This window comes from Mytilus californianus, unplaced genomic scaffold, assembly GCF_021869535.1.
Source record: "Mytilus californianus isolate M0D057914Y unplaced genomic scaffold, xbMytCali1.0.p SCAF_10, whole genome shotgun sequence".
NCBI lineage: Eukaryota > Metazoa > Mollusca > Bivalvia > Mytilida > Mytilidae > Mytilus > Mytilus californianus.
In genome coordinates, this window is record NW_026262582.1 from 52766084 (window position 1) to 52910262 (window position 144179).

The following is a 144179-nucleotide window of genomic DNA, read 5'->3' on the forward strand; positions in this document are numbered from 1 at the left end:
GGTTTTATCGATAAAGACAAAAATCAATGATCTAATTACAGTGTTAAATTGGTAATCTTTAAGGAAACGTATAAACACATGACATGGATCGTAACTAAATTTACGTGTTCTATAAAGAAAATCTCTGTAAAAATGAGAATGTGATATACCGTTTGTTATAAGATTTTACAAGTATAGCCAATTCAAACTTGCAAGCCAAATTAGTGTATCTAAGAAACAAGTTAGTGAACGTTTTAAGTAATTTATGGTAACAAAATACATGACTTTATAATTGACCATATCATGTTGTTGTTGTTCGTCTTTGAAAGTACATCTATTTACTCAAAGAAGTGGGTTGTTGGGTGATGATGTATTCTGTTTTATTGTCCAAAATTTTTATACATCCTTATGTATAGAAATTTACTTTTATAAAATTTAAAAATCATTTTAAATTCAGAAATGTATCTTCCTCATAGAAATCTCCCATTCCTTTTCCGGATTTGGCTATACTTTAGATCATATTTGCTTTGATCATCTCTTCAACGTTTGTTTTTAGTTTTGAATATTGTTATCGTTGTTGTGTTTTGACGGATCAAAATATTTTTAAATTCCCTTTCATTTCATTTTTTTTTTTATCAATTATTTTAAAATTATAGAAAGCATTCAAACAATAATTCATAAACTATCCGGTAACAGCTTTCTCTATTTTTTTCCCAGAATACAACATTCCCTTGGTCATCATGTGGGTATTCAATGTATGACTGATTTTGGACAAGCTCAAGCATGACAAGGGAAAGTTCTTGGGGCAAAATTCGGTCATAAAAAACAAGAAACAAAATGTTTTCTCCATTTCGAGAGTAAATACTCTCCATCCTGGCCATGTTAAACTCGAACATGCAGTAGTAAGATTCGAGAAATAATCGTGTCACTAAACAAATCGTCTTTCTACTGTCATGAATGGCATTTGTAATATTAACCGTAATTTCTTCACCAGGTAGAAAGTCTCTGTGGTGAATGCATAACTTTAATTTCCATTTCTGCTCAAGGTTTGGGATGCATTCGTTAATTATAAAATCCCTTTCGTGATCAGCGTAAGAAATAAAAGCATCGTAAGTGTACGTTGAATTAGAATTTACAGGTTTATATTGCCTGTATTTACTTCTTGCCATGTAATATATGTAGCGTAGTTTCCATCGATAGCGGTATACGAGCCCAATAGCAATCATGAGACAAAAGGTTGCGACGAAAATCGAGACGCAAACTATAAGAATCAAATGTGAAGAACAAGTCTTTTCCATTTGTTGAACTATTTCTTTGAAATTGTTGAGAAGAATCAATCGTCTGTCATCATATTGACATTTATATGTTTCAGAATAAAGAAAATGGTTGATATTTTCTAACATCCATTTCATAGTTAAATATGTACGACAACTGCATTCAAGCAAGTTATTTGACAAGTTAATAATTAGATTTGAACGCACGAATATTTTACTAATACATGAAATAAATGTTTGGTTGATTTGTCGTATAAAGTTGTGTGATAAGTCCAGCACCTTTAAATCCTTTTGCTTTGACAAGTCAAAGGAAAGTTCTTGCAAAAAATTTCTACTAAGATTAATACTTTCTAGATGATCATGCCCATTGAATAACGAATATTTTAATCTATATATAGAGTTTTGGGATAAGTCTATATGTCGTAGTTTCAAAGATGAGGATACTGTGTAGCTCTGAACGGAAAGAAAATTTCCTAAAGAGTTGTTTCTCAAGACTAGTTGGATAAGATAAGGAATGTCAAATAAAAACTCCTTTATCATGTTGTTTGACATATCTAAAATTTTCAACGTTGTAGGAAATGTATTAAATTGTTCATCTCTAACTACTCGCCGAAGCCCATTGTAGTTAATATACAACTCAAGAATATTTGTGCTATTCAAACAGTAGAATACTACGTTCGGAAATTTCAGAACTTTGTAAAATAAATTCGTCATTACTAAAATTTCAATATTGGACGTTTCCAAGTCTTGAACCATATGATAAACATCACTGTTAAAAAACGTTGGATTTCCCAACTTTAAATACTGGAGAGATTTCATATCTTCGAAACCATATTTATATTTCTCGATACTGCACATTGACAAATCCATATATTCCAAGTAGTTTATATTAGCAAATGTTTCACTGTCTGCCCTATTTAGGGTGCAATATCCAATCTGTAATATTCGCAAACGTTGAAGCTTTCGGAATTCCATACCGAACGGCTTAGGATATTTGGCATCTATATGTAGTTCTTCCAGTGCGTGTAAGGCTACTAACACTCCAGTTGGAAAATTCTCTAAATCTTCATTTTCAAATTTAGCATTTAAGTATACAAGTGATTTCAAAGGATCGAATACATCACGTGGGAAGGAGTTCTTGTATGATAATTTGTTGTTTTGTAAAATTAATCGCTGAAGGTTTTCAAGTCCTACAAATGCATCTCGTTCTATATTTTGCAGTTTATTAGATGTTAAGTCCAGTGATATCAAATGTCGAAGATTATGAAAAGCCCGATTTTCCAATCTATCGATCAAATTATTTTGTAAGTAAAGATAACTGCCATTTGTTGGAAAATGTGGTACAAATGTTAAATTTGTCTTGGAACAGTCTATGTGTAGTTCATTTTTCATTACCCAACAACGACAATTTTCTTCACACACAGTAGTACATGATGACGCTGATATAAACAGGATAATGAAAATTACATTACTGTTCAAGTATGTTGACTTTGATATACTTAGGCATGTTAATGTCATGTTAAACATAGACGTCATTTTTAGATCTTCAATTCTTTCTGCAATAGAAAACAAAATATACTAAACTAGAAGTTACTGAAGCTTGTTTAATGTTGTTATAAATTTTCGATTGATTTAAACAACATTTTCCAAAATGAAAACGAAAATGCAGTTTTCCCTCTAAAGGTTTTGACAATACATGTTTCGAACTTATACTAAAATAATATACTAAACTATTGTAATGCATGACATTTCATATTATGCGTTTTACTATTAAATACGTTGCATTTATTTGAAAATTAGACTAAACAATTCAGATTCAGAGCTTTTCTCTGGACATTATTACAACAACTTTGCTATAGTTTGCATGTTATGTATGGTACTTACATAGTTAATAGAAGGAGTTGATAATGTTAATATTCTCTCTATTTGGTTATATAGTGTAATACACAGTATACATTCTTATATACTTTTATCATCATATGATTTTGACTGATTATGACTAATTAGCGCAAATGTTCATGTTTTTGAACAAACATATAAATCCTAATTAGTACATATTTGATGTTCCACTTTATCATTGAACTGCTCTACTTCCTGATAATTATATTTGGTTTCAACTAATTAGTGAATTTTGCGGTTGCAAGGGAAATGCTTTGTACACAGTTCAAGTTTTTTTTCTTTTAGTCCTTATTTTAGAATGATATCCTTATGCTTCTAGATTTAACTTCAACAAGAATGCTTAAACTAAAAATTTGAAAGGCAAAGGATGTACTTTTCAACTTGAATATTCGAGATGTGTTCACTAGTAGCAAGATTTCAGTCTAAAAAGGTCATTTTTGGTCTGATCAAGTCTTAATTGACTGAATTTACTGCAAGAAAAAAACGTTAAGACATTTTCAGACTTTCAGACGCTGTTTCGTCCGATCAATAATGTCAAGATAAACAAGACGGAAGGTTCTAGCGTACGATTAAGACTTGATAAGATCACGTTCATCCCAATTCAGACCAAGGGTAAATATTCTGTATAGATTTTGTAAGACTGTGTTCAGTCGAGTTAAGATTTTAAAAATTCTTGTGCAAGACGAGCGACAATTCTCTGTGTTTGTCAGGGTTGCCTCCCTTTATGAATAAAATCGGCAAAGCTTGATAGATGTCCTTTTCTGGTCTTTTAATGTAATATTGTATGTCTACTGCATTAAATAAATCAATAAATTTTCGAAAGAATTTTTAACATTTAATTGGTTCCACCATTTTTTTCTTAAATGTCCTGTACCAAGTCTATTTTGACTATAGAACAGCGGTATACTACTGTTGCCTTTATTTATATATTGATAGAATAATTGTTGTAACTGGAAAAATGTGCAAGTCATAAACATTTTGCAATCTGGCTTTCTAATAATCCTGTATTTTTTCATACAGTCTCTAAAGATATGATGATTAGTAATACATCTCAAAAATGTTCTTTAACAATATTTGTCTCTGCAATTCGATAAACTTTAAAAATCTACTCCAAAAGGGGCGTGATTTCTATTTAACTATTGGTACATATTAGTTTAATCTTTAATATTTTTCATTATCAAAAATCACTGTTTTAGGAATTGTTTGCATGTGTACGAGTTCCAAAAAGTATTATCAAACCTCTTTGCCCTATCTATAAAAAATGTAAAATTTGTCAAGGAAAATATATTAAGAGTATCTGATTAACTTTCGTTTAACTTTTGACAATTGTTTAATGAAAGTTATTTACATTTCCATAAAGGGATTATCTGAGAAGTCAACCGAAACGAATAGTCACACATTATCGAAGCAATTATAAATAACCATGGCTCACAGTGCAACGCTGTGGTAGTTTTATCCATGGAAGTAAAATGAAATATAATACTTCCATGTGTTTATCATACACAAGGATTAACCGGGTAAAAATTAACATATTTTTTTAAAAATAAATGCAACATGATTACCATATAAAAATAAGATGTGGTATGATTGTCAATGAGACAGCTGTCAACTCAAATTTAAATGAAGTGGATGTAAGCAAATATGCCAACCGTACAGCCTCCAACAATGAGAAAAACCGATACCGTATAGTCAGCTTTTAAAATCTCTTTAACAGTTTATATCTACCATTAGGTACCCATATAGCCCGATGTTAATATTTCTCTGACATTGTTTTACCATTAATTACTTTAAGCAAGAACTACTAAAAGCCTACATCATATAGAAAAACGATTGATAAAAAGAATAATCAAATCAAGGTTTCTTCAAGGAAATAGAACCATAGTTTTCAAAAAAACATTCATAAATGTACTAAAGATTGATGAAGTTATTGAAGTTCCATGTCTCAAGTATCTGTGACAAATATAAAACGGTTCAACTACAATCGTACAATCAATAATCTGACCTTAAATAGACGATATCTCCCTCCAACTGATATTCTTGGTAATTTTAAGGCATTTTTGATCCGTTTCATACCGGCATTATATCGGACCGCGTCTGTTAAGTAAAGTTTTGTCAGATGTCCAGACCACAATTAAACTTGACAAATCTTTTCCAATCTGTAAACAGGTCCGACGAAATTGAAAATCACAGATTCCATGCAACTCTCTGTAAAGACGATAGCTTCAACAAATTCATGTTTTAGTAGTTAGAATAATACGACTATGTTGCTAACAAAATAAAAATCATATATTAAGTATTATTTACGTTTTCAGTGAGTCAAATCGACATAAAAATTCATTAATGGACATCAACTTGATTTAAAATGTTGCTTTTTACATCTTAGGAGTCCGAACTTTGCATGGTTTAATGTGAAATTATTACGCTGTTTAATGTGTAAATATAGAATTTTGTGGCTATGTACAAAGCTTTTTTTTTAAACCAAACTTATTGGGTATGATTTTAGAACATTAGGATTGTACAAAGCAAAATGAAAATATGCTAAACGTGGTAAAAGAAATCGGTTCTACTTAACTTGAAGTTTGAAATTTAATTTACAAATAGTTACAAAATTACCACATATAATTTATCTATATTTTGTGGAATATTGAGGTCAATTTAAGGTAAAAAAAGAAATGAATTGATATTCAAATAATATCAAATAACGGGCACATTGCTTTATCAATGGATATTGTCTGATGAACAATATGATATTGTTTCATTTCATATCCGTTGATTGTTTCTTTTTTATATGCAACAAACCCTTTTAACTTCCCGGTTTGCAGATAAAATCCAACACTAGATTTACATTACGTTTTAATTAGCATTGAAAGATATTTTTTGGTTACAGATTATGTGTTATTGGCTACCCATTTTCGATGGAGTTTTTTTTTAATTACATATGATGCACATGAAATCGAACTCCACATACAATTATGGATAAAAGAAACGAATAATAGGAGAATAGAGGTTTATGTCAACGAGACAGTAACTCAGCGACAATTGTTCCCTAAAGACATCTATAGATCAACGAAGGCAAATGAATATACAATATATCAAGCTCTAAATCCAACCGGTTCTAAATTTATTTGCTGCAACTCATATAAATATAAAAAAGAAGATGTGTTATGATTTCCAATGAGACAACATTCCACAAGAGACCAAATGACACAGAAATTAACAACTATAGGTCACCGTACGGCCTTCAACAATGAGCAAAGCCCATACCGCACAGTCCGCTATAAAAGGCCCCGAAATGACAATGTAAAACAATTCAAACGAGAAAACTAATGGCCTAATTTATGTACAACAAATGAACGAAAAACAAATATGTAACACATAAACAAACGACAACCACTGAATTACAGGCTTCTGACTTGGCACAGGCACATACATACAGAATGTGGCGGGGTTAAACATGTTAGCGGATCCTAACACTCCCCCTAACCTGGGACAGTGGTGTAACAGAACTACATAAGAACGAACTATAAAAATCAGTTGAAAGAGGCTTAACTCATCAGATGGATAAAAATACAAATACTACAAATACAAGTGGACGTGGCCGGGTACTTGTACATCCAAACAACAAAAAGACACTAAGTACAGATCTGAGAGTACTCGCAGTTACTGACAGCTAGTTCTAAGCCACTAACAACTAATAAAAATAATCATGCATCTAAGATTAAATTATCAATCCGTACACATCATATAAAGCCTTTTTCTCATACGAGAAAGTTAAATATGCTAGATATACTCACTGGAGCCATAAATTTTCTCCTAGACAACAGTTATGTAAGTTTATCGACAGATTGTAGGTATTACTATTGGCACCAATTGTGCCCCTTTGATAGCAGACTTGTTCCTGTGCTGTTATGAATCACAGTTTATGGCCAAACTCAGTAAAGACCCGTCTAAATTCCATTTAATTGATAAATTCAACAACACTTACCGTTATCTTGATGACATTTTTTCGTTAAATAATCAAGAATTCTCTAAATATACTGCCAAAATTTACTCACAGAAACTTACCTTACATGAATCAAATATTAACAGCAATATGTGTCCTTTCCTAGATTTAAAAATTTCAGTTTTACACTTGAAACTCTACACAAATATTTATGACAAAATGGATGATTTTCCCTATTGTTAATTTTCCTTTTTTGGACGCCGATGTTCCTCTTTACACCATCTTACGGTGTTTATATATCCCAACTCGTTCGGTATGCCCGTGTCTGTAGTTGTACTGACTTGTCCGTAGATATTTCATGATGTTTCCGAATGTTGACTTTCATTTATTATCTTCCTCGTTTCTTTCCCCTCTTTTGTCATTTCCCCTTATTTACATGCTCACGTTGATGATTCAGCATCATTTATTGACATATCTGCCAGATTCCGGCACAGTGTAAGTTTATAGCATATTTTCAATCTGAAGAACTGTAAATTGTAACCATACATAACATGTATTGTGTTTTGATGATGTATAAAACGTAGGGTAAATGGCAATGATGACAAAAGTATGCCACGTCACCAGATTATTTGTTTTATTGCTTCACAGCCGTTTGTTATTACTTGTAAACACACAGAGACAACATTACACAATACAAATGTTCTATATACATTCAAATACCCTTTTTGATAATTTTTGTATGATTGATAGCAACCCCCTCATTTCGATATTTTTAAAGTATGGAAAGCAGTTTGTGTCATAATTTGCATACATAATGTTTGATACTTGTCTAGTTTTCAACACACTAAAAGCTGCACATACCATTTTTGACTCGCAGTTATGTAACCAAACTTGATATATTGTTAATGCTTTTTTTTATGTGAATGTATGGAACACAATTAGTGTCATAAGTCAAATTTGTATTTTTGTATGTTTTGGCAAATTGTTTTGATTGATAGGTTTTATATTGTGTTTTTATTTGTTATTTCAGCTTTTTACCGTTCACTTTGGAATAATACTCACCTGTCATCATTTGTAAACATTCATTGAACACCAGCATACCTTTGTTATTCATGTTACCTTGTGTTAATAGAGTGGATTATATGACAATAAATATAACGGTTATCCTAAATGGAGTCCATTATTTAATGCCCAGCAAAAAACAGATGGGAGTCATACAGTAGTGACGTTTTGGATTTCAATGAGCGTAATCTATGTATTACTGGAAAATCATTAAGTCAGGGATTTCGTTACCACAAATTACTTTACTAGATTCTTCCATAGATACAAAGATTTCGTTTGCAAATTCGGCTGTATAATCCGAGTAAACTTATCAACCCTTTAAATAAACTTATTCTAAAAGGTTACCAATTCAACACTGTAATTAGATCTTTGAATATTTTTTTTATTGGTATAAATATTGATTTTGTTATCAGTAAATTAAAACCATATTAAATAGTTTTGTTATACGCATATGCGCTTTAACGGTACTACAATCTGTCGATACATTAATTTTGGCATTGCACAAGGTCATTTTTTCTCTGACTGTTAATGACGTCTTTACACTAAATCCATAAGTTGTTGGATGTGCACTAATTGATATTTTAATCTATGATACATGATTTTTTTTATTAGTTGTTATTGGCTTTGAACTAGATGTTAGTAACTTCGAGTACTCTCAGATCTGTATATTGAGTCCTTTTTGTTTTTGGGAATGAGGGATGGATAGATACCCGTCCAAGTCCGGTTTGTGTTTTTGTTTGATGTTTTTCTGCTTTGTATCGATCTGATAAGTTAAGCCGTTTTCAATTACAGGTAACTATTATCTTATCATGTCACATTATTTTACACAGTATGATAATATTCAAAATATATTCAAGACAACAATTTATCATGTTTATTGATAAAAGTTTCAAATCTCTGTAGTAGAGGATTGATAAGAAGTAGTGGATTCGTAAACGATAATCAACGAGCCACTACTTCTCATCAATTCTCTACTTTAACCCATTTCTAGTAAAACGACTGTCTGTTTTACGTTTTGACAATGAATCAACGATATTTCATAAAAATAGTTTCGTATTTTGTCTTTTTTATTCTATAATAGCTGGAAATTATTATATCTACACGGTTCGCATCTATATTTAAACATTTGACAACTTAACATAAGTTTAAGATAACTTAAATGGGGTGTTAGCTCCTCCTTTCAACACCAGATTTTATTTTTGTATATACATACTTCATTAAATGTGTAATCATTAGAAATCCTTTAAATTGAATAGATTTTTGTATATTTAATTTATTCAAAAAGACATATATTAATATACAGAATTTATTTATCTTGTTTTGAAAAGTTAAAAATTTTTAATTACCAAAATTTAGAATATTCAAAATTTATATATATAATATTTAGCAACATGATTTGATATATTGGAGACTAAACATCGTTAATCCGTTCTTAGTCAAATAAATATTATTAGCATTGATGCCATAAATCTACCATTTCATGATAATGATCAATTTCATGTTGCTTTCTTAAAGTGTTAAAATTATGTGCTTACAATTTAAATTGAACAATTATATTTTAATTTTGTTTAAACTGTTTCCGTTTCATTAAGTTAAGATTTTTTTTAACGTTATTACATTTGGCATATATCGTTCACCGGTCAATTTACTAGTTTTATATGTGGTACGTATTCTGAATCCCCATCAGAATTGCTCTTTCTACGGACGTACAATGAATAATTATGTTGATTTTACAAACTTACCATCAAGCTGTTCATAGCCGTGATCGTCTAGTCGTTGGTAACGAATGTCATGAACAAACCAAGATATATATATTTCATTAGATTACAAAAGTGAATTATCAATTAGACAGAAATACAGAAATGACATGTATTGACAATTAAGCGCTTTAAGAGTACTATTCATATAATGATTGATGTCAGCCATCGTGGTCTAGTGGTATCATGCATAGAATGAAGACTCTATTAATTATGAAGAAAATATGCCCGGGTCCGAATCCTACACATGCCACTTGTTTAAGAGGAGAGAGTGAGAGGATAAAAGATCGTAAGTTAAAAGTTTTAAGTTATAATATAAGTTTTCTTAAGTTAATACTGTAGTCAGTAAATTCTTGAAAAATAATCTACAGTAAGAACAATAGACTGACGTCAGAGAAATGGGTTAATTTTAAATAAACAATAAGGATTGTATTCTACAGCTATTTGCATATTAAGACTTGACAATTTATGCTGAGTTAATTGTGATACGTTTGTGATTAAAATGAATATGTTATGCAATCAACTTCCAAAAGATTCCAGAATTAAAACTACAATTTAACAAATAAAACATTATTACCTGATCACCTATTGTTATTAATGATAAAGGTGTCCGTGGTTTTTTTTCTAAAGTCATTCAATTAGTCATTTTTTTACACCTATTCAATATTGATCAAAGGGCAATAACTCCTACACTTAGGTAATTTGTTTTATTTCTTTTAATTTATTACATAACAATAACATTAATAATGGGTACACATTTCGCAAACTATACTCATAATTCACTCAAGCATACACATCATACACATTATTTAATTACCTGAGTTTCTAAAGTTATGTATTAGTTGTTCTAGTATCTTCTTGTCTTAAGGAAGGATAAATCGTACTTTGTAAAAATATCACTCTCATTCAAACAAAAAACTCTCTGTAACTGACATTATCAAGATGCATGGTTCCTTGATTGACAACATATTTGTTACGTTTGGAGGACGTGTTTTTCAACAAACAATCGGCATTCCCATGGGAACCAACTGTGCTCGTCTTCTTGCCGACTTGTTCCTTTATTCATATGAGGCTGACTTCATACAGGAACTTCTTAGGAAGTAAGAAAAGAAGTTAGCAGTATCCTTTAATTTCAATTTCTGCTATACAGAAGATGTTCTCTCACTTAATAAATCAAAGTTTGGTGACTATGTTGAACGCATCTATCCCATCGAACTTGAGATAGAGGATACAACAGATACAGTTTAGTTTGCCTCTTATCTTGACTAACATCTAGAAATTGACAATGAGGGTCGGTGAATTTGATGCGACTGTCATACAAGTGAGAGGTGTATCTAGCTATAAAACCAGGTTCAATTCACAATTTTCTACATAAGAAAATGCCTGTTCCAAGTCAGGAAATTGACAGTTGTTATCCATTCGTTTGATGTGTTTGAGCTTTTGATTTTGCCATTTGATTAGGGACTTTCCTTTTTGAATTTTCCTCGGAGTTCAGTATTTTTGTGATTTTACTTTGTGAAAACAAAACTTTACGACAAAAAAAGATGATTTCAGCTTCCCAATTGTGAACTTTCGATTTCTATGTAGCAACATTCCAGCAGCGCTTGCATACGGAGTATATATCTCCTAGTTGATACGATATTCCGGAGCTTGTGTTTCCTATCATCATTTCTTTGATAGAGGGTTATTGCTCACAAGGAAGCTATTAAACCAAGAGTTCTTAGTGGTGAAGTTGAAATCATCCCTTCGTTAATTTTACGGACGCCATCACGAGTTGGTTGAACATTATGGAATATCTGTTTCACAGATGACGAAGGATATGTTCCAATTGCCGTAACTACAATCTCGTCCCCTTCCCCCGAATGTGACCTACCGAATTAGACATAACACAGGGTTTGTACTAACACGAGCAACACGACGGTTGCCACACGTGGAGCAGGATCTGCTTACCCTTCCGAAGCATCTGAGATCACCCTTAGTTTTTGTTGGGGTTCATGTTGTCAGTCTTTGGTTTTCTATGTTGTTTTGTGTACTGTTGTTTGTCTGTTTGTCTTTTTTATTTTTAGCCATGGCGTTGTCAGTTTATTTTTCGACTAATGAGTGTGCATGTCCCTTTGGTATCCTTCGACACTCTTTTTGATATTATGGTCTTTTGTTTTTGATGTCTTGCAGTGTTTTACTGTTAAGGCATCTTTTCAATTTTTTTTTCTTGAAATCTGTATGTATGTGTGATTCTCTCAAATTATTAAAAATATTGCAGTTGCTTTACATTTTTTTTTGTATTATTACAGTAAGCTAATACTGCAGAAATGGACACAGCATACCACAAGTTGTAGGAAAAATATAAGATCCTGTAATGTTTTATGAATGGAGTCCTTACTTCCAACAGAACTTTAAAACTTTGAAACATATACATGTAACTGATTGTCACCATGTTTATATGAATTCACAACACCCAGGAGTAGTAACATGCAGAAAAAATGCACCATCAGAATCATATACATACTGAAATGCAAAATTGAAACTCCACAAGCAGGTGTGGTTCCACATCAATCTAATATCAAAGGACTTGACCCTGCAAGGCAGTCGTATTGATATAAGTAGATAAGACTGTACTACTACTCAGATTCAGTTAAGAACATAACATGTCCAAAACCTCTTATACCTAAAAAAAAGAAATAGACTTAACACAACAAGACAAACAAACTATCAAATCCAATGAAGGAAGAAAAAAGGCTCTGCTGAACTAAATAAAAACCTAAAATATGTCAGTGAAAATTATTTGAAATTCAAAACATTAACTTGGTAGCTCAATGCATTATGAACACAAATAATACAAAGAACAAACCGGCTAGGAATATTCCTTGGAGTTCGGTGTTTTAATTCATTTACTTTATACTTGCTGTACTATATATAAAGAAGTAATTCTGTATTTATTAGAAATGAAATAATATAAGAAAGTCAAAGTGGATGTAGTGTAATCTTGCGATTCATGAAATGGATTTTTTTTCTCAGAAACTACTCATGCTATCTCTTTGAAATTTTCACTGAATGTAATTCATGATAATTGGGCTTCCAAAATACAAAACACTCAATATACTATATGTTTTTCTTTCTGATCTGGGCCCATTTTCTCAGTCATGGTCAAATTGGTCAATGTTTTTGAGGAATCATCTTCTCATAGCAATCTCTATTAAATTTGTTTTCAATCAGTTCAGACCCGGTTGGATTTAGAGCTTGGTATATTGGATATGAATTTGCCTTCCTTAATCTATAGCCGTCTTTAGGGAATAATTGTCGCTGGGTTACTGTCTCATTGACATATATCTCAATTCTCCTTTTATTCGTTTCTTTTATCGGTAATTGTTTGTGGAGTTCGATTTCATGTGCAGCATATGTAATAAAAAAATTCCACTCTTACATTGAAAATGAGTGTCTAATAACACGGCATTATTATAATGATATGTAACCAAAAATCATCTTAAAGTGCAAATCTAAACGAAATGTGAATCTAGTGTCAGATGTCATTTGCAAACCTGGAAAAAGTCAAATCACAAAAATACTGAACTCCGAGGAAAATTCAAAAAGGAAAGTCCCTAATCAAATCGCAAAATCAAAAGCTCAAACACATCAAACGAATGGATAAAAACTGTCATATTCCTGACTTGGTACAGGCATTTTCTTATGTAGAAAATGGTGGATTGAACCTGGTTTTATTGCTAGCTAAACCTCTCACTTGTATGACAGTCGCATCAAATTCCATTATATTGACAACGATGCGTGAACAAAACACACAGACACAATAGGTAAAAATATCAAAAAAGGGGTACAGCAGTCAACATTGTGTTATCATCTTAATCACTTAAAAACAAACGAATATAAAAAAGAAGTACAAAAAGGCATACATCAAACTTAACATCCTCATTTTGCTTCTTTGTCATACGATTTTATTTATCTATGTAAAATCCACCCATAAAGGATGGAAGGTTTTAAGTACTGGCGTAGAATCGCGAGTTTGACGTCACACAGGTAAGTTTTAAGTGTTTGCTGCATATAAAAAGGAAACAATCAACGGATATGAAATGAAACAATATCATATTGGTCATCAGACAATACCCATTGGTAAAGCAATGAGCCAAATATTTGAATACTATTTGAATTCATTTCCTATTGACCTTAAATTGACCTCAATAGTTACACATAATATAGATAAAATATATGTGGTAATTTTGTAAACTATTTGTAAATCAAATCTCTAAACTTCAAGTTAAGAAGAACCGATTTCTTTTACCCGTTTAACATATTTTCATTTTGCTTTGTACAATCACACCTAATAAGTTTGGTTTAAGAAAAAGCTTTGTACATTACCATAAAATTCTATATTAACACATTAAATAGCGTAATAATTTAACATTAAACCTCCTATGATGTAAAAATTACATTTCCATTAGTGACTTTTCATGTCAATTTGAAGTCACTGAAAACATAAATAATACTTATATGATCTTTATTTTGTTAGCGACCTAGTCGTATTATTCTAACTACTGAAACATGAATTTGTTGAAGCTATCGTCTATACAGAGAGTTGCATGGAATCTGTGATTTTCAATTTCGTCGGACCTGTTTACACATGGGAAAAGATTTGCAAAGGTCAATTTATTTAACTTTTCACAGACGCGGCACGATATAATACCAGTTTGAAAAGGTTCAAGAATGAGTTAAAATTACCAGGAATTTAAGTTGGAGGGCTATAGTGTCTATTTACGGTCAAGATATTGATTGTATGTGAATTGTAGATGAATCGTTTTAATATTTGTCAAAAGTACTTGAAACATGGAAACTAAGTAGCTTCATCAATTTTAAGTGCATTTATGAATGTTTTAACATGTTGCAACACGACGGGTGCCACATGTGGAGCAGGATCTGCTTACCCTACTGGAGCACCTGAGATCACCCCCAGTTTTTGGTGGGGTTCGTGTTGCTTAGTCTTTAGTTTTCTATGTTGTGTCATCTGTACTATTATTTGTCTGTTTGTCTTTTTATTTTTGGCCATGGCGTTGTTAGTTTGTTTTCGATCTATGAGTTTGACTGTCCCTCTGGTATCTTTCGTCCCTCTTTTAAGGAAACTAAGGTTCTAATTCCCGTAGGCAACGTTGATTTAGATATTCTTTTTTTTTACCATTTTGGCTAAAGAGCTCCTCGCATATTCACACAACGTTTTGGAATTTTTGGTCTTCAATGCTCTTCAACTTTGTACTTGTTTGGCTTTATAATTATTTCGATCTGAGCGTCACTGATGAGTCTTATGTCGACGAAACGCGTGTCTGGCGTATTAAATTATAATCCTGGTACCTTTGGTAACTATTCAAGTTGAACAGTACATCCTTTGCCTTTCAAAGGGTTTAAGCGTTCCTATGAAAGTAAAATCTAGAAGTATTTGGATCTCATTTAAAAATAAGGACTAAGACAACTTTAATTATGTACATAGCATCATTAGTTGAAACCAAATATTATTATCAGGAAGTAAAGTAGTTCAATGATAATATGGGCCATCGATGTACTTATTTGGATTTATATGTTATACAATAACAAAAAGATTTGCGCTTATTGGTCATAACCAGTGAAAATCATACGATGACAAAAATATATATAAGAATGTATATTGTGTACGACAACATATAACCAAATAGAAAGAATATCAATACGACAATTCCGTCATTCACTATGTAAGTACCATGCATAACAAGGAGTTTGTTTTTTTACATTTGAAGATTTGGTTAAATATTTATTTTCACACGTATATGACTACGTAAATTTAGGACAACCGTCAGCAGTGGATAAAATGGTTAGAATACAGTTCTACATCATGTTTATAATCATTGGTGTTTCTATGCAAAAATCATTTCCATGTTCGTCTGAAGGAAGCTGTACATGTTGCAATGACACATCTATACTAACTGTTTTCTGTTCTAACAAAAATTTATCAGATATACCGAAGTTCCCATCGGACATCGTTAATCTTTTTTTTCGAAACAACTTAATTAAAACAGTGAACAACATGGCTTTTCAAAATCTGAACCAGTTATTTTTATTGGACTTGTCAAGAAATAAATTGCAGTATCTAGAATCTGATGCCTTCATTGGACTAAAACAATTAAAGGAACTCATACTGCAGAACAACACGTTGATATACCACAAAGCAGAGATAGAAATTGATATCCCATATCCTTACCCGTTCGGTCCCGGTTTCAAAAAGCTAACAAAATTAAGAAAACTGCAAGCAGGATATTGTACACTTATGGCGCTCGGTGATTACGTATTTGAATACATGAAATATCTTGAATACATTGATTTATCAACATGTCGCATCACCTATTACAGAAGTACATTTTATAATAGAAAACCGCTACAGTATTTAGAACTCGGAAATCCGACGTTTTATGAGACTTATGTTGAAGCTTTGGTGGAGGACTTGGAGACGACATCTATCAATACTTTGATCATGACAAACTTATTTTACAACATTTCAACATTTCCTACTATTATATTTCAAAGCTTAAACAACACAACTATAAGAGAAATATCTATGAAAGGCAATAGGTTGAGAAAAGCAATTGGCAATGTGGTAGCAGATTCACTCCCTTCAACTCTTGAAACATTGGATCTGTCAAATAATGAAATAAAGGAAATAAAGTTTGGAGTGTCGCGCTTACTTTATTTGAACATGAGAAACAATTTTCTCGGAGAACATCTTGTAAATCATAGTTATACAACTTCATCATACATGCAATTAAAGGGGATAGATTTGTCACAGAACTCGATATATGAATTGAAGTACGCATTATTTAATGGCCATATAAACCTTCAGCGTATTAACCTCAGTAAAAACTTTTTGCAAGAATTTTCCCTTGATTTGTCACATCAATCGAAGTTGAGGGAGTTAGATTTGTCAAACAACTTTATAAAACGGTTGAGCGATAAAACAATAAAGTACATAAATGAAATATTAAAAAAGTCCGATCTAAAAATAAACTTATTGAATAACACTTTTGAGTGTAGTTGTCTCACATATACAACTTTGACATGGATGTCAGAAAATATCCATCATTTTCTGCATTCTGAAAACTACAAATGTCAGTATGATGACGATACTATAATAACCCTGAACAATATCAAAGAAGAAGTTGACCGTCTGGAAAAGGTTTGCGCATCACATACAATCTTGATCATTTGCATTTTGGTAGGTCTTGTTACAGTTTGTGTTATGACTGCCATTGGACGTGTATATAGATATCGTTGGAAACTTCGCTACATATATTACATGACCAGAAGTAAATATTCACGAAAAGAGCCTCTAAAATCAGACGTTACTTATTCCTACGATGCATTTATTTCGTATTCTGATCATGAAAAGGATTTTATTCTTAAGGAGTGCATTCCTCACCTGGAAGAAGAAGGAAACTTTAAATTATGCTTACATCAAAGAGACTTTGTACCAGGAGAAGAAATCGCGGCTAACATCACAAACGCAGTTCATGAAAGTAAAAAGATTATTTGCATCATAACAAGGACATTTCTTGAATCCTACTACTGCATGTTTGAGTTTAATATGGCCAGGATGGAGAGCATTTATTCGCGAGGTGGACAAAATATTTTATTTCTGGTGTTTTATGATCAGATTCTTCCGAGAGAGCTCCCTCTAGTTATACTCGAAATCATAAAGCAAGACTCATACATAGAATACCCAAATGATGAGCAAGGAAACGTAGTTTTTTGGGCAAAAGTGAAAGAAGCAATAACGGGAAAAGATAACACATAAGCATTAAGACATGCCATTTTTTATCATGTTTATCGTGGTTGCTGCGGCTTCAACTATTCAAACTATTCTGCCTTTCTTGATCTATGAGTTCAATTTTTACATTAAATTAAACATACAGTATTTCGTAGAGATTTGTTTTGTTTGAATATTTTGTCAGTAAAGAATATGTTAAGTATTATTTTTTTTGTTTCTTTTCATTTGTTCATTTGTTCATTTTATGTTTTGTGTTTATGTTTATGTTTATTTGATTTGTATGTATTTATATTGTTTTGTTTTGCTTATAACAAACGTTAATATTACTTTTATAATACTAAGATTTACATCTCCAGCGCTAGACTTTGTACCTACAGCGCTGTACTTTATATCTCAGACGCTGGACTTTTAATATATCTACAGCGCTATACTTTACATTTGCAGCGTTGCAGTTAACATCTTCACCGCTGGACTTTAAATCTACAGCGCTATATTTTATATCTCAAGCGCTTGACTTTTGATGTCTAGAACTGTACTTTACATCTCCAGCGTCTCCATAATCTACAGCCCTAGACTTTATATCTCCAGCGCTTGACTTTAAAACAATAACCCTTTATCTGTATGAGACCAACAGGGCTCTGTATATTCTAGATAGGAGTAATGGGAAAGAAAATAATTAATATTAGAATCATAACGCACAGACAGGTGTGCATATTTTGAATTTCTAAGATTATTTCGCATTGATTACTATTGAATGAAATATTTGTAAATTAAATGCTTAATTGTTTATTGCGTATTACTTGTTCTGTTTTATACCTTGAATTTAACTTTTCATGATTTCATTGATTTACAGGCATGAAATATCTGTGTCACATATGACCACGAACATATTCCACTTGTCGATGCCACAACCCCGTCCCTTTTCTCCGCATTGTGACATTATAGAAAACTATATGTAATAGGCTTTTTACTAGCATAAGCAACATGACAATTGCCATATGTGGAGCCGGAACTATTTGCCCTTAAGGAGCACCTGAGTCATGGTTTTTTGTGGGGTTAGTGATGTTCAGTCTTAAGTTTTCGATGTAGTGTTTGTTATTGCTGTTTGTACTTCCGTTGTGTTAGTTTTGGTTATGTTGTTGTCTATCATTTTTGGTTTTCATTTGCCCTCTTGATGTTTCTCTCTCGTCTTTTTACTTCCACCAAGAACATCAGAGAGAATTAAGATTTATAACTACGGAGTGAACTTTATTTTCTAAAATTGTTACATAGCAACATTCTAGCGGAACCTACAAAGAAACTAAATATCAGCCAGATTTATGAGATATGCCAAAGCTTGTGTTTCTTTATTAATTTCTTTTGTCATTTTTATATAGTGTTGCTTTAAACTTAAAAATCTACTGAACACTATTTAAATCATATACATGAGCGTTTAACGGATGTCATTAAAAGAGAGGCGAAAGATACCAAAGGGATATTCAAAGTCATAAGTCATTAACTTGTTCACGGTAACAGACTATGTCATTCACTGACATCTATGCATATGTTCAATTTGTCGTAGCCATGATGTCGTCTATCTTTACTCTGTCGTGACTATTCAAAGAAAACGACTTGTCGCCTTGCAGAGCACCGCATTTTATCATGCTTTTTGTTTGATATTTTGTACTGTTGCCCAAATTTTTGTTTTATTTTGAACTGTTGTTATCGTTTCGTATGTTTTGCCATGTCTTCCATCGAATAAACAAAATCTTTCCTCGAAATTTACATATCGATCTGTTTATGAGGGTGGTAAAGGGTTATTTTCGTGCAACGTGTTTTGCCATTTTTATTTCACGTGCAGCCGTGAAAAAGGTTCGTTATTCACCTTGTTTCGTGAAATCGGTAAAAAGATCAACGTGCAAGAAACTTTTAATTGTTCGTTCATCGTGAAATGGCAATTTTATTTCGCGTTATTCCGTGCAGATACCCCCCTTTACGCCCCTCGTTTATGAATAACAAAGAGTTGTTAGAACAAGTTTAATAAATGAAGCCAAACAATAAAATCAAACCACTGTAGATATATAGAGGCCAACAAAAGGTTATCCATATCATATTAAAACAACTTGATAAAATCGTCTTTTGGAACTCTTATCACAAAGAAGATACAATATCATTATTAAAAACCCTTAATAATAACAGCATTACAAAAATTCTTAATATCTACAAATAGAATAATGTGAATCAAAAGTATTATACGACGCATTGAAAATTGATGATTGGCCATTGTTGTATCGGTGTCATGCATGTTAAGAATCAAAATAAAGCTGAATGTACTTAAATGAATTTTGCTGTTTGATAAATGATTTTGAAGACAGATTCATTAATCAATGCAATATGACAATCATTTATAATATATTTCTGACGATACTTACAATATGATTGCTCCGTAATCTAATGAAAAAAATTCGCTTCCGATATTTGATTTCATTAGTGCATTACTGTTCTTTTGAAATAAAAAGCACAAGATGGATTTTTTTTCTGTAATGTAATAACGAGTATGAATGTTATGATACATTACCAACTCTCATGTGTTAGCATTTTGACTTAATATGGTTATCATTTTAAGTTATTTATGATGAAACTTCATTGTAGTTGCAACATTTAATGATTGTTTTTCCTATTATAATAATAATAAATTTTCCTTAAAACATCTGTTTTATGTTATTGCATGCTTCATAGTAACCGTGTTGATAACATTTCACACATTTCTATCAATGCTGATTATACAAATTATGCGTTTGTCGAACAGTTTGAATATCGTGAAAAAAGCAATCATTACAATTCAATTATTTCCAATGTAGAAGAATGTAAACCATTTCATTTTGGACGTTTAAAAGGGCACTTATATATTGTAAGATGTACATTTAACTGAAAATGGAATTTGCAATTTAGAAGCAACCCCCATAACACTAAAAATCCACACAAAAACATATAAACAAACAAAACAATGCAAAAACAAATCAAATGTAAAAAAGAAAACAAACAAAACAAACACAGAGAAACACTTTAAGTGTTACAAAGCAGTTTCATATGACATTAACAACTTCCTTGTTATGCCCCATATACGATAGCAGTAGGGATTGTGTTTTCTGGTCTGTGCGTCCGTTCGTTCGTCCGTCCGTTCGTCCGTCTGTCTGTCCCTCTTCAGGTTAAAGTTTTTGAATAAGGTAGTTTTTGATGAAGTTGAAGTCCAATCAACTTGAAACTTAGTACACATGTAACCTATGATATCATGTTTCTAATTTGAATGCCAAATTAGAACTTTGACCCCAATTTCACGGTTCACTGAACATAGAAAATGATAGTGCGAGTGGAGCATCCGTGTACTATGGACACATTCTTGTTGTTAGTGAAGTAAGTGAGCCACTTTCAAACTAGAACAAAGTACTTTTAGATAATTAATGAGATAAGTTCAGACTAAACTGTTAAAAATCCAATCAGGATGATAAGAACGTAGTGTTTACACGTAAAGATGAAGTTTACAAATGTATACAGCATTGTTTACAGACACTTTACTGAATTGATGAAAACGTAATAAAAACTTGGTTACATTGGATAGAATCTTTAAACAAAGACATACTTTCGAACCAGTAGTCTGTTACTGAACCATATGTTCTTAATGCCATCTTCAATGTATACAGCTAAGACCCATCGAAACAACATCTGATACAAAAAATTTAACAATACTTTTAGATATTTGGATGATATATTGGCTCTCAATAATGACGACTTCAGTATGTATACTAAAGAAATTTATCCTGTTGAACTTATTTTAAATAAAGCTAATACTAACAATGACCACTGTCCTTTCCTCGATCTTGATATCTATATCATTAATGGGAAGCTTAATACAAAAATTTATGATAAAAGAGATGATTTTTCATTTCCTATCGTTAATTATCCATTTTTAGATGGTGACGTTCCCTTGTCACCATCTTATGGTGTTTATATATCTCAACTTGTACGATACGCTCGTGTATGTAACAACGTATTAGATTTTAGCGAGAGAAATTTATGTAATACTGAAAAATTATTACACCAGGGTTTTCGATATCATAAACTAGTCAAAACATTTACTAAATTTGATCATCGGTTTAAGGACATCATTCGTAAATATAACTCAACATGCAGATATCTTATACGTTCGGGTATTTCACATCCAATCTTTTATGGTAATATTCTTTACAAAGCACAAAAATGTCAGTATTCACCTCAAAAGCAAAGAAAACCTTTAAACAGACTTATTAAGAAGGGATATAGTTACGATACTGTTGTCAGGTCATTAAAGATTGCATATTTTGGCTTTAATATTAATTCACTTATAGGGTCTTTGCATCGGAATTAAACACATTTATTCTAAAACCAGTTGTTGGCATGACACGGGTTATGTTCTTCTCATATATTTTATGACGGTATAATACTAAACCCCTAACAAGAGGGATTGTGCCTGATATTCATATGATGAAGACATAATCTTTTAATCAGTTTAATTGAGGTCTGGAGCTGGCATGTCAGTAACTGCTAGTAGTCTGTTGTTATTTATGTATTATTATCATGTTTATTTTCTTTTATTTCCTATTCTGACATCGGACTCGGACTTCTCTTATACTGAGTTTTACTGTACGTACTGTTGTGCGTTTGTTTTTTCTACATTGGCTAGAGGTATAGGGGGAGGGTTGAGATCTCAAAAAAACATGTTTAACCCCGCCGCATTTTTGCGCCTGTCCCAAGTCGGGAGCCTCTGGCCTTTGTTAGTCTTGTATCATTTTTAATTTTAGTTTCCTGTGTATAATTTGGAGTTTAGTATGACGTCCATTATCACTGAACTAGTATACATATTTGTTTAGGGGCCAGCTGAAGGACGCCTTCGGGTGCGGGAGTTTCTCGCTGCATTGAAGACCCATTGGTGGCCTTCGGCTGTTGTCTGCTCTATAGTCGGGTTGTTGTCTCTTTGACACATTCCCCATTACCATTCTCAATTTTATTATAAAACGTAAACGAAGATGTAATAGGTTCTTAATAATATTTATTTACAGCTTCTTTAGTTTGCTTTCCGGGACTGGGTTAGGGATATTGTTTAACCATGATAACAGATGAAATTTGAATAACAAAATGTATTAAAGGAAAACAAAATATATGAACTAAATATCATTGCAATCCAAACAAAATGATCAGTCTTTAAAGATTTCGTTTAGACAGCTTTAATTTTATTTATATACCGTATCATGCAAAAGAGCACATGTGAGCAAATTATTAGGACACATTGCAACAGAACTGTATTTTAGGGAAACTCTTTCTAATATAAATCTCCTCTCGACAAATTCAATTATATAGTCCTGGTAGTGATTGTGTAGCTTATGTATGTACATGACAATATAACCTCGACAAATTAGAAGTTCAGGACCCACTCCAAATGGATATCTTATCTGTATCACCTGAAGTTTTTTTAATCAAAGATCGTTTATATTCCCACATTTAGACGAATCTAAAATATCATATTGAACAGTTTAAGACAACATGTATGACATCCTGAAAAAAATATTTGATGTTTTAAACGAGGAATGGGCAATCTAAAAAAAAAATTACAAGAATGAACCAAAGCCAAATAAACAGCACAATTTGACGCACTTTTTGACAAACGATGAAACAATTAAAAGAAATGTTTGTTTGAAATTTGAAATATTCATCTAAATGAAAATCAAGTTTTATACGGAAAAAGTAAAATCACAAAAATACTGAACTCCGAGGAAAATTCAAAACGGAAAGTCCCTTATCGAATGGCAAAATCAAATGATAAAACGAATGGACAACAACTGTCATATTCCTGACTTGGTGCAGGCATTTTCAAATGTAGAAAATGGTAGATTGAACCTCTCACTTGTATGACAGTCGCACCAAATTCCATTATATTTACAACGATGCGTGAACATAACTGACTTAATAGGTAACGTTGTTAAAATATGGGTACAGCTGTCATCACTGTGTCACAATCTCAAAACAAACAATCATTTAACAAAGAAGCACAAAAAGCATCTATCAAATTTAACAACCACATGCATTGCTTACTTATATATGTATTTCAAATCAACCCATAAAGGATTGAAATATTTAGTCCTGTGACTGCATTCACATCTACTCTTAGTGTAGAGTCGCGTGTTTGACGCCTTAAAATGTAAACGTCACACAGGAAGACATATAAAATAATTTTGTCGTTCAAAGTATTTCCAAAACTATAATTTCACATAGGGAATGGTGGTATACAGGGTTGAAAAATCAAAAGTTTTTGTTAGAACTAATTTCAGAAAAAGACCGAGATTTAAAATTATCCAGAAGTTCTTTAGAATTTTTAAGAATCCACATATGGTTAATACCACTACGCGAGTAAAATAATTTTGTCGTTCAAAGTATTTTCAAAATTATAAAAGAACAATAACATAATGCTATTATAATAGAACAATAACAAAATTATGAGATCTTTAAAAGTACAGAGCCACGTCATATGTACCAAGGAAACACATAAAGTCACACGTACAAAACACACCAGCAAAAATGAAAGATAACACAAACACATTGACGGGATGTATAAGTACCGAGCCACGTCAAATGGATATTACAGAAAACAGACCAAACAGTAAAAGTAATATTAATAATAGAACAAAGACAAATAAAAGAACAATATAACACGTTATTAAGATGATAAGCAACGTCAGTACGCAGAATCTATACATTAAGACCATCATGTATTATTTGTGAAGTTGATACGGAATATTTATCAACAAGGTCTTGGTAGCTTCCGATGAACTTTTTTAGAAAAAGGACGAGACGTTCTTTGACATACCCCTGGTTCATCAATTTTCTGCTCAGACACTGGTGACGTTTCACAAAGCCTGAGTAGGAGCTGCAAGCTCTTGAATATCGAATAAGTTGGGAAATGTATATTCCATATGCAGGTGAAGTTGGTATATTGCTGCTAATATAGCAATACTTTTTGTGAGAAACTATATTCTAAAAGACACATGTAAGTTATTTGTTTCTTCTTACATTTCCTGTTTCTGAATTCTATTCTTTCAATGTTATGTTTCGGAGTTTAGTGTAGCGTCATTATTGTTAATGGGCCAGCTGAAGCCCGCCTCTGGGTGCGGGAAGCTCTCGCTGCATTGAAGACCCTATGGTGGCCATGGGCTCTTTGGTCGGGTTGTTGTCTCTTTGACACATTCCTCGTTTCCATTCTCTTTTCTTTCTCTATCTACTTATAATACGATTTTAAATGCCCGACAAATAATCGAATTCATTTAAAAAAATAAATACCTGAACGTTCTTTATTTGAATTACGATGCGCATTCTGACATTAATCATTAAACAGGAAGCTTAGCAAACGAATGTGTTTTACAAGATACAATTTTTAATGCAAAGTCATAAATCTGTATCAATTTTTTATGACCTTTCTTATCTCTTAAAAACATACAGATGTTCATATGTATCATGTGTTTAATGAACACTATTGGATTATACACGGAAGCTTTGGTATCATTTTGCAGAAGATTGAACCAACGAAATCCCGAACTCGAGTCGATCACGCTACAATGACACAACAAAGACAGTTAGCTTACATTATAATTAAGTATCATAGATAACTGATAAAGGTTATACGACATTTATGTTTATGTTTCTGGGTTGAAGCTGCTTCTCATTGACTGTCAGTCGATCCCCGAGAATAGTTACCATCAAAGTAGTAGATAGTGGTTTATTACTAGCAATAATTAGATGGCTTAACAATGAAAACTAAGGCAACAGTAGTCTCGTGCCTACTTGATGAATGTTATTCATTTGCAGAGTGCATCAAAACCGATTTCCTGTGTTTTATTGTTGAAAACTCTTACACAAAAATAGTAGTATTTCATTTTCCAGGCATTAGATTGCCATCTTCTGAACCATACTCAGATGGTAAGGGTCAACTTAAGCGCTGTGATTAGATGTACAGGTTTGATTTAATTTTATACATACTTTTTTATTAACTGCAGTGTGCAAATTTAAAGTAAAAAATTTGAAACACATTGAAATTTTGTTTTGAAATTTATTCGAAAGGCTTCTGACTTTTCATAAATTTAATAAAAATGACGGTTGCTATTGATTCTATGAACAAGCTGAATTTGTGGATGAATTCAATTTATAAAACAGAATGATAAGTTACTATTGTCACAAATAACTTTCTTGTCCCGGTGTTCACCTTCAAAAGTTGCACATTCATAAAAGGTAAATATTTTCGCCTTTAGTAGAGAAAATAGTTCCATTTTCATTGTATCTTTCTATACACATGCGCACAACTGATTGATCAATTTTCCAAATCCCGCTGGTGTATCATTTTATTGGTTTCTTGTTATCGTAATGTGTTGAAGCGCGATGATGTAATATTAATTGCTACTTTTAACACAGTTCTTATGTAATGACTTTTTCAAAATCTTAACCACTACATCTTAGAAATCTTGTGTAATTGAAGAAAGTTCTAAACTTAAATCCAATCCAAAGTCTGATTAATCCTGAGTTATATGTTTGCCTATTTTTAATTCAACAATAGACATTCTTTATGACAAAATAAAACAGCAAATTTATCTTTTGTTTGTGTTTTCTATGCTTTAATGTTCTGTCCTCAATGTAAATATCTTGTAAAAATTTACCCTCAAATAAATGCAAGAGTTGAATCACCTTGATGTATTCCAACATTAATAAACAGTCCATATTAGTCAGGGAAAATTTATATAATGGTTTAGCAAAGATTGATGATTGAACAAACATTTGAATGTTTTCGTCATGCTACGCTTTAATAAACGTCTATTAGATTGCAGGCCTAATAAAGGTGATATGCTTTTAAAATCATATCAAATTATTTACTGTTATCAAGCTTAAATTATTCACAGAAACGACCATGCTGAGATTGAAAAACAATGATTGAGTCGAATGAAAAATTCTTTGTTGTAAAATAATTTTAACACTTTCCTTCGCACCAGCTCTGCTTAAATTGTGATTATAAAGGCTTTGAAGCACAACAGAAACAAACAAACTTTTAATGTACAAAATAATAAAATTTGAAAAAGAGAGGTGAAAGATACTAAAAGGAACATTCAAACTCGTTAGTCGAAAATAAACTGACAAAGCCATGGCAAAAAAAAACGAAAAATAACCAAAAGACAAACAACAATACACAAAACACCACATAGAAAACTAAAGACTGAGCAACACGAGCCTTACCAAAATCCGAGGATGATCTAAGGTGCTCCGTAAGCGTACGCTGAAACGTAGGTGAACAAAGATAATGATGATTACCACTAACAACTTTGAATGAACAACATAAAAACCAGGTTTATCATTACGAAAGACTTCCGTCTCGTCTTAGTAAGTCAGTGAATCTGTAATAGAATGAAGAAAGGCAAAATTTATAACAGAGTTGAAAAACATTGATAAAACTCTTAAATATAAAAAAACTTATTTAATAGCCTAAAAATATTACCCCCAGAACCACTTGAAAATTTTATTGATTCTTCACTTTAAAAACACTAAGCGCTCGTGTCATACCTAACTGGCACTGAATGTGGGGTTTTTTTTCTTCAAAATTTTATTTAATATCATATTAACAAAAGGATCTATTCCTAAGTACGTGTATTAATTACGGATACACAGAAGATATATAAAGCGACTTTTCTATTTGATGATCAATCATAGTTGATACTCACAATACCTTCGTTAACAACTTTTCACTTGTAAATATAGATTCGTACTAGTAGATTATCGGATTTATCCCCGATATAGTTTAAATTGATAAGTTAACTATCGAGATTGGATAAATCCGATAATCCACGAGTTACTATGTAAGAATCTTTTTCTCTAATGATTATCAAAACATTTTCATTGTTGATTACCGAAAATCCCCTTAGAGTGCCTTTCACATTCCACAAAGTTGTCAATTTCTCTAACACCTGTTAGCAGATTTCGATTCATCCAGTGAGCTGATAAAGGTTATGAACCTTAAACTCGGCCGATCATCTTCTGAGATCACCAGCAACCACACGTTGATTAAATTTTTGCATACAATGGGTGAGAAAAGGGTTAAATTGTCAAAGAATTTTCCACAAAAATATATATGAATATATGTTAAAGTGTGTAACAGAACACATTCACTTTGTTTAGTTCGAATTGAAGAATATTTGCAATTTGACACAAGATGTTAAACAAACTGCAGATTATATCAAATTAGAAAACATACAAAAAAAAACAATTAACATCAAAATGAACACACAAAGTCAAACCAAAAACACTGAAACCCAAATGCTACCGATTTTTTTATATTGATATAAGACACATGCATATTTTAGAACAACAAAGTGATTATAAAAAATTACCACTCATAGAAAGGAAACAATACAAACTACCACTTACTACTGATAACATTATATGGGAGTACTCTCTTTAATATGCGAAAAATATAATGTTCAATGCATTAAACCTTTTGATCTTTTCAAAATTATGATATGCGTTTTAAAATCTTATTAGAAACAGATCAGTTTTTGGTAGGCTTTCAATGAATTTAACATTATTTAAGCGTCACTTTGTAAACTAACTTTTTTTGAAAGTCTGTTCGTTCACATATTCTGTTCTGTAAAACACTAGTTTTTTCTGCATTAAATGTCTTTAGTAAATGAATTAAAGTGCATTAAAATATCTTTAATCATAGAGGCAAAAGGGGAAGGGAGGGGTTAAATAAATCCTGGCAGTGTCCTTGTTGAAAATCATTAGTCCAATTTTGTTGAGCATGTATTTCTCCTGAATATCTAGTTGAAGAAGAATTATTCATATTGACCACACAGTAGTAAAACTCCTGACAAACGGACCGAATTTTGTTTATTTCAATCATAGGTATCTCTTTTAAGTTTCAATGCATTATTCGTTTATTCGTTTCTTTATTAGCAATTATATTGCCATTAAAGAACCCTCTTCTTTGTAAGTGATTGTGAGTTCGCCTTGAGTAAGCGAGATAGGAAAAGGGAGGCGAATGGGACCAAAGGGACATTCAAACTTGTTAGTCGAACACAAACTTACAATGTCATGGCAAAAAACTAAATAAAGATGTAAAGACAAACACCAGTATAGAAAACACAATATTTCTTGTCAAACGACAGCCTTTGAAATTTGTAATCGTCTTCTAAATATAAAAATAAGGAGATGTGGTATGATTGCCAATGAGATAACTATCCACCAAAGTTCAAATGAAGTTGATGTAAGCCATAACAGGCAAGACGTTTAGGAGTAACATAAACCACAGGTCGGCTCAGAATGAGAATGACATCCGGATAGGATAAATATATTTACAGTTGATATCAACATTGAGAGCACTGACGTCACAGAACTGATTTTGTGTGCACGTCTTGTTCATAAGAGAGTTCAACAATAAGACATCAATTTTACATATTCAATGATATTTGCCACTTGAAGTTAAGTTCTCCTGTTTCTAGAGGAACAATTTCTGGATTATTGTTTTGCCCAAGAAGCAGCGGTCCTCTTTTTACTTGAACTATTTTTCAAAAAGCCGAAGGCCAAAATTATTAATATATCTTTGTTAAAGGTTTTCGCAAACGGTTTGCAAGATTTAATAAATGATGCTACTCTTCAGGTCATTCAACCGGAGACTTTTTATGTAGAATAAAATCAAAAATTTGAATTGAAACGCAAAGTTCTCAATTTATCATGCAAGCCCATATTTTGCAAATATAAAACCAGTCAAACACACCTTTTTTTGACCGTTTAACATCTTTTTTTCTCTCTCCAAATATGAAGTTATTTGCATAGTCCTATGTTTTCTATTTTATGACTTTTCCATATTTTAAGGTTCAGTGCAGCATATTTATTCATATATTAAGTCTCCAACATAAAAAAAGGAATTTAAAGGAATAAGAAGGTTGGAAATGCGGGAGTAGTACTGTGGTCTTTTGTGATAAAAGTATGGGTAGATAGCTTAGGAATCAATGCTCTATTTCATTGTTATCAAGTAAATTAGTATATATACCCAAAATATACAATAATATAGTACCCTCTTGTACTTCTATATGAAATGCACTTAACACTACAGCATCATTACCAACGTCGAATGGTAGGTCAACGGGAGAGTTCTTGTTAACAGAATACAAACAGTTTTTCTTTTCTATAAAACATATCTTTGAAAATCATGTTTCTATCATAAGGACTGAAACACATAATAGAAACTGCTACATTCACTGCAGTATTGAATGAAATATTTATGTTAGAAATGTTTCACAATGCGATAATTTTCAAATATTTCGGACAAAAACGCTCAGTTTAATCAAATAATGCATCTCTATTTTACTTGCATTAAAAAGACATTTTTTTTTGTCCCACGCAAATGTGGTGCTAATGATGTAAAACAGGCATAATTCGTTATATGATAGCTTCTTTTGAAAAAAAATCTTGTATTTTTCATTTCTCTAGAGAATGTCTTGAGTTCCATTATCTTTATTAACATATTGTTTCTGAAACGTAACGTCCTCTATTTGCATATTTAAAACGAGAACAACTTGCTATCAAATTAATTAGTATTACATAAAGATATGCGGACAGGACGTCTGGAAGGCAGATAATCGTATTGAATGAATTTGTTATTAAGCCATATCTTGAGACACTTTTGAATAGTTAATTTACTTTCATCATCAAAGACCATGACTTATTTCGACACATGCCTGATATAAATCAATCAAACAGCATATTTATACATCCTCTTACGCAAAACGAACACTCCCTCAGCAGGTATTTTACTTCCTGATGGGAGACTTCATTGACTTTGTCATACTAACTACTGATCTGCCCTCATTATGCTATCGTATTGACCTTCAATCATAAAACAACTTTGTTTCAATCATAATAACGTCATAATTAAGTACGTCGTTCTTATTTAAATACTTTTTAAATTATGTTTGTTCTGTTTGAATTGAAGTGTCGTAACAACTCTTACTATTAAGATGTTAAACAAACTTCCTGCATTCATTACTGCTACAGCTTGCATCAACTTGAGATGATATCTTAGTGTTTACGAGAATATTGCCACTTACATATGAAAGAGTACAAAGATCAAACAACTCTGGTAATGTAGAATCTTACAGGAACATCTGCATGTCATTTTCGGTTTATTTGAAGAAATATTATAATTATTTAGATCATTATGTAATGTGTAAGGAGCATTATCAGTGTGTGGACAGTGCGAATCGATAAATGTTTGGTAATTATTCTTCAATCAATAAAATGGTGGATTGGTGTTATTTGCCAAACGATAATTGGTTGATGTGGTTAATATTAAAAAAGAACTCCAAATAACGATTTCTCAGTTTATATTTCTTTTATCTGTTAGTATCTTGTTTTCTTGTTAGCTTACCAATATCCCAATCTTCCACTCTGCACAATAAAATAGCAGTTTTTTGGGCTGCCGGGGGAAGAGGAGAGGACTTGATGGGTAATTTAATATCGAAACCAGATTTTGACTTTTAATATCGTTATCAATAATATTAATAATATTAATAAAATGTATATCTAGCCACGGACAGTATTAAAAACGAATATAAGGCATTAAAAAAATTCCTCTAAGTTATACTTAGGTTTAGAAATGAAGTACGTTAACCGCATTTTGAAATAGAATGGTTTGCCTTTTGGATACTCTCAATCCGCAGATTGAGTAATGTTATAAATGACTTGCTATTGTGCAATCAATCAATTGTATTATCGTAGTGGGTGTAGAAACCACGTTAAGGCATCAGTTCATTTAAAGAAATCCCCAATAAAATTTATCTAAACGAACTTATCTAAGATGCAACCTGTTTTACTAAGAAATCCAGACATGTACTCGGTAAGCCGAATGACTTGATTAAATAAAACACAGACCTGTATCATTTTTTTTAAAAACCCGATGGATACGATCATGCACCACTGTATACTTGATGTGTGTGTTAATATTTCATTTCATTTTTCTCCAAATAAAAAATTCTTGAATTGTCCGCGACGTTTACATTTTTCTACTAAATGGATAGGTTTAAAATTTCAATTTTTCTCTTTATATTGCAAAACATGATATGATCTTTTCAAAAAATGGTTTTCTGTAATGTTTCTTTCAACAAATATAAGCATAGATCATCTTATTATTAAGGTATAGGTAGAGATACAAGCTAACATCTGTACTTGTTCATTTATATTGTTCATTCTATTTCTAGAGTATAAAGTAAACTGAAACATTGTAAAGCTAATTTCACTTAAAAAGGGAAAATTAAAACAATAAAAAAACCAACAAAAACACACCCAAAAAATCCAACAAAATTACCTTTCTTGTTATTTACGACAATGGCGGTGCATGATTGTATCCGTAGGGTTTCAAACATAATTATCTGGGATAAAAAATAGAGATCATATATAATGTATGGCTTTACATCTGTCTGCACAAAATCTAGGTGCACAATAGGATTAACTGTATTCTTATCTTATGTAATTACGTTCGTTCGTTCGTAAAATTAAAGACCCAAATATATATTCTCGTCTATTTTAGGTTGTTTAATGTACTTTAGGTTTACACCTTCCTATTGATTCAAGCTTGTCTAAATTGAATCATAATGTACGTTATAGTCGACTATCTGATAATTCGTTGATCCCATCATTATTCTTGAATAACTCTTGTAGAGGTCTAGGTGGCCACCAATAGTTTCCATTTGTCATTGCCAATTCCGTCTTCTTTTCCATTGCCCATTACTTCTCACCGACTAACTTATCACGAGATTATTTAGTTTTCATAAACAGCTATACGGTTATCTTAGTGAACTTGAGGTGCTAATGTTTCCGGTGTGCCTGAATACATCCAAGGTTTTGTTGCGGTTTGTGTTGTTCAATCTTTTAGATTTTTTGTATTGTTTTATGAACAACTGCATCGGAAGAAATCATGTTACAAAGAGGAATATCACAAACAGATTGCTTGAATGACGTGTTTATTTTAAAAACTGTAAAGTACTAATTGATATTTTAGTCTACGGAAACACGGTTTATCAAAACATTAAATAATTGTACTTCCATAAGCTTTTCTTGCACCAATCTTCAAATATGTTGTCATTTTCTCTTTCGGTGGTAAAGAATTACTTGACCAACAAGAATCAACCCAAAATCGCAATGTTCATGAGTTGGGTATACAAAGCCAAAATAAATTGTGGCGATTTGATGGAGTTAGATAATTTTTTACTCTGATAATAGACGAAAACTGTCGTTTCGAAATGTAGATCACTAAAATATCCTTGTTCTAGACACATTGTGAATGAATTAACAATGTCAAAAATAGGTCATTAATCTATAAAGCTCGAGTTTGATTTGTATTACTTTATCTTGTAAATGATCTTAATTGTGTTATCTGTCTCTATTGACACATTTACAAAATGTATAACTCAGTAAAGTTACGTAACAAGAAATCTAATAAAATGAAAGATGGGACAAACAAACTCACAGCCAGTTTGACTTAACATTATACTTGTTATTGTATTATTGTTACTTTTGAAAGGTCTTAATTGTATCTTCTTTGCCTCTTAACACATTTACCATCATAACAAAATGCATTACCCCGGGAAATTATGTTACAAGAAATCCAATAAATTGAAAGACAGAACAAACAAGATCACTTTACCAAAAGCAAGTTAAAACACAAGCTCTAAACATCGTCAAATTTCTCTCAATCCACAATTGAATCCATGATATCGTCCGTTACAACTGTAGAATAGTTATTAAATACATTTGTCTCGAGCTTGTGCAAAAGCGATACGGTCGCTAAGCACCGTCTTTCTGATCTATTTTTCTACTTTAGTTTGGCAGAAAAAGTATCCGTTCTTTTCAAAAAGAGAGGCGGAAAATACCATAATGGATATTCTTACTCATAAGTCGATAACGAACTGACAATGCCATGGCAAACGACGAAAATGACCAAAAGACAAACAAAATTCTATAAAAAACAAAATATAAAACTAAAGTGTGAACAACACGAACCCCACAAAAAAAGATTCTCTGAAAGGGTCAGCAGATAATACTCCAAATGTGACACCCGTCGTGTTACTCGATAACATATGTTGATAAGCTAAATCAAGTGATACGGCATCATGCATTAGCAGATTGGTAATTGACTCTTATCTTACTCTTAAGACATCACCAAATTTGTAAACTATCGGTCATATAAATGCTCTAATCCTGAAATTTGACCGAATATGAAATTTTGAAATTGAAATGAAAAACGTTTTTCAGAACAAAGGGTAGACAAGACTGTTACCGGTATAAACAACGCAGAACCAAAAAGCACAAAGTACATTACTTAAAACTAAAGCAAGAGGAAACACGAACTCCTTTTAAACAAAAGTAAGGGTGATCTTGCGTGCTCCGCAAGAGAATACAGATGTGAAATATCCTGGCTTTTAGGTCAAACTCGACTAAAATGTGTTTCTTGTTGTGATGGATGTGTATGCAGTTAAGTATCTAATACTGGACATCTAGAAAATGTTCAATCATTCTACGCAATTCGATGATACTTTAATAATTAAAACTAACAGGTAAATAAATAATTGTTCACTGGAGAAGTACAATGTAGTTTTAATGAAATTAATCCGTTTGGCTGTATCTTTCATGTGTATGTTCCTATGGTGAACATTTACAATCAATTCGATTCCTGCTATTATTGAGGATTATGATTCTAGTGTGTAATCCCAATCTCGGGGTCCATTAAATGTTTCATTGTTTTATATAACAACACAAATATATACAATTTGGTCAGATCCACTGACTTATCAATTGATACCGATGACCAGTGTAAAATTGAAAAGTTATAATCAAATGATTATTTCAGAAACCGGCATCATTTACACGGAAATCTGTTTCGTGCGTTTTACTCGACATCATATAATCGATACTTCTTCCGGTGGATTATCACGGTACAGACATAATTTTAAGGTACGTTTACATTTACATTGCTAAATACTTAAAAACTCCTTCTGTCAAAGTTAAATCGTTTTGATTGTTCTATTTTGTATTTTTTTTCTTTTCTATTCCGAGAAGTTTAATATTTATTAGTTTCCAAACTTGTGGATATGAGTTCACCAGATAAAGGTTGTTCGAAAAGAAAATTTTGTAATAACAGAAATCTTTTTCATACGTTTTCTTACAGAATATGTTTGCACTCGCACTGTCTTTGAAATATATTATTTTTACATCTAACTGATTTTCACAACAGTTACACACGAACCAAGTGCCAAACTATAGACATTATTGTCAGCATATATGTCAATGGTATCACCAACATTTAACTCAACTGCAGCTACAAGAGAAGCACTTTCATATCTACTATCCTTTGATACATCCGACTGTACTACCGTAGTACCATTCTTTCTAATTGAACACAGAGAACCATACGCATTAGAAATTACCGAGGCATCCACTAGGTACAATCCGGGCTTTTCGCAAGTAAACAGACCAAAGGATATAAAGGATCTGAGGCTTTTTATTCCAACGTGTACTTTTATGCTATTAAACTTAATAATTTCCGTGTTAAAAGGAAGACTGGGCTGTACACACGCCGTGAATGTTACTGAAACAAAGAAAATATGATAAATAATGTAAAAACAATAGTTGAAGTTTACTTTATCAGTTGAGGTAATCATTGATTATGATTAGTGAATTTAATTCAAATCTGAATCCTTTCAATAATACACGTGTTTGTGTAGCTCATGTTAAAGTGATTTTATGTAAATTTATCTTGATTGTTTTTTATCTTTTTGACATGATGTTGTCTGTTCTCTTTCAAATTATACTTTATATCTTAAAAGTAGCCTTTTACGTAGTTGATTTTTCATACTCGATAATACCGGTTGTACAGTACGTTGAACAGGTAGTATCAAAGTATATATACCTTTTAAAATTGCAGTTAAAATGACTTTAGCAATTTCACTAAGTTAAAAGTAAGAACCTCGATGATTAGAATTGCATTGGGGGGAAATGTTTCCTTAATACAAAATGAATGTGTTGCCAAATTCACTTGTTCACATGCGTACTAAAACACACGAAAAAATTCTTTTCCTGATGATTTTTATGGTTTAAAGAATATAAAATCAGAGTTCTTACCTCTTTCGCTCGTATTTGCGAAACATGAGCAATTTTCGAATGCGAACCTTTCTCGTATAGTATTTTCAACCGTTTCAAATTTCATGTCAGATGTTAAAATTTGCTTGAGAATTTTATTTTGAACGTCGTTTGTTTTGTTTTGATCGTTTGTGTGTTGCTTTAAATGGTTTATAGATTGTATTTCGAGTTCTTGTAGCTTCTTTTCATATATTGTGGTCAGATTGTATAATGCTAAAAAGTCCTGGTTCCTTGCTTGCTCATTTACGGCCAGTGAATGTATTCTAGTGCTAATTTCCTGGATTCGATCATGCATGGAATGCAAATCTTGCAGTTGTTGAATTGCTTTTATTTGGTTTATCGTATTAATTTTGTTTTCCAATACCACCATTTTAGTTTTCAAAGATAAAAATTCCTTCTCTGCCATCGAAAATAGTTCCTTACTGACATTGTGATTTTTTTCCTGTTGAATAACTATTTCCTGTGTTGTAGGCCGAAGATTCATCTCATTTTTTAACGCAATATACTGAAGCTGTAAAGCATTGAATTTTTGTTGAAGTTTTTTGTTGTGTCCTTGTATATCATGGTATTTGTGTCCCAGACTTCGGCTAAACGTGCTGTTTCGTTATGCTGACTCGCTGTAGTTATGTTGTTTTGGATATCAGAAAACTTCTGCTGAAGTTGTGATGTTAGTAAAGCCAGTGTTTTTGCGTTATCGCTCTTCATTTGTTCCATTTTGTGTCGGATTTCCTGCGTTTCATGACGCAATACGTCCGTGTCATGCTGCTGTTGGTTTTTACTGTCATAGAACTCAGAAAGCGTCAGATATTGTTTTTGTCCATTTGGAGCGTTTCCATCCAATAGAAATCCTCCTACGGAAGTGAGTTTTATATTCAAGTATGTAAACGACTCAATGGATGTCATGCTTAATGTTCATTTAGTTATATGAAAGTATCAGTCTAGTTATATCATAAATGGGTATAAAGATCAAACTGTAAAGATTAAGTAGACCCTAGTAAACGTGATCTTTATCAAACCTAGTATATTCATCAGAGATAATCAGTGTCATATCACTATATACCAGGTTAGTATGTTTTTTTTATTATTTCAATGTCAGTTCAATGTAATCATAAAACTTTCAAAAGCGTTTGACGATTACTTGATAAAGCAACATGCATTTAGATATTTTGATCACCAATATATACCACATAAGAGTGTGATTGTTTACCAACATGATCAACGCGAATATCTCAAAAACAATTGTGTTTTCTTTGATCATTACATCGTGCATATTAATACCCTCAATGAAGCTCAAATGAATGTTAATTATAGAAAACATATACGCGGGTTAGATGTTTTGAACAAATTACTGATGTTTATTAAGGAATAAACCTGCATCAAAGTTCTTTCTTTTATGTATAAATAGAGGAACCTTTACAAAGATAAGCGTGACATAGATGTTTCATAGCGTCTTTCTCTTTACTTTATGCACGTATTAAAAGTTCAAAAGGACGTGTCAATATTCTGCTGTTAGTGCTTAATGTCGCATTTTTTGGTTATAACCTGTTTCAATTTAGTGCATACAGAATTCATGCATTAAACAAAAAGTACATTTTAGGACATTAAGCTCACTTAATTAACTTTGTTGTAGAACGAAATTAGTACGATAAGTGTTTAGTCAGATAAATCATAAATGGTTATAAAGACCAATAAGTAAAGATTAGATAGACCTTACTATAGAATATTACACCTGATTTTTGTAGACTCTATATTAAACAGAAATCACCAGTGTCATATATGATAAACACTTGTTGCAAAGGGATATTTATAAATGCGAAACATGAAGTGATTAATTTGATCCATATCGTTTCAGTTAAACAAATGAGTCACCCTGATATTTTACTTCTAAGACAGTTTAACATGCTTGTCAGCAACTGATTGTTAACGCAGTTTGGTATTTGTCCTTCGACATTATATCATTCACCAAAAACAATATATCTAAATAAAAAAAAACTGGCTTAAATATTTCACACCACAGCCGTTCAAAAAGCATTTCAACCTTTTTTATTTTATTTTTAATTCAGTGCGCTTTAAGGTTTTACAAATACTATGGCTTATCCAAACAGATCACCTCATATCAATCGACCGACTATTAATGGAGGTACATCAGCGCGGTCCGAAGAGAGTCAAAAAACAGCCATTTTAACACATATTAATATGACAATTTTAGTCGGTACTCCCAAAAATAGAAGAATGAGTTGATAAACCGAAAATTCTGTTGTGTACGACTTTGACAAATATTATGATCCTTCGTCTTTCAATTCTAAGCAGTAACATACCCTCTGTTTTATTGTTTGGTGTTTAAATACCTCATATAACACGTTACACTCATGCATGTTTACATTATATGGACTTTATTAACAAGGCTCCTTACACATTACACATAAACTGCTCCAACAAAGGTGTATGTATGAGGGAGAACAACTGAAATCGATAGTACAAAAGATTTACGATCACAAAAACAAATTGGTTGATCGATACAATGTGCGGGTGTCTCAATTCACTAGCGACACGTTTTTCGCGGTCTCAGATCTTTAGATAGCAATATAGTTGTATGGTCTTCAATTTTACTAATTGTGTCCTTTTTCCGATTCAGACATTTCGACTGAGTGTAAATTCGCATGGTGGGTGGGATTGATGCATAACAGGAGACGCTCACCCTGTCGATACACCCGGTCTCGCTTCTTTTGAAGTTCATGCGATTCCCTTAGTTTTTGTTTGTTACCTTGATTTTTTTAGGGAATTTAACATTGATAAATTACTGTCACCTTACTTTAGGTCAAGCTATGTTAGGAACACATTAAATTCATGTTGGAGAATTAATTGATTTTGATACAATTTAACAAAAAACATGTAAAATTCAAAATTTTGCATAAAATTGCATTCATTCAAAAGTAACATTTAGAACTGGATAGCATTTTCAATTTATGGAAATACCTACGATTGTTCAAAACAAAATCTAAGTACTGTCAATTCAGAATTTTTTGCGAAGTTTTTATTCATGCGAAAAATGCGACAACATCAGGTTCGTATTAATAAATACTTGCATTCATATTTTCAAAAGTGATTTTCCTTCATTCAAGTTTGAAATCGCATTAATTAGATTTCAAACTTTTGCCAGAGGTCAAGGATTCGCAAAAATAAATGCATGCATTTATTTATAAATTAAGAGTATAAGATATAGACTCTTTAAAATGTTATCTCAAGTAGGATATGAATAGTTTTAAATTTTTACCCTTTGAGTAAAAAAAAAATACAGGAGAATTGGATCTACCACTTTCAAGTATGTGCAATTAGAACATACATAGGTAAAAAGTTAAATAACAAGAATTCCGAAGTTCAAGGAAAATCAAAACGGAAAGTCCTTTATCAAATGGCAAAATAAAAAACTCAAACACACCAAACTGTCATATTTAAGGAAACTTGAATTCAACGTGATGCTCTTAAATATTAATGTAGTTAAAACAAGCACTGAAAAGGCTTTTAAACTTGAAATACATGTTATATTTGCCGCTGCATGGTAAACAGCCATCTATTAATAAGACAGTTCTGATACTTCACGATTATGAAGTTAAAACCTATCCTTCACCAACTGAACTACTGGAAATACAGTTCCTTTTGATACATAGAAAAAAAAAAGACTTTTTTATAATGATTAATTTCAATTTCTCGGAAACAAATCAAATTTCACTAATACTCAGCTATTTTAGATTAAAACATGTATTCTACAATCTAAGATTAAGTTAATATTTCATACATGAAAATTGAAAATTCCTATTTAAACTATGTTTATTTGGTAACTCCAGGCTTAAATTTTCTGTTTCAAGTCTATACTCGGCTCTTAAATTTCCTTGAATTAAATTAAGTAAAACTATGGCTTACATATACAATTATAAATGTCTGTTTCCTGGATAATTGATATAGATGCTGGTACTATCTTCGACGTGTTGCAATCTTCGGATCTCATTCATTTTCAGATTCTTGTTTATGAGTGGAATAAGTAAGCTCTTAAATTTATTGAGATGATCATGATATGAAGATGGATTGCTCGAGATTTCAAGACCCCTGGCGGAATTAAATATATGTCTATAAATTTAAATCCTTCGATCACTGTTGGTTCATTCTTCTTACAGAAATGGTAATCAATACAACAAATTATATTTTTGTTGAAAGTTTTAGATTATTTGTGTGACATATGTTTACGGATATGATCCAATTGTCGTAGTTCCTTATCCTGTATTGTGATACACATCAAAGAATATGACTTTTTTTCTGAATTTTTCCTTGTCGTGATTTACACGACGGGTTCCACAACTGGAACTGGATCTGCTGAAAATCACAGAGCAACCAATATAATAACTTACCTGTCTAGTGATTAAAAGTGTATGTTGACATTTTAACGTAATTATTTATGTAATTGGGTTGCGGTCTCATTTTACGTATATTTATAAGATTAAAAGATGTATGTACAAAATTAGAATCATAACTGAGAAATAAAAACATAGCGTAAAAGGGCGAAGGAAATATGTGTGGTATACGTCAATGAGATAGCAACCCAATTACATTAAATAACCAAGTTGAAAGGTCAACATACAGTCATAAACAGTCTTTATACAGTCCTAATTTTGTACATACACCCTTTTATCTTCGAAGGACAGATAACGACCTTATAAGTTAAGTATCTTTTATGAGTTTATACTGTCAACAAATTAATTGTTCCTTAATCAGTAGAGACAAAATGCATGAATCAATTCCGTCATCTTGTGCCGTATATGACTTCAGCACATGTTAACAATGAAAAAGTGAATAGAGGTGAACGTCTTGTCCCTTTTCGTGTACCTGGTTGTTTATTCTCCTGGAACTGGTAAACCACACAGAGGTCTATCATCACAGGTTTCGTAAGTTTGGTAGAATTGCAAGTGCATATGAACCCTTATGATTGAAGGAGAGAATGATCTGTTGTTGAAGAGAATTTCTGACAACCAAACGACCAATAAGAAGATCTCCTTAGCACACGATGAACGAGTATATCCTGTAATTTCCCTATGAAAATACCGTATAGCGGGTTATTTTTGCGGGTGTAAAATTTCGCGATTGAGGGGCAACAAAGTATACGACAAATTTTTTTTGGTGGATTTTTAAATCCCAATTAGATATGTTGGCGGATACTGAAATTGTTGCAGATAAAAAGTTGTAACAATTGAGAAAGCAAGTGCATCTATATTGTTATGGTTAATTGAATTTTTTTAATAGAATGACGTCTTATTTATTGATTATATTCTGATACAGTTAATCAATAGAATACCGGTAACTTAGATATTTGTCACAGGTATACACACTTCTTTATATTTTACGGTTGATTAGTTACGAAATTGGCCGGACCTTTGTTGTACTTACTTATTAGGTTATAAAATTATCAAGAGTGTAAAATAGGGACGAAAGATACCAGAGGGACAGTCAAACTCATAGATCGAAAACAAACTGACAACGCCATGGCCAAAAATAAAAAGACAAACAGATAAATAATAGTACAGATGACACAACATAGAAATCTAAAGACTAAGCAACACGAACCCCACCAAAAACTGAGAGTGATCTCAGGTGCTCCGGAATGGTAAGCAGATCCTGCTCCACATGTGGCACCGTCGTGTTGCTTATGTTATTACAAATCCGGTAACTAGTCAAACTCGGTAGGTCACATTCGTGAAAAAGGAAGGGTATTGTAGTTAAGACATAAGGAACATATCCGATATCATCTGTGAAACGGTTATTCAATAACGGTCAACCAACTCGTGATGGCGTCCGTAAAATTTACGAAGGGATGATTTCAACTTCACCATTTGGAACTCTTGGTTTAATAGCTTCCTTGAGAGCAGCAATCCTCTTTCAAGGAAATCATGATAGGAAATACAAGCCCGGAAATATCGTATCAATTGGGAGATATATACTCCGTATGCAGGCGCTGCTGGAATGTTGCTACATAGAAATGAAAAGTTCACAATTGGAAAGCTGAAATCATCTCTTTTGTCGTATAGTTTTGTTTTCAACCGACCCTCATTGTCAATTTCTAGATGTAAGTCGAGATATGAGGCAGACTTTACTGTATCTGTAAGATCCTTTATCTCTAGTTCGATGGGATAGATTTGTTCAACATAGTCACCAAATTTTGTATTATTTAGTAAGAGAACATCATCTATATAGCAAACGTAAAGTTAAAGGATATTGTTAACTTCTTATCTTTCTTCCTAAGATGTTCCCGTTTGAAGTCAGCCTCATAATAATAAAGAAACAAGTCGGCAAGAAGAGGGGCACAAATATTTTCCCATTGGAATTCCGACAGTCTGTTGAAAAACACGTCCTCCAAACGTAACAAATATATTGTCAATCAAGAAATCAAGCATCTTGATAATGTCAGTTTCAGAGAATTTTTTGTTTGAATCAGAGTGATTCTTTACAAAGTAGGATTTATCTCTTCCCAAGGCAAGATACTTGTATCTACGTTCGCCATTCTTTTTAATGAAACAAAGTAATACCAACTCTTTCAATTTGTCTTTCAGTTTGGAATGGAGAATACTTGTGTAAAGTGTAGAAAAGTCAAATGTTTAAATACTATTGCAAGATGAGAGAGTCTTAGATTGTATGTACTCTAAAAGAACTTTGGAATATTTTGGTATCCACATCTGATTCACGCCACCTCTAGAATAGGCAGTTTCACAATAACTTTGGAGCCCGGCTTTGATTGCTGATAAAATGGATGTTAATAATTTAGAAAGAGGTTTCGTGGAGCACTTGGAAGACCCAGCAATATACCGTTGTTTGTAAGGACACTTATGTAGTTTAGGTATCCAATACAGTGATGGAAGATCCAGTTCTTCATCTTTGGTTGAAATTCCAAAGGAACATAGAACAGACCTATGATTATCCAGGATTTCCTCTTTGGTAAATGTCGTGAGGGTATATGTTGAGTTTCCAAATGAATTGTCAATACCTAATTCATTTATCAAGCAGTTTATGTAATGATATTTACACACAAAAACGATTTTGTTTGGGGCTTTATCTGCGGGGACAACATCATATTTGTCATGGAGGTAGGACAAGTGTTTTGCAACATTTGGGTCTTTAAAAATTGACGTATCGTGGGTATTGATAGACCTATTTAGTTTCTTAATTCGGATTTGTATCAACGACCTCACAGCCTTAATCCATTCGGAAAGAGTATCTACGTCTTCTTTCTTGCGTTTAGCCCATTGCCTGGCATAATCCTCGACTGAATCCATCAGTATTTTGAAGTTGTATTTCTAATTGATGGATTTAGGCTCACGATATTTCGGACCTTTGGATAACAAATTTCGCAGGTAAGTGTTATTGGCAACGTTGAGGTCTCCGGTAATAACATGGCCAGCCTGATTATATGTGAATTGGGAACTACCACAGGTGCAATCAGGAGGTTTAGACTTGAAGTCGTCAATGTTGAGTTCTTGCAAAACGTGTTTGTAATTGAAAATTTTAGTTGCAATTAGTTTGGTATAGGTATAATAAATTGTTGGTACAGACTGATCTTTAAAATAAGGAGGTATTTTCGACTGAACTAATTTATGATGAAGGATATTGCCTAAGTTGACGCCATCGAGACCTTTGTTGGCAAAGGAAAGTCTAAGAAAAGATCTTTTCTCTTTTTCATCTTTTCCAATGCGAACTGGTTTGAAAAGTCTGTGAAAAGTTGTTCCTAGTACGAGAACAAAAGTGAAAATTTATCGTCATACTAAACACTTATTAAAGATGGTATATATTAAAAATAGTGAGACTAGATATAACACCGAATAAGTAAACCTTAAATAACAAAAATACATTACAATTTGTATCAACAAGTCAAATTAACACGAAGTACGATTTGAGAGTACTCGCAGTTACCGAAAGCTAGTTAATAGCCAAAAACAATTAGTAATAAAAAAATCATGCATCAGAGACTAAAATGAACTAAAACACATCCCAGGGATTTAGTATTTTAACGTCAGGTACAGCCAAATTTACTAATCAAATCTTTGTATCTATGAAAGAATTAAGTAAACGTTTTAAGCAATTTATGGTAACTAAACCCCTGATTTAATAATTTACCACTGATGCATTGATTTAGTTCGTTAAAATCTATGACGTCACTACACACACGGGCATAATGAGTTGGGATATATTAACACCGTATGATGGAGCCAAAGGAACATCGCCGTCTAAAAAGGGAAAATTAACAATAGGTAATAAAAAATCGTCTCTTTTGTCGTAAATCTTAGTATGGAGTTTCCCTTTAAAAATTGAAATGTCTGAATCTAGAAAAGTACAACTACTGCTGTTTATGTTAGATTTATTTAAAGTAAGTTCCTTTGGGAAAATTTCGGTAGTATATTCTGAGAACTCTGGATTATTTTACGAAAAAATATCATCAAGTTAACGGTAGGTATTGTTGAATGTATCAACCAAATGTAACAATGACGTGTCTTTACTGAGTTTGGTGATAAACTGAGATTCATAGCAATACAGGAATACATTTGCTATTAAAGGGGCGTAGTTAGTGCCCATAGGAATAACTACTACCTGTCGATACATTTTAACGCCGAAACGTACATATATGTTGTCCAGGAGAAAATTTAAAGCTTCAATCATATCTTCCCATTTCCAGTAAGTGTATCTAGCATACTTTCCTTCTTCGTTACACAAAAAGGCTTTAAACGAATTACAGCAAAAAAATTTGCAATGAGATTTTTCAAAAGACAATATAATCAAATATGAAAACTGTTTCTTGATAAGATTTTGTGGAAGTGTAGTGTAGAGAGTAGAAAAATCATAACTGTCAACAGAATTAAAAGGACCATCAAAAGCACGTATTTTATCTAAAACCTCTAATGAATTTTTAACACTCCAAAAATAATTAATACCATTTTTTTTTCATAAGCTTTATTACAAAAGTTAATAACAAGTTCTTTGATAGTAGTAAGGGAGGTAGTTAGAAGTACTGACATATTTGTTGTAGAACACTTACTAGATGCGGAGATGAAACGGAATTTAAATGTTTGTTTGTGTAATTTAGGTAACCAGTACATAGTCGGGACTTTCAAATATTCGTAAGAGGCTTTAAGCTGGGTAGTGGCAGTGATATGCTTGTTTACAATTTGACTCTCTGTGGAGCGTACGGACCTGAATGTAAACGAATTGATAATTTCGTTTTGGAGAACTTCCGTGTAGTATATGCGTCACACCACCACTACATTATTGGCTGTTTTGTCTGCCGGTACGAACACAAACAGCTTTGCGAGTACTTAGAGTTGATTTTTTATTATAGAAATTTGTGGGTATATCATGGACCCTATTATTAATTTTTAGAATTGTTTTCAAAATGAGATATACGAATATCAACAGTATTCATAATTTTATTCAAATAACTGTCCAGAGATTTTTTATCAGATTTTTCACGTTTACACCAATTTTTACAGTAGGCAGACAAAGCGTCTTTAATGACATGACGACACTGTTTCCAATCTATTATAGATGGAGGACGATATTTAGGTCCTTTCTAAAGAAAAGTTTTGACCTCACGGTCTTCGACGATGTTGAGGTCTCCTGTAATGACATGACCATAGCGAACAGATGTTTCATAGTCTCAAGTGGAAGGAGCATTATTTTCTATATTGACGTCTGCTGTAACTGACGTATAATTAAAAATCAAACTTCTGCTGTTTTTTTTTACAAGAATACGAAATAATAGGTGGTTCTGTATTTACCAAACACTATTTTCGTGCCAATTATTATAAAGACTTTCACTTAAATGTTATGTATATGGTAAAAATATATGTTAATTATTCATTCTCTTATATCGTAAAAATATATGTTACTTATTCATTCTCTAAAATAAACTTTGAAGAAATTGATTTCGTTTTCAAACTGTTTTGGTTCGAGCGTTTCTGATGAATCTTGCGAAGACGAAACGCTTATGTTGCGCTGTATCAGGAATATGACAGTTGTTATCCATTCGTTTGATGTGTTTGAGCTTTTGATTTTGCCATTTGATTATGGACTTTCCGTTTTGAATTTTCCTCGGAGTTCGGTATTTTTGTTATTTTACTTTTTATATCATAAGACTGGTTACTTTGATAGAATTTCTTAATTCCAACGTTTAAACCATAAAAATGTTTGGACATTATTTTCTGTTTTACACCTACGGCTGAAAAAATCAACAAAAACATCTAATCTCGTGTTTCTCCAAATGGAACAACTGTTAAATACAGTATATATAGTACAAACCTAAGTTAACAAAAGTTTGTGTTCGTTGTATAATTATAACATAATGGCATTCCAAAATGAAATAATGTTTTGTATACGCAATCAGTATAAAAAAAATATCTATGCGATTTTATCGGTACACCGAATCCCTCAGAAACATGATACGTACTTAGCATCTTAATGAAATCTTAAGTGGAACTCTAATTTATATCCATTCATACCATTCTTCTCTCGGTATATTAAAGAAAAACAATCATTTCGTGTACATTTATACTGCTACATCGAGGGCACATCAATTAAAGGGATTGAAGTGATTTCCATTAGAGCTATCATTACACTTGAATTCTTCCATATATCCTCACACAATGGGAAAACGTTCATTAAACCGATTGACATAAACATAATGAACTAAATGATAGCAATTTAGTTTGAGCTTCTGTGTTGGAAACCACGTTGGCTGAGACGTTTTTTTGAATGAGAAGGCCATCAATGAAATTCTTCATATACTTTAATATTGGCATTTCACTACATAGGCGCAGAGTATTGTCTTGAGTGGTGGTTTATAAGTGAGGAAAAGGAGGAAGTAATATTTCAAACTACGACCAAAATTATGCATCAATTTATTTAGTTTTTTATTTTAATTATAATTTGTTGTTAATGATCAAGACAAAAATATTCTTTTTATGGTTCTTTCTTTTACTGGAACATTGTATGTTTCGCTGCCTTATCTCCATAAAATCATATTACTTGTTTTTAATTCTCTCCAAGCAAATTTTAAAAAGGAAGGTTAAATGTAAAAATAATCTTTAAAATGTACTATTTTGTGTTGAATTTTCGATGTGTTCTTTTGCTTTAAATAGTTATTTTACACAGACATGACAGAGGTGGGTATGAATTCAACATTCTATGCTGCAAAAGTGTTTATGTGTTAAACGTGTATGAACGGCTATTGTCTCTTTGTACGATCCTGTTCTATGTAATATAGTCTTTATCTTCAACCATATTCCACAACAATAGATACTGTCTAGTAATGTGACATGTTTATACTTTGATACATGCTCACAGTTCAGCATCAGTTTTTTTTGTAATTATCAACAAGATACGTAGATGTAAAAACTAAATTAAAAAATCAAAGCAATTATTATAATAGGTCGCCGTATGGCCTACAACAATGAACAAAAGCCCTATCACTAACTTATTGTCAAATTCAATGGGATAAATGCGATCAACATAGTAATTTTAAACTATTCAGTGAGAACGATCCTGTATATACCGAAACATGGAGTTAAAGCTTCTTTCCATTCTTCTATAAAATCTGTTGTGTGTAGTCTTCCTCATACGAATAAAGAAACAAGTCGCAGAAAGAGAGGCATAATTGTTTCTAATAGAAAATCGACTGTGAAAATAAAGATAACACATTAAAAATTTGGTGAGTTCAACGCATTTTTACTGACCTGATGGTAGTACCCAGAGATCGAAAATAAAGGAAATAAAAAATCGCAAGCTGTACACCAACAATTGTACTTAGTACTGACTGCTTTTCTCGATTTACGCTTCACTAGGACCTCTCAACCCCAAAATATGAGAGCCACGGATGTATAACTACTTGATTGCAATAAGAGCTTTATATCCAAATAAGACCTTAAACATGTAGCGAAATCTATCAAAGGTCAACATTCTCTAAGGGAGTTGGACTTCAGCTTCTTAGTAATTTCAAAATTTGTAAACATGTGAGCCAACGCGCTTTTCTACCAAAAGTAACAACTATGTTGTTAATGAAAAAATCAGTAACTTGATGATTATAAAAAATAAGAAGATATGGTAAGATTTCCAAACTATCTACATGAAACTAAATGACGTACGGCCTTCAACAGAAAAAACAATATCGCATAGCAAGCTATAAAAGACCCCGACATGACACATGTAAAATAATTCAAACAATAAAACTAATCGCCTGATTTATGTACAAAGCAATAACATAAGTCAAATAAGATATAGAGCAACAAATGACGACAATTGAATCACAGGGTCTTGACTTGAGACAAGCACATACAGAATGTGTCGAGATAAACATGTTTATTCGGCGCCAACCCTCACTCAAACCCATGACAATGGTTTAATAGTACAACGTAAGAATACACTTAAGAAATCAGTTGAAAAAGGCTTCAAGCATCAAATCAAAACAAAACACACACAAATACAACTAGCAACAAGAATTTAGACGCAAAATTTGGAGCAAAGTGCTTTTAATATAAAGTTCGATGTATCACTTCCTAAAACAAGATCTTGAAACTCCGTTGGTCATTCTTTTTTTTTATGAAAATAAAGTTTGACTATTACTCTCAATCTGTCATTTACTTTAGAATGAGGTGTACTCGAAAAAGGGTAGAAAAGTCAAATATGTTGATACGATTGTGCGATTAGATGGACTTGAATTGTATCTACTCGAATAGATTTTAAAACATTTTTAGTATCCGTCTCATTCACACCACCCTTTTTTTCTATATGCTACATATAGTCAGTAGCGAACTTTGTTACACAACACTATTGAGTTCAAATGAATGTAACAGGATTCTATTCCAAAATGAATTAAGAATTTTTCAGGATTTACTATTTTCTATTATAACTAGCAGTATCATTCAAAGGCGTTTAGAATTTTGAAAATAATATCTGCGTGGAGTATGTTACAATAAAGAAACAATATTATGTAAAACTTTATTATTTAAGGCAACAGTAGTTTACCGGTCTTCAAGTAGCGTAAATCAATTTGGATAAAATCAAGGCGACAAACAAATATGAAGAACCGCATGAATTGCATACATCTTCTATGATTGATTTATTTTTATGCATTTGAACAGTTGTGGAAGATATTTTATTTGTCATTTTTATTGAGATATTCATAACAATGGCAATTATCTTAATGATGTCCATAATTAGCTACTTACATGTAGATACTAAATTGTCAGAAATTTACATACAGCTTTGACTTATAGCGAAATTTTTCAGAAAAAAATTGGGGTCCAAAACTAACAATGATGTCAAAAGTTTACACATTTGTCCAATTAAGTAGATATAGGAAGATATGGTATGAGTGCCAATGAGACAACTATCAATCCAAGTTACAATTTATAAAAGTAAACCATTATAGGTCAAGGTACGGCCTTCAACACGGAGCATTGGCTCACACCGAACAGCAAGCTATAAAGGGCCCCAAAAAATTACTAGTGTAAAACCATTCAAACGGAAAAACCAACGGTCTAATCTATATAAAAACGAGAAACGAGAAACACGTATAAACCACATAAACAGACGACAACTACTGTAATCAGATTCCTACGGTTTATTCAAAAATGGACCTTGTTAACTCTACAACAACAGGTACATATTTGAGTGTATGACATTAACAATTAATTAAATAAAGAGACTCCTTGGACATTTATGAATAGCAATATGAATTCTAACCTGAATCATTAAAAGTTCAGCAACTTTTTGTCTTCTTTTTTAATCTTTTATTCTTCAATTATGTACTATGGCATAATTCGACGCAGTAGTTCTTGTTCCATTATAACGAACAATTGCTTAAAGTTTGTTAGAGCAAATTATCGATACGGAAGACGGAACATATTTCTTCACATCATATTATATACCCTTCGGAAGTGAATCTATGAAAAAGAAGAATCATTTTACAATTGGTAGTAGACTCTTATTCAATAACTATATAGATATAAATTATAATGACGATTCTGCTTTAATAGTAAAGTTGAGAAATAAAACATAAGCGGTTTTGATAATTTCAAGCTGATAGTAAGATTGCTTGGAATCATATTATTTCAGAACTGATAATTTCTTATAAGAATATGTCAAATATCAAAATCGGTTTCACTTATAACTAATTATTGACTGATCAGTATCTTAATTGAAAACTAACTCGGTTTATCAGCTGTCTCCGACTGATAGCGATAGCAATGCCATTCGACATTCTTGATTGAAGGAAACTTATTAATTCTTACTAATATTGAAAAGAAAATATTGTTGTCTGTGTAGGAGATTTGACAAGTGGATATCGATGACTTTGTTTGGTTGGATCATGCAAGATTAGCGACTTTAGGTTTAGCTGTATTTCTGAAGTCTGGTAAGTTTTGTTCATTCATTTGAGTTCAACGTTGAAAATTAATGTAAATCAAACTGGTGTTATTTTGTTAAAATCATTATAAAATCATTATGTTTTTACTTTGCGATTCCCCCCACCGAATTTAAAGTATTGAATATTGTCTCTGTTTTAATTGACCTCACTAATAACCCCGAAGGAAGTTGGGAAAAAGATTTTTTTTTTGCTAAATTTGTATTTTTATCAGGCTACAATTTAGAGTTTTGACATTCGACACTATCTTGTGTAAAGCCTGGCCTTTAAACATGTAAATACTTAACTGTTTAAGTATGATATATTTTGCGAGTCTTTTTTCTTTCTTTTGGTTTATAATTTTTTCATTGGCTTTTTTTCTGTTTGCTTTGTTGCATGTTTGTTGTTGTTAATATTCTGTGTTTATAACTATTTTACAATCATCGTTAGATACAGATTTAGTTAAAAGTATTAGTAAGATCGCTTATATGTTGAGTGCAAAATACAAAAAGACAAATAATCAGAGCTAATATTTTAAAATCTAAAACCTGTTACAGATGTTGAGGAGCTGGTCAAACGAAAAAGGACCTTTACTATAGAAAAATCCGGACAAGGAATCAGAGCTTAAATGCAGTTTTACAGACAAATGATGATAAACTTTTAATTTATTTTTTTTTATTGGATGGTCTAACCAATGTTATGTATTGCTTTGCTTGGTGAATGTTTAGTGTTCGTAATCTAATCTAATTTGTATTATGGCAAAACACTCTGCAGTTGTCAATGAACAATAAAGGGGACCATTATCATGAATATACCGCACACATATAACCTGTTCCTTCAAGAGTGCTGCGAAAGAAAAAGAAAGTATTTGACAAATAACTTTGACATTATAAGCTTGCTAAAAAAAGTCTGATATATTGTAAACATTCAAATGAGGTTGAAATATTTTATTTTTTAGTTTCCACGATAACATTTTCAGATTCTTTGCAGTTTAAAAAAATGTTATTAACGCAGAGTCATTTTAGCGAAATTTTGACAATGTGGATTTTTCTATACTGTTTATAAGAAGATAGTATTACTGCTTTGGGATTTATTTTCAATTTATTAATTATTATTTCATTTTTCGTTTTTCTGATTTCCCATTATGATTTTATTTTTTATCGAAGCGTTACTCTGCTTTCTCTTTATACTCTGAAAAGGTCAAGCGATAAACGTTGATTTTGTGGCAAAAACATCGGTGGGAGTCGAAGTGTTTTAATTGGCATTTCAAAAGCATCGGTCAACAAGTGCATCTCTATTGTGTAAAGACAAATATCAACTACACTGCATGGACTAACAAGTTCATCAATTTTATTAAGGTAATAATAAAGCGCTATTTAATCTTCTTTTTTAAATGACTTTTTAGTTTTATTACTAATTTTGAAACGACACTGAACTGTTTGATAGGTGGGTAACATTTACATTCGGATCTTCGATGACATAACTGTCATTACGCAATTAATGCATCACTAAGAAACGTGGTTAACAAGTCTTCAAAGACTGTGACACTTAGCACAGATATTTGTTTATAAGCAACGAGAGGGGCAACACTCAAATAACACTTTACCTATGTAAAAAATCACCAATATTTACCGCCATTTTTGTCAATATGCAATGGTTTCAAATGTTACAGCAGTTTAAGGTAAGGGCAACATGCATGCAATTAGTTAAATAAACTGTTGGCAAACATACATATATATTAAGGGCCTAGGTTTATTCACATTAATTGTAACCTAATATGTATAAAGTAACTAGAAAACTTACACACGATTTACTTTATATATTGCTTTATTTGGTTTATAAGATGACTATACGATAGCCATGACGTATTACTGTTTGTATATGCGACTTAGTTTCATTTGAAAGTGTTTACATACACTTTGCATATCTTGAAATTTTAACTCGAGTAAAACTTACTTTTTACCTAGCAATCCCTTTCTTTTTCCGCTCCTTCCCCAAACACATCACATATATGCCGATACTCACTATTTTTACGCAGTTATAAAGAGTTTCATTTTTCTACTTCCCATTCAGTTCATTCAAAACGCCCAGGACAATAACTTGTGTCAGAAATCTTAGTTTTGCAAAGGATTTTATATGAAAACAATCATGGAAAATCATTCATTAAGGTAGATTTGATTTTAATTTAACAACATTTGGATAACACATGTAAACGCATTTACATACACACAGACCCGCAAGTATATCGAAAAATTGATAGAAATAAAAACGAAATGCATGCATTTTGAGATGTAAGTGTTTTCTTATAAATTCAATATGTCCAACAGATAAAAAAAACAATGTCAAAATCCCTGCCCTTCTAAGTATAAAGTATTTATATGATTGAAGTGAAACAATGTAATTCTAATTTTTAAGATAGTATATGAAGCAATTATAACTTATACTACTCAAATCTCTAGACAAATAAGATTTCAGACGAATTTTGCCTTCCTGGTTTACCCTTTTTAGAAATTTTTTTGCAAAACATTATTATTTGGCTCGGAGAAATTTAAGTGTAGAATAACTTGATCAAAAATATTCCATCCAACAAACTAGATGCTAACTGTCAGTTGCAGAATTTATTCATGTCCAGTCGTTTTATTTCACTTATTGTCTTTCAATAGTTTTGCAAATAGTAAATTTCTATTTTGTTTCTTTTTATCCCATAACCTATCATTACCGTATTGTATGATGTTTCTTTAAATTGTTTTACGGACACTCAATGAGACACATAAATGACGATTGATTGGACATGATAATCGCCCTGTTCAATCGTCATTATTATAACCTCAATTTAACTCACGAAGTCTTTGGTTTCCTCCAGAGAAACAACTGTATTTGATATAGTGTACTATTAATGGTCTTTTAAATGTTTATATGAATCTCTTGTGTCAATAGAAGTTACGTTGATAGTTGAGATGCATAACGCACAAAAAGAAAAAAGAAAGAATGGAATTTATTCTATTCGTGTTTTATTCTCAAGTGTGTCCCTATTGTTTAATATTTCATTTCAAATATTTGTAATGACCCTGAAGCACCCGCTCGTTTAATCTGAAGAAAACAAAACATACTGTATAAAAACATACTTGAATAATGAAAACAAAATATCTGGTACATGTACTTCAGATATTACGTGAACCGTAAGTTCAAGTATGATAACTCTAATTAGATTAACTATCCATGTTATTCAATATAGAGATGCTCCGAGGTCATGCTATTGATTTTTTGTTTGTAAAATCTGGGAGTGAAACCAGGTGCTTCGGTTGGGTAAGCACTTCCTGCAGCACGTACATGTGGCACCAATCGTCTTGCCCAACCACGTACAAATCTAGTGATTAATCTCATGCGGTGATGTCACAATCATCCATCCTTAGTATAAGGACGTTTATTTTCACAGATGAAAGTCAATACACAAATGACTTTTAAACATAAGAATAGAAACACTATTCTCATTAAGGTCCATGTGGACGCTTTGGCTAAAATGGCTGTTTTTTTCACATCAAAATTTACTCTTGAGTAAAGACAAATCGGTGCATCTGGAAAAGTTTCAAAAACTTAACTGGATTTTGTTGTGCACTTTTTTTCGTCCTTGCAGGAGATGATCAAATTAACAAAAAGTTGAGTTTCACTTGATATGGTCCCCTCAGTGACACAGTTTAAATCTCCAATTATTTTCAGGTATCGATTGTCCCTCTATTGTCCATGTCAATCAATACAGTTCACTTCAACTATTACCTTTAGGTGAAGTTCTCAAACCTCTTTCCCAACTTTGTTTATTTTGGCACCTTTTGTAGGAACAAAAAAAAAAGAGCACTGCAACATACAGTTAAGATTTTAATTTTCTAAAACATAAAATCTTTTGAATTGTATTCATCTAGAGCATGCTATGCCTTAAAACATTTCCAGATACACAAGTTTGTTTATCTGTACTCAGAGTAAGTATTGAGGTCAAAACACAGCCATTTTAGCCAAAGGGTCCACATGAACCTTTACAATTATTGTGGGAGGTTTGAAATTTACAGCAATTAAAGCTAATCTTATGATAACAGTTTTTATTTCATTTTTTTAACTTTTTTTATGACCGTTCGACAGTCGTAAATCGATAGGCTTCTTTCAATTGATCGAACATCGTTCTCCACTGCAACCAGATGATTATTTTCAACTAACGTTCCCACATTTATTAATATAGTATGTAGCTTTTAAAGTCTATCGAGTGGTTTACACAACTAACTAACATAACAGCCGTTACTATAAATAGAATATGGCTGTTTAAAGTGGTTATAAATAATGTGAAATTAGATAAAAAAAAATTAAGCTTTCCCTCCAGTGAGCTCGAGTTGCCAGATCTTATTTTTAAAACATACTTTTGAGCTGATATTTTGTGTATACTGTTTAATATAATTGTTTTAATTTAAAAATCAGTCATAAATCACATAACACTTTTGTTTGGTTGACATATTTTATATTTATTGCATTCATTAAACATATTCTTCGTTGCCAGCCATATATACTTGCATACAAAAAAAAAAAAAATTCGAAATTAAAGCAAATAACAATCACATTTTTAGCAAAAAAGTGGAAAACAGCACTCAATTTTTATATATATATATATATATATAAGTACGTCTAAACAAGTGACAACTCTACGACAGATCCATCTATTGGATCACCATTGAAGGTGATATACGGCTGAAAACACATATTATATTCAGAATTACTCTAAATATCAGCTCAACAATGTTAAATCTGCGGAAGCAAATTTTTGTTCTTCCCTCGCCGGGATTCGAACTCATGCTATTGAGATATCGAAACAACACCGCCTGAACTGTGTCAAGCGCTCTAGACCACTCAGCCACCTAGACTAAACTAAACATTCAGCTTTTTGTGGCATAGTGTTACCTTTCCTCGTCAGTAGAATCTAGAGTTGTAACGCAGTACATGATATATTAGGCATGAAGATTGAATTGATTGCAGATTGGCTAAATTATCTATCGTAGAGGATCGTAAGATGCAATCACAGAAATAATAACTGAATTAATAAATTGAGACAACACCGCCTGCACTGTGTCCAGCGCTCTAGATATATAATATATATAATTCGTCTCAAATTTAGCCCAACAATGTTATATCTTTAAATTTGCGTTAGGAAATTTTTGTTCTTCCCTCAGCGGGATTCGAACCCTTGCTTCTGTGACATCGTAGCAACACCGCCTGCACCGTGTCCAGCCCCCTAGACCACTCGACCACCTAGACTACATAAACATATATAATGGTCGATGTTATACCTTTCGTCGTCGGCTTTAGCTAGGGTTGTAACACAGTACATGATCTATAGTGGCAAGTAGATGGTGTACCTTTCTGATCAGTTATTTTGTCTGTCGTAAAGGATGATAATGTTAATTACAATGCCGCCACATCAAATTTTATTTTTACTATACACGTCTAAACATGTGACTACTTTATGACATATTCAGATATTAAAAATAAAATAAATCTGATATTGATATCTTGAATGTGAAAGTAAACCTTTGAACACAAAACTTCAACAAGTTCGTGCGGTTGTATGATCACAGTGTTATCCCACTTACAATTGTGTACGTCATAAAAGGGATGCTTGCATGATGTGAATTTTGATTTAAATGCTAAGTAACTAGGTAATAACATATTTATTAAATCTCAACAAATGTATACAAATATATATCAACATTTGAATAAAAAATTAACATTTATGTGTTTAAAAAATTTAGTGGTATGTGAAAAAAAAAACGATTTTGGAATGTTGAATACACAAGTAGTGCCGGATTATTAGATAGGTGGAGTTAATAATGCTTAATGAGTTGATTCGTCTTGCAGACAATAAATGAGAAGTAACAGTATAAATTGAACACCTTATTGCAAGAAGGGCGACCGTTCACTATTCTTAATTTTCTTTGATGTAAGCTACTAATTTGGGTATATTATTTAATAACAAAAAGTTTAAATACCAATCTGGTGGATTGAGTTTGACCTAATTTGATGTAGAAATTGGTATTGGAACATTTGTCCAAATGGTTTCGAAAAACATAACACTTGGAAGCAACTACTTGTCTTGACCAAGATTAACCAGATAAAGCTGTATATAGAAAACCCTCAGGCTTGATTTTTTTTTTGAATAGATTATATTTTTTGACATTCAAGTGCCAAAACTCTTTTTGAAATTCAAATTTCAAATTCTTTATTTACACTCAGACACAAAATATGTGTTACATGAGGACAAATTACAAAACAAATACAATAAATGACAGAATAGACAGGAAACTAATAGCAAAAGTGTACTTTCTAAAAATCATAAAACTTGTAAGATACATGCATCTTACTAAATGAAAGTAGACAGTTTCTTGATAAATATATTAGCTAAATTATGCAATAACTGACAATGACACAATGACAGCATCTTTTGCATTTTCAGTACAGATGGGTATGTTGTATAATATTTCGGTATATATTTCTTCCGAAGTTAAGTAATAGTAGTATTATTACATACATATAAATAATGATATTCATCAGCAATACATTCATTACATAAGGTACATTTACGATCGGTTCTAGCGATGTTGTACCATCTGCCAGTTTCCATAGGAATTTTAAGACTGCATGTTCTAAGTTTTGAAATCCAGATTCTTTTATCCTCTGGAAGACGTAGTAAATAATTAATTTTCAAGACCAAACTGAGCTTTAGATAACTTATAATATTCGCCACGAGACGAGTTATCAATATTACTAAACCACTTTTGAAGAAACTGATCTTGAAGAATCTGTTTTATAACAGGTTTAATAGTTAAATAATCGAAGTATTGGTTGAAAAACATATAACCTAATCCTGAGTTATCAAATATAGATTTCAAAAATAAGACCCATTTAAATTCACAAATATCATCACTATGTAATTTTAAAATAAGCTTATACATAGAGCTACTAAGTTTGTTTTCATTTTTAGCCATTCTACTCCAAAACGATAACTTTCTTAATTTTACTTTTATTTCTAGTGGAAACCTTCCTAATTCTCCATATACCATAAAAGTTGGAGTACTTGATCTCACATATAAAATTCTCTTGCAAATATGTAGATGAACTTTTCCAAATATATCAATGTTTTTAAATCCCCATATTTCTGATCCATACAATAAAATAGGTTCTACAAGATAATCAAACAATTTTAGATGTAAATCAATAGGTAAATGTAAATTTCTAATCTTTGTCTATACAGCAAAAAGTGCTTTTTGCGATTGTTCCACAAGTTTTTTCTTTGCACAAACAAATGACCCATTATAATTTAGTAAAAGATGTTGGAGAAACATTAGTCAATATGACGTTTATATGACAAGAAAATAATAGATTGGCTTATTTTAGCATTTCAAACAAGTTTTTTTGGAAGTATTAGTAATTGATCAGCATATTGTTTAATCACCTTAACGTTATTGATTTCGTACGGGAAAAAAAGAAGTTCATTAAATTTTTTTATAATTATTGTATTGTTGTAAGTCGTGTGGAGCTCAACATTTTTGAAGCTAGTTTTATAGGTTGAACATTATCAAACGGAATAATAACTAAGATACTTCGGAATAAATACCCTAATATTGTATGTGAAAATATAGTGATAGTCACAATTCCTTAAGTACATATCCATTTCATTTAGCTTTTACGCTAATGTGTTATTCAAAATATATCAGCCTTAATTCGGATAATCGTCTCAGTAGTTTCGTAGTACCATGCTCAATCCGAGTTCGGGAGTTTGTAAATTTGAACCTTGGCCGGATAAAAATGTGACTTAAAAATTGGTTTTTGTTGGTTCACTGCTAATCAGTCGGCACGAGTAACAGCATAGACTGGTCGGCTGGAAGTCAGAATAATGTGTCCGTGAAGGGAGACATGTCTTACTATGGACTATTACCATGTGAACTAGTATTTGAAACATCCGACTCATCGTGTCGGTCTAGTACACAGTATAGGGTTCATATGTTTATCACATTTTAATTTTACTTTATCGTCCTGAATATGCATGTTATAATAGTCATTGGGTGTTAACCAGCAATCCATCGATCTATCCATCCTTTATTTTGGGTCCATCCTTAGTATCTTAATTGCTCTTTTTTTCATCATTTCGTCATCTTGAGTAGGTTTCCTGAATCACGTTTTAAAAGTTCAAATACGTTCAAACGATAACATAGCGAATCTTTATTCAAGCGGGAGACTAAAAGCACGACCGCGATTTGATTACTTCTTCAATTCAATTTAAATTTATTTTTTTTAAATTAATGCCTGTTAATGCATTTAAAACTGATGTGTTTTTCTCAAACATTTAATACTTTCAATATGCGAAAAATGCTGTTTAAATTGAGCTCTGATTAATCCATTCCAGATGAATTCCGAAATATTCTGTTCTTTTAAATAGAATTTAACAAGATCGATGTTTTTCTGTTGCAATTTTATTAGGTTGTCGTATAGCACCCTCTGAAGTACTTCTGCTATTATATTGGTCTAATTGGTAATGTGTTCACATGGAGGCTATTGCTAATTGTCCAACTCAAAGGTCGATGTTTTTTTCAGATTCGTTTCTATGGTATCAAATTGTCGTGGATCTAAAACGTTTGGAAATTATTTTTCTTTTGGCTCCTTTTGGATTCTTAGACATTTTATTGATTTAACTTGTTTTCCAAGTAATCATTAATCAAAAGTGGCGATTATTCGCCTAATGCATATCACATTGCCTCATATTTCGTATTGCCCAATATCGACTTTCGCATTGTCCCACATCTGTTGTCATAACAAACTATGGGTTATAAAGACAAGAACATATTAAGTTTATGCCAGTGAATCAGTATCTCATCAAAACCATTAAACAAAACCATAATATAAAACTCTTTGGTTATAAACATTTGTAGAAATATTTTGATGGAGACTACCAAAAATCTGAAATCAACACATATTTTATGAAAGTAATTTAAAATGACATGCTTCAATGTGACTAATCTTTCTCAATTCATAAGTTAAGAGTACTAACCAACAGTAAATCACAATACATGTCACACTCATATCCAACAACTGGAAGCTTTCATATCTGATCACACCTTCGAGTTGTATTAGTATTAGATACACCTTGAGGGCGTTATATAATTTACCCCGAGATATTGCCAATGCACAATGATAGTTTTCAGTAATTTAGGAGGGGGTCCTTCGGCGTTATTGAAAAGCATGATAAAGGCAGGATATACAATTTAATTTAACGAAATCATAATCATGTAGCGAATATTATGTATGTGTGTGTTGGTTGAAGGCACTTGTGCGGTGCATGCTATTAATTTCAAATATTATGCATTTTAACAAGAGTTTAGTCGGTACGACGTCATTGCTTCGTTTCATTTTTGTATGGATACCCGATTGTTAAATTAGTTTGAACCTTTCTGATTTTTTTTTATTTCCCTGTCGGCTTCAATGTTTTTAGTATATTTAGCTGCTTTGCATCCATTTGGCTTACAATTTAGATTGCTGTTTTTGATTTGCAAACCACACCCAACAAATAAAGAACGCCATTCAAATACAAACGAATTCAAAACAGAATATGAAAAAGAAATGTTAATGAAGGAAAGTACAAAAGAAGACACAGAAAACACATATCAAGTAGTATGATATTGTCTTTGTCGGTTTTTCAAGAGTATTTTTGTTTTGTGTTGATGTCTTTGTGAGATACATTATCATTAAATAACCAAGTTCCTTTGTCAAGCTATTCATATTTCTTAAAAGAAAAGTATCATATTCAAGCATAAAGACAAGCATGTACTTCAAGACAGAAGCATTTAAGAAAACATATAGATCTTCAAAAAAAGCATGCAATGACAAACATCTTTTGAAAATCTGGGCGTAACAAGTTACTTATTGAAAATAAAGAGAAAATGAATTACAACACTCATATTATTTGATTTTAATTGATTTTTCATCAGCAAATTATTTAGCTAAAAGCCGTTAAAGGACAATCTACATCAAAAGTGTAAATGTGTCTATTATAAGTAGTTACAAAACATATAATCAAATACGATCCAACTGATAAATGCGAGTAGTTTTTATAAAGAAAAAAAGACGACTAATCTGATTTATTAAACCATAAGCATCACTATTTATATTTACTTTTACTTTGCACTCTATAAATACATGTTGATGAACTTCTATTGAAGTAGAGGTTTATGTACTATTATTTATCTTTGGTTCTATTTTTCATGGCGTCGCTCGACTTCAGATTTCTGATTGCTCCCTTAGAAACTTCATAGTTTCCGTTTTGTTTTCCTATGAAGACCATGAGATATATTTCGTTACAATGACAAATATTCAAATATAAAAGATTTGCAATGCAAAAATGTATATTTTTGAAAGAACCCAAAACATTTCATCTTATGGTTTATATTATCTTTAAATTGTTTAACAAACTGGAAGAACAATTTTCTGATTGGAACTTTGTTAAATATTCATCTGACTTCATACGTGGAACACATGACTCTTTGTGTAACAAGTGATTGATTTGCATATAAATTCTGTCTTATTTTTCAATCAGAAATAAATTAGTTATTAACAAACAATGTTCCGCACCGACAAATTCCAGGAATAAAAAAATCGGTTAAACAGTTACAATGTAAATACGTCTAACCCCTAGTGCTAAATCATCCAATAAAATCAACCATACTTAGGTTTAAATTCACATCTGGACTTTATATGTACTCTTACAAGTCTGTGAGACGTCAAATTAGGGAATACAAGATAGATTTCGATGATGCAATAATCAAACTTAAGAACATCGATATAGTCAGTACCATTAAATTAATCAAATAGTGAATATGAATAAAAGGAGACAATACGTCAATGAGACAGACAATATCTCAACGACACAATACAACCGGAAATGACGCCCATATGTCAATATACAATCTTGAACAATTCAAAGACAACTGTCTACACCATACACCAAGCTAAATATCGCACCGGGTAACACGGCTACCACAAAATTTTCATTAAACCCATTGGTTTAACGGAAAATCTATAATATTTATGTCAATGACAACTGACGAATGTTCTTACTTGGGACGACACATTTTATTTTGAGGCATGCTTAACTAGTTTTTAGTATTCACTCCACATTCCTGTATATATAGCCTAGTAGTCAGCACTTCTGTGTTGACATGAATTATCATTGATATGGTCATAATTATAAATTATAATTAATCACAAAACTTTGAATTTTTTGAAGGATTTTCTACTCCAGGAATATATTACCTTAGCTGTAATTGGCAAAACCTTCCGGAATTTTGGGTCCTCAATGCTCTTCAACTTAAAACTTTATTTGGCTTTTTTAATTTTTTTTATTATGCGCGTCTGGCGTACACAATTTTAACACTGGTATCACTGATGAGTTTATAACAAATACAGAAAATTGGGTATAATAACAAGTATGCCTCCACAGGCACTTTACTCTATAATAAATATATTTAGACGATCCAAACATAGTTAAAAGTAAAGTAAAGTTAATAGTACATTTCATTTTTTTTTTTACATCTGAATAAATGCATTTCACTGAAGATGGTCTGTATATCATATTTGTTTTTTCGTTTGTCATTTTGTACATAAGTCAAGTCGTTGATTTTCTCGTTTGAATTGTTTTACATTTTATAATGTCATGACCATGGGCTATAGATTTTGCTCATTGTTGTTGGTGAAGGGCGTGCGGCGACCTATAGCTGCTAACATCTAGGAAATGTATGATAAGATCACTTTTTGTACCCTTGAATTAAAAAATGAAAGCCTATAATATACAATGTATCTATCAAATAACATCTATCACATTATTAAATTAAGGACCGCAGTCTGCTAGAAATTAGTTTTTTTTTTTTATTTTTTAATTCTGTCTTTCATATTAGCTTTATGGCTTCAAACTGACGGCTTTTAATACAAAACTGCAAATAAAACGTGCTATAATATCCTCACATAAAAGTCCAGTATTTAGATATGAACCACATTCGTAACCAAGAAGATATTTTGTTACTTTTTATCGATTAAATTGGCATAAATCTAAAAGGTATGAAGATTTTTTTTGCACTTTCATGTGCCAGATACTGGCTCTTATTATACCCCCTCCTAAGGTACAAATTAATATAGAAAAATTAAACACAATGCAATTTAGTCAAGTATTTAGAAAGTAGGAACTTCCCTCCTTATAATTATCTGCATGAGACTTAACTTTATAATAGTAACACATTGTATTCTTCGTTTCAAAACAGCAGTAGAAAATGTCAGCTGTTGTTCCCTTTATACTATGTTTAATGAACTTTGTAATCTTTTTCCAACATCTGCCCAATTTGCTTCCTCTTAAAACATATGAACAATTACCATGAAAACCTGTTGAAATGAGTAATTAAGAAGCGTATAGTTTGTGTATTCAATCATATGCCAGATAAGTTATTTAAGTTTAATTAGAGTTAAAACCAAAAAAAAAAAAATGAGTTTGCAATTAAGCCTGCCTGGCTGTTACTATTTAACATAACGACGCTTGCTTTTTATTTTACCATTGATATTGATTTAAATGTAGAAAAACGCTGAAGCAATTGGAATAAAACCACTTAGACAGTAATATCAATCGCAACGTTTAGTTCAAAAAATGTAATGCCAACTTATATACATCTACATGCTTCATACTACGGATTAACTGAGGTCTAGAAGTATGGTCATCCCAAGGTCTTCTTCCGACCGGCAGTAAAAATCTTTCCAATTGGGATGTCGTTTGGCTGTGTGGGATGTATAAATTCACAGTCACGTCCGGTCGGAATTGGAACGTTAAATCCGATGCCTCGTGTATAGGGAGTGCCACGCACTCTGCGTTTTAAAACACCCTTGTTGCAACTCTAAACGGGTCTTTAGTTGGACTGTTTTAAATCAAAGTTTCTGTCCCTAACCGATAAATCTTAATTTTCCAGTGGCACTCACAACTTCACGACCTTCATCCCGATGAAACCCTACCTTGCAGAACCTACATTTTGTGTTAATTGTAACTTTGTTCTCGTCTATAACATGCGTGAATTATTAGTCGCTTTATGTTAAGCAAACAACCATAAATCAATTGCCTCTCACGCATAATAATATTTATGTGAATCTCATTACAATAAAAAATATCAGCATGTATAATACAAAAATAAGAAGATGTACTATAATTGCCAATTAGACAACTCACCACCAGAGACCAAATGACGTATATAGAAGATAGCATGTTGGTCAAAACAATGCTTTATTTGAGCCAAAACAATGCATTTTTTAAACGAGGACAACAAAAAATTGCAAAGTGTACAGAAAACCCACACACTCCCTAAAACGTAGCCTCAATCAATCACACTGATGCTGTACTAATTTTCAAAACAGTGTATAATAAATTTCAACTTGACGACATTTGAAAATATTTTTAAGTAAAACAATAGTTTCGAGAAGCAAATGTCAAGAAAACGTTTAGCATACAATAATATAAGAAACAATGGCGTTTTCTAAACATATAACTGTTCATGTTCTGAGAAAAGGTTTTAAGATTCATGAATTTTAGCTCATGGGTTCAGGGCCTTTTACTTTTCTATTGACAATTGTCTACAGCATTGAACCAGTTTCATGCAAACCAGTTTATGCAGGTATAATTCAGATAATTCTGCAACAGCTTTATGTATGAGTTCAAATCGATGTTTATTGGACCACATGATCTTTAATGTGTTATTTTAAAGATCATTTTTTTACAATGACATGTTGTTAAACTCATTTACATTTACATTTTATGTATGATTTCGTGTTAAAATGTTATCAACTTCAAAGCAAGTACCCAGCTTGAAACTCGCTAGTAAAACGCAGAACTGTCACATATTTGCACCACATATTATAGTGTGTGAGTTATGTCGTGGCAACCATTATGTAATCTTCAATTTCACCGTGTGTGTTTGTTGATTAGTGCAGACAGCTTAACATAACTAAGGAGTCCAACAATGAAAGCGTTACAATAACCCCTGCTTTGAAGTTGTTTGGCACTCAGTTTAGCTCATTTACCTAGAAATACTGCAGAAGTCTAGATTAAAAAAAAATTATGTCTGGATAAAAATCCTACCTGTAAGCTTTTCAAGATCAGACAGTTAACGATCTTGCTATGGAAGTTGAAACTATTACATCTAATGACAATTTTGTTATTTTCCAGAAAAAAATTATGACAGAGTGAATTGATTGACATAAGTACAAATGTTACCATGTTCATCAAACTAAATGATGCTTTTGCAATTTTTTTCTAATTTGCATCTGAAAAATAAATAGACCTTCACGTATATGTCCTTTACAAACATGTACATGCAGTGCGACTGTCATACAAGTTAGAGGTTTAGCTAATTATAAAACCAGGTTTAATCCACCATTTTCTACATAAGGAAATGCCTATACCAAGTCAGGAATATGACAGTTGTTTTCCATTCGTTTGATGTGTGTTTGAGCTTTTGATTTTGCCATTTGGTGAGGGATTTTCCGTTTTGGATATTCCTTGATTTCAGTATTTCTGTTATTTAACTTTTTACTAGCTATAAAATAGTTGTTTTTCTTTCCTTAAATAGCAGTGTGAATGAAAATAACGCTTTATGAATTTAACACGTCCGATGTGCTTGGTCTTGGTCAATATTCAGCAGGAAAGCTAATTTAATGTTAGTTGAATGAAATTTTGAAAATCTTACTAGACTAGTATATTGCTGTTACATGTAGCTAACACCATGAACTAAATAAGGTTGGATTGGAGTTTTATATAATGATGTTGATACGTAACACAATAAATTATTAGTATTATACATAAAACAAATATTCTGTGTATGAAATGTTAAAGTTAGATATTTTAAAAACCAATACCTTTAAATAATGCATTTGTTTTTTTAAGAACAAAATAATTTATCGCAATTATTTATAAAATTCCATAAAAAGGGAAAGTACTTAAATATTGATTGAAGTCTATCTATCATCCGTGTTATTTCAAAAGTTCAAGCCACGAAATGGCCTGAAAACGTCAAGGTTGACTCCGTTAGATTCCAATTGCTTGAAAACAATCACCAACAGATTTTCGCCACACACGCAGTTAATGACAGTAATTTTAATAAACCATATCTGTTAAGTTTGAACTTACATTTCGGATTTTGTACATTTCTCTTTATATCGAGACTTCCACATTGTGCCATTCGCAGACAGACAATTGATTGAATGTAATCATCATCACGTACAAGGTAGACCTTTCTCTTGCCATTTCTATCACCTTATTTTTTATCAATCAGACAAATGGCCTTTTCCCGTGAGGTTTTCCCGTGAGGTACATTAGTTTGAAACCAAGTAGAATAAATTTTCATTCATATTCACTTAACTCGCTTTATGATAAGTAAAATTACGTGTGGAGGAGGACATATAGAAAATCATGGGTTATTCAAGTTTATCAGACTATGTTGATAAATCTTTATCCGTACATTGCTGATCATTGCTTATTGAATTGAGATCTGGTATTTGTTCATTTCAGTTATTCATTTCGTTGAAATGCCATTACATTGGTAAACGCAAAATGTTAATTTAGTTAGAATCTAGTATTTGTTTTAAATCGCTTATTTTGAAAAGAGATATTCATATTCAAGTATTAAAAGTCAAGTAAAAAATATATAAGAACGCTATTTAGCCAATGATTTTGAAGCGGACAAATGGTAAAAATGTGTGATATGCATATTCTTTTACTGATATCATGTTATGTTTGAATTGAACTTATCTTGCTTTGTGATAAGAACATCACGTGTTGAGGAGGACAAATACAAAATCATGGGTTTAATCAAGTTTATCAGAGATGTAGAATATGCTGAGAGATCTTTATCCGTACATTGCCTATTTAATTAAGATCTGGTATTTGTTCATTTAAATTGGAATACAATTCCATTGGTTAACGCAAAGCGTTTATTCAATTAAAATCTCGTGTTTAATGTGATTTACTTTTTAGTCTTTTGTTTTGTAAAACAGACATTATATAGTGACACATGATCCGTGTTTTTGTAGTTATATTTACTTTCAAGCCATTAAAAATTCAGTAAACAAAATTTTAAAAAATAAGGGCGGCATTTAGCCATTGATGTTAGAGCGGACAAAATGGACAAAATCTAAGTAAAAATTTGTGATATGATTTTATTTTTACTGATCTATGAATCATGTTATGTTTGAGTTGAAGTCTGTTCTATCAAAATTATTGTCTTTCAAATTTGCCTTTTAATCAATCAATCGCCTATCATATCATTATAATACTGATGAACAATTCAAGAAAAGCATCTCTCGTCGTACAGAATGTAAAAGCAAATGAAGAACAATAAAAGAAAAACATGGATAAAAAATAACTTAAAGAAAACCCGATATAATAGATATAAGAAGATATGGTATGAGTGCCAATGAGACAACTCTCCATTCAAGTAAAAAATTATAAAAGTAAACCATTATAGGTCAAAGTACGGTATAAATCTATAAGATATCTTAAAAATTAACAAGATTTCCATGTACAATGACTTATATCAAAAGCCGACCTTCGACCATTCTATTGCAATAAAATTTCTTATCCTGTTGTAACATTCTCTAAATCAATTCTCTCCTTAATGTTGACACATTAAAGCATTTACTTGTACTTTGTCTATTCAATTATGTGGTTGTTAAACCTTTTCAGTGGCAGACTGAAATTAACTTATCAGCTGAAATCTACAGTAATTCTCAAGACTTTGAAATAGGTTTCAAACTCGTTTGAATTGTTTTACATTTGTCAATTCGGGGCCTGTTTTAGCTGACTATGCGGTATGTGTTTTTGCTCATTGTTGAAGGCCGTACGGGAACCTATAGTTGTTACGTCCATGTCATTTGGTCTCTGGTGGAGAGTTGTCTCATTGGCAATTATCCCACATATATTCTTATTAATATATTCATACTTTTAAAAAAATACCTTTAGGTTGGTACCGCTGCTAGAGGACTGTTAGTCTCCATGTCACCATTAAAAAATCACGTAGTCAGCTAGTGCACAGGTATTTAATTGCATTGATATGATAGATTTAAACTGTATATCATGTTAAGTGTATTTATAGTACTTGTAGAACATTTAGGGTTTCAACTGCCTTAGACAAAGTTGACCTTTCTAGTTGTCTCATTGGTAGTCATTCCACATTATCTTATATTGACCTTTGTCGATTCTGGTTGTGACGGTCTCACACAACTGAATTTTTTTTCTGTGATTTCCAGCGTACCAACGAACCATTCACATGATTTTTGATATTTTTATAAAATTTCTGTCTAGCATTTAAGTTAAGTTCTTTAAAGATATTAATACCATCAGACGAAATACAAAACTGGCATTGAACTATTTTTATGCCATAACAGCTGTTCACAATGCTTCAGCCACCTATGTTGTCGTCGCCAAATTCTAATACCTTCTCAACAACAACAAAAAAAGAAAAACGGAAGCATATATCAGACCAATGATAACAAAACTCGATGTAATTACCGAACAAATACAACATAGCTGTAAAATTGTTTTATGTGTCTTTGAATTAATAAAACATACAAGAATATAACAGATAATCTCATCAAATGACCACATAATTGTAAAATGTTCAGATTTATCACTGCATTGCATAATTTTCAATCAGAACAATACTTTTGCGCATGCCTAGTTAGCTTGGTGCAAGCTGTCAGTTAGAAAAAAGGCGGAAAATACGTATACCAAGCGGACATTCGAAACTTACAAGTCGAAGAGAAACTGACAACGCCACTACAAAAAATGACGAAAAGACAAAGAAGTCCAAAGAAAAAATTAATTCATAGAAAACTAAAGACTGAATAACACAAACCCTATCAACGACCGGGGTGATCTCGGGTCTGCCAGAAAGGTAAGCAGATCCTATTCTATATACCCTATGCTCTTTTTACCGTACTGGTTCACATGTTTGTAATGCGACACGCCTTACACTTTCAAAAAAGCGTGCTTAGTTTTCCATCGTGAAGTCGGCTTCAAAGGGTGCTTTGTGAAAGTTTGTTAAGTTATACCAATTCTTTTTAAGTTATACCAATTCTTTTATTGAGCCACTAGTAACAACATTATTTGCAGAAAGGCTTTGATGGTTGATGTTATACTATAATTGCTACACATGTAGCGATCATCAATGAATAAGTAAGAGTTTCACCTTCGTAAAGTTTGCCGATGTTTTAAATTGTTATTGCTGCATGCTGAAATCATTTAACATCATTGATGACGACATTTCTAGTTATTCTATAGTCAATAGGAAGATCATTCATAAAATTGCTGTCACGTGATACATTGTTTTACGTTGGATGTTTCTTGTTCACTCTCCACGTGTCTTTTATTTTTTTTAATTGAGAAGAAAGCGATAAATTTACTGCTCTTTTATACACATCAGAGAAATTCCTTTATATAAAAGCTTTTGGGATTGAATATCTTTTTTAACTAATATTAACATTTATTCATTAATCAGAGAAGAATGTAAATAAAAGATTAGAAAATAATAAAGTTTTATCATTTAGCCTAGGAATGCTTTTCACAGAACATATCAAAACTTGATATAAACATCAATAATTGTGAGGTATGATATAATACAAGCATTACCAGTGGTATTTAGTGTACATGTACTTACAGTTCAATAATTCAGCAAACGTTACATTTGCGCGCATTTGGGGATACAATTGTTTTACGTTTGCGCGCATTAGTTTTACAGGTAAATACAAAGATAATCCGTAATTACTTTGTCGATAGTTATTAATTTTGGACATATTTATCATTTTGAATTATATCTCTTTTCATATCAAATTCCAAACAAAAATATTAAGCGATCAACAGAAATCCCGTAATAACTCTATCCGGCAAACATGTTACTTAATTGCGAGTATTCCAGAGTGAATAACATTTGGTTTCCAAACTAAGACGGCTGGATACAAAAGCAGATGTACGTGGAATTTAAAAAGGGAAAACTACGGAAGCCGATAAGGGCCATTCAAAAAAAATAAATTATGTCGTAATTACGACATAGCATGTCGTAATTTCGACATAACATATCGTTATAACGATATCGCTATGTCGTAATTTCGACATAACATGTCGTTATTACGACATCACTATGTCGTAATTACGACATAGCTATGTCGTAATAACGACATCGCTATATATATATAAGAATATGTATTATGATTGCCAAGAGTCTTAATGACACAGAAATTAACAACTATAGGTCATCATAATGCCCTCAATAATGAGAAAAGCCCCCGCATAGTCAGCTATAAAATAGGGACGAAAGATACCAGAGGGAGAGTCCCCGACATGACAGCTGTTTAATAATTTAATTCAAACGAGTGAAAATAACGGTTTCAATAATGTACAAACAAAGACCGAAAAACGAATATGTAACACAGCAACAAATGACAACCACTGAATTACAGACTCCTGACCGCTATGTGATAATAACGGCAACCTTATAGTTTAACTTTTCACTTTTTGATGCGATAGGCATTTCAAAATGGTTGTCAGTAAAGGCAAAGTTTGTAGCGGAAACAAATTCATCTTTTTTTTTTTTTTTTAAATGAACACTATATGCAATCAAGCTTAATTAAAGTTATTCACTTGCACCTCAGACTTGCACATACTAGAACTTTATTTATAATCAAGTCAAATGAGACCCAGTTGAGTCTGAATAAGATGAATTTCAAGCTTTTCCCAATAAAGACTATTTTAAACTTTGAACTCATAGTGCTCAGACCCACGGATCTCTGTACCTTCATTTGTACACACTTGAATCTTATTCAGAACCTGCAATGCCAAACATAATTAGAGGCTCCAGGGAGCTTGAATTGCTCCCCTATTCAACTGGGTCTCATTTGACTTGATTATAAATAAAGTTCTAGTATGTGCAAGTCTGAGGTGCTAGTGAATAACTTTAATTAAGCTTGATTGCATAAAGTGTTCAATATTCTCAAAAACAAAGGTGAATTTGTTTACGATACAAACTTTGCCTTTACTGGCGACCATTTTGAAATTCCTATCGCTTCAAAAAGTGAAAAGTTAAACTATAAGGTTGTCGTTATTATCAGATAGCGGTCAGGAGTTTGTAATTCAGTGGTTGTCATTTGTTGCTGTGTTACATATTCGTGTTTCGGTCTTTGTTTGTACATTATTAAAACCGTTATTTTCACTCGTTTGAACTAAATTGTTAAAACAGCTCTCTCCCTCTGGTATCTTTCGTCCCTCTTTTATAGCTTACTATGCGGGGGCTTTTCTCATTATTGAGGGCATTATGATGACCTATAGTTGTTTATTTCTGTGTCATTTAGTCTCTTGGCAATCATAATACATATTCTTTTATATATATAGCGATGTCGTTATTACGACATAGTTATGTCGTAATTACGACATAGTGATGTCGTAATTACGATTTTTTATGTCGAAATTACGACATATCGATGTCGTTATAACGACATGTTATGTTGAAATTACGACATAGCGATGTCGTTATAACGACATGTTATGTCGAAATTACAACATAGTGATGTCGTTATTACGACATGTTATGTCGTAATTTCGACATAAACAAAATTTTTTGAATGGCCCTTATCGGCTTCCGTAGAAAACAGAGTATATATTAATTAAAATTTTCCGGAAATACCAAAATGGAGAAGTTGACAGATTCAATCTCTTAAAACACTGGGCATCAAATATTCAGGATTTCTAGGACTAAGTGCTTGTGCATAATAAAAAGGACTTATCCCGCACGAAACCCACGTCCGCCTCCTCATTGGTGAGCTGGGGACTTCGACAAACAAAGGGGTGTTACTTGTAAACAGTTAACTAGATAAATGAATAAGTGGAATCTACCTGTGTTTACCCAAATTTAAATGCGTTTACATGTAAAAAGAATGCGCGCCAATGTAATCAAAAGCTGCGCGCAAACTTAATGATGTTTACGTGCAAATGTAATGCTAATGCGCGCAAATGATATGCTCCGACATAAATGCAGTAATGAGTCTGATCAGATAATGAAATTCCCTGTGATTAACTAAAATGCACTTTAAGCATTTTGTTAATGAAGAACGTAATACTAAACCACCACTATCAGAATTACTTCTATCTAATATCTAACTTATATAAGTTCATATGAATAAAAGGAGATATGGGTACATGTGTACGTAAATGAGACAGCAAACCAACCACAGCAGTAACAAAACGACACAAGGGCAAAATACAGCCTTCAACAAAAGACAAGTGTCTATACAATATGACATACGACAACTACTAACTAGGTTACTGACTTTGGACAGGCACATGACAATCACATGACAATATGGTGCATGGTTAAAGTAGTTTTTATATCCCTCAACTTCACCCTTTTTAATCTCGTTCAGTAGATTAACGAAACGTACAAAAACGAACATACAATAAAAACCAGTACACAAAAAGCACATAATATAAATTAAGAAGATGTGGTATAATTGCAAATGAGACAACTCTCCACCAGAGACTAAATGACATAGAAGTTAACAAATATAGGTCACCATACGGCCTTCAAGTCTAAATTGGTGGCATAAAAGGTTACAAAACACAAGTTAATCGTACACTTTATATCGGTTGGTGTACTTAGATTTGCTAAATCGATTTTTATTATGTGTCAAAACGTAAGTTTCGTAACTTTCGATTGAAATTACAACTTTTGTATTATCAATGAATTTTAATAATTATTTAGGCGTTTTTTATTGGAAAATTGCCCTGTTTAATAATGTGGAATTCGGATATTTATTTATAATTTCTACTGCACCTATATATATATATAATATATAATTCGTCTAAACAACAGCCCAACAATGTTAGATCTGTAAATTTGCGGAAGTACATTTTTTGTTCTTCCCTGGCCGGGATTCGAACTCATACTACTGAGATATCGTGGCACCAAATCGCCTTGTACTTTGCCCGACGCGCTTTTTTTTTATCAATATTATATTCACACTTGGTATATACATATCACAGTTTAGATTTACACATAAATGAAAACATTGTTATCAATTATTGTCCTTTCTCTGAAAAGAATCATATCCGACGCGCTAGACCACTCGACCACCTAGGCTCTATAAAAATAAAGCTTTCGGTGGCCGGGTGTTACCTTTCCTCGTCAGTTTTTATCTAGCGTCGTAACTTAGTACATGATATATAAGGCATGAAGATGGAATTGTTACAGATCAGCTGAATTATCTATTGTAAAGGATCCTACAAATTAATGTAAGATGCAGTCACAGAAATAATTATATTATACGTCTGAACCAGTGACGACTCTACAACATATTTTATCCATCGGATCACCAGCAGTGATGGTGATACAAGGCTGAAAATACATTCTGTGTATATAATTCGTCTAAACAACAGCCCAACAATGTTAGATCTGTAAATTTGCGGAAGCAAATTTTTTGTTCTTCCCTGGCCGAGATTCGAACTCATGCTACTGAGATATCGTGGCACCAAATCGTTTTGCACTATGCCCGACGCGCTAGACCACTCGACCACCTAGGTTCTATAAAAATAAAGCTTTCGGTGGCCGGGTGTTACCTTTCCTCGTCACTTTTTATCTAGCATCGTAACACAGTACATGATATATAAGGCATGAAGATGGAATTGTTACAGATCAGCTGAATTATCTATTGTAAAGGATCCTACAAATTGATTTAAGATGCAGTCACAGAAATAATTATATTATACGTCTGAACCAGTGACGACTCTACAACAGATTTAATCAATCGGATCACCAGCAGTAAATCCATTGGATGTTGGATGTATACGGATTGATAATTTATTCTTAGATGCATGATTTTTTTTATTAGTTGTTAGTGGCTTTGAACTAGCTGTCAGTAACTGCGAGTACTCTCAGAACTGAACTTAGTGTCTATTTGTTGTTTGGATGTACAAGTACCCGGTCACGTCCACTTGTATTTGTAGTATTTGTATTTTTATCCATCTGATGAGTTAAGCCTCTTTCAACTGATTTTTATAGTTCGTTCTTATGTTGTACTGTTACACCACTGTCCCAGGTTAGGGGGAGGGTTGGGATCCCGCTAACATGTTTAACCCCGCCACATTCTTTATGTATGTGCCTGTCCCAAGTCAGGAGCCTGTAATTCATTGGTTGTCTTTTGTTTATGTGTTACATATTTGTTTTTCGTTCATTTTTTGTACATAAATTAGGCCGTTAGTTTTCTCACATTGTCATTTCGGGGCCTTTTATAGCTGACTGTGCGGTATGGGCTTTGCTCATTGTTGAAGGCCGTACGGTGACCTATAATAGTTGTTAATTTCTGTGTCATTTGGTCTCTTGTGGAGAGTTGTCTCATTGGCAATCATACCACATCTTCTTTTTTATAAAGTATGGTTAAATTTTATATCGTTATTTGTTCAAGTATAATAATCTTTTCCAGAAACATTTTGTTATCTGTGTGAGTAATGTTCTGGGCCTACATTTAAAATCTGCTCCAAATTGATAAATGATTTCTGACATGTAATCTTTATGCAATTGAAAAAAATACCTTAATCAATTTCATCTCCGGAGGATTATGGATCAAAGAGGTTATTTGTGGAGAAAGTAAACTGATTAATTTCTATTGTTTGGTGCATCTGCAGGATAAAGAATTGCACTATAAAAGTCAACTAAAATCATTTAAGTTAATTAACTTCGGTATGCACTGATTTTTCAACGTGATACCTTAAATGTATTTGGTATATTAAGCTTTGCTTGTGATAGCAAGCGTCTGATAAAACGAAGACATTTATTACATGTGTCAAGATAAAAGAAATTTTTATTGTAGTTTATATTCAATTAAACTGACGATACGATCATAAAATTTATCACACTTTACGTTTTTTTAATAAAATTCTATCAAGTTGAACTCAAAATAATACAATAATATATATCTATTTATATATTTATTCAAGATAAAAGGCATGAATTTGACAAATACAATATTTTACAGAGACACAGACATAGCACTAGACATAGTTTATAGACACTAAAATGATTTACATGTTTACTAAAAATTTTAAATTAAAAAATAAAATTATGAAAATTGTCATGAAAATATGCTAAAATGAATAGACTAGATTAATGTAAATAATGAGTGAAATTTAAATTGACTAGATTTTCACTGTAGCCTATTACCTTAGGATGACCCACAAAAGTTATTAAAACTTATTTCCAGTGGGGTCCTTTCATTACGAGACTTCCAGTTTACACCAATTTTGAAAGGTTGACACATTGGAAATACAAACACAAATCTTTTAGAATTTATAATTAATGAAAAACAAATTCACTATTAAAGATGGATTTAAATTTATCCATCAAAAACTTTTTCACTTGTACTTTAAAATTATATTTTTTAGAGCAACTTTTAATCATGTCTGGTAACGAATTCCAGTCTTTTATTCCATTATAAAAGAAAGTGGTGGATTCACACCCTTTAATTCCTGGTATATAAAAGTTTTACTACTAGATCTTGTATTGAAAGATGTTTCATTTCTAACAAAATTAGTATGTAAATAATTTGGGCATATATTGTTAAAAATGTTGAAAACATGATTGAGTCTTGGTTGTTTGACACTATTACTAATATTTAAAAAGCCCAATTTCTTAAATTCAATATATGTCACACTCTTTCTGGGATGTAATTGCAGAATAAATCTCACAATCTTATTTTGTGCCACTTGAAGTTTATTCTTCATTTGTTTTGATATACCCTCATACCAGCATGCACATGCATAGTCAAAATGACATTGAATAAGAGAAGAGCACAATGTTTTCCTAGATTGAAAATTTAGACACTGTTTGTTTCTATATAAGAATTTAAGCCTTTTATTGAGTTTTTTCACTATAGAGTTGACAATAAAATCACCAGTTAGAAACTGATCAATTATTATTCCCAAATATTTTACAAAAGTTTTGGATTCAATATTAATACCATTACAGGAGATAGCAAAATCACCTGGTATTAAAGACCGAAGTTTTCGACCAGGACCAAAAATTATACTCTCCGTCTTTCCCATAATAAGCGAATTATCCCCGAGGAAAACAGATATCATCGAGTAGAAGGAGACTAAATACTTCGTAACTAGTTAGTCCAGTGCAAATTATTGTGTTATTTCAAGCGAATTCTGACAACAAAATAAGGTCTTCCTAGATTGGTTTTAGCAAAGGAGGTATCTGTGTTTACAGTCTTTACGAAACGTACGTTCAATCTCAATGCAATGCCACATGTGGAGCAAGATCTGCTTACCCTTCCGGAGCACTTGGTGGGGTTTGTGTTGCTTAGACTTTGGTTTCTATGTTGTGTTATGTGTACTGTTGTTTGTCTGTTTGTCTTTTCCTTTTTTAGCCATGGCGTTGTCAGTTTATTTCCGACTTATGAGTTTGAATGTCCCTTTGGTATATCTTTCAAAGTTTTGATGTCTCTGTTTACTTGTTTTCCACCATGTTTATATCCTAAAAATTCGCATTTTTAGTTTTTAAATTCGCAATCGCATATTACTTTCTTTTTTTACAAAGAATTAGTAGACATATATATGAAAATGAGACAGCAACTCAACGGCCCAAATAATCAAAAGACATTTAGAAGTCAACAAACAGTCTTCAACAATAGACACGTGTCTATACAATACATTAGGCTCTTAATCGTTGCGTCTTGCCTCCAAAAAGATTTTAATAACTTTAGCAGAAGCTATAAAAAATATCTGCCATCAACACCAATGAGTTTTTCATTAAGACATGACATACATTTAAGACAACAACAACAGATGTTCGTGGGTTGGAACAGCCACACGAACATGATCTACCACCACCCCCCGCCCCCTCCCCTTTCCCCCTCTTTTAATATCGATCATTGGACTTACAAAAGGACATACGATGAATATAACCACTGGAAAAACGCTTTATCTTGATGAGTCTCTAGTTTTATGTGTAGTTTCTGTAAATTATAATTGAGTGTCATTTCGTCGTTTTTCGTAATTTACCATGGTATTACTCGTAAGATTTATTTCAAATGAATCGCTTTTTTCAGTAAATATATTATATCATAATAGTTAACGTTTTTATCAACACAGAATGATGTCGCGTGACTGGATTGATTTGATTTCATAAAAAAATAAGATGTGGCATGATTGCCAGTGAGACAACTATCAATCAGAGTTCAAATGAAGTCGATGTAAACAATTATAGGCAAACATGTGGCATTCTCTCTCTCTCGCTCTCTCTCTCTCTCTCTCTCTCTCAAACTCTCAAACTACGACGAGTTGCAAAAATTGTTACGGTTTATTAAAATCTGAATTTGACCTGAGAATTTTAAATGAATAAGAGTAAATATGTTTAAAATGGAAGAAAAAGATACCATTTAGGCAATAACAAACAAAAGAAAAACAAAACAACAGCCCACAAAATACTACAAAGAAATCTGAAGATTGAGCATTGAAGTGTAAATTTTGCATAGCTTTGCAATTCTCGGTTAGTCTCTTACAATTAAAAGATATAACAAAAGAATACTTATCTTAAAAATACATATTTTACTCTTAGAATCAAACATTAATCTACATTAATTTATATCTTTCTTAATATTTTTGAATGTGTTTGTTGACACTTTCTAAAGCAAAAACATATTACTTTGACTAATGTGAAAGAGAGTTGTTACTTCTTAAATTTGAAAATGATGCAATTTAAACAGTTAAAAAGGGCACAAGAATTATGAACAGTACACATAAATATTTAAGATATAATTTTCAATTACACTAACATTTTCCCGCCCTGAATATGCATTTAATTTGCCGCTGGACGTTAAATAGTCAGTTTTACCTTTATCCGTCATTTTGTCATCCCGTCATTCCGCAACGAACAGTTATACGGACCTTTTTTCTAAACGCCCTTACATATTGAGCTGATTTTTAGTATATGAGTCTACTATGATGAGTTACAGATCAAGTTTACGTTTGGTTCCGCTCCGCTAATTTTGTCGAAACTACGGGCTTTGAACTTTGATAATTTCATGAAAATAACAGTACTACTTTTTATTAAACGCCTTTACATATTGAGATGATTTTTAGTATGTAATTCTACTATGATGAGTTCCAGATCAAGTTTACGTTTAGTTCCGCTCCGCTGATTCTTGTCGGAATGACGGGCTTTGGACTCTCATAAATTCGTGAAAACAACAGTTATATAGCCTTTCAACAAAACGCCTTCACGTAGTGGGCTGATTTTTTGTATGTGAATCTACTGTGATGAGTTACAGATGGAGTTTACGTTTGGGTCCGCTCCGTAGATTTTTGCCGAAATTTCGGGCTTTGGACTTTGAACATTTTGTGAAAATAACAGTTATACGGACTCTTTTTTCTAAATGCCTTCAAATATTGAGCTGATTTTTGGTATGTGAGTCTACTATGACGAGTTACAGATCCAGTGTACGTTTGGTTTGGCTCTATTGGTTTTTGCCGAAATTAAAAGTTTGAAAGAACTTGTTGAATGATTCTCAAGTTATCGAACGAACCGCCATAAAGTGCCATTTTCAATCAATAAAAACGTACATTGTAACTCATGAACGGCTAAAATGAAAATCGTCAATATCGAAATTGACCTCCATATTGTCATAATCGATGATCAAGTTAATGCACGGAAACGGTTTGGATCCTTCGGAATCCGCTTTACTATATACATATACGCCTAATCAATAACTGGATTTTCACGTTGTGTTACCAGTTGAAACGAGACTCTTTTACAGGATTGACTTTTTATACATTCTGATAAGATTTGGTTTATTGGATTTGTATAACTAAACAGGAAACATAGATGAATTATGGCTTCCGTGAAAGATTTACACCTTTGTTTTATTGGAAATAACTTTTTTTCTCCGAAATTTTTGTAGCAGTTAATCTAATATAGGATTATTTTATTGTCTTTGAAAAAAAAATCTTTGATTTCTATGTTTCAATAAAAGATCAAAGAATTTTATCAATAAGATTATAATAAAGTCGTTTTCCTTTGGACAAAAAAAAAATAACCATGTCTTAAGAAGTCGCACTGAGAGATATCAGCAAGCTGTCTGAGAAAATCATATTAAGTTCGTCATCATATAACAACACTGCCATTAGTACCATCGTATCCACTACTAAAACGGAACTGATAAATTCGTGGTAGACAGCTTTAAAAGGGACGTTCTGTTGCAAAACTGTTATAGCAAGCGATCACTAAATGCAATTAATTCTATTTAAGTAAAAAATGTCCAAATGTAAATCGGAAATTTTGAAAATAGAATGTCTGTACCAGTTTATTGTAAATTTGATATAACATATTTAGTTTTCATCGTCTTGTACTCCATAAAACGAATACTGCAGAAACTGACAATATTGTCGCCTTTTATGGTATTAAAAAGTATTTTTTAAGATGTGAACAGCAGTTTTTATTCATCAATGCATATTGTAGCACAAGTTTTTTTTCATATCAAGATTGTAGCCGAGTATAAAAAAAGTTGCAAGATTTTTTACCCATAATTCATTTTACAAAGAACTATACATGTTTAATAAAATCTTTTTGTCAATACATATATGTCAATTATTATATGGACGACTCGTCATAGCAACGTAATTTTAAAGATGGCATGTATGCACTGAAGATACTAGAGTGTATCATCGTATTCACTGTCAATTAGCATTTTCATTTATTTAAGACTGGAGAATTTTTCTATTTAAGCATATATGCGGTGCTCGGATTGACCTCCTTTGAAACAAATGATCCGTAATGGAATATATCACGAAACATGGGAAATACACTACGCATCTAATTAACGTTTGTTATATTTGTTTAGCTTATACATTAACATCAGTCCCTGAGGGTACCTGCGACCATAAAGCTAGTACTTCGGTAATAACGTGGTTAAGAAGATACATTTTGTCTTTTAATTTCCAGTTTATAAATAATGTATGTGTTGTTTTAGTTTGCAACTCCCAAAGGCAAAATTAGGCAATAGACGATTTTCACTGTCCTGTCTAGAGCCTTTTTCGTTTTAATGCTTTAAAACCAGCAGCTAGATGACTGCAAAATTATACAATGTTGCTTAAAGTTATTCGAGAAGTAATCTCATCGTTCGTTTTGATTATCACTCCGTCAATACCTCTGATGAAGAACTATCAGTACCCGTGGATAGAGATCGCCAATTAGTCATTATTTAAGTTTTTGCATAATTTGCATTATGCATTGATACATACTTTATACAATTCTGTATTTGATCATAAGGTCACATAGACTTTCGACGGTATGGAGGTTCTGATTTTAAAACCCTTTTGGGTTTTATAAAACGTTATACAATGTTGTTCTACCATACTAATGATTTCGAGTGTAGGTGATGGCGGTTGTTCCAAAAACACGTATAATATACAGGGAAATGAAAACTTGCGTTTATGTCGTATGCTTTTTTGTAATTTATTATCATGGTGGGATTACAGGATTGACCTTGCAGAATAATAATTTGTAATTTGTATGTGAGGGCCTCAGGGAAGATTAGCTTATTGTAACTAACTGAGTTTACCCTCTTTAAATAAAGAATTTATTATTATATTATTATAATAAAGGCAAAAACTAATTTCATTAAAGGCCATGAAAATATACCAACAATGCTGATTGAATTCACAATAGACCAAGACATCATATCAACATATATCTTATGTTTAAATTCAATAAAATTATCGAAATTGATTGAAAAGCTCTTAAATTTTGACAAGAAATTCCAAGCGATAGTCCCTTACGTTTATAATTGCGATCTGGAAATTATATCTGATGTAATGCTCATTAAATCTAATCAAGAATAAATGTCAAAACAATTAGATGAATGCGGCATCATGCAACTAAAAAAGGTGGATGGAATATCTAGCACGAAAACATGGGCATATTGTCAATCCTCGTAAGTACTCCGATTTATTACATGAAATATTAAACATCTTAAAGTCACAGCACATGTTCTCATTATAATGTAATTTTAACATTTAAAAGGAAATTGAATGGTTTTTCCCACTTAAATTTAATTGCATTGGATTCTTTCCCATTAGAAGAATCCTTCCGCTATAGAAGTCAGGAAATATTTACTAAATATTGTTTGTTAAGTTTCTTTCTGCCATTAAAGAAATATCCCAGTAGTTAAGTTAATAAAGATGATTTAACCGACCAATTAATCGGGATGACTTGCATCGTCTAAATACTATTTTGAATGCACGTATAAAAATAATGAGACGTGGTATGATTTCCAATTGGAAAACTATGTACCAAAGTCTTGAGCAGAACCTATACCGTATTGTATGGTAAAAAAAGGTATCGATGAGGAAATGGGGAATTCAGTCCGAAGAGATTTTCAAAACTAACGTACTGAATTTTTTTGCTTAACTATTAACGATAAACAATTTTAGAAGAGGGAAACCAACGTCAACCACTGTATTACATTATCATGGCTTGATACTGCCTATACAGAATGTGGCGGGGTTAAACGGCGAGCGCTGAACCCTCCTCCTAATTTGAGACAGTGGTGTAAAAGTACAGCATAAGAACATTGTTAAGCTGTAACTATCAGTTCGAACAGACTTAGAATGATTGCTTTGACTAGTTCGGTATTTGTTCAAGCAACAATTATCTACAAATCGAAAAGTCTTAGTTCAGTTTATAAGACGTATCCAAAGACTTGAAGCAGTACCTGCCGTTAAATTGAGAATATTAGATGTTGCAAATGTAGACCAGAAGAACAAAAAGGTGCACGTGTAAACGAAAAACAAAACTTTTTTTTCTAATTTGATATATATATATATTAACATTTCAAATCGTATATTTGGTCTTTGTCAAATCAAACTGTCCACCATTCACAGTATTAAATAATCCAAATTCGACCAGTTGTCGAAACAACATATTATTAGTACCGTATGAAATATATAACATGAAGATGTCAGATTGTCGGTCAGTCATTTTACATTTATTTCTGAAAAAAAAACAGGCATAATAATTCCCCTTTGCACACTACGAAAATATACAGCTTTACACAATGGAAACCTGGAAAGCATCTAATTTTATAAAATAGAACATTTTATCCACTTGATTAGATGCATGGATTCTCTCTTATAAGATTTCCTCTGCTAATAGAATTGATGTAGCGGAAACAAATAATGAATTATTGGTGAAATATCGTCAACAATAGGGAATAATTTGGAAGCCTGTCAGATGTGTACCCAAATTATATTTGTTTGAGGGAATAGCTATTGAATGTGCACAATCAGTGCAATTGACCGAAAAAATAAACATGATCCCATTCATATGCAATTTGTCAAGCTGTTTTGTAAACATAGTTTGACAGACTGGTTAAAAGGATCTTTAACGACCTTGATTGAACACATAAATACAAAATGTTTTAAAAAAGAAGGAAATAAAACCTAAAAGTGCAAATGAAAAGTTAAAAGATCTTAAAAATTGCAATTTTTATAGCAAAGTATAACAGGAGACGTCATAATGATTGCTTGGGACAAATAAAAAGTATTGCATTGTCAATTTTTAATCTCTCCAAATATGGCCAATTAGATAATTGGAACATGCATATTTTCGTTGCTAAATTTTATTTTAAATTGATTATATATCTGCTCAACATCATATAGCAAATACTTAATGTATATTTTGGAAGACCTTTACAGTAAATGAATTCGGTAGATTCTGAAATGGGTGCAGCTTTACTTTCATTTTAAAATGCCGTAAGATTAACACTTGTAGATTTTTTTACGAAAATTTGCATTTACCTAAAATTTCGGTTTCTTGGACATTTCTTTCCTTTAGAAAGACATCCTTAACTTTTTTGTTTCAAAAGATAAACACATGTGGATTTTTGTAAAAAAGATTTGGAATATCTTCTTCACAAAAGTGAACTCTTAATTTTTGTAGCAATTCTTTGGAAATAATTCATTTTTATCAAATGTTCATGATTTAAGAAAAAAAACAGCGTTTTTTGCTGTTTATTTATCTAATTTAAATAAAAATTCAGCGGTGATTTCTTCATAAAAAATGGAACAAATAATCTTCATACAGTATCAAGTCAAATGTCATTTTAAAAAAGAGGGATCCAGGTACTCGCTTTGAAGCTAATGATTACAATAACTGGAAAAATGCATCTTTTTCCCGATATGTCGCAGTTTGACGTCGCGAAAAATAACATTTTACGTTAGCAACGCCATTACCATCCCTGTAACTGTATCGTATGCCCTTAACTGGTGTATTTTCTGTCTGATTTTCTTTTGCTTATGAAATTTGATTCTCCTCGTCCTCCGTTATCTTCTTTCCTTTTTCAAGCTTTTCCGGCGCAATATTAAATAAACGAGTTTAGAGATTTTATAGTGACAAAAGCCGGATAATGAACATATATAAATATAGTTTAAAACTGATAAATGGTTGAGTCGTATGGATTTGAATGTTTCTAAGTCCAAAAAGGTACCTTCTTTTAAATGATTTTGAAGTTTACCGGAAACCCGGGGTAACATTAGTCTTGTATTCAGTGCTTTAGTACTGACAGGATGAGAGTCAGAAGTCGGGCACCAAAAGGGTATATATATGACTGTGTAGTTGAGTATTCAAAGATGCCTTATAGAAAAACAAAACAAAATAAGGTCATCTTTGTCTGATGAAGTATTTGTAAGATTTAAAGAAATTCTCAGTTATACATGTTCAGAAACGTAGTTAAAAAAATAAAACACTCTATAAATTTGGCGCGTCTGATGTGCTTTAGGGGAGATTTGGGCGCTCACAAACATGTTCAATCCCGCCATATTCTTTATGTCAGGAGCCTGTAGTTCAGTGGTTGTCGTTGGTTCATGTCTGTCATATGTGTTTTTCGTAACTTGTTTTGTTATAAATTAGGCCGTTAGTTTTCTCAATTGAATTGTTTCATATTTTTCATGTCAGGGCCTTTAATAGCCAACTATACGGTTATGGGTTTTTCTCATTGTTGAAGGCCGTACGGTTGCCTATAAATGCTTTCATCAACTTCATTTGAACTTTGGTGGATAGTTGTCTCATTGGCAATCATACTGCATCTCCTTATATATATTTTATGGATTTTCATTCATCGGTAACGATTAAACTAAAGAAATTGCAAGTCATTGATGTATAAGTACTTAACTACGTGAGGAGCTATATTACCAAAAGAAACCCCAAAACAATAGCCATATGCATCCAAGGTCAACACACTATGGCCAATGCTCCTATTTAGACTTTTTAGCTAGTACTACCTTCAGGTAACGACCAAGTGATAGGAAATAAAATTAAATTAACCAAACTAGTTGCATTCGTTGTGCATTTTTTGTTAGATATTCACCTGGAACCACCAAAGAGGATTTGTATAATTAAACATGAACTTTTCAACATGTTAAACGAATAACCAAATCTGTCTTGAACATTGTGGGAAATCCCAACGATTAGTTTTGTAAAACTTAAATGAGCCTCCTCATGGGGTTTTTGATAATGTGATTACTTAGCCCGTGATTATTTGATTACCAGACCAAATAGTTCATGCTTATTTGATTATTTGATAATCTAGGACTGTATTTTTGATTATTTGATTATCTTGTTTAGAAAAAAAATTTATGATTATGTGATTATATTGGCAAACAACTTGTAATTATGTGATTAATTTGACACCCCCATGAGGGCCTCTTAAATTAGTAGTGGCACGATTTCAACGATATGAGTTGCATATAAATGTTAAATCCATATATTATGCCACTGTACTTATACTAAGGTTTTAACTCCCTAAAACAAAGTTGATCATATATCATTTTGGTTGGGGGGTTTTATGCAATTTTTATTTTCATGCTCTTACACGCTTGATATATATACTTAAAACATTTTTGGTCAAGTGGTTACTGGATTAAAATCATTACAACAAGCATTTGATGTGCTAACTAAAATAAAATCATATTGTTTTGACTTACTTTTAGTTAGTAGCGCAGCTGGTGGATAAACATTTCTTTAGGATACCTACTGCCCAGTAACCAGTGTTTCTGTAATGTTATGATTTTAATGAAATATTTGTGTGTGTACAAGACATGTAGAGAATACAACGAGTACTTAATTCTAATATGACCAATGTTGATAATAACAAGCTATTGTAAGATGTTTAGTTCATCATAGTACGGTTACCTCCAAACATGACAGGCATGATAATAACGAGCTACTGTAATACGTTTAGTTCGTCATCCGGTCACAACCAAATATGATAGGCAGCTGTTTCTGTACATTAGCCCTTGGAGATAATATCATTGTCAATAAACGCTGTGATTGAAGCATTATTATTGTTATACAACAGAAAACGAGAAATGCAATTGAATTTTTAACCTCAGGTGTTGACCAGTCTTATTGTATGACCAAGGTTCTTGACTGAAAGAATCTTTAAGGGTTTTCGATACACTTTCAATTTCATACCATTGGATAGTAGTATCCCGTGAATCTGTTTCCTATATATATATATACGGATATAATTTGTCATTTTCCTTTTAATAGTGCAAATGAAATTATATATGTAGCTAATTCCTTTCATAACGTTGGATTAACGCTATTTCGTTGAAGCAACGCCGAGGAAATCATACAGATGAAAGACTTAGTAAATGAGTCAGTTATTAATATTCTTCTAGATATTGAACAAATACCAAATTGACTAAACCGATGGATAAGAACATCATATATTCAGTCACTAAATCATCTAAAATTTCAAACAAGTAAACATAATGATAAAAATTTGTGTTTTCATATTAGATCCTTTATTACAAAGATCTTCGTTTAATCGTTCCACAAATTGGTTTCACCATTAATAAATGCAGAAGCGTTTGTATCACAATTAGGATTTACCACAAATACATCATTCTGATACTTCATGGTAAAATTAAAATAAATAAATTCGAAACTAACTCTATTCTTTTATAAATATTTGTAGAAAACTGCAAGGGTTTAATTTTAACGCAATTGACATCGCTTCAGTGATGAGAAAGCATTGGGCAAACTCAAGCCCAAAAATATGGAACGCAAAGTAAATAAAAATTCCAAGAGCTTCTAAACCTAAAAGGATAGAAGGGTACGTGTAAATGAAAAACATGTCTAGATAAACCTGTGTCCGAGGGCACTTCAGCGTTCGTTTAGACACAATAGATGTAATTTCGCTTCAATGTCGACCAGTCGTTGTCCCTTCTTGATACCTCGTAATTATCATAGCAACATGTACACAAAGTATTTTTCAAAGCCTTTGGTTTCCCCCGATTGACGATTTAATTGAACAACTGCCGTACATGAAGCAAACGCCGAACTTGGCAAGTAGTTAAGTATTAAAAGGTATCTTCTTTGCTTTGTTTTGAAATTTCCAATGTAAGTGTAAGTTATAAAATTTGAATACAAGGAGACATGGGGTACACTTCAATAAGCCAGACCCCTAAAGACAATGAAACCAAAAGACAAGCTCTGCGTCAATCGCATTATCAATGATTTGGATGAACTAAGTTGTTGTGTAATTATTTTTATTTGTCCTGCAGTCGACCTTTCTACTATACAAATACAGGTTGACACAAAACAAGAAGCGATAAATGTATAGTATACGTTTATAGTCCCCTGGTATTTTGTTTATATTGCGAGCGAACGGACATGTTAAAAAAAAAAAAAAAAAAAAAAAAAAATACCGAACTCCAAGGAAAATTTCAAACGGAAAGTTCCTTATTTACATAACAGTTGAATTTAGGGTCCTCATCGCAGTCCGCTTCAATAGCAGCGTTTATTGACAATGATATTATCTCCAAGAGCTAGTGTACTAGAAACAGCCGCCTGTCATATTTGGTTGTGACCGGATGACGAGCTAAACGTAGTAGCTTGTGATTATCATACCCGTCATGTTTGGAGGTAACCGTACTATGATGAACTAAACGTCTTACAGTAGCTTGTTATTGTCAATGTCGATTTCATTCAAAATCAAATTCAACGATTTGGAGGTAAAAACGTTTAAGTTCAATGTTAAATTGCTGAATAAAAACAATATTCAATTTAGTACAGTATATGGAGATATAAAGTTTATTTATACTCTCTACGGAACAGGAGAAAAGCTCTTCGAGCATCTCTTTTCTCTCTGTTTCTAAAGCTCGTCAAATAAAATTTATATTTTCTTACACTACGAATATTGTATATATAAACCTGTGTGCTTGAATATAACAGAGGTTAGTAATATATTTTACATGTACATATATTTCATATTGTATTATTATTATCCATCACCCATTGCATTAAGCACACATACATGTGTTGATTAATGATGCTTATTTCTGTCATACCTTTCAACACAGAAATAAGCATGAGATCTCTAATGGAGTAATAGCAACATATAATGTTTTAATGGTAACATCAAGGATGTCGACTATAATATCCTGTCAACAAGGTTATGTCTTTCTTTTTCCATTAGGAACCGTCTTATAAAATTGCACTAATCGTGGCCTGAAGTACTCAGTTCCTCATAAGAAATGTATAAGAATTAACTATAAAAAGAACTGTTAAAGGTTATTCCGTACCTTAACATATCTGTAATTGAGACAGTCCTTTTATATCTTACTATCTTGAAGTTTTCAAATAGACAAATAGTTTACAAGCTGATGTGAATAACTGAATAACATTTGTGTGTGTTGCGCGACCAAGTATCGGCTGCACCATGATCGTCAAGTAGAGGATTTAAAAGAAGAGATAGGAGCGATTGCTCACTTATGATACCCCCTCTTTAAGTATTCATCAAACCAGCCGATCAGCGAAGAATATTTAAATACATCAGATAGCAACGTATGCTCACATGAAACTTGATACTTAATTTTTGATTCGTAGTTCCTGAGAGGCAACACTTTCATACATTGCAATAATGTGTACATGAAAGAATGTAAAGGTATTCGGGAAACAGGAAGTTGGTGTAAAAAACGCTACAAGACGGTATATCCTGATCAATTAAAGCTTGATACAAAATTTAAGGAAGATCTGAAAATACAAGAAAAAAAATGTGAGACAGGGTGAAAAAGGAAACCAGTATGCATTATCTTTCGGAGCGAGGGTTACATAAAGGAAGTTAATACTATTAGTTACATAGTGTGCTAGGTACCTAATACGGTATATATGGGGTCAGTAAATTCCATATGGGGTGAGAGCGAAGCTCGAATCCCCATATGAAATTTACTGACCCCATATATACCGTATTACGTCACTAGCACACTATGTAACGAATTTATTTACCGACTTTCTTAACGTATGATATTTAGACTAGTAACCTATCAAAATGAGCAAGTCGTAAATACCGTTAGCATTACGAAACTACTTCCATTGATCATACAAAAACAGATGCCAACAATAACAACTTGTTAGCTTTAAATGTGTTCTATGAATTTATTTCAATCTTAATCATCAATTTCTTCGTTTGTTGAAACCTTTAAGATTTTTTCTCAGTACTGTTTTATTTTTATAAAGGGACGTAACACCACTACTGGCCCGAGAACACAGTTATTTCGTAGTGCATTTCTGTTAGACAATAAATTCAAATTAAAAAAATCGCACCTGCTCTATCTCAAAAAGATTTTTACAGTGTAGTGTACTACTATTGATACAAATAGTATCAAAATTATAGAAACTTCTACCAGCTCTAACTCAAAATATTAACAATTCTGTGTTAAGGGGGGCTAAAATTCAGTTTGACAGATTCAGACATTCTAATTTTTGACCTTTTTTAACTGGACCAAATCACTACTTAACATAAAGATTCAGCACCCAATTTTTTTTAACATGTAATTTCATCCCTTTACTTAATATTTCATGCATAAAATATCAAGAAATAAATTGGGAAAGTGTATAAAAAAAAATGCAAGTTATAAACTTTTCACACTAGGGACTATATTCGAAAACCAAAGGACGATAACTGTGTCCTTGGACCTACTAACCGTGTATTGAAATAAGCCCCGCCTCCCTACTAACCTAATATGGAATATTCACGGTCTTCACGCGGACGCTTTTTACCAATCATATTCCTAGAAATGTATAGGAGGTAGGATAATAAATTATATAAGTAGAAAAAAAGAAAATACTTTCAACTAAAATAGAATTGTTTTATTTGAATTAAATAGATTCAACATTTAAGTCTGCAATTTTGAAAATTTCAAACATAATTTATTGTAGTGCCAATGTGGACCCCAAATCGTACCTTCTCCTTTGGAATTGCACAGGACAAAGCGATAATCATTATTTGCTATTTGCTAGTGTTTTATCACTTTCTGTGTGATTTAATACACGTTATACAACGACTGTACGTTGAACATTCGTGAACCTGTTTTAATGCAATATAATATGCATATAATGTAACGCCACTTTTGATAAGACACGTCAATACCGTCAATTTGGAACTTGACAGTCGCATACATCGATTTGACTAGTTTCTTTTTACATTGTCAAATCAAGGTGGCATAGTGTTGTTATTCTTAAATTGTGCTGTCGATTATTCAAAGTGATATTTTAAGATTTCTGGTCTTCTGCTCAGATTTTCTACGTGAAATCGAGCTCGATAGTGTATCAATCAAAGCATTTCAATATGTATGCGCTATAGAAGCTCGTTTAAACTTGCTTCGGGAACCGATGGAAAAATACTACTGTATATAGCTGATATATAATCAAATAATGAATTAATTCAGATAGTTATTTTCAACATTTTGTACCTGTGGAGACAGACATACTTACCCTTACGGAGCACCTGACTTCATCCCCCTTTTTCGTGTTTCTCAGCTTTAGCAATCTGTGAAGTTATTTCGGGGAATTGTTATTTGCTTTTTCGTTTTATTTGTTTGCCCTGCTTCGACCTACGGTGTTTTATTGCCCTCTTAAGTATCAGCAATCTGCTACTATTTCAATATTAAGTTTAAAAATTGGAGAATTACCCAAAAAGGCAATATAGTAAAATAAAAGTCATAATTAAATCTGATAGTAGTATGGTAATATAATACAACTGATTGTATGTACCCGTAAAAAGAATTTTTCTATAATTATAAAAGAAAAACAATGAAATAAAAATAAAATAGGAAATTATTTTGGGATTCTTCAGCGTCAATCTGATTATTTTATGTACAATGAATGGATTGTGGTAAGTATTAGTCGTAGTTTAAGCAGTAAGTCATTATTAAAAAGTCAACCTTCCTAGATTATTTAATTCAGATGGGACGTGAATGATGGATAAGTTAGTTTTGGTTGATTAAATTCAAAATACTAAGTACAGCAATTACTTCCAGAAATGGAATTTTCATGATAATGGCATATTAACGCATCGCCATCTAGGCTAATATACAACGTCAATAATATAGAAAGACTTACTTAATTATTAAAACAATTCTTTAGATTTTTTTTACCTTTGTGCTGTAAACATAAACAAATCATATACTTTAGACTGAGACTTATATTCGAAAGTCTCTATCTCTCTCTCTTTCCAGGAAATCCTTATAGATATCTCCATCTAGCAAATCTAAAATGTTGATACGCACTAATTACTTGTTTCTCTATTCAACTTGTAATTATGTATATTCCTTCTTTATACGATTTTATATGAAATAAAAAAAATATCGCTATTGAAACAGAGTGTAAGAGGCGAATGCCTAACGATGTTTAAAAGCTTTAAAAATTGCAAACGTCTTTCAAACAGGTATTCATTATGTATTACTGTTTGCTAGATCAGTTTCAAGTTAGTATGAATCCAAGGCATGTACATAACTCAACGCAACGTGGACTTGCAAACATTATTTAAAATTGAAATATCAAATTATTTTAAGTTGTTGGGTTCAAAATAGCTGGATGTAAAAACATTAAGATATAACAATTTGCTATAATGTTTCAGTAAATAAAAGAAAGAAAAGTTTTAAAAAGTAATAGTGCTTTTCATGTTTGATTCAAAATCGTTTTACAAAACTATCTCGTTTTGAACGTTGTTGTGTAAATGGCTACAACTACAAGCAACGAAAAGTTAATATATTGATGAATGAAAATAAGATTTTAAAAACAATATCTAGTTGCGTCCATAACGCTTTTCTGAATCAATCTTCATCCAGAAAGCTCAAAGCAAAAACAACTGAAAGCAAAGGATGTATAAGTACTTGAAAACGTAAAGAGCTATACAACCAAAAAGAACCGAGAAAATAGCCATCTAAGGTCAACTTTGTCCGAGGGAGTTGAATCGTTAGTTTCTTAATAATTTAAAATTTTATGGATGGCGTGTTTTTATATAACTGTTATAAATCATATCTATACCGCAGCACTGATTGCAGATCTTTTCATGTAAAATATGCACATCATTTTGTCTGTGCTAAAGATAAAATAATGTGTCAAAAACATCCTTGAATTCGTAACTTTGTCATTTACCGTTAGGTGAACCCTTTCATGAAAGAATGATGCTCTCTTTAGATATAGAAAGTTATTGCGTGCAACTCCTAACTTAGGTAAAAATGTGTTTCGGCCGACACATCAGCTATAAATGAGCTATGAAGAGATGGTAGGACAGATTTTTTCAGGTAAAATATGCACGTCATTACGAGATTCGGTTTAAGACATTACATTTATTAAGATTCGTGAACATTGTAGGTGCCCATTTTCTCTGTGCTACAGATGTAATGTCAAAACCATCCTTGAATTCGTATGTCATTTACCGATAGATGAACTTTTCATGAAAGAATGATGCTCTCTTTAGATATGGACAGTTGTTGCGTGCAACGTCGAAGGTATGAATGCGTTTCGGACGACATTGTGACAACCGCTATAAATGAGCTATGAAGAGATGTGGAACAATTGTCAGAGAAAGATTAATTACAATAACAGATTCTTAAAAGTTTGATATTTTGTAACCTCAAATTACAAGTCAATACTATGATGTACGAATACACGAAAATCTAGAATAGTAAAATTCAGATTAGCTTTGAAAGCTGTAATACAATTTTTAAAGGTAAACAACTTTGTTATTTATTTTAAAAATAGATTCCCCTCGGAAGCTGTTATTTATATATAAAGTCAATAAAGTATGTTACATTTGTTTGATACTAATCCCTGTTTAATAACAATTCCCGCCTTTAAGGTTCTGGATAACATTTGTAAACACTAATAAAATTTCAGAAAAACAATGTACCATCAAACGTCATAAAAGAGAAACAACTTTAATCTTTCGCCAAAGAACATAATGCAGACACCTATATGTAGAGTCACATATGGTAGCATAGAATTGATTTATATTTATGCAATGTTAGTGATTCTATAATAAAAGAACATTCAGAATAAGTAAGTAAAACCTAACGTATTTGATCATCTCGAGCTGACAATTTATTCAGTTGTATTATAAGGTTAATCTTTTCATTTTGAGGTTTTACTTTAGAGTAATAATAAATTTTATGAATTGAAATTTGTAATAAGAAGATCCAGTGTCGTTTTTGTTCATTTGACGACTAATTGTAAAATCAATTAGAAATCTGAGCAATAAACTTTAATATATATATAAGATATTTCTGACATATACTTCAAAATTCAAATGCAGCCGTCAATGTGTTGAGGATTCCATATTGATAATGTATGTTTATTTGAACTATATAATGGATTAAAGTGTTTAAAAGTACTGCAAATGATAATAGGTAAGTTTACACATTTTATGTTTTGGTCTTTAGATACTATTGACTTTAAATATTAATAAATTTATTTTAATAAAAGTTCTAAAAGGAATTTTTGAAAATCGCCACATTACTATAATTACATAATCGATGATCGTCTTGTATAATTATTTATTTTTCCGTATTCTTACATTATTACGAATAAAAACTGTGGGATGAGACTGCAACCCAATGATACTAATAATCTAACGAAATCTTTAGTTACAGCATAAAACAGGGTTTACAATACAACTTAATATTGCAAATACTAAAATTATTCTATTAATAAAAAATATTTGATTCTAAATTTGATATAGCTATAAAATTAATAACGAATATAGTTATTTATTATAAAATCCCTTCCTTCTGCATTAGTGTCTAAGGTAATTCATGCAAGCAGTTTAATGTAATTTTGTTTTCAAATACAGATACTGAAGTCGTTTAAAATTATTGCAGTTTTTTTCGTTTTAATATAAGAGAAACTAAATATGCATCTTTATTGATTTGGAATTTTATGGTAAGATTAACAAAATGAAAGATTGTAATAGACATGCACGTTTGTATTATAGAAAAATTGATATAGATACAAACATATTCAATGGCAACATCAAGATTTAAATATCTCAAATTCCAACGAGAATGTATTTCTATACACCAATGATAAAAAAAGATATACGGTAATTCAACAAGAAAATGTAAATAAAAGGTTGACTGATATAAAATTAACAAATTTAGAATTATCAAAAATGTCATTATAATCAGTCCAAAATCAGAAGTTGTGCTTCCGAAATCAGTGACCAACATACTTTATTGTAAGGAATAAAGTACAAAATCACAATATGTACTTTTCTATAATCAACTCTTAAGCCGATATCTCCTGAGGGAAATGGAAATGTATCAAGAGGGATACACTGTTTATATATAAGTAAAATAAATTAGAATAGATTGGGTAAATATGTGGTATGATGTCATACTTTGAAGCTATCAATACTATATAATACCAAGATGTGGTATGATTGCAAATGAGACAACTATCCACTAGAGATTAAATGGTGTAGATGTAAGCAACTATAGGTGCCTTCAACAATAAGCAAAACCCACACTGTCTAGCTAGGTATAACAGGCCTCCGACATGACAAAATGTAAAACATTTCAAACGAGAGAACCAACGTCCTGATTTATATGCAAAACAATAAACGGAAAACAAAGATGCTATACTTTGTTCGACAACCTCTGGATCACCTGAAAGATTGATGGTGGAAACGCCACTTTTACATGTAGCACTGTTAGCTATATTGTGACTGTCAGTTTTTATTGGTGGAGGCAGCCACTGAACTACAGGCTCTTCAATATAAAGTATGTATTGTATATGTATAGTATAAAAAAAACATCAATATAAAAACGCTTGTAGTGGTGTATTTGAATTACATATTCTAGAATAATTGCTGAACATGCTAGGGAAAAAATTGAATCATATCTTTGATTCTGCTGTAAAGATTTAATAGGTATTATGGAACGTATTTCTAAAATCAAGTGTTTTACCTGTATGATAGCAAAAACATTGAACATTTAGAAAGAAAATGCAGAATAGACTCAACAAATTTCTAACACAAATATCTTTATAAAAGAGTATTTTTGGGGCATGTATTTTCTAAATTGCTACATTTCATGGCAATAAATTATTGTTCGGTCGTAAATAATTGCAGAGTTGAGTAAATACCGTTTAATAAAATTAAACATTTTCAGTGAAAATAAGGCCAGCACAAACCGTTTTGTATTTTTTATTGATTCTGCCTTGACGGTATTTAAACATACTGTAGAGTTTTTCAATGAAACTTTTCAAAAGTTTTAGACTTTTCTGTGGTTTTTGATTGTTATTAGTGGATTTTAAGTTTTCTAAAATTGTTGATCGTTGTCCAAATTAGTGTACATTTGTTTTTTCGAGTATGAGATTTTCCTAAAAGTAAACTAACAAAATACAAATTTAAGCTTGGTAAGGAGCAACGACAGAAACACCAATGTGTTTTTTTTCTCAAACAATGAGATGAAATAAAACAAGTTATAGCAAAGTAAATCTAAAAATCGAATGTTTTCATTTCGTACCTAACACAGTGCATGCTCCTCGGTATTGTTTGTATTTTTTTTTTAAATTTCTATGAAAAAACATGATAATAGATAAAACCTCTGAATGCAGAAAGCATAGGTTCAATTTAGTGTAGCTACACAGCATAACATCATTACAAAAATTCATGTTTATAAATAAGATTTTTTTTATAAGACTGGACCAGACAGGTTCTTCTAAACAAACTTACGCACGTATGTTTTAGATTACCCAAATATGTTTGAGCCTTTCGTATCTATTTTCTTTTCATTCTTCGGTCATACCAGTGTAATGTTGACCTTAAAAAAGATTTAGATATTCTTTATATGTCCATTTTAGCCAAAAAGCTCCTGTTATGTTTAAGATAAGAATTTATCTGAGCCTTGCTTTCAAATATGGAGTTTTGTGTGTTCCTGGTGAAGTTCATCGACAAAAAGCGCCATGGACGAACCAAATTTGATAAAGTGCTATTTTCATTTTCAGAAGCAAGTCCCTATAACATCTGATATTGAAGTGTCTACATAGTATATGTCTAAATGATGACTGAATTGTGTGAGTTCGTTCCACCATGTGTTATGTGATTGTCATCCTTATTTTACATGCCATGTTATCATTAGTTATTTTAGTTCAATGACTTCCAATCAATTTCCAGTTAATTCAGTTGACTCGATTGCCTTGTGGAACTGGTTGACGGGTTAAATGAATTACATCTTATACAAACGCCATTGAGTCATTAAGTGTAATTTAATACTTAATTGCTGATGCTGCATCAAAATGACTAAGGATGCTAATTACATTATATTCACATTTTCGTGTTGTTTTTTTATTTTTAATTTTTCTTTTAAGTTTTATATGGGTCCATTGCTATAATTAACAAGTTAACTGTCTGTGGTCGAAAATAACAGAACAGGTAGACTGTACGTTACTAACTGCTTTGAAATGAAGAAAAAGTAACGAAATTAGGAAACAAATACACGAAGTAAAATACACAATATTGCCGAATCTTTTGGTTTTCATTACTGACCAATAATGTCATATATCCTTGTTTTGTCCTAAATTCGAGTATTCGTATTTAGGAATATGTTGTAGACGGATACATGGGTATTGTACAATTGTATTGTCCTATATTCAATTTTCCTCTATACGGTTACTTTGTATTGGTCCAATCCTTAATGTTTAGATAAGAATGAATATCGATAAAATAAAATACAAATTCTTTTCAGTACATGCCTGCTTCAGATGTTCTGATTGATCTCTGCGAATAACTTTTAGGTTCCCGGCATACTACAAATGGGACTTTATCATACCTATTCAAATGAGGGATGATTCGTTGATAGATATTGATGTGTTAGCTATACGCGTACATTAGTCTATTATTCCGTGAAGTAAGTTTTATTGTTTGAAATCATTCTCACTCAACATCAATGGTACTGTCTTTATGCAGGTTTGTATCAAAAATGCATACAAATGGTATTATTCTTTTTCAAATGCAGTTGTTAAGTTTATTTAAAACTTGTATTGGAAGCTTTTTTATTAGTTCCGTGCAATTTATGTCTGTTCTTCATATATATTCCATGTCTAATGCTATAAAATGCATAATGGTACTTGTGCAGATTAAGTTAGGAAATCTTAGCTATTATTCACCGACAGAAAGCAAATCCGTATTCTTCATAAAATAGTAATTGTCTAAGACAATAAATAGACAGACGGATATAAATGTATTTAAAGGCAGTATATAGGAAGTTCCAAAGAATAAAACAGATAGTGTGAATAGAATTTGAAATTAACATTTGTGCAAACATTGAAGAAATGCTTTAAAACAACATGAATGAAGATTCAAAATATAATTCAACGCGTGTATTACACGCAAAATTTACATTTGCACAAACATTGTAGAATAATTTATCTATAAACAGGAAGCGAAAATGTTATTCCTAATTTCTACGTTAAGCATTGGTTGTAACACCTACATATACCATTTAAATGAAACGATAACAATTAAAGCAGTCTGCAGTCACTATCAATACCGAAAAGAAGAGATTATGGTTCATAAAAACATCTTTTGATTTTCTTATTATCTTGCTGACCTTTAAATTGTTCCTTTACGTCAATACGTTGAACTTTTGATTTATTTCTAGTTTAGTATTGAGGAACAATTTGTTAACGAATATCTATTGATCCTTGCTTATGATCATTAACTTTTTTAAATAAACAAAAACATGCATGTGCATTATGATGAACATATCGGCATTTAACACACACTAAGCGTTCTAATAAAATAAAATTGAGAATGGAAATGGGGAATATGTCAAAGAGACAACAACCCGACCAAAGAGCAGACAACAGCCGAAGGCCACCAATGGGTCTTCAACGCAGCGAGAAAAATCCCGCACCCGGAGGTGGTCCTCAGCTGGTCCCTAAATAAAAGTGTGTACTAGTTCAGTGAAAACTCCAAAACACATAAATGAACTAAAATTAAAAAACATACAAGACTAACAAAGGCCAGAGGATCCTGACTTGGGACAGACGCAAAAATGCGGTGGGATTAAACATGTTTTTGTGAGATCTCAACCCTCCCCCTATACCTCTAGCCAATGTAGAATAAACAAACGTACAGCAATACGCACAGAAAAACTCAGTCCGAGTCCGATGTCAGAATAGGTAACAAAAGAAACTAAGCAAAATGACCATGATACATAAATGTACAAAGGACTACTAGCAGTTACTGACATGCCAGCTCCAGACCTCAATTAAACTGAGTAAAAGATTATGTCTTAATCATATGAAAATCAAGTACAATCCCTCCCGTTAGGGGTTTAGTATCATACCATCATAAAATATATGAGAAGAACATAAGTATGCTAGTCAATTAAAGTAACGTTACACGGGAGAACATTTTACATATATCTAAAAGTCCATCATACTAAAAGTAACAACTTTATATATTTTTTTTATCTGTCTATCTTGATAGAAAATTTCTCTAAATTTAGTGAAATTACAAAGTTTGCTTTCATGAATTAACCGCGAAACACCGCGATATAATTTTTATCATTATTTAAATTTTAAACATTTTTTTTATCCGTAATAAATACATGTAAAACAAAAGTCATTTCGTTTTGTCTTATCATTATTTGATAGAATCATTTTATTCTTTTTCGAATGGGACGTATAAATATGTCTTTGTTGTGATTATTGCATTGTTCACCCTTTGAGAAAGAAACTTGTAATATTGACCTTTTTCTGAAATTTTTCCTGTTACCAAAGTTTTTTTTTGTACAATTGTATTACGCTATCATATATACATAAACATCAATACAAAACGATGAAAAAATCTTTTATTTTTTTACGATGAAAGAGTATACCATATCATCTTACGAAATAAAAGACATACTTTTGCACACTTCTTGAATAATAATAATAATAAATTCTGCATTTAAAGAGGGTAAACACAGTTAGTTACAATTACTAATCTTCTCTGAGGCCCTTATATATAATACAAGTAAAAAAAATAATAGTAAGAGAAAAAAAAAGCAAACATACATGAATATATTCTATACCATCAATCTTTAACTCCAGACCATAGTGTGAAAAATGGTAATACAGGAATCTAAAACTGAAATGATGTCAACTTCGGTCCAAGGTTCATCTTTCAAATTATTTGAAATATAATGAATTTCAAGTACAAAGTCATTTTAACAACAGTTTTGTTAAAAGCTGTCTAATTCAAGTGTGAAATGCTGTTTTATATGCTAAAATATAAATTAACAATATAATGAAGATACATTTGTCTGCATACGGCAAAAGCCAGTTCTCATAAATTTGAATTAGCAAATTCTTTAGAATTTATCAACGCCATTTCGTTTAATCATAATGGAAAATGTGATCCTGCTTATTATTTATTCGAATTACATTATGCATAAAATTTAAACTTAGCTTTACGTCATTATCAAAGCATACATTTACGTGTTTTTGTTAGATAGTCTATAAACTAAGTCCCTATGTTAGAATAGTAATACAAATAGTTGCAATTTGCGTCACTTCTTCAATTGTAAATGTATATGAGTATTACTTAGAGTTGATTCCCTCTATCTTTTATCTATTTTTCTTTATGTGGTATTTTTAATAACTGTTTTTAGCTCAGAAAGCCTTCAAATTAATACTTATTTCAATGATGTCTTCCTTGTCGTCGTCTGGTATTCATTATTGGTTTAGATCGCATCTTTGACTATGATTTAGAAAAGCCATTAAAACGGAAATTAAATGTTGTTTTTTTTTTAAGAAACTTGTTTTTGTTAAAGATTTTGTAATTCCAATTAAACATCGGTGATCACCTAGCCGCTTAGATGATTAAATAAGCACGCACCAAATGGAGTTCTCTGTTATTAATATGTAGTAGTTTATTTATAAGGCTATCAATATAAGAGTTCATGGTGTGATGAGAATTAAGTTAAATTATTAATCTTATGTATGTGAGACATATTTGGTAACTTTGGAAACAGCCATCTTTTTTTTCTGAAAATCTTCAAAGTTTTTTCTCAAGTTAAGGTAGATTCCAGAAAGATTCCGAAGTTTCAATAATGCACAACTTCCGTTGTCCACTATCAACTTCCAGAGGACAAATATCAACTCATAAAATTCTTCTATTTGGTGGTACTTCTACCAGTGAGCAAATGTTTATCAATAGTTTTTAGATATTTTGATAAATATATATATATTTTTTTATTTCATGTAAAGTTATAACGTAGGATGGTACTTAGGACGCTATCGAAATTATAAGTCGAAGGACAGATAAGAACATGGCAAAAATACAAACATAAAAAATAGCACATAAAACACCGTACAAAAAAATGAGAACTTTGGAAACATAAAAGGGTGAGCGCCGATACTCCGGCATTGGTAAGCAGTATTTTCTTCAATTGTGGCATAAACCGTTTTGTTCGTGATCAGTAAAATTTCGCCTTTAAGTCATAACCCCTCTCTCTCACTCTCGTATTGCTTCTCTCTCTCTCTCTCTCTCTCTCTCTCTCTCGTGGAGTCTTTTAATTTTCGATTCAAATATTCATCCATGATATGTTTCATGTGTTCTCCCCATTAATAGCTAAATGGTGATCATAGATTTGCATTCATTCTAGAAAATGTTGATTTAATACCTAACATGAAGCAAGTTATGTACAACATTTATAAACTATATTTTATAATGAAGCATAAATCATCTTCATAAATGTGATGTATGTTTCCGTTTATCCAGCAGAAATGTAATAGCCATGTATCCAATAATGTCACAAACGAGGCGCACATATCATCGCTTTTTGACGATAATTAACACGTCTTTGTGAATGATTCTTGCATCAAGTTTCTTACCAAAGATGTATGACGACTAAAATAGTGTCATGGTTTACCTAAAAATAAACTTACATTAATCACAGACATCAAAACCCATCCTGGCTGCATTTCAACAGGAGTGTCAGAAACATTAATCACAAGTAAGGAAAAGAATTCATTAGAACCAAATCAGAAAATCATATATTAGTAACAGGTTATTCTGGGACTAAATAAAAACATTCTCAGGAGAGAATCAAAACTCATATGACAAATAGAAAAACCAAGAAAATACAAACAGCAGTCTATAAAACACTATATTAAAAACTAAAGACTAAGCAAAACGAACCTCATAAAAATAGAGGTTTACATCAATTGCTACGGAAGTGTCAGTAGATCCTGCTCATGTGGCACCGATTAGCACTGTAGAATTAAAAAGAGGAGTTAGATCGCTTATTTCTTGCTCTTATCACGATGAATAAAAAAATCCTTTTTAACATCGTGTTAAAATGTCAACGTTTCTACTTTCAATCGAAATTATAATACAGCGAAGACGCACAATAATGCTACTGCGGGTTTTTTTCTGATTTTCCGTCATATAATTGACTGGGGATATGCATCTTCTTATGCAATTAACTAGAAAGGCTGTCGAAAAGCCATCAACGATTCTATTTCATACAGTAGAGAAGACGTAGCATAGTAGTAATGGGAGTTTAATAATATGAAATTGTATTGGAAAAGAGCGTATATTTTTTTTTTTCATGAAGAAAAAAAATACAAAGTGTTAAGATAGATTAATAAAAACTCTCTTTCAGTGTTGATAATTGCTTAAGTTATTGTTATTATAGATCTAAGTAAAAACATAAGATACATGTATAATACTGGGTCAGTGCGAACGACGTGTTTCTAGCAAACGAGAGGAGAAGGATAACAAAGGGACATTCAAACTCACAAGTCGAAAACAAACTGACAACGCCATGACTAAAAAGTTTAATTTCTTTTACTTATTTTCAGTAGATTTAAACTTGACGTTTTAAAAACATTGCGGTAACAATCTCCAGTTCAAATTTAAGGAGTGTTTGAGTTGCATTTCTTACACAAAAGATTCTATAAATCTCAGTTTTTTAAATTTGGATGACTTAATTGATGTTTTGGAGTGATGAGACTTTACATAATACTAGTATGAACATATATACATATCCTTTATTTTATTTTGTCAGAAATAGAATAGGAGTAAAATGTTGCAATCCTTAGCTAAATAATATTAGACAATAATATACTGCAGGAAATGCATATCCTGTTTGACGTTTTCTCTTGCATTAGCTTTTGTAACTAATTCTTTGGTAACATTAGCATTTTAAGGATTCAGAAAACATCAAAGTATCATTATTTTGCTCCAATACACATACATGCAACATTCAACTTTCAACTTTAGGGGCGGTAGACAGTGGAACAATTTTATATGTATGTTCTATATATATATAATAAGGAGACGTGGTATGCTTTCCAATGAGATGACTATTTTTCCATTTTTCCACGAACCAAAGATCGTGGATGTAATCTCCAACCTGGATTTTTTCCTCTAATGGTAGAGCGATATGTTCGAAAGGCAAATTATTGAATTAAATTCAGAATAGAAAGGAAATAACTTTTTCAGACGGTTTTCTGTTTTATTCATAATACTATATGTATTTTTATTTTTAGGTACACCGTATTGAATATAGTGGAACCGAAAATTATGTTTTGGTAAAATGGCAGTTGAAAATACTACATCGATGATTGACAATTTTTCTTTGACGAATAAAAATGCATCAATTTACAGTGAAAGAAATGAGGATCTTGCATTAGTGGAAATTACCGTGCAGTGTTTCATATTCTGTCTTGCCGTTATTGGTAACAGTACAGTTCTGCTGACACTATGGACGCGCAGACGGAAGTTAGCACGTGTTCATTTACTGATGGTTCATCTAAGTTCCGCTGATCTGTTTGTTGCATTTTGCAACGTACTACCACAAATATGTTGGGATTTGACTTATGTTTTCATTGGTGGAGATTTTCTGTGCCGATTTGTTAAATATATCCAGGTTGTTGCAATGTATGCATCTTCCTATGTTTTGGTTATGACAGCCATAGACAGATATGTGGCGTTGATTCATCCATTCATCGCTCATAAATGGTCCTCACGAAAAGTCCATTATATGGTCGCCATAGCTTGGTCTCTATCATTACTATTTAGTCTACCTCAAATATGGATCTTTGCATTTGCAAAGCGCAGTGATGGCCAGTATGACTGCTGGGCAACATTTGAACCTTTCTGGACGTTACAACTTTACATCACAGCTTCCACATTGTTAATTTATATAATCCCTATACTCATTTTAATATTTTGCTATGGATGCATATGTTATACTGTCTGGAAACGTGGTAGAGTTGGTGAACCGGTTCCGACCTCCTCAGGCCGTTCCTGGTCAGATGCACAACTTCACAGAATTGAACAAAATGGAAGCAGATCTAGCTTAGACCGATTAAATATGAACGGGACAACGAAAAGACCTCAAATACATCATGGAATTTCCCGTGCTAAAATTAGAACGGTGCAAATGACATTGACTGTTGTGCTGTGTTATCTCGTTTGCTGGTCTCCTTTTTTTATTGCACAGATGTGGTCAGCTTGGGATGAAAATGCTCCCTTTTACGGTAATTATGCTATGTTACTTACATTATACATAAATGTGGTATTAATTGTCTTAACCCACTGGGGAGGGACAGTTGGAGTTTTTGAAGTCAGGAGAATTTTTTTTTAAATGAAAATGAATATTCTGGCCCAGTTAGAGCTGAAAATGAATAACTGGCATAAGACAGTATGTAAATGAAAAAAATATTCTGCAACACAAAATGCAGGCAACAGCAGAAAAAGAAAACTTAACGGAAAATATAAGCATGCGTAGCAAAAGATGATAACGAATAGTTTATCCGCAAAAAAAAATCATGCGGTATCCATCTCTAGCCAAGGGGTTAAATTGAAGTTCACATGAATACGGATTCAATGAGGTCGAATTATTCACTTGCAAGTGAATAATTCATCCTCAATGTTTCTTAGCTTATTTTGACAAAATTGAACCATATTGGCTGCTAAAAGCGATATATTATTTCACTATTTCACTTTCATTAATGATTGAACAAAAAAAATCGTATTTTACATTTTTTATATATCTCGTAGCTAGTGCCCCTTTAATTCATACAAACAAGATGTTTTGTAAAGTAAAACGAATCATTGTTTTGCAGCGGAAGCAGGTACACATCATTGCGAAAACTACTGTTCTCTTTAATCGGATATTGAACTTTCAATGTTAAAATTGAGAATGGAAATGGGGAATGTGTCAAAGAAACAACAACCCGACATAGAGCAGACAACAGCCGAAGGCCACCAATGGGTCTTCAATGCAGCGAGAAACTCCCGCACCCGGAGGCGTCCTTCAGCTGGCCCCTAAACAAATATGTATACTAGTTCTGTGATAATGGACGTCATACTAAACTCGAAATTATACACAAGAAACTAAAATTAAAAATGATACAAGACTAACAAAGGCCAGAGGCTCCTGACTTGGGACAGACGCAAAAATGCGGCGGGGTTAAACATGTTTTTTGAGATCTCAACCCTCCCCCTATACCTCTAGCCAATGTAGGAAAAACAAACGTACAACAGTACGCACAGTAAAACTCAGTTTAAGAGAAGTCCGAGTCCGATGTCTGAATAGGAAACAAAAGAAAATAAACAAAATGACAATAATACATAAATAACAACAGACTACTAGCAGTTACTGACATGCCAGCTCCAGACCTCAATTAAACTGATTGAATTTATATCGCTTATAAATATTTATCAAGTTAAAATTGGAAGAAAGAATAAAGAAAGAAAACGTAAAGATTACAATATAAAAGCTAATAAATTATCAGGCTTACAGTTTAGAAAGCCAGACGAGCGTTTCGTCTTCACAAGACTCGTCAGTGGCGCTCCAATCAAAACAGTCGAAAGGCCACATCAAAACGAAGTGAAAGAGCATTGGAAACCAACATTCAAAATAAAAAGTGCTAATATATGTATTTGTCGATATTGAAGATTACGAGATTTTCGAAATGTGGTGCAAGAAATTCGACCTGTTGAAGTAAAGCATACTGCAATAAAAGGAAAATGACAGATATTTACATCCATACTTTGAAAACGCCCCTTTCTAAGTCATTACCAATTTCATCCGTACAACTTCTTTTACATTTCCACACATCTATCGGTTGGAATAAGGACTTTCACAAGATTGACAGTTCACAATTACTACTCGCACGGACGTGGCTAACTTGTGTTATTTTGATTTATCGAAAATATCTTAAAACACGTGCAATTTTCTAATGGTCAAGGGATCGATAATTTGCAGTAGTTCATGTAGAAAACTGTTGCAAGATTTTTTGGTTTGATTCAAACTACGAAAGAGTCTTCAAACTGAGAGAAAAAAAACATAAAAACACCCATGAAATAGATATGCTTTTAATCATTGTTAAATTAAAACTGAACATTGTTTTTCTTAATTTCTCCTACGTCAACATTCATGTTTTTACGCTAAAGATACGAAAACAGGATTAGTTAATTAAACGTTAATAGTTGTATAATTCCTCAAGGAGATGGAGACTATAAAAGTGCAAAAAATCGTAATTATCGGTCTTGAAGAAAATAAATTTTGTTTGATTGTGTCTTTATGGGCACTTACAGTAATAAAACTGTCAATATTAAAAAACATTTATCTCTGTGGATCCAAAAGTTATATCATTATGTGTCCGATTTCCTAACAGACTTTAGTAGATATTATATACTCGAAACGGTAAAACGTAAACTGTTTATGGCATTGCTTCATGATATAGCATCCAAGCATGTGACACAGAATCAAACATTTTGACAGATAAGGAAATTGCTTAATGAAAAAGATTATTTAATAGTTAACTGCCAGCTTCCGCTATTCGATTTGGACATATTGAAGTCTTATGTTGTATTCCTTATTTTAGATTCTGATAAGGAGAAATACAATTTCATGCAGGCTGAATCATTGATAGGCATTAATTTATATTTCTGTCAACTCTATTAGCATGCATAGATCAAATCAAAAGCACACAGTGAAACCATCGTGTATACATCTGTGAAGTAGCTAGAAGCTTGATTTAATTTCTGATATTTTTTTTAATTCTATTTAATTAACTGTTTAAATACACTTATATTTCTAATATTTCAACAACAGAATATATTGATTTTTAGTTTGCATGACCTTTATTTGGTTTGAAATTGTCACAGAGACCCCACCTATTTATATTCTATTATAAATCATTGACAATTGAATGTTTGAGATCATAGATGTATAAGGTTTATACAGCTATGTTTGAGATTAAACCGACAAAAGAAGATAAATGTAGTAGAAAACCAACCAATCATGTTACTTACCAAATTAACTGTTTTATATAATGCAAATGGCCTCGTGGGAACTTTGAAAAGAAAAGGGACTAAAATGGCTAAAATGGCTGTTCCATTGCTTTTGATCTTTCTTTATGCACGCGTAGCGTTTTTGTGTCATGAATATCCTATCTTTTCCACCATTCCAATTAAGTTTTCTCTTGTGCTATGTAGATACCGTGCAACGTTCTCCAGTGTGTAAGATGTATGCTCTTTTTGAATACATTAATGTCGATTGAATTCTTGAGATAACTTCCTTTATATTTGTACTACTTCGTTTTATCGCTTAAAGCCAGTTTGTTGATTGACATTTTAAGACAGTTCACCCGTATTAAATGCCTTATCCATACGTAATTTCTTTCCAAATTCCTATATCTGACGTGCATTGTGGTCGTGTAAATGTGTGTATTGTTTTTGTATTTTACAGTGAAATTTCTTGCCGTTTTTGTAAGATTTTTTTGCCAGATATACTTTATAGGTTGTATATATTATTACGCAAATGTGTTCTTCAAAGCACAGATGTAGCGCATGATTGACAGTCAGCAAATATTCCAACTCAAACCGTAACCTCTTGTACTTGCAGTGAGGGAAGTTTTTGTTCCATATCAAACACCTTACAATTTGAGATGAAGAACAGTAAAAATAGGGCTTTCCATTGCTTGTGGGTTTTTCCCATGTATTTGTTGTTAATTTGGGTCATCTGTTACATTCAGAATAATTATGTAATCAAAGTTGTCACAGGTGTTATTCCTTTGCTTGAATAATAATTCTAATGTTAAGATAATGCATAACATTGTTGCTTACATTCGCAACATTGTTATGCATTGTCTAAACATTAGAATTATCATTCAAGCAATATCAATTCATTAAAAAGAACCATGGTTCGTCTTAAAAATAAGTATGTTAAAAGTAAAATCCTTAGTCGATTTTGACTATGATGTATACTGTAATGACGTTTGATGAGTTTTTTACTTTATAATAATACGTCTCTGAAAAATAACAAAAAAACCGCAATAATCACACACTTCATTGTTTTGTAAAAAACGTATGCATTTTAAAATTTCTCATACTGTTTATTTTTACTTTCAGGACCTGCGTTTACAATAATACTTCTCCTGGCAAGTCTAAACAGCTGTACTAATCCATGGATCTATTTGTTCTTTAGTGATGCAGCATTCGATAAGGTTAAAAGTTGTCTGATGCCAAAGAAACGAACACCTTTCGAAATTCATGTTTCCACATGGCGTAGTAATCGATCGCATTTCAGTTCCAAGTATACTTCATCTTTACAGTAGACAAACTATGTGTCCCCAGATCCCTGGAAAATGAATTTTCTTAACTATTTGCAAAGAATTAAATGTTTTTAAATTCATTAACATGAAACCGTCTCCAATAATTTTCAAACACGATTGATTGTTCTATGCAAGTGCGTTTTGATTTAACAGGAAACCAAATGACGTCACCAGACACATATCGGCTTATATTGTATATGAATTTATTAGTTTGTTCCTCTTTTGAGTTATATATACGATTTTAAGCCTTTCAAGCAACACATTAAATGTTTGCTTTTCCCCGAAATCACTTTTTGGGTAATTGGGACACACCACACGCAATACTTTATACTTGTTGGTAGTCAAGGATTTCAGGAATATTGTATGAAAATAATAATTTGATAATTAGACACAAAAATCCGGGCGAAAACATTCGAGTGTATCTTACTTATTAGTAACTTATATACAACTGTATTCCAATTTAGATAAATGAAAGAACAGAAAAAAGAAAGAAAAAGACAATGGGATAGAAATAGGAGTAAAGATGTATTTACACTTTTCGGTCTTTAGTGAATTTGCTCCGAATGACCCTAGACCTGTCTCCGAATAACCGTTTAGCGTCATGCAACAATCAATTTGTATTTACGACGTCAAATGTTTTAAACTGTAAGTCTAGTAGCACTAATATTCCAACTCTACTGGTACATGTAATCTAGCAGCACACTTATCAACTAGGAATTTTTATTTAGCAACACGAATTTTGTATGAATACTAGAGACTTTATAAGTGTATAAAAACAAGGAAACATGTTCATGTATAATTAAAAAAGAGAAAGTAAATGTTTTATCAGCATATTCCCTTCCATAATTATGACACAGTCCTTGTTTATCCATGGAAGTATTATGTTGTCAATATAATACTTTCATGGTTTATCTAATATCCTGACTCATTATCATATTTTGGTTTTGACCTTTTTCTTGATTCTAGACTCAAATCGAAATATCATGAGTAGGGACTTGGTAAGGCGTACTTGGTTTATACTTATCATTGAATCTCTTTTGTCATATATCATTTTTGTACGTAATATAACAATATTGTCTTTGAATGTAACAAATTGACGTGCTACGACTAAGGAACTGAGTAACATCATTAGAGGTACACAAAATTGACTGTTTTCTACAACGTTTCAATTATAAACAGTTTCCTTATCTAAATAAAAGTGATGCGTTGATTCTTGTGTAACAGGTTTGTGTTGCCCTTTTCAGTGTACAACCACCTCAGTTTTCATTTAGACATTTGATTAATCTGTTCAAAATTTGTCATCAGGACCAAACTATCGTTATTCTTATCATATTATTGTTATCATTATTATCATGTGAAAATTGGATATATCAATACTACACAAAAAATACACACACAAAAATACGAAAAAGCACATTTTCCCGTAATCTTGTTTCTTGCAGGAACAAAACATGCGATGAAATAACCACAATTTAAAAAGACAGTTTTCTAATTTAATTCCATTCTATCAGACGTATGATTAATTTGAAAATCTTAAGTTAATAAAGTATAATTGATTGGTCGATTTTTGTTTGCTTTAACGTTCAGTGCCAAAATTGTCATGTATATCAAGGATGGAAACAAACTAACAATACAATAGGTAAATTTTGCAAGATACAAAAGGTAGGTTGGCCGGGATAAAGGGCGTGCAATTTTGACTTCCACGGAAAAATGAGGTAATGTTGGAAGGAGGTAACTTTCAGACTTCTCAAAGAGTTGATGTAAGGGTTCATTATAGTGCAGAGAGAAAGATACACTGTCCCTACATACATACGGCTTCGAATTTAACGCCTTTAATCAGACCGGAGTTGATTGCGCATTTCTACATCCCACAGTCAAACGGATGTCTAACTTTAGAAATACTTTTGCTACTAGATCGGGGGATGTTTAGGGATGACCATATTTCTATACACCAGACAATTAAGATCAAGGAACAGTAAATGGGCTATCACAGATTTTGGTAGAATTTTGCATACAACCTTGTCTCGTTGAACTTAAACTGAAAATCGAAAAAAATAATGCATTTATCTCTTTTATCAACTGAAATATTACTGATCGAATTCTTTCAAAAAAGGTGAACATTTGTATAGAAAGCACATAAAATCAGTCAAAAGCCTTCTTAAATGGATCTTAAAATCATCAAATCTCTAATTTCTAATGCATAGATTTTCCTTAAAAAACTATATGGTGTTGATACATAAATTTCCGTTTTAATGATATAAAATAGTCATGGGTCACCGACTTCGTTTTTTGTCTAATAATCAATCTGTTACCTAGTTGGTAGTGAAAAACGTCTGAAATTAACGTTTTATGGCCTGTACCGCAATGACGAGACAATTATCCACCAGATTTCAAATGAAGTGGGATATAAGCAATTATAGGCAACCGTACGGCTTCAACAATGAGAAAAACCCATGCCGTATAGCATTACGTCAATCATTATAGTTGTATTTTAATTGTCTGGTGTATAGAAATATAACTATTATGAATGACATAATGCTATGCGGTATGGGGTTTTTTCATTGTTGAAGCCGTACGGTTGCCTATAATTGCTTACATCCACTTCATTTGAACTCTGGTGGATAATTGTCTCATTGGCAATCATACCACATCTCCTGATTTTTATAAAACGTTTTTGCTTTTAACATGTTCTGTATTATATATTTGGCCTTCCTCATTGCTAATGTCGTATGTATTTGGTGGTAGGTCATATCAGAACCAAGTGTCATGTAAAGTGGATTCGGTATCTGACTACAAAATGACAATAAAATTTTACTGAGTCTAAATTCAACCTGTAAATGCGCGAAAAAATATTTAGTAAACTTGTTTGGCTTCAGTTCTAATTTTAAACGCTATCAAACATACATAAAGATTAACCAACACAAACAAAATTCAAAAACAAACACCTACTAGTAAGCGACGGCAAAACACAGTAAAAAACACATAACAGCCATATACATAATTCACAGAAACAATGTGCAATTTATTACGCTTATATGAAACAGTCAAAAAATATAACTGTCATCGCTAGCAACAGTCTCCCAATAAAATAAAAGCAGCTGAATCAGAAATAATTAAAGATTGAGAAACACCAGCTGAGTACAAAACATGAGTGAAAATAGGCGTATTTGCACTGATCTTCACAAATAAGTTAAATTACGGTGATTCATTTTGTAAGTTAAAAACTGGCAAAGAAAATGAAACTATTAGTCTGAAACAAACAGATCTGACATCTTGTTAAAGTTTACAATTAACATTTGTAACATGAATGGTAATTTTTCCTTTAATATTCAAGAGAGTGTTAACTTCGGTTATTTTTAGAGGAGTGCGTTAATTGAATGATTTTTTAGTTATTGCACTATGCAATCCCGCCGTTGACCGCATCTCGTTGGAATAGCAAAGAATGGGAGGAGCTTAAACTAGTGCTCTAACTTCCATCTCAAAAGTTGTTAATGCACAGTCTGGCTCCGCCTCCTTCGAGAAGTAAATAATGAAAAAAAATTAAACAAAATGTAATAAAAATGACTATACATTTTGCTACTCTGTTATGTTTATTTTAGTTGGATTCCTGTTTTTATCTTGTCGAAAATAATAATATTCTAAAAAAAATATATGTCACTGGATGTTTAGGTAATTTTCTCCATTTTATAAAGGTCTATCTCCGTGAATTGATCATGCTTCAAATATTTGTCCCTGGACCTTACTCGCAATCAACAACCATTCAACCCAATTAATCGATCTTTTAACAGTTGTTGGGAATGGAAAAATAGTATTAGGGAACGAGCATTTAACTTAAAAAAAAAGGGGGGTATGGTTTTTCCTATAAAAAATATTCTGATCCCCTATTTGATGAGAAAAAAAAATATTGTGGTCAAGCAGATAACAAAAAAAAAATATTCTGAATCCAGATTTCCCCCATAGTGGAAATTTAGTGTTAAATTTTGAAAAAAATAATTTGATTGCCAGTGTCGAAAAACAAACAAAAAATGTTCGCGCTTTGTTTTTTTTTTTTACAAAAAAGCATACCCCCCCCCCCCCTTTGAAGTTAAATGGTTGCTCCCTTAATGATTTTCATATATTGGTATTGGATAATGTTTCCTTCTTGTCACAACGTTAAAACTCCTTCGAAACTACACGTCCTTTTCGGGTTTGAGGGCTGATAAACATCGAATAAAATTTTGCATCTACCCCACTGCACTCCCTTTCAAGAATTTTCGGGGGGGGGGGGGGGGGGACTATTCAATAACACATAAATGGCTAGTCTGAATCCATTTAAATGTACCTGCATCTTAAATACAAATCCAATTGTCATCTACTGCATGTGTTCATTTTCTGAAAATCAAATATAGTATCGTGCCACTATTTGATTGAGTTTTATTGGTCAGCATTTAACCTTTGACATTTGTCATAACCCATTAATGTTACAAATCATATAAAGCCACGCCTTACTCATTAACATATTTAATCCACTTAAAGCTGCGCTTTTCATGAATTAAATACGTTAATTCGTAAAAGGCGTGCTATATATATAACTTACCTCTCTGACATTAAGAAATGTTGTATTTGGTGTATTTTTCTGCTTATTTGTTTCACATATTTTATTATCCTATTATGCTGTTATATAATTGATGTTCGAATGTTTCCCTTATTTGTATGTTCAACTAGACGCAGTTAAATTGGTTAACAAGGAACCACTAGTAGCATCCTACTCTATTTTTTCTATTAATGTTACCGGTAGAGTACAATTTAACAAGATATATTTTATATCAATCCTACATGTCACGACTTCTAACAACGTTACTTCCGTCTCTGGTGTCAATCAACTTTCCAGATGTTCTTATAAGCTCTTGACATTTGATGTAAGACAATAAAGCCATATTTAATTAAAGAAGTGACCAAGAATTACTTTCGGTCTTTAGTTGTTTTCCTTACTGTCGTCACGAGGGGAATCAAACACTCTATAACTGCAATTAGGAGAGAGTCCGATGTCTTGACTTTTAGAGTATATCTCACAAACAAAGCAATTCAGAATACATCCGCGGTCATTTATATGAAAATTGTATTATAGGTCATATATCTAAGATAATGCTGCTTAGCTCCAAGATAATTTAATTGATAATATCATTTCCTCTAGGGCTGCAAAACCTAACCTAACAAATTCCGGAAAAAGGGACCGTATAAGTAATATAACATTAAACTCGCCTGCAGAATTTTTACAGAAAATAGTTTTAATTTGTTATCTTTAGTACATTTTTTTTATCTGATTAAACGTATAAAATGATAACCTATAAATCATTGTTTTTAATTGAGTATGAATTTAAAAATTTATGATCGCCATTTATATCTGATTTTTAGGTTAGATAGTTCAAAGTTTAAACGAGAGTTACACATCGAAATAAATATTATCTTAATCTGTTGATTGGTCCACTAGGTTTCTAGTAATGAAAAAAACAAATTAGTCCATATATCCCATAGATAAAGTCGTCATAAAAGTTGTCTATTTAAGTTTCTTTTCTCTTTTATAAATTCATATTTATTCTTATCACTCAGAAACATTTCTGTTAAATAGGTTTCCTTCTCGCATCAGTGTTGGAATTTGTTAGTTCGACCTCCAACAGAGTCAGCCATAAGACATTTAATCAAGTATTTGCTGCTTCTTTGGAAATTCACATAACTTTTTCCCATATAATAATATGAATTTAATTAATTTCGAGCAATAATTCCTCAGTGTTTTACACATGATGTTTAAAGTATTAGTAATAATAGGCTTTTCAAACTATTAGCTTCGACTGCACAGGGATACTATATATATTATTGCAGAAACATATGTCCTTAAAACTAAATCAATGCCATATAAATATTTATATATATATATATATATATATATTTCGAGCACTATTTTTTTCCTAGACTGCCAACCATCCAGTAAACAGTGCTTCTATATAGACGGGATTTAAAACTACAAGGTCCATACCCTCTCAAAAACCATAGATGATGTTGGCTGCTCTTTTCAGAATCCTTTTTGGTTTTGATGCTGCAGGATATTTCGTTTATAAAATCAAAATAGATGTTTGGTATAATATGTGTATAGGACAGCAACCAAAAGACACAAAAAGGTGAAACTACGATCTTCAACAATAGGCAAGACTAGTGTCTATGCAATAAGTCTATCTCTAAATAGCCCATATTCTAGAAAAGTTGAAAATGGAATGATTGTCTCACAGATTATAAAATTTCTGACGGAAACTCCCAATCCATAAAAGCACAAAAGCATTGAGAGATGACAAATTAAAACCACTTACTGTTGATTATTATCAGTTGAATATCAAAATGTATAAAGAAGAACGAACAGAAAAAAATAAGTACAGAAAAGACACTCAACTCTGTAGTTCGGTATAGAATACAAGAAAAACACGTTATCTTTATATTTCCGTTTGCATTCATTGAAAAAAATAATAATCATGCAATAATTTTGATATTATAAAAAAAATTTTTTTGTAACAAATATGACTCCAATACAAAACAAAAACACAATTTTATCTTGCAAACATACACCAGTATAGAAGGATTTAATTTTGAATCAAAACAGCTACAGACTTGCACATGTAACGCAATATCAGACCATATCTATACACATATGTTTAGAAGCAGGAACGAAAAGAGCATGCGTAGTTTGTAACATTTTACAAAGATGTACATGAGAATGAATGACTTTATCACGTTAAATTCAAAATTTCATATACGTCATTGTTCAAACATTTCAACAAGTTGATTCTTTGGACGGCTTCAGCAGCACTTTGTAGATTGCTATTCTGTTATTCTATCACCATATAAACAAGACTTAAAACGGTAATAGCACCATAACTTATTTTTAAAACATGTTGACATATAATTAAAGCTGGATAATACACGAAGTCCATAACATATTTTTTTGTCTTTTAATATAGTAGAACTTGATACTTTGATGCATAAAATTTTATAGAATAGAATCTTTTTTTTCACAGAGTTTATATGTTTCTATTTAAAATTTAATCCGGTTGCCAATATTGTGTTCACAGAATTATTCAAGAGTGTGAATGACATCAAACTATTTGGGACGTTAACAACCTAAAACCAATAAATAAATGCAAAATTATCGAAGAACAAGCTCTCTGTATAATTGCTGTCAAAAAGATTACAAAGTTAAACAAACTGTCATTTTGCAAGTGAACTTTAAAAACATTGTAAATAAAGTTAAGCCATTTAAAAGTATTTATTTAGTACCATCGTCACATATGAATGCATGTCAAGGATTCAAACAACACAATAATTACTTTTTGATATAATAAAGTAGAAAAGGAAAGTGCCAACAACTGTTGACATCTGATACCCAATCGCCCCTCCGCCAAAAAAAAACCAAAAAAAAACCAACAAAATAACAACAACAACAAAACCTGAGAATGGCACTTTTTAAATTTGTCAACTTTATCAAGAACACTCATTGACAATAAAAAAATGTGAAACCCAAGGATCTATGAATACATGGGGAGATATGTAACCAAAAGAGACATAAAAAAGAATAGTAAGACCAACTTTCGACTCTGCCTTAGGAAGATAGAACTTTAATTTCTTAATAATTTATAAATTTTAGATAACTTTGTTTTTGTTTTCTGTTACTGCTGAAGACCTGGATCTTCTTCCATGTACTGGAATCAAAATTTACATCGTAGTCCTTACAAAAAACGATATATTCCTATTTATGCTAAATGCTAAACGAAACCTCTTTTGGAATTAACATCTAAACCAGACCTCAGAGTGACAGTGAAGCTACTTGCTTAAGGAATGGTGTTAATGAAATATCTGTTAGAGTATGCATTATTCTCTCGAAGTGAATAGTTTTATAAAAGAAAATTTGCCAAATTTGTTTTAAGCAATTAATTGATTAATTGTTGTTACTTAAAGTCTACTGGCAAATATTTAAGTGCTTATCCAAAACGAGAAAAAGTTTAACAATTAATGCAATATGTATGTTCTGTATAGTTGGTCGATTGCCTATGGAAATAAAGGCAGCAGTAGTATACCGCTGTTCGAAACTCATAAATCGATAGAGATAAAAACAAATCCTGGTTACAAACTAAAAGTGAGGGAAACGCATCAAATATAAGAGAACAACGACACAACAAAAACACAACATTAAAATGTAACACACACAGAAACGAACTATAATATAACAATGGCCATTTTCCTGACTTGGTACTGGTCATTTTAAGAAAAAAATAGTGGGTTGAACCTGGTTTTGTGGCATGCCAAACCTCCCGCTTTTATGGCAACGTCAAACACAACACCAAAATGACAACATTACATGACAGGACTACAATACAAATAAATGGGAGAACATATATGGACAAAGAAACACACGAATAATAGCTAACAAAAGGTACTAGGTTTAAAATTTAATACGCCAGACGTGCGTCTCGTCCACACAAGACTAACCAGTGACGCTCAGATGAAAAAAGTTTGAAAGCCAAAACAAGTACAAAGCTGAAGAGCACCGAGGACCAAAACTTCCAAAAAGTTGCGCCTAACACGGCCAGGGTTTTCTGCCTGGGACAAGAACATCCTTGTTATTTAGAATAATTTATAATTTTGCAAACAGTAAATTTTATAAAATGACTATATAATAGATATACATGATAAAACCGAAGTGGGGACTAACTACAGAATAAAAACGGATACATTACATAAAACAACTTAATCCAACACAAGGGATTGGGAAAATAAGGGATCAAATGTTGCGTTGCAACAGGCCACCTATGGACATCTCAAAGAGTTGTTGGAAGGGGTCTTTAAAGTGCAGAGTGTGTGGCACTCACTCTACCCGAGGCATCATAATTAAGGTCCCAGTCCGACCTGACCTGCGTTTATTTACATCAGACTATGGTGATCGTCTAGCCAGCTTAGAGATTGTGAATGATGGTAGGTGGACAACTTAACGTCAGAGAATATATCAATATTCGAGCTTTCATAGCAGTATTCCAACAGTACATATGTAGTATATACATGTATGTACAAGTGTTCCTGTAGATACGATATTGGCTACGTCTCTAGCAGGATTCTTTTAAAGAGTTTTGCTGCTGACATGAAAACTGTTGAACCAAGAGAACTAAATTTATGTTCGAAAATTATGTTGATGCCATGCTCATTCGGCTGACCGTTGCGGAATATCTTTGTCATCGATGACCACGAATGTGTTCGACTTGCTGGAGTTCCTCTTACTATTACCGTAGTGGTAAAACTCATCAAATATACCTGGATTATATTATGGTACCCCAGATGTACGTTTAATTACCCCCTAATATATATATTATATATATATACAAGTCTAAATTGAAAACAACGTTCAAACCTATGATTGCGTTGGATAAAAACCGCAATTTTTATACGTGTGCATGCAAAACAAATTTCTTGGTAGAGTGGTCTAAATACAGCACAAACAACATTTTCCAAAAGACCAAAAAAGTGAAAAAGTATATGTAACAAAACGCATTGACTAGCAGGTCGAACAACGGATGTTCTTAAACCCTGCTGACTGCCATTGGCGATTGCCAAATAAACGGATCATCAGATGTAAAAATGGATCTTAATTATTAATGTAATACCAAACAGAAAACAATAAACTTGCGGAAAAGATGGTATACCGCAAACATGAGGTGCAAGCATTTGTACACCATATCCGGATTGCGACAACTAATGTCTCTTCAGTGATGTTAGGAATCCAAACGGTATTTGGAAGGCCATATAATTTACCTCAATTTGGGATTGACTCTTGAATTTTGAAGAGTCAAAATATATATATATATATACGAAAAAACATAAAGATGAAGAACTGCAACATGTAGATTTGCATTGATTTGTTTTGGAGATCCGTTTGTATTGGTGTTCAGTACAAAATATGCCAATTGACATGAGCATTCAAGTTGTTTATAATTCTTATACTTCTGAGCTTATTATCGGTATTTTGCTACTTAGAAAGAAGCACATTAATATGGGCTTACTAAGAATAAAATTGAAACTAAAAATTTCAACAAATTGGCATATCTTTTTTCATTTTGATTCCATAAACAAAATTGTACTGTAACGTGTGTGTATATAGAAATATTTGTCCGGGTAAGCGTAAACTAAAAAATCTATTTGCTGCTTACTTTTCTGGTCACATTACAAATCTTTTTTTTTTTTTGCGTTTCTTCGAATCGTTTTAACATTCTAGATAGTCTCGTGGTGGCGTGTACGCCTCTATTGCGGGAAGTTGTGTATTAGATGCCTACCGGGTCATACCAATGACTTAAAAATTGCAATTTGCTGCTTCTCCTCTAAGCACGCGGTATTAAGGAGTAAAAGCAAAGACTGTCTGGCCCGGAGTGAGAATTTCGTGTCCGGATTAAATGACATGTCTTCCTGTGAACTGTTACCTTGTGAACTAGCACGTTGAACATTAGGTCTAATACAAAAAATATCTTCTCCTCCTGAATATGCAATTAATTTCCACTGGACGCTATACAACCATACTTTCATCGTCGAATTGTTTGTATTACACGATAGTCTTTATCAATGTGTCAATTTACTACAAACAATATGAAGTTAGCATTGACGAAAATTAATGCTGTCAAACATCAATCCGTATTCATAAAAGCTGTTGGAAAAATAAACAAATAATGAAAAAGAATTGCAATTTGTTCGGCTTTTTCGATGGCTGAAAAACGCATATAAATCAAGAAGTCTCTTTTTGAAAACTATTCGAATTGCTGTATTGGAGTTGTGTACCATAATAACCAAATGTATGGATCAAAACACCCATATTTCCGTGAGTACAACACATGCTTCTAGCATAACCTTCATTGGGTACTCATGAGACCAAAAGTTTAGAAAGGCAAACCAATAAAACGTTTATAAATGAAGAAAGAACAATAACTCTAAAATAAAATAGAAATGTGTGTTAAAATGAAAATGAAGTGACACTTATAAAGTTCAACAGATTGCAGACTGAAATGTTTGAGGGTTACTACTACTATTTGTTTCTTATGTTTAATAATAATTTCTTTTGAAGCTTTGATTCCATTGACAACATGTTTTTGGTTAAGTGATCATCTTTGTCCTTTTTCACGACCTTGCACCTTGTTTGTGCAAGGTTTTTAATTGGTTGTTTTTCAAGAGTTCACTAATAAATCTTGAAATAATGTCTAAATAAAGGCAACAGTAGTATACCGCTGTTCGAAAGTCATAAATCGATTGAGAGAAAACAAATCCGGGTTACAAACCCAAACCGAGGGAAACACATCAACTATAAGAGGAAAACAAAGAAACAACAAAAACACTGAAGTGAACAAAAAACAAACGACAATCCAACATACACAGAAACGAACTATAAAATAACAACTGCAATTTTACTGACTTGGTATAGGACATTTTAAGAAAAAATGGTGGGTTGAATCTGGTTTTGTTGCTAGCCAAACCTCGCGCTTTTATGGCAATGTTAAATATAACACTAAAATGACAACATAACATAACAGGAATACAGTACAAATAAATGCAAGAACATTCAGGACAGAGAAATACACAAATAAACAATACAATAGTACATTTCGACATGCTAACCACAGAATAAAAACGAACACGTAAAACAACATAGGACAGAACACAAAAACAGCACAACAGAACCACGAACTGTCTTTCACACGACTGGATCAACGCCACAAAAATGACGTCACATGTAAATTTCTAAAAATTTGATACAGTTCAAGATCAGGTTTGTAACTATGTCATTTGATGTATTTTATAACAATTACAAGAATATTAATATAGAATTGTGTTAGTAATTTGATAATTAATTAATATTCTCCTCATGAATATTCAGTTCATCGGTTGTTAAAAAACCCGAAACAAAGCCAATTGGCTAAGACAATTTATAGTACTGATATAGTATGTTCCATAAATCATGAAATATCATTGATACATCATTTACTGTGAATTTACTTTTTATAACATGTTAAAACACTAATTTCGGTATTCAATAGTGTTCAACATCGTTATTGATTTGTCTTTCCAACTGATAGGATTCAAGCGCTACTGGTTAGTCTAATTTAAACCAAACACGCGTCTGGCGTACTACATGATAAGCCTTGTATCTTTGACACATTTTTACAACCACCGGTTCAATGCAGTTGCTGTGTGATACAAAGGCCTTACTTTAAGCACAGATGCACTTAATATATGAGGAACAATATCTTTTACTCTGCAATGAAATCAAATTATTGTAAAACGATTGAAGAAATGGGAAAGATGCATTAACTTATTTAAAGTATCAACTTGTAAGTAAACGTAAATGTACTTGGATTTGTTCTTTTATAATGAAGGCTGGTTCATGCATTTCCATAATGGACGATTGAAATATGGTGACATTTCTAAAGGCTGTGTTGTTGTCTCGATGATGTCTGTATAATATCAAAATCGTTATTCAGGAACAGATACAAAAACAGAACTACATATTTGAAGAATAATAACCTTTGATCTTCAACGAAATCAATTGATTTGTCATATGAATCGAAGACGGACGGACAACATTGTGTCAACAAGAACAAAGGCAAACAGACAAACAACAGTCCACAAAACACTACATAATAAACAAAAGATTTAACAACAGGATACCAAGAAAATCCGGGAGGAAGTCATGTTCTCCTGAATGATATACAAATTCTGCTTCACTAGTTACACTGGAAGTGTTGCTCATGGTAAGTAAAAAGTCAAGATACATGTCGCATTTATTGATGTCTTAAAAGGTGAAAACTGGACGGGTTCTGAGCACAAAAAGTGGAACATATCTGGTTACTGAATCTGTGACCCAAAATTGATAAACCAGGTTTAATCCACCATTTGCTACATAAGGAAATGTCTGTACCAAGTCAGGAATATGACAGTTGATTTCCATTTGCTTGATGTGTTTGATCTTTTTATTTTGGCATTTGATAAGGGACTTTCCGATTTGAATTTACCTTGGAGTTCAGTATTTTTGTTATTTTACTTTGTATTACGGTGTACCAAATCATGATTGCGAACGTAAAATATTCAAACAGATGACTACAACTTTACAACTTACTAATAAAAACCGTTGGTGCTAATAGAGATTTACAATAAGTGTCGGACTCCGACCCGAGTCCGAAAACGATTCAGAGTAAGACAGTGTAAATGACGGGTGCCATCTCAAAATGATAAAAATATTGTAAACATTGTGATTTAATCATAATAGTTTCAATTGAAAAGTTGTTTTCGGCGATTGACAACACAATGACTACCACAAACTTTGAACATGACGAGGAAGCCTCCAACGAGTTCCAATGACCTTATAGCATTTCAATTCGCCAATAACATTTTCATCGGAGACTCGTTATTCTGCTATAAGTCTGTTGAGCCTCCTACCCTTTCTCTTTTTTGTAATAATTCAATCTCTTTCTTTTGACGAGGATTAGCAGCCACCCACTACTATATGAGCAGTAGAGGAACGTTAACTTAAAATAATGGACAATGGGCCTGACAATGGAGATATAGATATAGGCAATGCTACAGCAAAAACTGAAGAAATGCCACAGATAATGATACAGCTAGAACTTCAGATAAAAGTTATGGTTCCCTTGCAAATCTCGAAGCTACAAGAAAAGAAACCCTCGAAAAAAAGAAACAAAGAATCGTTAATGCAACCCTGAAAGATATGAAACATTTAGTACAAAACGGGTACCAAAATTGTTTAAAAGCCTCGGAGTTGATTTAGATTAATCTAAAAGTCGTCAGATTATTCTGGTTCAGTGATGTTAAAATTATGAAAACAGAAAATATTATTTATTTATTATATTGATCAAAAAGGCCAAACAAAGAAATATCTTAACATATAAAGCAAATGCATTTTACATAATCCCTTTGCTCCATTACAGCATGAGTTTTGTATTGTAAATCGTGTATTTGTGATTAGTGGTTTTTTTCCAAGAAGAACAAATAGCGAAAGGCCAAAGAGAGGTGAAAGATACTTAGGGGACATTCAAACTCATAAGTCGAAAATAAACTGACAACGCCATAGCAAAAAACGAAAAAGACAAAAAAAAAAGTGTACAACTCTTGCCAGCTATTAATACAATTTGGCATTGCCCTTGAACAGATCCAATATGTTCAATGCGGGGGACATTGGAATTCTTTTCTTTTATTCTCATCAAAATCAATGCGAATAGGAGCATGCATTACATCTCACGCGCAGCTTAAAAAACCGGAATATTCCTAATCCAAAAAGTTTGACGCAATTAGCAATCATTCAATTGAAAATGTTTATCCTATCCGCCATGACTATACACAGTACCGGTAACAAATAGCCCACAAACAAAAAAGCAAATAAAAAAAAACTGATCAATAGTATTATCCAATTCCCTTTTAAATAATTCGTAAATTATGAAAGGACCATTATTTCCCCTTGAAAAGGAGTTATTTTGTTTTATAATGTAAACGAGAACATTATCATATAACTGGAACAATAAATTTTTGTTGTGAAACAACGAAAAAGATCACTTTCTATCCTTCAGTAAAAAAAGGTTGATAAATCTGATAAATGGTTTTATCCTATCATCACACAAAGAATGAAAACATGGTAAAATTAATTAGCGAACACATTATTTTGAGATCACCCCTATAGCTTACCTGTATGATTTGTAGTCGTACTCGGACTCCCAGTCTGACAGTTATAGTAAATCTCTAATAGCACTCTTTTTTTGGAGGAAATCATACTAAGAACCACAAACCCTAGCATGTGATTGCATTGTTTAGAGCTATATACTCCATATGCAGGTGCTGCTGGAATTATGTTCCATGGAAATGGAAATTTTAGATTGTAAAAATTGAAATATTTTCTTTTTTTCTGTAAAAGTTATTACTTAAGCGACCTTCACTGTCAAATACCTAAAACGATTAGGATAAGTATCTTAACACTGATGATGATCAACACAGAATAGTGTTTGAATTTAACTTTTATAAAGTTCAACGCTCCTGTGTTCTCAAACAAAAATGATGTCTTAAAACCAGTAGGGGTTTTGCCAAGATTTTAATAACAGTTGTAAAGATTTCCCCTTCAATATGAATAAAAAGATATATAGTTTATATGAAATATAACCGGAAACTCATGAACACGAAGTAACAATAGATATCAACATAATATCTGCAGGTCAGATTGCGTATGGTAATACACAGTGAATCGTAACACGTTGTAAATAACTTTAACAAATCTATTTTCCAACTAATTTTCTTAATACAAAAACAAAATTTTACACATCTTTCAACTTTGAGTTTGAGTTTTTCATTTTACTTTAATACGTAGCAATACAAGAGGATGTGATGTACATGTCAATGATACCCTGCTTTTTCTATTTATAAAAAGTTATACGTCCTTCTATGGGTTTTAATCAAGTTTTTCTACATAACCCTGATTCTGCCACATTGTTGTGTGCATGTTTGTTGTGTTTTCTTTCTCGTATAACATTACCATTTAATATTTCATTGTCCGATGTGTTCAAATATTTCACATTTCCTATATGTGCGTTTATAATTTGACACACATGAGCTACTTTCTACTAACACCATATTCTCTCCATTCAGAAAACGGTTTTCATACGCACAATCCAAGTTTCTGTAATTAGTTTCATCAGATACGCTCGAAACCAAACATTTTTAAAAACTGAACTATTAAAAGTATGAAATTTTTCAAACTAAAGCGTACATGTTGTAACTTAGTGTATTTTTTGTGACTTTTATTAAAGGAAAAGGGAATTGCAGCGAGTGCAATAGATATAGTAACACCCAGATTCATCGATAGACAATTTAATTAAATACGGAAATTTGAAGTTGATAAGATATTGTGATGATATATTATACAGAGTAGATTAATTATAACTGTCAGTGGGGACAAAGTGACCTTTTAAAAGAGCTTACAGGACGCAACACTCTAGACAGTTTTAATGTCGCTACTAACAATGTTTGAGTCACAATATTTTATAACGAGTTCCTTATCAAAAATCAGATGAACCAAGATATGTGTAGGTGAATATTTACTGGATGTAAAACGAAAGGTTATAAATGTCTTGAATAATTTAGGAAGGAATGCATAGTTGGAATCTTGTTGTGTTCATTAGGAGCTGTCGGTTCCATAGTTGTTGAAGTGTATTCATATAGCTACTCTTAAGTAGAAGATGTAATTGAAATCGTACTCTCATTTTGAGTATTTCCGTAAAGCATTTAAGTCAAACAACGACAACGGTGTTGACTGCTTTGTCAGCATGTGAAAACACAAAACGCTTGCCGAAAGATTTAAATTGTTTTAAAAACCAGGTATCATTTTAGTATGTTTAGTAGTTTAATGAATTCGGGTTGGTTTTCTTTTTCGCTTTATGTGTTTATTGTCCGACGATTTTTTTCTTCTATCGAACTACATGCAGCACGGAAATTTAGTGTAAAGTTTTGCAGGCTTTTTCATACATTTTAAAATGATTATTTTTGTTCAGCTTTACACATCATCATAACAACTGGAAATTCGGATATGTAGGTGGTTTTTGGCTACAGAATATTTTTTAGCCTAAATGAATCCTACGAGTTGGATCTTTAACTGATCATTTCAAAGACTGCCGGGATTAAGAAAAGTTATATAAACACTTTGTTTTAATATACAGATGTATTTGGAAAAGAAGATATTTTGTCTTTGGTTACGCTAAGACGGATTTTCTAACTTAAATGTTCTGTTCTTTGAACTTTTCAACCGTTTGATGTTTTCAATCAACTGAAAACTAATGTTGATATTTGCCAATTACTTATATGTATAATTTCAAACGTTTCGTTAGTTAGGGAGAAATTATTGAATTACCGGTTCTAGCGAATAGTTTTATTAGTTTACGTCACTAGGTATAAGCCACTGACTAATTTTATAGCGGGAATTTTTTTCCCCTGAGTCTATCACTTTCTATGCCACCGCAGACAAAGCAACATTCAAGTTCCATTTGTTATAATGAATATATTATGATAATGTATGTATACGTTTTAAAAATTTTACACGTCCGAGTATATCTCTTGAGACGACTTGTCGCATTGGGTTCGGACACAGGTTTCCAGTTAACCCTACTATTTGGTTTGTTTGGTTGTTCTCGGCCAACGAGGTCGTCTGTGATCGAGTTACTTTCTATGCTTGCTGGGCTATCGACAATACTATATATATTGTATTTATTCATTCTTTCATATAGAATAATAAATATGAGCGTAAAGGGTATACGTGGTATTTTTGTGCTATGTTGATCCACTCCATGACCTAATAACCTTTATAGTATTGAATTGTACTTAGTATATTATTACTCCGTTTAATACAATCTTTGAAAATCTCAATCGGATTAAAGATCATCCAAACGGATTAGCAAAACAATACAATATAACAATAGTTTTATCGTGGTTTACTAATAGTGGAGCGGCGAATGTTGAAAAAGTCGCTTAGTTAACGATTTTAAATTACCTAAATACCTAATGGAATGTTAAGGTCTTAAATTGTCTATCGATTATTCAGCTTTACAAAAATGTTTGTCGTAAATATCAAATGTGGTACAAATGACGTTAAAAATAGCCTTAATTGACGTTACCCAACTTGCATCGAATACCCCACTGCTGATTCGGTAGACAAATTTCATAACAAACCCGTTCTAAAAAATAATTTGTGAACGAAATTGGTAAATACAGTTATTCTTGAACTTCATACAATATAAGGACATTTCCAAATAGTCCTATATGTAAAGCACAATGCATCTGAAAATGGTTGAAAATAACACTGAAAAATCATCGTTTTTTCACCTAGCATTATTTGCACGTGCAGTATAGGTGTATTTTAAAAGGCACAACAGTAAAGCCGCCGTATAATACTTCAATCGACTCGATTTACTTTTTGAAGTTAATTCCTAATAAGATAAATATTTGGCTAAATATCTGCTTTTTATCTAGATTTCAAGTCCGAATATTTGTCACAGATTTACCGACATTGTTGTGGTTTCTAGTTATAGTCCCACATTCAGCGATTTAGCGAAGGTTATTTGTAGTCATTTTCAAGCATATTTCTTGTTCATTTTATAATTCCCGAAGCCTTGTGATTAATTTATGTTGTTTGGTATTGTTGTTTATTCGTTTTTGTTGAATTTAACTGGGAAAGTGAATATCATTGTAGGGTTCGTTTGGTTTTCAGGTGTGTTTGATTTGTTTTTTATTTAATCAAATGGACAATTTAACAGTCTCGTTAAAACTGGTCCCGCCAGATGCCAAAAAAAAGGAGAGTGGAAGTTGGTGTTGACAAATGCATTATCTGCGATTCTGTTGTTGATGAAATTTTAATAACATCAACAGAATCTGGAAGAAAAAGTCTGATAAATGCTGCAGCAAAGAGAAATGATGATTTGTTCAGTTATTTGAATGAATTCTGCAATGAAACAGCAAGTGAATTACCCGTATTTAGGTATCATAGGTCATGTTATAAAAGCTACACAAGTAAGCAGAATTTAAAATCAGTATCATGTTTTTCAGCTGAAAAGGAAACACCAGATATAAATTCCGATTTATCTAATTCTTTTGTGCCTGAAAATAATGATCACAATACATCAAAGTGTATTATTTGCAAAAAAATGTCTCATAAAAGGGTGAAAACATCACATACCATTTCATCTGCTGAAAGGTTAGTCAATCTTAAAGATGCTGCTGTTAGAGCATGCGACGCTGAAATGATTAATCGAATAGAGCAAGATAATTTGCTCAATAATGCAGTGTATCACGCAGCATGTCTGACCACATACTTGGCATATAGACCAAAATCCACTGATAAATCTGCGTATGATTTTGGCATTTGAAAGAGTAGTTGAAATTATAGACAGAGACCTTATTCGTGACAAAAAGTCTCTTGTATTGTCATCACTTTTGACAATGTACCAGTCTTTTTTACCTGATAAAATAAGTAAGACATACTGTAATTCCTCTAAACTTAAGGCTAAACTTGAGAAGCACTACAGGGATGCCATTGTATTTTTTGCTCAACAAGGACAAGGTAAATCTAGTATTGTATTTGCTAGCGATATTTCCATTGGAGACGCTGTTAAGGCAGCGAATAACATTAAAGCAGAATTAGAAATGCTTGAGATAAAAGCCGACTTAAGTACATGTAGCTCCACCAAAACCAACGAACAAACCGATATGCATGTACTTTATGAAGCAGCCTCAATATTAAGACAAAAAATGGAAAATGTTTATATATCTGGAGATTATTATCCTGAAAATGACGAAGTATCGTTGGAAATGTCAGAAGCAATGTTACCACCCTGTTTGATAAGTTTTATTACTTGGCTTGTTGACAAAAAGTCTTTTGAAACATTTTCTTCAGTATCAATGGATATTTCGCATGACATTCGAAGAAAATGTGCTGGTCTCGCAGAGTGCCTGGTGTCAAATTGTAATAACATATTTACTCCATTTAGTCTTGGTCTTGCAGTACAGTTGTATCATGAGTTCGGATCGAAGTCTTTGATTGAAAATTTAAATGCACATGGTTTCTGCGTCAAGTATGACGAGGTTCGGAGGTTTTTGACTAGTGTAGCGAATGCTGAAATAACAAAAATACAAGGTGGTTGTTATGTCCCGGTCGGTATAGCTAACTGTGGTTCCTTAATCCAAGAAGGCGTGGACAATATTGACATTAATACCGAAACGATTGACGGTAAAAACACATTTCACTCGATGGCGCGTGCTATATTCCAAAATTCAGTTCTACATGGAACATTCGGATTTAGTATCAGACAACGGTTTGAACGGAAACAGGAGAAATCATTAGTCTATGACGAAAAAGTATCCTCGCTAATGCAGAGCTTACCTTTACAAAACCAAAAGTAAGGGGCGAACCGTCGCGACGTCAAAATGCACTTGAACTTTTAAACACTTGCACAGATCCAATTGGCCAGACTCCAGATATGTTGTGGGTAATTCGTAGAATGATATGCAGAGAGGGATATGTCTTGCCACATGTATTGTCTAGTAATTGTACCGAACAACTTGTTCCATTTTGGTCTGGTTTCTTCAGCACACTTGCTGACTTTAAATCAGATAGAACAATTGTTGCCTATGGTCCTATAATCGACAAAAAACCAAGCGACATGGCCACTGTATTTACTGCAATGCACAATTGTCAGAATTTGGCGACTACGTTGGGTCAAAAACACGCAATTCAGACAATGGATCAGCAGCTATATACAGTTGCTCAACAAGTCAAATGGTCTCTAAAAGACAAATTTGCTGATCATATAATTAGACTCGGTGGTTTCCATGCCCTGTCTTGTTTTATTGCTGCAGTTGGAAAATTATGGTCGGAGGCCGGTCTGAAACACTTGCTTGTTGATTCTGGTGTCTATGCAGGAACAACTGTAGAGCAAATGCTCAGTGGCAAACAGTTTAACAGGGCTGTTCGTGGGTTTACCCTTGTCTATGAAGCATTGATGCATGTTTTGTTGTCTCAGTTTTTCCAATGTTGTTTTTCAGAGGATCGATTGGCTGATGTACCAAAACATTTGTGGAGCAGGATGAAAGTGGCCAATTCACTGTTTGAATCTCCTGCATGTTCTGGTAACAGTCAGCCTGTTGATAATCTTACTGAAATATTTACGCAGTATGTGACCCCTGTTTTAACAGAGTATATGGATTCTGCCAGTGAAAAATCACCAACTTTTAAATACTGGCTTATGCTGTTGCATGCCATCCAACTGATATTACACAATATTAAAGCAGAGCGTGAAGGACATTGGAAACTGCATTTGTATACCATTTCGAAAATGCTACCATACTTTTTTATCACCAACCGGACAAACTATTCACGATGGGCACCTGTTTACCTTCTAGATATGTTAGAGTTACCACCAGAGGTTCAGCAACATTTTGACAATGGTGAATTCGCCATTCGACAGGTGTCTGGGAGGTACAATGGGATTTGGAGTGATATGGCCGTGGCAAAAACTGTGATCAAGGATTCAAAAGGTAGTGGGGGTATAGCAAACATTGCTGAAAAGTCTGCGTTAATCAGATGGTCATTATCTCGTCATGTCGTTGCTGATTTTGCCAGTACAATGCGCGTTCGATCAGGTATCAAGTCCGAGGCGGATCATATGCATGGGCAAACCCAAAAAGCGGCCATGAAACGCGACGAGGAGCATGTAAGGACGCTAATAAATCATCTTACCGAACGCATGACTAACCCATTTGATATCAGTTTACACCCTGCATGCTTGATAAACATTTCCACGGGCATGCATGCGTCACCAGAAATTCAGAAATCCCTTCTCTCTGCGATTGAAACAGGTGATAAAAATCTCCGATCCTTTGTAAACAACGAGTTGTCAACCACTGGAAAGTCTAGTTTCTATAGTCCCTTGTCGCGGTCTAATCTAAAGACATTTTCCAACATGTCTAAGAAAACCCCATTTCGTTCTCGTACAGGAGAGACTCTGCACATTCATGTTGATCCAGAGCTTGTGTTTCGAAGAGCCTAGACATTAAGTTGCTCACGTGATGACGTCTCTCTTCAAAAATCATGGAGCATCCGATTGGCCCAATCCCAACTTCAATTTTTCATGATGACGGATCAATGAGAAAATCAGTTAAAGCTGAGTTACTCCACAAACTCGAGGAAACTGCTACGTCTGTTCCAGTGCTTCCTCAATTTGATAAGTCAAAAACAGTGTTTATCAGAGATGGAATGGCAATTGTTCAAACATTTCATGTGAAAAAAAGTTCAACTTTTGGTGACCTTGCCAACGACTATGTTGCCAGGGCTCTATCCAATTACCAGCAAAGTGAAACTGTGATCGATGTTTTTGACAGGTACGACGTATTACTATCAGTCAAATGTAGTGAAAGAGAACGAAGGTCGTCAAAAACAGGATATGCAGGACTTTATCAGGTCATTGAAAGTCGACTTGTGCCAGACTGGAAACGATTTTTGTCTGTCTCTCAAAACAAAAAATCCTTTTTTCATTTTCTTGGTGAATATGTCACATCAAATGTAAATACCAAATTTGACTTGCCGTTTCCAAACGCTTTGTACATGGCTGGTTGTTTTTCTGATCCGGAAATTGCACAAAAACTGACACACAGTAGTGTTATAAGTTGTCCAACATTGCGTTGTAACCATGAAGAAGCAGATACCAGAATGATTTTTCATGCTTTTCACGCTGATGCGATGTTTGGTGGGAAAGACGTCAAGGGTAGAATTGTTATCAAATCAGATGATACTGATGTTCTTGTTCTGGCTGTATATATCTACCCAATGCTAAAAAATACAAAAGAAGTATGGGTTCAAACTGGTTCAATAGGCAGCTTGAAGGATAACAGACGTTTTATACCAGTTCACGCCATTGTTTCGTCTCTTGACCCAGTTGTCACCGGTATTCTGCCGTTCGTTCATGCTCTGAGTGGGTGTGATTCCACTTCAAGTTTTTTTGGAATCGGTAAAAAGTCGGTATTTAACCTTCTTAGGACAAAACCAAGCCGTTTCGGTAATCTGGTAGCCTTAACACACGATGATGTTGATAGTGCTGTAGTTGCTGCTAGGGTGTTTGTTGCTGCTTTATACGACTCGAAATACAAATTTAAGAAATATCACAACGATTTAAATTTGCTGAGACATCAGTTGGCTATCGATAAAGATAAAAGTCTTATAAAGCTTCCGCCATGTGAATCCGTATTTAAGCAACACGTACTACGTGCAATGTGGCAAAGCAAAGTGTGGGTGTCGGCAAATTTAGCCAACCCAAATAATGGCTCCCCATGTGCTTTGGTTGGAAAACTGTGCAAAATGACAAGTAAGAGCCAGTTTTCTTTGAGGGACAAATGGCATCAGACTTTTTACAAGATCTAATTTGTTCGTGTAAGGGGAAAAAAGCATGCCAGGCAGCATGTGTTTGCAAGGAGCAGGGTCTTCCTTGCACTGATTCATGTTTTTGTCAAAATGTAGGTAGTTGTAACAATGTCCAGGCAGTATCAGCCGACATAGCTGATGACACAGATGAAATATCATGAAAATAGTTCTTGTAATATTTGGAAACTTTATTTTTATTTGCTATAATTTTTTCGACGTTTCATTTGGTATGATAATAAACTCATCATAGATACCAAAACGGTCATGTCTCAATTTTTGAATTTGTTCTACAACACGCTTGCACTCATTGAGTAATATATCACTCCAATAACTATACTATATGAAAAGGTATCTTGTATTGAGATAGTTGGAATTTATTTTAAGAAAACTCAGTGACATGTCGAATCCTTGAAAACTGAAAGGAAATTTAACATGACTGCACATTTTGTTTGATTTATCAACTATGCATTTCGGATACTCTTTTAAAAACTTTTATCCTAAAGTATTCAAGAAATGCTATTTGTCGAGGTCAAATATCAAGGTTATTCTGTTACTGTTTTTTATTAGGCTTTAAAATTTGTATACCACGGACTACCTTAAAAAAAAGTTAAATAAAACGTTGTTCTGACGTCAAGTGCAAATATGAAAAAGATTTTGTATGAACTAACGCATTGATACATAATACTACTCATATAATTTATTGAATAGATTATTAATTTTGAAAAATATCAATGGCATTGTTTCTCTAGATGAAAATATGAATGTTTTAAGTGATGACCTTTGACCTTGATTTTCGGTATAATTATACCAGCTTATATATTTACGACACAAATTTTCAAAAAGTACACGATTTCAGCTTTCCAATGAGCTATTAAAATCCCATGAGTTATTTAGGTAATTTAAATTTCTAAAATTGTCCTCTTCGCCGCTCCACTATAACATTTTGAGATTTTGAATGCGGTATATAGTAAAATAATATTATTTAGATACAAAATAAGTTCCAAATAAGTCAGAAGTAGAGAAATTATCATAATAACAAGGATTTGTATGGTATTACTATATAAATCCTTGATAATCATCATGAATTTGAAATAGCAATAATAATAACAATAAAAATCTGGATGTTGGATCTCATAATAATCAGCATCCCGCCTGAGGCCTCTTTACGGAAGCGTATACATTTATATATCGGTCACGCTTTATTTGTAGTTTCGGCATAAACTTGTGTTATGCCTCTTGGTATTTAGTAATTTTTTTTCTACACACACGCGTACTTTACAAATTCATAATCTGTTTTCAATAATTTTCTTATATGTGACAGAGTATTTGTAACTATCCGAACAGGAATTAAGGAATTAGATTAAACGAATTATTTACCTTACATATAATAGTTAAGGTATGATCACGTTTCTCCAACATTTTATATTTTTATATACTGGTAAAGAATTTCTTGTTGGAGAAACATCATTTTTTGACATTAGAGATTAAGGGAATGTATCTGTAATTTGAGTTACAGTAAATCCCGCTCAAATGACCTTTTAATAATATATTAATAATACCAAATGAAAAAGTCAAAATTATAAAAATATATTTATTTATTGTATCAAAGAGCATTAATATCATACAAACAACAGAATCATTTTTTATAAACAATATAAGCACTAATAGACAAATACTTTAGAAAATCTTGAAACGCTTTAATTTGAGGGAAAATAATAGCATAATGCAACTAAATGAACTATCTAATAAAATAATAGTAATACCAAATGAAGGTCAAAATTAGAAAAAGTATATATATATTTAATGTACCAATGAGCACTAATATCATACAAAAGACAGAATCATTAATAAACAATATAAGCACTAATAGACAAATATTCCACCAGCTATGCACAATACTTTACAAATATGTTGATAAGATATAAGAAGATGTGGTATGAGTGCCAATGAGACAACTCTCCATCCAAGTCAAAATTTATAAAAGTAAACCATTATAGGTATAGTCCTGGACGGTAAGTTCACCTTGAAGAAAGCGTTCCTTCAGTGTTGATAGTCTGTTGTTGATATTTCTGTATTTCAAAGATGATGGTCGCTGAGTCCCGCCTGCTGCTACTTGGATCTGGTTGGCCTTTATGTTGGCTTCTGTCTTCTTAAGGATTTTAATCAGGATGTAGATGTTTGGGTGCGCATGGTTGACGTGCTTTTTGAGATTGCTGTTCCATCCCTCTAAGTGGTTGTTGATGCGTGGTCCTTCGTTGCTGAAATAGTTCCAGTTTTGGCGGTTGTTTCCTTCTACCCAGTACTCTGTGACATAGTCGGCGATAGTGGTTGTGTCGATGGCGATCTCTTCAGCGTCTTCTAGTGCTGTAAACCATACATCTTCAACTAGCTCTGGTGGGACAAGGGGTAACACTGCTGCACGTTTTACTAGTAGTCGTAGGTCTTCGTTGTCTTTGTAAGCGGTGGCGAGTCCAAGATACTGTGTCTTCCCCCATATGCGTTGAGTAAAGTGGAAAAAGCAGCCTCTCAGTGTGATGTTAGCGAATGCTCGTTGGGCGGAATTGCGTATAGCTATCTCAACGTCAGTGAAGAATAACTGTGGTGCTAGTTGGAGGTGGTGTTGTTGACAAGCAGTCTTCAGTAAGTTGAATAAACGGTCGTATGTCTGTTCACTTTTATTGGGTAGTAGACTGAAGACGAGTGGGTACATGACTTCATCGACCATTGCGTGTAGTTTGTAGAGTTGAAAAAACTGGGTTGGAGATGTGTAGAAGGTGCCATCTCCATAAATGACGTCTGCTGCTACAATGTTGGTGAGATTGCGAGTGGTGATAAAGATCAGGTTTTTTTCTGCATTACTATCGTCTGCGAATAGGAACTGTTCCCCCGCCGATATCTGTTACCATTTTCCTTCAAGGTTAATATCTATACGGGTGATTTGTAATAATGGTGTTTCTTTACTGCGGGCTCTGTAAAGTGACATGCGTTTCTCGTAGTTCGTAGGCATAAGATATAAATGTTTTTCAAGCTGATAAATATTTTAATAAAAGATAAAAATCGGCAATTATTAAAACTTTTATAAAATTTTATTTATATTATAAATCATAGACAGGTTTCACTATACCTTCTCAAAAACAACAATTTTAATTGTTATATAAACACCAAGCCCATCTATTGTTTGAAAATTGTTGGATAAACGTGAATTAGATTTTTTAAATGTTGGAGAACCTTGACTAAACCAAATTTTATTGCATTATCTCTGGCACCACTAGCTGAAGGGACTATTTTTAATGCAACATTAAGTTCCCTATTGGTATTGATTTTAAAAGTAAAACAATAAAATCAACCATTTAACGTCATTTCAATTAGCGTTTATTTTGGTATATGATGTCGGTATGTTTCAAAATCGAATATAAGAAAGTGTTGTATTACACCGTGTAGGACGCCACATGCGGGGTGATGGCAATGTCTGAAACGGGGTGGCTGTTTTGAAGCAGAGAAAAAGCGATCAAGGTTAGTAAAAGTATCAGCATTTCTTTTTTGAAAATTGTTAGCACCAAATAATGTATTCCACTGAAGGAAGCGCTTCGAACCATAATCCTTTTAACAGCAAGCAGAAGCAGACGTTTCCAGTGCTCCGTTTTCTCAAACACCTCTCCATAGTCAAGTTTTCAGTGTTGCAGATTTTGAGACTTCATATGCAAGTTTCAGGATAAAACACTACTTTTGGTCATTTGTTCTCGTATGATTTATATAGAAATGAATTCCAATCATAGAATTTAACCAAACGCCAGCTTCTTAGTCAACATTTATTGGTTTAAAGTAAATTTTTCATCGAAATGTAATGTGCCGCTCGCAGTGTCTGAATTTGCGTCTCAAGGGGGTGAGGCATTTATTAAATCAACAATAGATTTGCCTATAGTAGGACTTTTTTATAGTTTGTAATTCAAACACATCTACTCTGTTATGATGACTCATCACAAACTTAAGGTATTTCATTTGGCCCATTTTTTAGTTTTTGAGTAAAGTGTATTTTTAATGTTTGAAACAAAGAACAAGCCTAAAAGTATTTTGTTTTACACCTGAGCATGATTTGTTTTCCTTTTCAGTTAATATCAAGGTCAGGAAGAAGTCACGGCTATGGCTTAATGCACCAAAACATGAAGCAAAATCGGAGCACACCTCCGTATACGATTTGCCCAGAGCCTACAACATTTAAACTTCATCAACTTTCGTCACCAGTTTCTCTAAAAAGCACACATGCACGCTCTAAAAAGGGCTTTCTCACTCCACAGAAATACTCACTGCCATCAACATTTACCAATGAAAATAAAGCTTCAAGAAGTCTTCTGCTCCATGTTTTGGTGTATTACACCATAGCGTTGACTTCTTCCTGACTATGATAGTAACTGACAAGGAAAACAAATCAAGTTCAAGTTCCATTGGATGTTGGATGTGCACTGATTGATATTTTAGTCTTAGGTACATGATTTGTTTCATTAGTTGTTGTTGTCTTTGAACTAGCTGTCAGTAACTGCGAGTACTCTCAGATCTGTACTTTGTGTCTTTTTGTTGTTAGTGATGTGTAAATACTCTGCAACGTTCGGTCTGTTTTTTGTTTTCTTTTTGCTTTTTTTTTTTGTTCCTATATGTTTTTCTGCTTTGTATCGATCTGATGAGTTAAGCCCTTTTCAAGCGATTTTTTATAGTTTGTTCTTATTTTGTGCTGCAACACCATTGTCACAGGTAAGGGGAGGTTTAGCGATCACAAACATGTTTAACCGTTGTGGACGATTGTGACTATGGTAACATTTTAAAGGTTATGTTGTTGTCTCGATGATGTGTGTGTATTTTATCAAAATCTTAATTCAGGTACAGATACAGAAACGGAATAAATATGTGAAGAATAATAACCTTTGATCTTCAACGAAATCAATTGATTTGTCACATAAATCGAAGATGGACGGACAACATTGTGTCCCCAAGAACAAAGACAAACAGACAAACAACAGTTCACAAAACACTACACAGTAAACACAAGATTGAACAACAGGAACCCAAGAAAATCCGGGAGGAAGTCATGTGCTCCTGAATGATATGCAGTTCCTGCTTCAGTCTTTACATCGGTCGTGTTGATCATGGCAAGTAAAAAATCCAACTATATGTCTAATTTGGTGATGTCATAACAGATAAAAAAAAATTGAAAGGTTCTGAGAACAAAAAGTGGAACATCGCTGGTTCCAGTTTTTTCTCCCTATTTTTTTTACACTCGTCATTTTGGGGCCCTTTATAGCTTGCTGTTCGGTGTGAGCCAAAGCTCCGTGTTGAAGGCCATACTTTGACCTATAATGGTTTACTTTTACAAATTGTGACTTGGATGGAGAGTTGTCTCATTGGCACTCATACCACATCTTCTTATATCTATTAACTAAAAAACCATTGGTTCATAAGTTGCAATTAGCAACCTCCTTTTTAGGGGGAAATCATTATAGAAACCACGTGTGGTAATACACATTGAATCGTGGCACGTTGTAAATAACTTTAACAAATCTATCATATAATTCATTTAATACAAAACATCTTTCAACTTTGAGTTTGAGCTTTTCATCTTTACTTAAATATGTATTAATAAAAGAGGATGTGATGTACACGTCAATGATATCCTGCCTTTTCTATTTATAAAAAGTTATACCTCCTTCTATGGGTTTTAATCTAGTTTTTCTACATAACCCTGATTCTGTCCTATTGTTGTGTGCATGTTTGTTGTGGTTTTTTTCTCGTATAACATTACCATTTAATATTTCATTGTCCGATGTGTTCAAATATTTCACGTTTCCTATATGTGCGTTTATAACTGGATACACATGAGCTACTTTCTACTAACAACATATTCTCTCCACTCAGAAAACGGTTTTCATACGCACAATCGAAGTTGCTGTAATAAGTTTCATCAGATAAGCTTGAAACCAAACGTTTTGAAACATGTTGTAATTTAGTGTATGTTTTGTGAGTTATATTATGGCAAAGGGAATTGCAGCGAGTGCAATAGATATAGTAACATCCAGATTCATCGATAGACAATTTAATTAAATACGAAAATTTCAAGTTGATAAGGTTTTGTGATGATATATTATACAGAGTAGATAAATTATAACTGTCAGTGGTGACAAAGTGCCCTTAAAAAGAGCTTCCTAGACACACCATTCTAGACATGTTTAATGGCATTACTAACAATATTTTTGTCGTAATATTTTATAACGAGTTCCTTAGCAAAAATCAGATGAACCCAGACATGTGTAGGTAAATATTTACTGGATGTAAAAAGAAAGGTATTAGATGTCTTAAATATCTTAGGTAGGAATGCATAGTTGGAATCTTGTTGTGTTCAGTAGCAGATTTCGGTTCAATGGTTTTTAAGGCTTGTTCATATATCATATACTCTTAAGTAGAAAAGAGGGACGAAAGATACAAGAGGGGCAGTCAAACTCATAGATCGAAAACAAACTGAAAACGACATGGCCAAAAATAAAAAGACAAACAGACAAATAATAGTACAGATGACACACCATAGAAAACTAAAGACTAAGCAACACAAACCCCACCAAAAACTGGGGGTGATCTCAGGTGCTCCGGAAGGGTAAGCAGACCCTGCTCCACATGTGGCACCCGTCGTGTTCCTAATTTATTACAAATCCGGTAAATAGTCTAATTCGGTAGGTCACATTTGTGAAAAGGGAAGGGTATTGTAGTTACGACATAAGGAACATATCCGATATCATATGTGAAACGGTTATTCCATAACGGTCAACCAACTCGTGATGGCGTCAGTAAAATGTACGAAGGGATGATTTCAACTTCACCATTTGGTAAGTGTCGTGAGGGTATATGTTGAGTTTCCAAATGAATTGTCAATACCTAATTCATTTATCAAGCAGTTTATGTAATGATATTTACACACAAAAACGATGTTGTTTGGGGCTTTATCTGCGGGGATAACAACATATTTGTCATGGAGGTAGGACAAGTGTTTTGCAACATTTGGGTCTTTAAAATTGACGTAGCGTGGGTATTGATAGACCCATTTAGTTTCTTTATTCGGATTTGTATCAACGACCTTACAGCCTTAATCCATTCGGAAAGAGTATCTACGTCTTCATTCTTGCGTTTAGCTCATTGTCTGTCATAATCGTCGACTGAATCCATCAGTATTTTGAAGTTGTGTTTCCAATTGATGGATTTAGGCTCACGATATTTCGGACCTTTGGATAACAAATTTCGCAGGGAAGTGTTATTGAAAATGTTGAGGTCTCCGATAATAACGTGGCCAGCCGGATTGCATGTGAATTGGGAACTAGCACAGGTGCAATCAGGAGGTTTAGACTTGAAGTCGTCAATGTTGAGATCCGGCAAAACGAGCTTGTATTTGAAAATTTTAGTTCTAATTGGTTTGGTATAGGTATAAGAAATTATTGGTACAGACTGATCTTTAAAATAAGGAGGTATTTTCGACTGAACTAATTTATGATGAAGGATATTGCCTAAGTTGACGCCATCGAGAACTTTGTTGGCAAATGAAAGTTTAAGAAAAGATCTTTTCTCTTTTTCATCTTTTCCAATGCGAACTTGTTTGAAAAGTCTGTGACTTGCAATATCCGAAATGATAGCTGTAAGTTTGTATTGGTTTGAATGAGGGTTTGTAACAGTGGTTTCCAACAGAGAATGAAGTTTTGAAAGGGGTAATGAATAAAGTTTCGTGCGAATGTGATGAATACCTAACGGCTTTTGTATAAATGGCAGCAAGTCATTAATAGAGACATCATGCAAAGTAGGTGATGTATAATGACGATGACGTTGTAGGTGAAATCGTACTCTAATTTGTTTTCTCAGTTTTGAGTATTTCCGTATAGCATTTAGGTCAAACAACGACAACGTTGTTGACTGCTTTGTCAGCATGTGAAAACACAAAACGCTTGCCGAAAGTATTTATTTGTATTCAAGACCATGTTCTGTTTTAGTATGGCTGATTAGTTTTATGGATTCGGGTTGGTTTTCGTTTTTGCTCTATTTGTTTATTGTCCCATGACTTCTTCTTCTGTCGAAGCAACTCGGAAATGCAGTGTAAAGTTTTTCATACATTTTCAATACATTTGAAAATTGTTATTTTCGTTCATCTTACACATCATCATAACAACTGGAAATTCGGATATGTAGGTGATGGTTTGCTACAGAACAATATTTAGCCTAAATGAATCCTACGAGTTGGATTTTTCAATTAACTCATCATTGTAGACCTTTCAGAAACTGTCATGATTAAGAACAGTTATAAACTCTTTTTTAATATACAAAATGTATTTGGAAAAGAAGATGATTTGTGTATGGTTAAGATAAGACGGATTTTCTAAGGTTCTGTTCTTGGAACTTTTCAACTTCTTGATGTTTTCAATAAATTGAAAACAAATGTTAGGATATAGGTGCCAATAACTTATATGAGGTTTGATCTTTGTGATATGTTTATCCACTCTATGTTCTTATACTCTTACTAGTATTTATTAGTACTTTAAAGTTAATAGTTTATTAGTACTTTAAAGTTAATAGTTTATTATTACTTCGTTCAATACAATCTTTGAAACTCTCCATCGGATTAAAGATCATACAAATGGATTAGCAAAACAGTACAATGTAGTTTATATCGTGGTTTACTAAAATTATGAGGTTTTGAATGCGGTATAGTGAAATATTATTATTAAGATACAAAATAAGTGCCATTTAAATAAGAAGTAGAAAAAATACAATAATTATAATAAATTCAAAGTAGTTATAATAATAACAAGGAAAATCTGGATGTTGATTCTGATATTTGTATGATGATAATATGCATCCAATTCAGTATTTCAGGCCTCTTGGTATTAAGTAAATTGTGTTATGCCCCTGTCGTCACCAGAGGGACAGTACTTGTCCGTCCGTACGTGCGTACGTCCCAAAATTGGTTTCCGTTCATCTAAATTTAGTTTGCCTCGACCAAATGTTATGAAACTTATACAAAATGCTTATTACTACAAAACACAGATCAAGTTGGAATTTGGGTGGGTCACTTCTACCGTTCTGGAGTTTTACCCATTTATATATGGAAAAATTGCAGATTTTTTGTTCCCGTTCTCTAAATGTTGCCTCAACCAAACGTCTTGAAACTTATAAACAATGCTTAATACCTGGGACACATTCTTCATTGATTTTTTTTATAATTTCTTCACACACGCGTACTATAAAATTTCATTATCTTTCTTCAAAAGTTTTCTTATATGTTACAGATTATTTTATCCGAATTGGAATTAAATAAAATAAATTGTCCCTTACATATAATATGTAAATGCATTGTCTTTGGTGCCATTAGCTGAGGGAACTATTTTAATACAACATTGTGTTCCCTATTTATATTGGTATTGCTTTGAAAAATAAAACACATTAAACATTTTTAATCAACTTTTCAACGTCATTTCAGATCATGAGGGTTTATTTTGTACATGAGAGGTCGGTATGTTTTAAAATCTAATATTAGTAAGTGTTATATTATAGGTAGTATCTTTGGTGACTTTATCCCTACTCTCACGTGTCCGGCCGAAGTGCATATTTTCATCATTACTTCATTTAAATGTATAACAATTGCACATCAAGAGATATTGAAAACCATTTAAACTGATGATACTCATCTCTAAATGTATCGGTAATTAATTGCCTTATAAATCGTTTGTTGAATTCAATTGTTCAAATACGAAACCATTTAAAGCTGAATGGATTAACGCATCATCAATCTTGCCAACGAAAATATTTTAAACGTGCACAAAATCTTCAACTTTTTACATTTGTGACACATTTTCGTGTATATTTACTTTTAAGTGACAAACACATTATAGTATGGTCCAATTATTTTCCCTCCCGTTGTATTAACAGGCCTATGGGCGTATACAGCGATTTGCCAACTGATGTGTGTAGTGTCGATCGATATACTGACATTTAAAAAGAAAAAGGTAAGACATTTGAATGACAAATTTTATTTTTATTTATTCTTTAACCTCAAGTAATAACATTTCCTCGTTATAGCATTTTAATATACTAGAAGTTAATGACCATGAAACATTGAAGTTAAATCACCCACTTATTAGCTAGACTTCCTCGAATAGGGGGAGGGGTATGCAATTGAAATAATGCCACTGAATGAGCTAGATACCAGTTAGAATGTAGGCATAAGAGCAAAAGGAGATGTTCATGCTTGACGACAATGCATTTGACGGGAAATTTCAGTGTTACAGATTGTCTACCCTCTTTTGTTTGTTTTTTAAATATTGTCAGTTTTTTCTTTATTTTTCTCGTTTATATTCATCATAACTTCATCATATATAAGAAATGTACCAGCCGATACATATTGTAAATTAATGGACTTAATTATATTTTGTATTTCACACAAGAGTTCGTGTGTACTGACCCGAATACCGGTTTAACGGTTGTTTGTTTTCTGCTAACGGTACATTAAATTGTATTCGATCGCTTAAAAACCTACATAACAAAAGCTACACGAGGAGGTGAACTTATGGTGTCAGGGTATAAATGTCTCTGATTTAATCTTTTAGTTTTTTTTCACATTTTCAAGTAGTCAGGTTCATAAAACGAGACTATATTATTAAAGAGTAAACCTTTACAATTTTTTGTCACATAATCATTTTGTTAACTTTTTGCTTATAATTGTAAACTTTTATTAACTAAATTATTTTCATCGTGATTAGTCAAATTCATTATTACAAGAAATTTATAGTGATAATTTATTTATGTTTCGTATAACGAATTGTCCATACGTCCTGAGGGTATAAAGAAATATTCAAATTTGTGTATCTTGTATTATTGTATTATATTGTAATTGACAGGAAGTTCTCGATGACAACATTTAAGAAAAATCTATAGATAAATGTCTTGGGGGGGGGGGGAGAATGAGATAAAGACGGAGTTTTATCTATTTCCATCAAGCATTTAACATCTAATATTTTATTCAATGTAAAAAGGAGATGTGGTATGAAGCCAATGAGACAACTATTCGCCAGATACAAGGAACGTAGAGATCACATGCATTCTTTGTAGGAACTTTTGTCTGTCTTATTTTGAAGAAAATAAAATACATAAATGACTTCAATTTGGAAATTTTTCGTGTCTCAAATTTGATGCACTAATCGTTTGCAATATTTAGTTTAGTGTGCGGCTATACTAACACTGAAACTGATGGTGAATTGAATGGTCATGATTCAGCAGACAACAATGAACAAACCATTGAGTTAGAAACAGAAACAATGGTAATTGAATTAAGTGATGCTAACATGGCTGATGAAGCAAGTATCAGCATGACATCTACTGGTATCAGGGGCGGATCTAGTCATTTATAAAAGGGGGGTTCCTAACCCAGGATAAAGAGGGGGGTCCAACTATATGTCCCCATTAAAATATATTGATCGTCAAAAAAAGGGGGTTCCCCCCCGGATCCGCCACTAGGTATACTTCCTCGTAAGAGGGCGCTTTCTGTTGGTGATATTCCTCATGTCAATACTAGTGAGGGTTTGTCTGAAATTTCATATATTGACATCAAGCGTGCACGAAAGAGGGCCCCTTCTGGCCAACAGGTACAAGCTGATGCTTAGACAAAAAACACAAAAACTAGATTAACTGTTCTCTCCCATGGTCATAATGTTATCATTCCAATTCCGTCCTTTGATAGGGGCCCTGTCGACGAGAGAAACATAAAAGGCGTGGTGATGAATGTGAATGAACAAGGCGGCTATATAATTGGAACTAAAGTTAGACAAATAAAGGGATACTTGAGTAGAAACCAGGTTCAATTTTTTACAAATGCAACTTTAAATGTGTCTTGAGTCCCAATGAGTGATATGAGTGTGAGAGAGATAGTGCGTAAGATATCATTGAGTGGAGGGCAAGGTTTTGTGAATTGTCAGTGTAAGAAAAGCAGTTGTAAGTCTGGTAGGGGTAAATGTAGAAGAATAATTACATTAGATGTATGTTTCATTATTGTACGTTATTTTGATTGGCTAAGAGCAATCTCACGTCATTCTTCATTTCGAAATGAATTGCATGATTTGAAACATACATGATGACACACGTTTCCACAATAAAGTTCACAGGTAAAAAAAAGAAAAACTTGATAGTAATCGTGTTTTCATGATCATAGCTAAAAAGTGTAATTATAAGTATTGAATGATTCTTTTAGTAATTCCATAGGGTTGTAAAAGCGTTGACCGTGCGTACATTTTTACGCGCTTCTTACAAAATGTACTTCGGTCAACGCTTTTATACCCCAATGAATTTACATAAAGAAGCATTTAGTTCTTAAATGAAAGTTTTGCGCAACTCAAGGTGTCACATGTCTCTGTCTTGTAGCAACAAGTAAACAAAACTGGTTTCTAAAATATACGAAAAAGTAGTATTTTATGCATCCTGTAAATAATGCACCTTCTTTTGCTTTTGATTATTGTTCTTTATTATTTAATAAATTTCAAACATACATGTATATTCTGCTTTATTTAAATTTATTTTCAAATTTTGTACAGGATAAAACCATTGTTAAGCAATATTTTGTACATGTTATAACCTGTATGTTTGCATTGTACAAATTATAACATAAAAATTATACAATATTTTTGTACGTGTTATAACCTGTACAAAATGGCAACTTGTACACAGCATATATAAATATATATATATATATATATATATATATATATAAATAAGGAGATGTGGTATGATTGCGAATGAGAACTATCCACAAGAGTTGAATTAAGTGGATGTAAGCTATTATAGGTAACCGTACGGCCTCCAACAATGAGAAAAACCCATATAGTATAGTCGGCTATAAAAGTCCCCGGCATGAAAAATATGAAACAATTCAATTGAGAATACCAACGGCCTAATTTATAATAAAGCAATTACCTAGCTGTAGTATTCAGTACATGTAAATAAAAAAAAACCTTTCACTAAATACCCGACTAAATTGAAGTAGACATTATTGATTGGTTAAAATTATCTGGTCGTCTTTTTCTCTCTAAACAATTAAGATAGTCATAAACCAAATATTGCAGGTGGATAGAATAAATATACGACTCGACTCTAGTTGTAATCGATTAACTGTATTCATTCTATGATTAAAATTTCAATAAAACTAGAAAAGGTAAATATTAATATTCTGTGATTACATAAAAACTTGAAACATTAAGTATACGCGTTCACGTGATCAATCCAAATATTTGATTAATTTGCATGATTTCAAGTTATTTTAGATTTGTAGACGTATTTAAAGATGATATTTATAAAGGCGACGTTGTTCTCAAATTTTAATTTCATCAGGCGATTACCATTTGATTTTCTGGGGAGGAGGATATTTTTTCGAATTGACTATTCATTTTTATCTGTTGCTACACATGTATGCTTTTTTTATATTTACAGTTTTGTACGCAATTGATTCCTGTATTTTGTGTTCTAGAATATTCAATTTCATCCTGTCTTTTGTAATGTTAATTATTTTCAGCTTTTACCAGGCCAGGATACTCATGTTTAGAATCCTCCAGCCCCCATCCCTCCCTCGAATATCAAATGGTCGTCCCCTTACCAATAATATCTTACTTTCAATTACACTAAGTTTGCAATAAATTTGTAAAGAGTATAGGTGATGAGATCTTGCAGTTAGTACTTGTCAGTTAACCTTGACCTCATGCTCTGGTGGTCTGGTTAATTTCAGTATAAAAACATTCTAAAATTGAGAATGGAAATGGGGAATGTGTCAAAGAGACAACAACCCGACCAAAGAGCAGAAAACAGCCGAAGGCCACCAATGGGTCTTCAACACAGCCAGAAAATCCAGCACCCGGAGGCGGGCTTCAGCTGGCCCCTAAACAAAAATGTGTACTAGTTCAGTGAAAATGGACGTCACACTAAACTTCAAAACATATAAGTATACCTACCTATTCAAAACTTACCACAGGGTGCGTACTTTCATTAACAACACAACGGGTGCCACATGTTGAGCAGTATCTGATTACCCTTCCGGAGCAAGTAAAATCACCCCCAGTTTTTTGTTGGGTTCGTGTTGCTCAGTCTTCATTTCCTATGATGTGTTTTGTGTACTGTGTTTGAATTTTCGTTGTTTTTCGTTATTTTGCCATGGCATTGCTAGTTTATTTTCGGCTTATGAGTTTGAATATCCCTTTGGTATCTTTCGCATCTCTTTTTCAAAATTCGAATTTGTTGTTGCTCTTTTATTAAATATCAAATGAGCTTATGATTTTTCATGATTAAAAAAATACTTTTACGTGTAAAACATGCAATATAACGATTATTGTTTTCACGCAAAATTAGTTCAATCCACATTTAAATGTATACTTTATAAGCACTAGATTCTTAAAAGAAATTAAAGATTTAGCATTGCGTACCGACCATTCATAATTTGTTGGGATTGATGAGTGATGATTTTTTTTCAATTTAATTCTTTGATTCAAATTTTTTTGAAAAAAAATATAATCAGAACGGTATTCATAACATAATTTGATTCCATTCAACATTACTATAGGGGGCAAATAATACATTAAAGACCTTCAAAACATATTTTTTATTCATGTAATCTATGTTATTGAAAATAAAGTTGGTTTTTTTTCTTAATTCGTAAAAAAGTTTTTTGTCCCGAGAA

The 144179-nt window shown here is 32.4% G+C and overlaps 3 protein-coding genes across 4 annotated transcripts in view; 2 read left to right on the top strand and 1 right to left on the bottom strand.

Annotated features, from left to right (window-relative positions):
• Positions 1 to 169: 169 nt before the first annotated feature.
• Positions 170 to 2424, bottom strand: LOC127718801 (toll-like receptor 4). The gene has a single exon (XM_052224866.1). It carries the CDS (start codon positions 2226 to 2228, stop codon positions 630 to 632), a length of 1599 nt encoding a protein of 532 aa, XP_052080826.1. The 5' UTR covers positions 2229 to 2424; the 3' UTR covers positions 170 to 629.
• Positions 2425 to 50169: 47745 nt separating this feature from the next.
• On the top strand, positions 50170 to 106916 carry LOC127718812 (cephalotocin receptor 1-like). Of its 2 annotated transcripts, none has more exons than XM_052224884.1 (3): positions 50170 to 50383; positions 101359 to 102351; positions 106235 to 106916. In XM_052224884.1, exons 2-3 carry the CDS (start codon positions 101406 to 101408, stop codon positions 106438 to 106440), a joined length of 1152 nt encoding a protein of 383 aa, XP_052080844.1. In that variant the 5' UTR covers positions 50170 to 50383; positions 101359 to 101405; the 3' UTR covers positions 106441 to 106916. The 2 variants fall into 2 exon arrangements, with proteins under 2 accessions (XP_052080844.1, XP_052080843.1); XM_052224883.1 differs by lacking the exon at positions 50170 to 50383 and adding an exon at positions 92658 to 94885.
• A 32401-nt stretch (positions 106917 to 139317) lies between these two features.
• The window catches only part of LOC127718816 (transmembrane protein 121B-like), a 6602-nt gene continuing 1740 nt past the window's right edge, over positions 139318 to 144179 (top strand). Inside the window, exon 1 of the mRNA XM_052224889.1 lies at positions 139318 to 139473. The gene's annotated coding sequence lies outside the window, so the exon portion shown is untranslated. The remainder of the gene's footprint in view (positions 139474 to 144179) is intronic.

Bases quoted from the DNA above. Each gene is read 5' to 3' on its own strand.
- LOC127718801 (XM_052224866.1), bottom strand. From the start codon at position 2,228: ATGGAATTCCGAAAGCTTCAACGTTTGCGAATATTACAGATTGGATAT.
- LOC127718812 (XM_052224884.1), top strand. From the start codon at position 101,406: ATGGCAGTTGAAAATACTACATCGATGATTGACAATTTTTCTTTGACG. The intron at 102,352-106,234 runs GTAATTATGCTA...TTTTACTTTCAG, and splicing joins TGAAAATGCTCCCTTTTACG to GACCTGCGTTTACAATAATA.